The sequence below is a fragment of the Drosophila bipectinata genome, chromosome XL, assembly GCF_030179905.1.
Source record: "Drosophila bipectinata strain 14024-0381.07 chromosome XL, DbipHiC1v2, whole genome shotgun sequence".
In the NCBI taxonomy this organism is placed as follows: Eukaryota; Metazoa; Arthropoda; class Insecta; order Diptera; family Drosophilidae; genus Drosophila; species Drosophila bipectinata.
The window spans coordinates 9,773,726-9,898,755 of NC_091734.1; the positions used below are offsets into that span (position 1 = coordinate 9,773,726).

A 125,030-nucleotide genomic window follows, 5' to 3' on the forward strand; every position below is an offset into this window, starting at 1 on the left:
GATACGGCTATCAGAAGGAGCAAAAGTGCGAAAATTAGGAAAACCCACAATTTTGCAGGGGATCCCCTTGGAAAAAAATCGAAAAATTAGAAAACGACATTTCAGCAATGTTTTGAATGAGGAAAGTCGCTTTCGGGTTCGCTGATTACTAATTGGTGCTTTATTTCCTAATCGGATACAAATTGGCAGAGATATGGCGATCAGAAGGAGCAAAAGTGCGAAAATTAGGAAAACCCACAATTTTGCAGGGGATCTCCTTGGAAAAAAATCGAAAAATTAGAAAACGACATTTCAGCAATGTTTTGAATGAGGAAAGTCGCTTTCGGGTTCGCTGATTACTAAATGGTACTTTATTTCCTGATCGGATACAAATTGGCAGAGATATGGCGATCAGAAGGAGCAAAAGTGCGAAAATTAGGAAAACCCACAATTTTGCAGGGGATCCCCTTGGAAAAAAATCGAAAAATTAGAAAACGACATTTCAGCAATGTTTTGAATGAGGAAAGTCGCTTTCGGGTTCGCTGATTACTAAATGGTGCTTTATTTCTTGATCGGATATAAATTGGCAGAGATATGGCGATCAGAAGGAGCAAAAGTGCGAAAATTGGGAAAACCCATAATTTTGCAGGGGATCCCCTTGGAAAAAAATCGAAAAATTAGAAAACGACATTTCAGCAATGTTTTGAATGAGGAAAGTCGCTTTCGGGTTCGCTGATTACTAAATGGTGCTTTATTTCTTGATCAGATGCAAATTGGCAGAGATATGGCGATCAGAAGGAGCAAAAGTGCGAAAATTAGGAAAACCCACAATTTTGCAGGGGATCCCCTTGGAAAAAAATCGAAAAATTAGAAAACGACATTTCAGCAATGTTTTGAATGAGGAAAGTCGCTTTCGGGTTCGCTGATTACTAAATGGTGCTTTATTTCTTGATCGGATACAAATTGGCAGAGATATGGCGATCAGAAGGAGCAAAAGTGCGAAAATTAGGAAAACCCACAATTTTGCAGGGGATCCCCTTGGAAAAAAATCGAAAAATTAGAAAACGACATTTCAGCAATGTTTTGAATGAGGAAAGTCGCTTTCGGGTTCGCTGATTACTAAATGGTGCTTTATTTCTTGATCGGATATAAATTGGCAGAGATATGGCGATCAGAAGGAGCAAAAGTGCGAAAATTGGGAAAACCCACAATTTTGCAGGGGATCCCCTTGGAAAAAAATCGAAAAATTAGAAAACGACATTTCAGCAATGTTTTGAATGAGGAAAGTCGCTTTCGGGTTCGCTGATTACTAAATGGTGCTTTATTTCTTGATCGGATATAAATTGGCAGAGATATGGCGATCAGAAGGAGCAAAAGTGCGAAAATTAGGAAAACCCACAATTTTGCAGGGGATCCCCTTGGAAAAAAATCGAAAAATTAGAAAACGACATTTCAGCAATGTTTTGAATGAGGAAAGTCGCTTTCGGGTTCGCTGATTACTAATTGGTGCTTTATTTCCTAATCGGATACAAATTGGCAGAGATATGGCGATCAGAAGGAGCAAAAGTGCGAAAATTAGGAAAACCCACAATTTTGCAGGGGATCCCCTTGGAAAAAAATCGAAAAATTAGAAAACGACATTTCAGCAATGTTTTGAATGAGGAAAGTCGCTTTCGGGTTCGCTGATTACTAAATGGTGCTTTATTTCTTGATCGGATATAAATTGGCAGAGATATGGCGATCAGAAGGAGCAAAAGTGCGAAAATTGGGAAAACCTACAATTTTGCAGGGGATCCCCTTGGAAAAAAATCGAAAAATTAGAAAACGACATTTCAGCAATGTTTTGAATGAGGAAAGTCGCTTTCGGGTTCGCTGATTACTAAATGGTGCTTTATTTCTTGATCGGATATAAATTGGCAGAGATATGGCGATCAGAAGGAGCAAAAGTGCGAAAATTAGGAAAACCCACAATTTTGCAGGGGATCCCCTTGGAAAAAAATCGAAAAATTAGAAAACGACATTTCAGCAATGTTTTGAATGAGGAAAGTCGCTTTCGGGTTCGCTGATTACTAAATGGTGCTTTATTTCTTGATCGGATATAAATTGGCAGAGATATGGCGATCAGAAGGAGCAAAAGTGCGAAAATTGGGAAAACCCACAATTTTGCAGGGGATCCCCTTGAAAAAAAATCAAAAAATTAGAAAACGACATTTCAGCAATGTTTTGAATGAGGAAAATCGCTATCGGGTTCGCTGATTACTAAATGGTGCTTTATTTCTTGATCGGATACAAATTGGCAGAGATATGGCGATCAGAAGGAGCAAAAGTGCGAAAATTGGGAAAACCCACAATTTTGCAGGGGATCCCCTTGGAAAAAAATCGAAAAATTAGAAAACGACATTTCAGCAATGTTTTGAATGAGGAAAGTCGCTTTCGGGTTCGCTGATTACTAAATGGTACTTTATTTCCTGATCAGATGCAAATTGGCACAGACATGGCGATCAGAAGGAGCAAAAGTGCGAAAATTGGGAAAACCCACAATTTTGCAGGGGATCCCCTTGGAAAAAAATCGAAAAATTAGAAAACGACATTTCAGCAATGTTTTGAATGAGGAAAGTCGCTTTCGGGTTCGCTGATTACTAAATGGTACTTTATTTCCTGATCAGATGCAAATTGGCACAGACATGGCGATCAGAAGGAGCAAAAGTGCGAAAATTAGGAAAACCCACATTTTTGCAGGGGATCCCCTTGGAAAAAAAATCGAAAAATTAGAAAACGACATTTCAGCAATGTTTTGAATGAGGAAAGTCGCTATCGGGTTCGCTGATTACTAAATGGTGCTTTATTTCTTGATCAGATGCAAATTGGCAGAGATATGGCGATCAGAAGGAGCAAAAGTGCGAAAATTGGGAAAACCCATAATTTTGCAGGGGATCCCTTGGAAAAAAATCGAAAAATTAGAAAACGACATTTCAGCAATGTTTTGAATGAGGAAAGTCGCTTTCGGGTTCGCTGATTACTAAATGGTGCTTTATTTCTTGATCAGATGCAAATTGGCAGAGATATGGCGATCAGAAGGAGCAAAAGTGCGAAAATTGGGAAAACCCACAATTTTGCAGGGGATCCCCTTGGAAAAAAATCGAAAAATTAGAAAACGACATTTCAGCAATGTTTTGAATGAGGAAAGTCGCTTTCGGGCTCGCTGATTACTAAATGGTACTTTATTTCTTGATCGGATACAAATTGGCAGAGATATGGCGATCAGAAGGAGCAAAAGTGCGAAAATTAGGAAAACCCACAATTTTGCAGGGGATCCCCTTGGAAAAAAAATCGAAAAATTAGAAAACGACATTTCAGCAATGTTTTGAATGAGGAAAGTCGCTTTCGGGCTCGCTGATTACTAATTGGTGCTTTATTTCCTAATCGGATACAAATTGGCAGAGATATGGCGATCAGAAGGAGCAAAAGTGCGAAAATTAGGAAAACCCACAATTTTGCAGGGGATCCCCTTGGAAAAAAATCGAAAAATTAGAAAACGACATTTCAGCAATGTTTTGAATGAGGAAAGTCGCTTTCGGGCTCGCTGATTACTAAATGGTACTTTATTTCTTGATCGGATACAAATTGGCAGAGATATGGCGATCAGAAGGAGCAAAAGTGCGAAAATTGGGAAAACCCACAATTTTGCAGGGGATCCCCTTGGAAAAAAATCTAAAAATTAGAAAACGACATTTCAGCAATGTTTTGAATGAGGAAAGTCGCTTTCGGGTTCGCTGATTACTAAATGGTACTTTATTTCCTGATCAGATGCAAATTGGCAGAGATATGGCGATCAGAAGGAGCAAAAGTGCGAAAATTGGGAAAACCCACAATTTTGCAGGGGATCCCCTTGAAAAAAAATCGAAAAATTAGAAAACGACATTTCAGCAATGTTTTGAATGAGGAAAGTCGCTTTCGGGTTCGCTGATTAATAAATGGTGCTTTATTTCTTGATCGGATACAAATTGGCAGAGATATGGCGATCAGAAGGAGCAAAAGTGCGAAAATTAGGAAAACCCACAAATTTGCAGGGGATCCCCTTGGAAAAAAATCTAAAAATTAGAAAACGACATTTCAGCAATGTTTTGAATGAGGAAAGTCGCTTTCGGGTTCGCTGATTACTAAATGGTGCTTTATTTCCTGATCGGATACAAATTGGCAGAGCTATGGCGATCAGAAGGAGCAAAAGTGCGAAAATTGGGAAAACCCACAAATTTGCAGGGGATCCCCTTGGAAAAAAATCTAAAAATTAGAAAACGACATTTCAGCAATGTTTTGAATGAGGAAAGTCGCTTTCGGGTTCGCTGATTACTAAATGGTACTTTATTTCCTGATCAGATGCAAATTGGCAGAGATATGGCGATCAGAAGGAGCAAAAGTGCGAAAATTGGGAAAACCCACAATTTTGCAGGGGATCCCCTTGAAAAAAAATCGAAAAATTAGAAAACGACATTTCAGCAATGTTTTGAATGAGGAAAGTCGCTTTCGGGTTCGCTGATTAATAAATGGTGCTTTATTTCTTGATCGGATACAAATTGGCAGAGATATGGCGATCAGAAGGAGCAAAAGTGCGAAAATTAGGAAAACCCACAAATTTGCAGGGGATCCCCTTGGAAAAAAATCTAAAAATTAGAAAACGACATTTCAGCAATGTTTTGAATGAGGAAAGTCGCTTTCGGGTTCGCTGATTACTAAATGGTGCTTTATTTCCTGATCGGATACAAATTGGCAGAGCTATGGCGATCAGAAGGAGCAAAAGTGCGAAAATTGGGAAAACCCACAAATTTGCAGGGGATCCCCTTGGAAAAAAATCGAAAAATTAGAAAACGACATTTCAGCAATGTTTTGAATGAGGAAAGTCGCTTTCGGGTTCGCTGATTACTAATTGGTGCTTTATTTCCTGATCGGATACAAATTGGCAGAGATATGGCGATCAGAAGGAGCAAAAGTGCGAAAATTGGGAAAACCCACAAATTTGCAGGGGATCCCCTTGGAAAAAAATCGAAAAATTAGAAAACGACATTTCAGCAATGTTTTGAATGAGGAAAGTCGCTTTCGGGTTCGCTGATTACTAAATGGTACTTTATTTCCTGATCGGATACAAATTGGCAGAGATATGGCGATCAGAAGGTGCAAAAGTGCGAAAATTGGGAAAACCCACAATTTTACAGGGGATCCCCTTGGAAAAAAATCGAAAAATTAGAAAACGACATTTCAGCAATGTTTTGAATGAGGAAAGTCGCTTTCGGGTTCGCTGATTACTAATTGGTGCTTTATTTCCTGATCGGATACAAATTGGCAGAGATATGGCGATCAGAAGGAGCAAAAGTGCGAAAATTAGGAAAACCCACAATTTTGCAGGGGATCCCCTTGGAAAAAAATCGAAAAATTAGAAAACGACATTTCAGCAATGTTTTGAATGAGGAAAGTCGCTTTCGGGTTCGCTGATTACTAATTGGTGCTTTATTTCCTGATCGGATACAAATTGGCAGAGATATGGCGATCAGAAGGAGCAAAAGTGCGAAAATTAGGAAAACCCACAATTTTGCAGGGGATCCCCTTGGAAAAAAATCGAAAAATTAGAAAACGACATTTCAGCAATGTTTTGAATGAGGAAAGTCGCTTTTGCAATGTTTTGAATGAGGAAAGTCGCTTTTGGGTTCGCTGATTACTAAATGGTACTTTAATTCCCGATCAGATGCAAATTGGCAGAGATATGGCGATCAGAAGGAGCAAAAGTGCGAAAATTGGGAAAACCCACAATTTTGCAGGGGATCCCCTTGGAAAAAAATCGAAAAATTAGAGCATTTTATATGTACGGACCATGATACAAATATAATATATAATATAAGATATACAATTATAATATATAAATAAGATATACAACTCTATAATTGTTTCATGGTTTTAAGACAGTAATCAGATTTAATAAAATTTTTTGAAAAAAAAAAATAAAAAAATAATAAAAGAAAACCTAACCTCTTATCCTTTATCCTTTTAGCCTTTTTGACGCCAAAGTACCGTCGTCGCAACGCTCTGGGCTCCACATATCGGACATCCACAACCTGGAGGGCTCCGAGCTGAAGAACGCCGCTGCTGCCGCCCATCATGGCAGCGATCTGAGCCACCACCACCACCACCATAATTGTATCATGGTACGGACTATATTGGTATTCATTAATTTTGCGAAATTCATTTTGGCTTTATTTCTAATCAGTATAAAAATAAACATCATTACAAACATAATTAATATATTTATAATTTGTTTTTTATTGAAAAACAAATTGGCAACCCATAGGCCTTTAATTTCGTGTGTCAAAATAGGCCAATATGGGTAAAATAAATAAAGTAAGTAAAATAAAAAAAAGTAAAAGTAAAATAACTTAGAAAACCAAAAAAATCAGTTAATTCGGAAACCATCGTTCTATCTTCCAACAAACCATTGGCCTTTAATTTCGTTTGTCAAAATAAACCATTTTGGGAACAAAAAATAAAGTAAAATAAAAAAAAAGTAAAAGTAAAATAACTAAGAAAACAAAAAAAAATCAGTAAATTAGGAAACCATCGTTCTATCTTCCAACAAACCATTGGAATCATTCTGCTGTCAACAAGTGCCAAGTACAAACTTGGTTAACAAAAATAAAATTATTTATTTCTAATCAGCATAAAATCATAATCAGCATAATCAATCAGCAAACCATTGGCATTCAATTTTGTTTGTCAAAATTATGGCCCATTGTAGGTAAAATAATTAAAACCAAATAAAAAATAAAAACTAAGAAATCCAAATGAGGATAAGTCAGAAGACGAGGACCAAAACCAACTGCATTGCAAAAAAAAAAAAAATAAAAATAAAAAAGCAAAGAACAATAAATATCTCAAAGGCCATCGATATTTATGACTACTTTCCAAGAACCCAGGCCAAATTTGGGAAAAAATAAAAAAAAATAAAATAAAATAAAGACTTGTCATTCGCAAAGCAGAAGCCCGAATGCAGTTGATATGGAAACGGATTCCCTTTATATAGCCCAATTCCAGTGCTGCAAAATGTTGAAAACTGAAATGGATTTCCGGCGGCAACTAAAAATAAGTGTTGATCAACGTAAACCAGCTGTAGTTGTGGAAATGGTATGGTATTTCGACTACCCTCTTCCTGATCGGATACAAATTGGCAGAGCTATGGCCATCAGAAGGAGTAAAAGTGCAAAAATTAAAAAAAACCCACAATTTTGTAGGGAATTCGCCTTGGAAATAAATCGAAATGTGATGTGACACACTGTGTACAGGCCTTGGAAGTGAACTGCGGCCTACAAGGATATGAAAAATCTTCGCAGAATCGTCTTCCGCCGGATCAGATCTTCAAGTGGACCTCGTCGACCGTGCCGGGACTAATCATGCCAAGGATACGTCAGGACAGCAACTCCGCATTCCACCGCAGATGCCCTTCGCAGCCGGATGTTCTTCTGACCAGCCTGTCGGATTCTACGAAGTTTCTAGTATGTATCTTAAGGTCTTTGTATTTATTATTTATTATATCTTTTATTTTAGTTATATGTAGTTATAGGTTGTTAATCTTAAATAGCCTTAACCGAAATAAAAATGATTTACAAAATATATCCTGCGTCTTACTGGAGGGGTGGGTGATTTATTGACAGGTACAACGTGGTCTTAACATGGATCAGGAAATAGGTTTCCGTTCTGTAATCAAAAACCCAATTACCGAGTTTCCACACTCATATCTTGGTCTCAGTACCCTTTTAATATTTTTTGACCAGTATAATCAAAAAGTAATCAGTATAGCCATGATATAGAATTCTACTCATAATTGTATCATTCCTTTCACAAAGTTTTGCTGTCATTGTCATTTAGGTTCGGAAAAATATAGATTATTAAAATAATATTAAGTTCAGCTAAATTATTGATATAAAAACGGTCATGGTTGGAGAAGAAGATGTGCTTTTCCAGCTTGACCTGGAGCTACTCCTGGACGATGAACCAAAGATCAGCAGCCCGCACAAAGCAAGATTTCAGATGCACCGATGGCTCAAGTTTATGCCCCACATACGGTTCCAGAACACCGAATTCCCGAGGAAGGATAGTCTTAAAAACCAGGTTTCGGCAGTTTTAATGAACAACTCAGCTGCTGATGTGTCAGTTATGGTTGGCGGTAGGAGGTACAAGAGCTATCTGATGGCTTTGAAATCGTATTGCCGTCTGTTCCACGGCGAGGAGTACCAGACCGGAGATACTTTGATGCTATGTGACGGGTCGATAAGCCCCGAATCCTTCGAGATCGCCTATTCGTGGATGACCCAGCACCAGGTATACTTCTACGGCGAGCAGATTCTGGATCTCTTGGTGGCCGCAAAGGCTCTTATTTGCCCGGAACTGACTCGCGCCATCTACGATTGCCTGAACAACCATAACAACTTTTCCGAGTTGGAGGCCTTCGATTGCTACGGACGGGCCATGGAAAAAGGAATGACTGAGGTAGCCATGCTGATGCTGGGTCGGGTCGGCAAGTGCTTTCTGGTCCTGGTGGGCACATCCCAATTCAGCCAGCTGAGTGTGAAGCACTGCAGCATCGTGCTTGGCTCAAGCCATCTTGCTGTACAATCGGAAATAGAGGTGAGAATGGGGATTCAGTAACCCATAGGTATCCCATATCCCATAACCATTTGTTTTTTGTCAGACTTTCTATGCAGCTCTGGGATGGATTTACAAAGATTATGAGGGACGCAAGAAGGATATCGGTCTTGTTCTAGACAGCGTTAAGTTTAGTTGGCTGCCGCCCCTATTTCTACTTTGTTTGGCGGATTACCTGCCGGACTTGCAGCCGGAAGTGGCGGATCAACTGTGCGGCTTCATCGATGCCGGGATGGCCATGCAGCAGTGCGAAGCCCTCACTCCGTTCATGCGGCACGGGGAGAGCGAGGGAAGTCGTAACTGGATCGTGGACCCAAAGTGTCCCTACAAACACCATTTGCATCATGGCTTCCCCGATAAAGTGAGCATGGAAGCATTCATCGATTATATGAAATCGATTCAGGCCAATCCAAGTAAGTTCCGTGCCCGCTTGGAGGACGGAGCCAAGCCATCGTGGCGTAGTTCTGAGCCATCGCAGGAAAGCATCGATGTAGGAACGGAAAGCCAGGATATGACATCTGTCCGACATAAGGTTGAAGAAAAGCTATCTGCAATTCTAAAGAAATCTTGGGAGGACCAATCCGAACCGAAACTATCAAACACCAGTCTTTCTCAGTTCATGCCGACAGAGTTCTCGTCATTGGAGGAATTGGAGTACCGCTCCTGGTCGAAAATCGTTAAAAAACGGGAAGAGGATAATCTTTATGGGTATAATCGTCCCGAAAGATTCAAGGCGATGCCTTCCCGAAAACGGCCCAGATTTTAGGAGTACGTCTATGCGTTTTTTTGGACGTACTTCCAAATGCCATCAAAAAAATTGTTAAATTTCATTAAATCTGTTCTATGTTCGAGTAGCTTGTTCTGTCGTTTCTTTATTCGATTTCAGATTTCTAAAGTGGGAAAATTGGAAAAAATCTAGAAAAATGTTGAAATGATATTCAAGCCATATTTTGAACGAGGAGTAGGAGTTATTGAAGCACTGAGAACAGAATGGTACACTTTTTCCTGATCGGATATAAGTTACGCATATAGAATCAGAGATTCGCTATCTATAGATGATGATACTTAAGAACTACCATCCTTAAACTTCCCACTTCAAAAAAGACGGATGGTAGGTTATGGTTAGATGGTTCGGATGTATGTATTGTATGTATATGTACACATATTTACAAAAGTCGCGCTTATAAATAGAATTCGGCAAGATTCGGGCGGTGGTACGGTGGATGTCCTTTTCTTTCTTAAGACTAATGATAATCCTACAGATCTGGGCGTTTCTCCAGCTTCTGGGAGCAGGCCTACACAAGCGTGGAGAGCTCATGCAGGGAGACGGTGATGTTGCTCATGTCCAGCGTAGGCGGCATGCCCGGGCTCACGGATCCGCTCGCCTCGCGTCCTCCGGACGTCAGGCAGCTGGTGTTCGCCAGCCCAACCAATGGCCTGGGCGTTGGCGGTGTGGGCGGTGTGGCGGTGGCCGGACGGACAAGGAACGATGAGTTTACAGCTCCACCTCCAGTCAAGTGATTGTTGCCGCTCAGCAGTGGGTTGAAGCTGCCGTGGGAGTGGTTGGGCGAGACGGGCGTCACGGAGGGAGGCTGCAGCATACAGGCGTGCTGGCTCTGGTACAGTTGCATCGGTTGCTGGGCAGCCGATGGCGATGTGGCGGTGGCGGCGTGGTAGGTGCTATGCGACAGGGGATGAGGCACAGGCACTGGCAGCGCCAGAGGCATGGAGACCGGCAGTTGGCTGGCCGAAAGAAGCGAGATATTGTGCGCATGCGGATGGGGTGGCGGCGGCAACGAAAGTCCCAAACTTATAGGGGCGCCACGGTAGCTGATGGTCTTCTCCCGCTGCCAGACGAACACGTTGTGGACCATGGCGCCGCCGCAGAAGACGATTCCCACGCCGATCAGGATACTGGTCACCGTTGCCGGCGTCGAGTGGAAGTGGCTGAATGTGTAAAGTATGAGGCCGGTGAGGAGCACCGGAATGGAGATGAAGAAGCCACTGACGGCACAGGTGCGACTGGCGCTCGACTTGGCCAGGTACTGGTTGTCGCGACCCTCAAACATCGGCGCCCGCAGCTTCACGGCGAACAGGAACTGAATGGCGCAGACGAGCAGGCAGCACAGGTTCAGGGAGAGCGAGAGGGCGCCCAGGGCCAAGGTGACGTCGTACACAACGATAAAGTCCTCGCTGTTGGCCACCACACCCGAGGTGGAACTCCTTCCCAACGCATCCTCGCGTCCATTGGGCGAGATCCTCAGCAGGAAAATCAGCGAGAGCAGCGCCAGCAAGAGGGAAACTATAAAAAGGACAGGATAAGTACATGTTGCAAAAGTGAGTGAGACAGAAAATGATGCCTCACGAGGACTACATACTGAGACAGAGCAAGCCCAGACTGGTGAGCGCCTCCCGTGGCGACGGACCCGGCTTGTTCAGCTTCTGAACCACGGGATTGGCCGTCAGGTTGTGACAATTAATGTAGCTGTGCCCCACCGGGCTCAGGTGGTGCGCATGCGTCTGCTGATGCGGCTGGTGGAGCAACTGCGTCTGTGCCGGCATCGGCGACTGCATCAGCGAGTGTGACGCTTGCTGGGAGTGATGATGCTGCTGCTGCTGCTGCTGCAGTTGATGGCTGCTGTCGGCCAGGATGTGCTGGTTGGTGTACGTGTGATGATGGATGCTCCCATTTCCCAGGCAGTTTCCGTTCGGGGTCAGCGGTGTGAGGGGAGTGAGTGGCTTGAGCGGGGTACTGGGGGTGGCAATATTCAAGAGGGTGGAGGCGTTTGCCACTCGTCCCCCGCCATTGAGCAGGGTGCTCGTGGCGGAGGCGTTCAGGGCGGAGATGTTGAGCGGTTGCGGTTGTGGCTGCGGCGGTCGCAGGTGGATGTTGCGCGCGGTCGTTGCCAAGGCAGCTGCAGCAGGTGTCGGTGAATTCCCGCCACCGGTGGTGGTTCCAGTTCCTGTTCCTGTTCCATTTATACCTCCGCTTGTAGCATGAACTGGGGGTGTGTTGTGGCCGCTGCCACTGCTCCCGCTGTTATTATTGCTGCTATTGCTGTTGCAATTGCTGTTGCTGTTGCTATTGCCGTTGCCGTTGCAATTAATACTGCTGGCGGTGCGCAGCAGCTGGCCGCCACCAAGTGGCACGGGCGGGGGCACGGGTATTGCGACGGTGGCAGCGCCAGCGGTGGTGGTGGCTGCAGTAGCGGTGGCAGTCACACTGCTCGCATTTGAGGCGTGCTTCAGCATTTCCTGCGGATTCGATCGATCTTTGTTCACATTCTGGACGTTCTAAAAACAAACAGGACTAATCGACCCTGAAAAGGGATTAGGAAAATGATTAGAAAGTATGATCTCTAATTTATTTGCCAGATCTGTTAGTGATGGAACTTTCTTTTCGTTGGCGGGTGGGGGGGACGGGGAAAAAACTTTCCCATAACTTATGCATTGCATGTATTAAGTAATTAGCGAATGGTGGAGAACTTTTCCCGGGGGGAGAAGGGGGGGCCTGGGGAATAAAAGCAAAAGCGGGAAAAACTGAATATTCACACGCTTAGAGAGAGAGAGGAAGCGAGACAGAAGGAGATAAAGTGCACAAGTGCAGCGAAATGCAATTGTAACGGTTCACCTGTGCATGTACACACTCACACACACACACATCAGACATAAGCGTAAAAATTTCCCACAAATATTTCCAATGGACTGGAAGGACCTTGAGTTCCCACGGCCTGTGACGAATTCAGAGGAAAACCCATTAGCTTACTTGGAAAATGTTGATTTTTAGCTGACCAAATGGTTTTCTATTTCACGAGCACAAGACTCAGCAGCTTTGTGACCAAAAAACTGAACACTGAGCCCGCGACGAAAACACCAAATGCAATTGACAAGTTCGAGAAAACGGGTTTACCTCTGTGTTCTTTTTGGGGTATTTTAATTTCCCTTTTTGGCCTGTGACCTTTACATGGCCAGCGCGGAGTTGGTCGCCGGCCACCACGATCACTTGGCGATTTTGAATGAATTAACCAGAGGCCATCAATGGGCATTGGCCAATTAGCGGCATCTACTGCCAGGCGGCGGCTACAAGGAGCATTCCAACGGGAACTGGATACATTCCAAATGAACTATTCCAGTTGATGAACTATCCCAACCCACTAAGGACACCCAAATGAACTACACTTCCTCTAAATATAGTTAATCACTGGTAGTTACTTACAAAAAATAAAAAAAAAATTAATAAATAAACCGTCGTTTTTGGTTGTATTTTCACAAATGAATTTTCAATAAACCGTAATTTGATGAACGTTTTTCGCGATCAACAATCGTTCATTCGTAGTTAGGCGCCCGGTTCGTGAAAGCGAAAGAAAAAAAAAAATAAATAAAAATAACTGCGACTACGATCCGTTTCGATCCGTGGCTCTCTTCGGACTCGGAATCCACTTCAGCCAGTGCTGTTGGCTTTTTGGTTCTAGCCGCCGGCAGCGATGCGATGGCCAGCTATTCGCACAACCAGTTAACAAGTGAACGGGCGGGCTCTGCCTCTCTTCCGCTCTCTATTTTATACACCCGATCCCTCTAACACACACACACACACACACACACTGGCACATGCGGGCAAGGGAATAAGCCAACTCCAAATGCCATTGGTCACAGTGGCTCAGCAGCCTTGGGAAAGGCCCTAATTGCAGCAAGGCGTTGAAGGAGTAACCGTGAAGATATAATATCTAATAGATACAATTTTTAATTATTGAGATTTTAGAAATATTATTTTAGACGGATATGTTATGAAAATAATGAAATAAATTAAAAGGAAAACTTTAGGAATTCATTCTTTTGAAAATTATCTTTCTAGGAATCCTTCTAGAAAAATCAGCTTGTCTACATTTTTTAGAAGCACTTAAACTTTTAAAAAATATAAGCTTTTATAGCTAGATTTTATTAGTTGTAGTAATTATTGTAACTAAGGAGTTACATTTCTATTTATAGGGTAATTCAAAATTTAAAACTGCACAAGATAAAGCGGGATAAGCTAAAAATTGAGTAACTGTGCCATTTCCTAAACGATATAATAAATTGTATTAAGCAGAGAAAGATTTAATTTTATTAAATCCCAGAGCTCTGGGATTATTTATAGCATTTTTTTACACAATTACGAAAATTATATTGAAATGTTATTTTAAAATTTTCTAGATCTTTCGAGGGCTATAGTAGGGTGCTTCCCTTGGCCCTGTTTACCTAAAGCAGTATTTTGTATCCAAATCACTTGGATAATAGCCCAGATATTCTCCTTTACAAAAATCATGTTTTTTATCTATAATATTTTTTTCCTTTTTTTAAGTTTAAAAAATATATGCCTAGCTCTTAAAAATATAAACCACCATTTGAGATAGCGCCCTTCGTTTTTACCCTGCAACCCACTGTATCTCAAACCTGATCGATGCACGCTCACACACAGATACACCAAGCCGATCCTGCCCCACACACATACACGTAAGGCAAACGATGCTACCACCACTACCAACCACAACAACAACAACACAACGTAAGCCACAAGAGCCGCAGTAAAAGCAATATCAGCGGCTTCAACTTCAACTCGCCTAGCCGCATTCCACAAGCTCAGCTCTTGGCTGGGAGGCAGTTGTTGTTTGTTAGTTTTGTTGTTGTTGTTGTGCTTGTTTGTTGTTTTGGCCGACAGACATTTTTGCCTCTTGTTGCATACCACACATTCATGTCGTGCCTATACAGGGCTAGGAGCACGTTTAAATATTCACAAACTAATACCTTTTGAAGTCAGTAATTAGACGCACGGAAATTAGCCTTTGCATGCCGTTTCTGGCATCTGGTTACGAATTTATTGGTAGAAATTCGCGCGCGGCACTTGGCCAATAGGAGTTCTTCAGTTGGATTCAAAAAATACAAAATTCATTGTTGCCACATTTTTAATATTTATTCTCCAGTGTTGGTCAACGAAATTAAATATCGAGTTGATATTCGCAAAATTATTATCGATAAATTTAAAACGTAGGGATGATATCGTGAAAGTATAAAAGTATCGATTTATTTTGTTAAAGAAAATAAACATAAGGCTTTGGGAGTTTATTTTTAATTCCTCACTCTTATTTTCTAATAATATAAACCTAAATGATACAAATTTTTCAAATGAGACCTGAAAAAATAGTTTTTCCCACCCGAAAAAGAACAACACTGGCACGAATCGACCGCTAAACGATAGGCATGTTCCAAGTGTCATCCCTAGGTCTGTACGAGCATATTTTTTTTGCCAAATTACTGCACAGCTGCACTGCCAAAGACCAAAGAGCATGACTGATCCTAGCAAACTTTCCGTGGCCGTGGTGTGTTCCTCGAACATGAACCGTTCCATGGAGGCGCACAATTTCCTGGCTAAGAAGGGCTTTAATGTGCGCTCCTATGGCACTGGCGAACGCGTCAAACTGCCCGGCATCGCGTTTGACAAACCAAATGTTTACGAATTTGGAACAAGCTACGAGGACATCTACCGCGACCTGGAGACCAAGGACAAGGAGTTGTAAGCCAAAACTTTCCAACTAATCAAACATATAGCCGAATTGTCATCTGACCACATGTTCACATCCACCGACAGCTACACACAGAACGGCCTGCTGCACATGCTGGACCGCAACCGGCGGATTAAAAAGTGTCCGGAACGATTCCAGGAAACGAAGGAGCAGTTCGATATAATCGTTACTGTCGAGGAGCGTGTCTACGACTTGGTGGTGCTGCACATGGAATCGATGGACTCTGTCGACAACCGGCCTGTACACGTCCTCAACGTTGATGTGGTTGACAACGCCGAAGATGCGCTAATGGGTGCCTTCCTCATTACAGACATGATAAATTTGGTGCGAATCAAATACCGTTGTTTCTTTTGGGGCAATAACACTTAATGCATACACCTTAATCCTTTGCAGATGGCCAAGTCCATGGATCTTGATAACGATATTGACGAAATGATACAGGAGTTCGAAGAGCGGCGAAATCGAGTGATCCTGCACTCTGTTCTCTTTTACTGACGACCGTCGCGAGGCATACGAACGTGTCCTGTTCCTGTTTTTTTCCCAGCTACCAGCTCCCTTCTCGGAGGTCGTAGACCCAGGGGGCAAGGGAATATCAACAAACGGGATCGGGATCGTGATTGGGGAGGGGGGTTATTGTGGCGTCACTCAAGTGGCAGCCATATAGGTTGTAAATAGGGAGGCCATACCACACACTGACCAGATCTACACCAGCGAGCATGCAGCGGCAATTGTGGCGTTCGTTACAGCTGTGCGATGGGGTTATCGGCTCAAATACTCTCTCAAACAGTAGCATATGTACGTGTGTGCGTTCGTTTTCCTTGTTAGTACAAGAAATCTGTTTTGTTTTTTGTTCCCGGTTGATTTTTAGCTTTTATCATTAATTCCGATATCAATTTTTAAAATTTTCTTCGACTGGCAACACTGGCCGGTTACCCATTCTCTTCTCTCCAATTCCCCAAAAACCCCCCACCATCCACCTACGTACTCCACCTTTAACCGATTCGCGTAAACAGAGAACAGCCAGCAAAGCAATCGCATGCGGTGCTCCACACTTGGCAGTGTGTGCGTGTGTTTGTGTCTGTGTCTGTGTGTATGTGTAAGTGCGTATTCGGATGAGTGCATGGCAGAGAACCGGCTAAGTCAGGGACGGAGTGGGCGGATCAACGGGATAGGAGTACCTTTTTAAAATTTTTCTTTTTTTTTTAAACTAAACGACTTATTGGGACGGGGGATACCGGTCTGCAACCCATAATTAATAAATTAGAATAACACAATACCACTGAGGGCTGTACGTCTCACAGTTACAAACCATAGAAGGAGGCCGCAGTGGGTGCTACCAGGCAGAACAATACTAAATAATTCAATTATTAAGAAAGCTATATGTGTAATAAATGAAACTAATTTATATTGGCTTGTTTTTTCGGTGTTCCAAAGGTTATTTTACTCAAAAACAATTATTTTTCAAGATTAGAATGCTAATTTGTAATGTAGAAAAATAAAAAATTTTAAAATAACACAAAAAAATGGGTGGCATAATAAAAGATAATTGAAAATTATAAAAATAATTGAAATCTTTCAGTTATAGTTTTTTTTAGATCTACCATGTATGTAAGTCTTATGGTTTTTATATTATAAAGTAGCCTCTGCACCTTTAGATATTTTTAATTTAATAAAAAAATTAATCTTTACTTTTTGAAAAGATACTTTCAAGGCCGTGACTCCTAAAGAGTATAAATAATTTAATTCTCTTTTTATACAAAACTAAACGCATGTGAGGTTCAAAAAATAAATTTTGTAAGTAAATATGTTAAATATTAATATGTTTTTAATTATTTGTGTTATGATTTAACTTCTGAAAATTAAAAAAAGAAAATATTGTTAAGACCAATTAAACACTTTATATTTTAAGTGTTAATTTAGTCGCGAAACAATTTAGTCTTTAAAAAAAATACTATTAAAAAGATTAATAATCACATGTACCCTCGCCGCCCGAGTCCGTCCCTGGCCGATCGCCGCCGTCGGTTACAAAGCGTCGTTTCTGTTGTTGCCATTGGCAGTGCCGCCGCCGCTCCATCGCTCCAACGCTCCATCGCCCCAATGCTTCATGCACGCTTTGTGTGCTCGGCCTGGCGCAGTCAGGGAACGATCGCGCTTGGCTCCATTACTCTGTGCTCCGAGGGCCACACCAAGTCCATCGCAATTTCGTGAATCCGCAACTCCGCTGACCACTGAATCCACAACATAACTAGCACAGCCGTAGCCGTAGCCATCACGCACGCGTCCATCGTCTACCATCAGTCCATCATCCATCAGTGGCTTTTAGACATCCGGCAGTCGAGCAAATAAACACCGTCTCCAGCCAGCCAGTTAGGCTTGTGAAATCGTCGAAAACCAACGCAACAGTGGGTTAATTGTCAAAAAGCGGGCCGAAAGCTTTGATTTTGTTTTTTTTTTACGGTTTCTTGTGTGTTTTTTTCTTCAATCGACGTCTAACGGGCAGCTCCAACCAGCTCCACAATGGCAACACCGCAAGAGGGTAAGTAATGGCGGGACGGGGGCCATGGATATTAGGGATGGCTGTGCGCATACTCCTAGCGATCACTGTCCCGTCAGGTGGTGGCGCCCTTCAAACGCGCTCTTCGCCTGGGGTCACCTACAAAATCGGCCGGTCGGGCGGGCTCTGCTCAGCTCTGCTCTGGACTGTCTTATCAGAAGCTGTTCAATCTTCCGCTTCGCTCTCACTCCCCCCAAATTATCTACCGATGACGTCGAGTTGTTGTTTTTACCGTAATATTCTCATTGTTGTTATTGGTATTGTTGTTAAGAGCACCCACTCACCATTTAAGATTAGAAGACCAGGCCAGGCCAGGCCAAGCTAGGCCAGCAATAACCTTCCGGACGAAGTGAGAACATAAGCGGCCGTGGCAATGACATTGGGAGTCGAGTACATTCTACACGTGAATAATAATTAGCCGCCCAGTGGAGCAGGCCTTTCGAAAACTGGCTAATCCGCTCACTTCTCGGCTAATTTATTACGAAATTTCACATATATATGTACATATGTTCAGTATATGGTTAAACCTTTCCTCTCTTCCGACTCTCTTGCGACTCTTTCTCTTGAACCTTGGCTATGATCTCGGCCTGGCTCAGGGTCCGGCTCTCCTTGCCCCAATGCCTTCGTCTGGTCAATGTCAGAAGCGATTTGGCCGCAATTGTTGGCCTGACTCACGATCGAAGGAGCCAGCCAGTCGGTCAGCCACGAAAGCTGACTCACTAATACACTGAGAAAAAAAATTAAACCAACTCTTTGAAGCTAAAAAATAGAGAAAAATTATTATAGATTTCAAAATATTTTATCTTCAAATATTAATATTGAAAAATATAACTTTTATAATGCCTTTGAAAAATTGAATAAAATAATCAATTATTTTGAAGCTTCTGAAGAATTGGTATACTTAAAGATAATATAAATATATAGTACAAATATTTTAACTTTAGAATATATGTTTTTTAGGTTAATACCCTTTATAAATGATATACATAGGTCAGTTGAAGAACATCATATAATATATACATTTATGAAGTATTTTGCAGTTGAAGTTATCTTCGACCTTCAAATATACCTTCTCAGAAGGTGAAGGTTGTTTTAATTGATTTTATATATTTGTGAAATAGGATTTAGTTGGGGAATTTTATCTAGAAGTATTTAAAAAAAATATAAATCCTTTGTTTTTGAAAATAAATACCGTTACCAAGTAGAATCATAAAAGTTTTATAGATCATGCTTTTTTAAAAACTTTACCATTCCAACAATATTAAAAATATTAAAAACCTACCTAACCTTAGAAGACTAAGAATTGATCTAAGAACTATGGATTGGAACTATGGAGAACTGATCTAAGAACCATAGATTGGAAGGACTTGTAAAGAGATTTTAAGCCTATAAAAATTTTGTAACCTACAAAAATATATGTATTATTTTAAAGTCTTTTTATTAATTTCTTGGAAATATATTTCAAGTTTAAGAAAATACTGTTTCGGTCTTGAAAGTATATAAATATATATATTATTTTCTATATAATCACTTGAATATAGCTTCGTGTCTTTCTAATCTCAGATAGAAACTGAAATTTTGTAGACTCGCGTGATGCCCACGCAGATCAACTTGAATTTTGCACTTTGTTGGTTTTCAGGGTTATTGAATTTAAATCTTAAATTACTTTCATTTTACTTTCAATTTTTTTGTAATATTTTATGAGTGTGTAGATATTTGTCCTCTAAGATTATAGGATCAGCTTATAGGAAGTCTATTAGTTTAGCCCCAACTGCTTTAAGAAAGTAAAATGGTTCTTATTATGCACAGCAGGTATTTATATAGATTTTAAAGGTTTTTTTTTATTTTTAAAAGTAACCATGACTTTCAAAAGTTTACAAAACCACTTTAATCCCTAATGGTTTTCTATTTTTCGATAAGAAATACATCATATTTCGAAAATGTAGAACCAACTTATAGAGTATACTTTCTAGATGGTTCTTATTTATTATTTTATGATTAATAAAAAATAAGAATATTAACAATACCTCTGCGATTGGTAATTTTAATCTTAAAAGTATTAATGGTTTTTTGAATTTAAACCGATTTCTTGTATTTCCAATACAAAGCAGCCCAAAAGTATGCTACTTCTGGGGAATAACAAGCTGTTCTCCAACAGATCTTTCTCCTATGACCGCCCACCAGCCCTGGAGACGGAGGCTGGAGCGTCTTCCCTTCTATTCGAGATCGGGAACTCAACTGAGGCTGTGGCATCTGCCGCCTAGCCGAAGCCCAGATTCGGATATATATGGTATTTATATGGCGTGTGCACTTTGTGCCGACGCTGGCGTTGACGTTGACTTCGCTGTTGGCGTTAGCGTCTGCGTCGACAGCGTCGCTTACACCTTTTCAAAGTCAAGCACAGCGCAGCAGTTTATTCGCTTTGTGCAACCGCATCGAAAGATACACTCGCGCACCTGCCGCGAGCTGAGCTTCCGCACCTGGCCCCACCTGGTCTGCTCTGGTCTCTGCTCTGGTCTCTGATTTCCGATCCACCACCCCTCCAGAGTCTCGCAACGGAGATTCGGAGGTGACCTCTGACGGGTGCCCCCCCCCCAAGCGGATAGTTGTCCAGTCATTCTCGTCCAGTTACGATTAGACAACGGATCGAACGGCCTTATCGAGTGCTTATCTTCCGGTTGGGTCTCTGCTCTAAAATTCGGCACCGTGTCCCGCCTTTAAATAAGGTCACCCGAAGACCATAGGTGCTCACTTTCCTCGAGGCACTCGGTGAGTTCCCAGTGGCTCCAAGGGCATGGGTCATGGTCAAGATATTCGCCTCCAGAACCGCTGGTTACGATGAGGTCTGGAACGATCTGGAAACGTCCAAGGTTCTATATTATTTTAAAGGGATTTGAATCTTGAAACCCCTTCTTCAAAACGGGAATGAGAATCTGCAAGAATTCTACATCTCTTAACCCTATGCCCTCATCCTCAGATCACTCCACCCTGGACGTCATTATCAAATCACTCAAGTCCTCCAGCATGGCCTGCGAGGGGACTCACTTCGATGGCAAGATCCCGCACACGTTCGTCATCTTCGGAGCGTCGGGTGACCTGGCCAAGAAGAAGATCTACCCGACGCTGTGGTGGCTCTACCGGGACGATCTCCTGCCCAAGCCCACCAAGTTCTGCGGCTATGCCCGCTCCAAGCTAAGCGTCGACCAGATCGAAGAGAACTGCCGCCAGTACATGAAGGTGAGTTGGTAGTCTAGTCCGTGTCCAACTGAAGCTAATGATTCGCTCTTGAAGGTCCAACCCCACGAGGAGACCAAGTACAAGGAGTTCTGGGCCCTCAACGAGTACGTAGCTGGCAGCTATGATGGACGCACCGGCTTCGAGCTCCTCAACCAGCAGCTGGAGCTCATGGAGAACAAGAACCGGGCGAACCGCATCTTCTACCTGGCCCTGCCCCCCAGTGTCTTCGAGGAGGTGACTGTCAACATCAAGCAGATCTGCATGTCTGTATGGTAAGTGAGGGTCAGTCCAGGAATGGAATCAGTACTCACGTCTGGTTTTTATTGCAGCGGCTGGAACCGCGTCATCATCGAGAAGCCCTTCGGACGGGATGATGCCTCCTCGCTGGCGCTGAGCGATCACCTGGCCAAGCTCTTCCACGAGGAGCAGCTGTACCGCATCGACCACTATCTGGGCAAGGAGATGGTGCAGAATCTGATGACCATCCGCTTCGCCAACAAGATCCTCAGCTCGACCTGGAACCGGGAGAACATCGCCTCGGTGCTGATCACCTTCAAGGAGCCCTTCGGCACCCAGGGACGCGGCGGCTACTTTGACGAGTTCGGCATCATTCGGGACGTGATGCAGAACCATCTGCTGCAGATCCTCTCCCTGGTGGCCATGGAGAAGCCGGTCAGCTGTCACCCGGACGATATTCGTGACGAGAAAGTGAAGGTGCTGAAGAGCATCGAGACCTTGACCTTGGACGACATGGTGCTGGGCCAGTACGTGGGCAATCCCGCGGGCACCACCGACGACGCCCGGAACGGCTATTTGGACGATCCCACCGTGAACAATGACTCCAATACGCCCACCTACGCCCTCGGAGTGCTGAAGATCAACAACGAGCGCTGGCAGGGCGTGCCCTTCATCCTGCGCTGTGGCAAGGCGCTGAACGAGCGCAAGGCCGAGGTACGCATCCAGTACCAGGATGTGCCCGGCGACATCTTCGAGGGCAGCACGAAGCGCAACGAGCTGGTCATCCGCGTCCAACCGGGCGAGGCGCTGTACTTCAAGATGATGACCAAGAGCCCGGGCATCACCTTCGATATCGAGGAGACGGAGCTGGATCTTACCTACGAGCATCGGTACAAGGACTCCTACCTGCCCGACGCCTACGAGCGTCTCATCCTCGACGTCTTCTGCGGCTCCCAGATGCACTTCGTCCGCTCTGACGAGCTGCGCGAGGCGTGGCGCATCTTCACACCCATTCTGCATCAGATCGAGCGGGAGCGCATCCAGCCCATTACCTATCAGTATGGCTCCCGCGGCCCCAAGCAGGCCGACGTCAAGTGCGAACAGAACAACTTCAAGTACTCCGGATCGTACAAGTGGCACGGCGGCAGGCCGAACACCTCCAATCTTTAGGGATGGCCTTCGGTTGGGCTTTCGGCGCACACAGAGCACACGCACAGGATAAAACTTTGGATACTCCTTCTCTCTGTCCTTACACATACATATTTTAATTATGTACTTTTTTGGTTATTTTTAATTTAATACGGGTTGTACAAGAATGTTTTTTTTTAAATATACGATCTAGAATTTAATTAAGGTGCTTATTTTTTACTTCTTATATATATATATATCATTATTATACCAACTCAGAGGGTGTTACGCAGCGAAGGATACATCTCCGACCCTATAAAGTGTATATGTATGTATATTCTGGATCAGGATCACCTCCTGAGAATATATAAGCTATATATAGCTTTTCACGCAGTTTATACAAGTCGGAAGAGCAGGGATCGGCCGACTATATCCTATAGCTTCCATATAACTGATTGATCCGAAATGCTATAACTGTGATGTTTTTGGAGTTGGAGAATTGAGAATTCCTATGGATTCCATTTGGTAAAAATACCAACTTTGGTATTTTTGAAGATAAAAGCTTGGGGACGAGGATTAATTACGAGGATTTAAATTTAAAATATTTTAAAAACTGTTTTTATTGGGTGTATTTTGGGTATATAGTATATAATTAGGTATATAATACTATTTGGGTAGCACTTCAAAAGACAAATTTAAAAGTGAAATCTAAACTTTAAATAGAGAAAAAAGACAAGATTCACCCGAATATTTTATAATATTTATAATATAATTTAATAGCACAATATTTACAATTGTTTTGTTCTTTTTTTAAATGATTTTAGTCTTAAAGTGCACTTTTGGGCATTTTTTGTGCAATTTTCATTTTTCTGAAAATGAAAGATACTTCTCTTTCTTAGAAGAAAGATTGTTTCTTATCCAATTTGATCGAATCTCTAGATCGGATCTTGAATCAAAAATAAGGTTTGGAAATACATATTTATTGTGTGCCTAGAACCAAAAATAGAGAACCAAAAATAAAAAAAAAATTTAAAAATTTTCAATATATTCTTTTATTTTTGTTTTTTTGTGGGCGGTTGACAACAAAAAAAAGCTTTTTCGTTTTAATGATAATGCCAAGAATAGTGTTTGTTGATTCCATAGTGCTGGGTCGGAGGAGGAGAGAGATCTCAGTGCGCTCTCGTTCATCATCCCAAACGGATGACTCTTGTGGCAGGATCCTTAAGCCCAGCTTGACATATTTTAGAATAAGAATAATTTTTTTATATTATAATAATGATATTCCATGTTAATCATCCGATTCATAAAGCTCCGTTTTAAATATTGAGGTGATAAGACTGCTTTGGGGCTCCTAGAGTGGCGCTTTAGGGGAGAAGGGGGGCTGGGGGCAATTCCACAATGCTGATAACGCTCGCGATGATCTGGGCTTTCAGTTTCCTCTAAAGCAGTACGGTTTCGTTATTCATCTCATACGGATCGGTTCAGTGTGTCGAGGGCTCTCTGACCTTCACTGGTACGCGACTCAGGAATAGGGATTAAGCTGATCATAAGCCGATCTTAGCCATGATGCTGATGCAATCCCAGCTGATTAAGAAGCTGAGCAGCTGCCTTCTGCTGGTGCTGCTGATCAAGATTAGGATCATGAACGTAGTCGGTGATGGAGTTTGCAAAATGGAGCTCAGTAATGACATACTGATGGCGGGAAAGGACTACAACGTATCCTGCATTTGCCCCAGGGCAGATCTATCTCTATGGGTTGACGATGAGGAAATGGATCCGGTTAATGATACCTATGGCCAGGTCCTTGGAACCGTTAGAAACGCCACGGTCGGCTGGAACGAATTGAAGTGCTATTCGGGGAGATTAGAAAGTAAGTTGCTGTTGGATTGCAAAGAAGTAGTCGTGCGGATGAAGGTGGATACGGAGAAGATCGAGTGCCGTTTAATCGACACCAACATTAGTTGCGTCTTCGATCAACCGGATCCGGAAGATGCCTGGAGCCAAACCAATTACCGTTTAAGGTACCTCCAAGAGCACAAAAAGTCTGTGCCGTGCCAGCGACAGAACAACACCAGCCGGTTGCGTTGCAGCAGCTTGGAAGTGGGAAAGTTTAAAACAGAGTATCTGCTCTTCCTGGACACCTACAACGACAATAATGAAGTTCTTTACAATCAGAGCTTTTCACGTTATGGCAAGGAGATTGAAGTGCTCCAGTGGGGTACATTGACCAATGTAACCACAAAAGTGAACCACACGTGCATCTTCTGGCGGGCCTCCACCACGAATAGCACCAACAAAATTGAATGGCACGTCCATCTGAATCCATCGAATCCAAACCTACAGCCCGAGTATTATACGCTGGATGACCCGTATCAGCGGGATCGAATCTATCTGGAGTTTTGCTTTCCGACACCCATCTGGGGCAACCAGAACTACGAGGTGACGCTCAAGCGACGTATAAAGCCGAGCGGTCCCTGGTCGGAGCCGCATCCCCCGATCAACTTCACCACCCTGGGCATACCACCGGCCCGTCCGCCCGAGATGGTGCCCAACGGCTTCTCGTACTCTCCCAAAACTCAGAGACTTCAGGTCTTCTGGCTGCGGATTAATGAAACGGAGTACAACGGCGTCAACATGACGTATTTGGTGACGTTGGACGACAAAAGGTGAGTAATCCTTATAATCCGGACTCTTAAACTCTAAAAACTATATCCGATTTATAGAAATGCTACCAAGCTGTTGAGCAACATCTCCGCCAGCTTCGATCACTGGCATCTATCCTGGAGAGCCAGCATCCAAATAGTTAGCCACAATGCCAATGGATCGTCCGAGCAAGCCATGCGGCTGGCAGTGCCCACACTATCCTACGCCGAGGAGCACCAGCCCCGGAAACTTCGCTGGGAAAACACCACCTTGAGGTGGGATGAGCCAGAAGATACCAACCATCTGACCGGCTACATGGTATACTGGTGTTTCCCGTCCTTGAATAAAGATCAGATCTGCAACGATAGTTATCCGATTGAATGGCACTCTGTCGATGGGAACAGCTACGAGTTCCAGTCGAAGGAACTGAAAAAGGTGGCCGTGTCGGCCAATTACGGTAACAATTCCACCGGAGGCATGGTCTGGCTAGGCGATCCAGACGACAGCATCCTTCAATCAGGTCCCACCATCGTGGCCATAGTTGTCCTCATAATCTTTGCTGTCTCCATTGTGCCCGCCACAGCCGCTTACAGGGAGATCCAAAAACAAATGGACATCGAAGTGGTATTGCCAGAATACCTGCAAAACATCTATATTGCAGAAAAAAACAAGGAGAATTCGGCCTCTGACTCCGAAGACAAAAAAAGAATCTTAGATCTTTCAGATCTAGTGCCGGGTAAGTCGCTGAAGGATTTACCATCGAAATCCCTGCCAAAGCCGCAAAACGACATTTCCAAGCTGCAGAGGAGGCTCCGAAATGCAACCTTGATAGTAACCAATGATGCATATGTATCGCAGGACGCAGAATCAATGGATTTCTTGCCAGAGTCGAGCCAAGGTTTCGTTAGCCCACCATCCGTGCTTGTAACCAATTATAATTACGAATCCCAGGACATGCTATTACCCAATAACGGTTACCTTACCCCACCATCCGTGGGATCCATAAGCACAAATGATACTTATGTATCGCGGGATACATTCAATTCTTCGCCAGAATCGAGTATCGGTCGTGACCCACCACCACCATCGAAGTCGTCCATTCTAGATTCAAATATCGGTTACGTCCTCCCACCACCACAGAGGTCCTTGCTAGATTCGAGTATGGGTTACGTTCTCCCACCACCACAGAGATCCTTGTTAGATTCAAATATCGGTTACGTCCTCCCACCACCACCATCGAGCTCCTTGTTAGATTTAAATATCGGTTACGTCCTCCCACCACCACCATCGAGGTCCCTGTTAGATTCAAGTTACGCTCTCCCACCACCACCGGGACTATCACGACCACCACAATTGCCATTATGGAATTCTTCGCCAGATTCGAATATCGGCTACGTTCTCCCACCACCACCGGCACTGTCACAAGCTCCTCGATGGCGACTATTGAACTCCCCACTAGAATCAACCAACGGCTACGTTCTCCCACCACTACCGTCACTTTCACGAGCACCACAATTGCCATTATGGAAATCCACCCTAGATTCGAATAACGGTTATGTCCTCCCACCATCCTCCCACCACCCACCTAATAATAGTTATTTATCGATGGACACGATATTACGAGGCCCACGGACTCTTACGAATTCCTTGCCGGAGCCCAGTTATGTTCTCGCTCCACCGGAACGGGCACCATCACTGCCACCTCCACTGACCAGTCCATACCTTGAAATGAGAACTGTACAGAACCAAGATCCACCTAGGAACGACATTGGATATTGCCCCTATAACCCCTAAAGGACATTCTGCCTAGTATCCTTGTAAATATTATTTGTATAATATGTGAAAGTACTTTCTTAATGAATTATTTTTTTAAATTTAAATTGTATTATTTAGCTCAAAATGTTATGTTATTTTAAGTTATTCGATTTAATTTTAAAAATAAAACAAAACTAAAAAAAAAAGGGTTTATGATGTTTTGATTTTTTTTTTAAATCTTACGGGTTTTTTAAATCTCTCTCCTCTGTTTTTTGAATTTTTTTAAAGCTATAGATACATTTTTTAAAGATATAGATAATTATATCTACAAAAATTACAACAATTAGGATGAAAAGTTTATAATTTGTTTCTAACTTTCGCCTAAAATAGGACCAACATTTTATTTTAGGATATTTTTGGATATTTTTTATCTCTTAATGTTCTGATTCATAAATGGTATTCCGTTTTCAAATCGTTTAAAAAATTGATATGATCTTCACTAAAAATACTTTCAAATGTATCGGTTTTTCAAAATATTTAAAAATCCTCTTAAAGGACTTATCTTGAAGGCCTGACCGATGTGTTTACCTTGGAGGTCCTTCTACAGGGTCATCGTGAGCCATCCTTTCCAAAGGTCCTGAATACCCCGACGATTAGTTGGAAAAGTGTACCCACACTCGCGGAACTGGGTATCAAAACTAGACAGGTGATGTTCAAGACTGTCTTGATTCTAAATGTAGTCTCCTTTATATGTAATTTTAAAATTTAAACAGCATGCTTACGGAGTAAAAAAAATATTCTGAAAGTCTGTATACAAACATATACAGTAGTGCCCTTATCGTCGTGACATTTTGTAATCCAAATCCATGTATGTATGTACATATGTATATATAAGCTTATTAATAGAACATGTATTAAAAAAAACGTTTTTTTCAACAGATTAAAAAATGTATATTATAAAAATGTATGTATGCAAAAAATAAATGTTTCTCACAGCCCAGAAAATAAATATATTCTTTTATAAAAATAAGGGAATCAACTTTCGTAATACCAAACTATGCCCAAATTTAAGTTAAATCGGTGGACTATGTTTTTGTAGCTTTCGTATATTCCATAATTTTCGATTAACTTCCAGGAATTTTTCTAATTTTTATAAGAAACGGAAGACTTATGTTTGTCGACATTTTTTTAGAGTTAAATGGTTTTTTTAGGTGGAATTTTAGGTTTTTTTTGACTAATTTTTAATAAAGACTTTATTATCATATAGAGAATATTAATTTTACTTACTAAATACTTTCCACATCCCCCAAAAAAGTATTAAATACATATACATATGCGTCTCTAAAGTTTTTGAACATCGGCATCTTTTTTTGTAATTTCCGGATGGGGGCAAGGTTTAAGAAAAATATTGATCTTTAGTACTTTACTTCCAAGAATTTCATTATCATTGTTTTCTGGAGGTTTTTTTGGGGATGTTGGTTTCTCGGAAATTGCAAAACACTCGGAAAGTTCAATTCAAATAGATAACGTCTTTTCTTCGGGATTTCCTCTGGAAGATTTGGTTTCCTAATTCTATAAAATACTTATTCTCTAAAATAAAATATAACTTTTCTAACAAGAAAAGGGAAGCTAACTTCAGGTGGGGCTAAAGATCGGATATATATTTGCGACTAAGATCGTGTATATATCGCATATGTCGGATATAGTTGCCCGATCCTTATAGAATACAATACATATTAAAAAAAAAGTCCCAAACTTTTATCTTTAAAAAGAAAGTTAAGCTTAATTCGGGCGGAACCTAAGATTATATACCCTTGGAGGTAAAATCGTATATATACATATATCGCAAATATCATATATAATTGGCCGATCCTTGGAACATAATTGGATCATAATAAAACCAATTTATTTTGAAAAAAAAATCCTAAACTTCTATCTTTGAAAATACCAGAGCTGGTACTTTTAGCAAATACCAAATTCCGATCGTTCAGTTATATGGCAGCTATAGGATATAGAAGGTCAATCCTAAGGAAATTCGTTAGCTTCGATCTCTCTTTAGGGTAATTGGGCTAGTTGGGTCATTTCCGATCTTTTAGATATATTTATGGCAGCTATAAGATATAGTCGGCCGATCTAATAAATGTAGGTATCTCTAACTCTAAAAACACCTCATTTATAACATTTCCGATCAATATGGCAGTCTGAGTTACACCAAAAGCATGATTTTATCTTAAGATTCATATTTTAAGAAAGGAATTTTGGCCACAAAAAGTGGTGGTTGACCCCATAGTGCGCCACAAAGCTTCGAAGCCCAAAATAAAACACAATAAAATATTTAAAATTACACATACAACATTTGTGTATGATTTACATAGGATATATCATTATTATTAAAATTACTTTTATCCATAATATAATAAGCTCGACCTTTTCTTTTTGTTTGCATTCTCGCGGACACGCGGATATAGTTTCAGTTGTTAAGTGTACAAATAAGAATATATATTAAAAAAATACTACAGAGTTACAAATACTTCGTCTGATGTGCCTCGGGTCTCGTGCACGCCTCGCCTCGAAATACAAAATAAATTATGAACGATGGGGTTTTGCAACTAATTACTTATAAAGAAAAACAGAGCTGCCCGGGATTCGGATACGGATACGGATTCAGATACAGATACAGATACGAATGTGGATGCGATTGCGGTTGCGGATGATCCGATGGCGTGGCTTAGAGTAAGTGTTATGCAGATGTTTTGGATGAGAGAGCATGGGATTGCGCTGATTGGATGGATGCGATGGTTGCCAGGGATGGCATCGCACACGTTGCGATGAGGGGATGCTCTGTTAACTTAGAGGACATGCCGGTTGTGTGCCAGGGCGTTGAGGTCCTGGGGCGTCACATAGCCGTTGATCTGCGGCTGGAGGCGAGAGTGTTGTCCGGGCACAGAGCCCGGATTGCCGCCACCCACTGTCGCATCGCCGGCAGTATGCGACGGCGAGCCCATCGCATGGGGCAACGGCGACTTCATCAGCCCCGTCAGCTGCAGCTGCTCCATCGTGGTGTATCCGATGTCGGCGGGCAGTTTGGGCGGCCCAGCAGGCATCACTGGCGGCAACTGACGCAGTGGCGCGACCGGTGGCAGGGATCCTGCAACTGTTGCTGGTCCAGCGTTGGCACCACCACCGCCGGCTGTTGAGGCTGGGGCGAGGGGTTTCAGCTTGTGCAGATCCGAGGCCTGCACGTAGTTGTCCGTAAGCAGGTGGGCCGGTGGAAAGAATGTGGAGGCAGCCGTGGCAGTAGCTGCGGCGGTGGACTGGGCCGGGGCAGGCGCCAGATTCGGAGCAGTGCCAAAGCCTGGAGCTGGAACTGATGCGGGGCCAGGACCGGGGGCGGGGGCAAGGCCGGCGGACGGCATCGAGGCCATAGCTGGGCTGGGCCGGGACTGCTGAATGGGCACAGGTACGTAGCCGCTGATGGGGACACGGGGCGCAACCATGGGCATGGGCATCGGCATCGGGTTGGCTGGGAATTGTCCATTGCCCGCCCAGTTCTTCATCTGTGTGGGCTTGATATATCCATTGCCGGCGCCTCCCTGTTCCCGATGCTTTTCCGGTTCCGTTTCGCTCTGCTGCTGTTGCAGTTCCCGCGCCCGCTCCTGCTCGCGCTCTCTTTCCCGTTCCCGCTCACGCTCCTGTTCCCGTTCCCGTTCCCGCTCCTGCAGGAGGAGGCCGTGCCGCATCGCTACATAGCTCGCCGGGGGGGCTGCGCCACTTATGGGTCCTGATTCCGGGTGGTCGACGTAGATGTCGCGATCGGCGCAACCACCGCCGCCCGACGAGGAACCGGTGCGTCGCAGCAGCTTCGAGCTCTCGCTGCCGCAGCTGCCAAAGTCGTGGGGCAGGTCCTGGGATGTGTACTGCGGCGAGTCACCCACCATGGTGCAGACGATGCCGCCGCTAGAGATGTCGGGAGTCATGCTCTGGCCCAGACCACCCATCTCGTTCTTCTTCAGTGTCTCCATAATACCCGGTGGCAGCACCAGACCTATGTCCGACATCTTACGGTACTTCTTGTAGACCAGATAGAAGATGACGCCCAGCACCAGGATGGCCACGCACACCTCGATGGTCTGGTACATGGCCTTCAGGCTCTGGGTATCGGGCGTACAAATGAATCCGTAGGTGCCCCACTCCGAGCTGTGCAATCGGTAGGCACTGGCATTCGCGCGGTACTCCGAGTACCGCTCTAGCTCCTCCTCGACCAGTGCATCCGTCCGCGGATCACAGCTCTGCAAGCTCTGTCCCTGGCCCATAAACGACAGTCCAGCCATCAAGGTGGTGGCTTCTAGTCCAGCCTCCAGCTCCTGTTGCTGATGAGAAGGCAGCTGCTCCACATTGATGGCACGCACCGCCAGCTGGAAGGGATTGTGGCTGGTGCAACGGGGTGTGGGCATCACATAGGAACGATTCTTGCCTGACAGGATCAGGCTCATCAGGCAGCTCTCGTTGTTGTCGCGCAACGAGATCTCATAGTAGTCGATGCGCCCTGCTGGTATTCTGGGTCGACTCCAGTCCAGACGCGAGGTCTGATCCTTGTTGTTGCTCACAAATAATGATGGAGGTGAGGGGACTGGAAGTGGAAAGCCAAAGAATTAGTCGGAATTTCAATAAAAAAAAAATAATAAATAACTAATCTTATTTAGAAATTGGGATGAACACTGATGACTCTGGATTTATGGGTATAGACCAGATAGGCTTCCAAGAAGTGAGCCATAAATTCTAATCTTGTCAGACCTCGACGTCAGGGTAGAGTTCAAAGATCAACACGTGAAAAGATTTGGAAACCCAAGCTTTGAAAGCTTTACTTTTTGGGAAGGTTATCCTATTTAAAGCCGCCGGCTACTTGAAGCGTCTTGAGTGTCTCTGGGGAGCTCTCGAGAGTAGCCCGAGAAGCGGCTCCCCTGGGGGCTCTCTCTTGGGAGCAATGCTCGCAGGTCTTAACCTATAGAAACCCCCCCTCCCTGGGACACCACTCACCTCCAATGGCTGTGACAAACTCCACCAGATTACTGGGCTCTGAGGGATACAGCGTCTTGGCCCGTAGGGTCACCTCGTACCGCGTAAAGGCCGTCAGGTTGGCCAGCGTAAAGGCAATGAACTTCTCCTTGTCGACCAGCTCGCCGGCTGATGCCGCCACCCGAAAGTCTTCAACCAGACTGTAGTCCGACTCCAGGGAGCGGAAGGTGCCCTCGTAGGTGCGCACCACACCGTTGGCCCGTAGCGGCGGCTTCCACGCCAGTCGCACACTGGAGCTGTCGACGCGCAGAACGTGCAGTTCGCGGGGCTGGCTGGGAGCAGCCTCACCGGTCCGGTTCACCAGCTCGTCACTGTACTTGCTGGCCCGCGACTCCGAGAACATGAGCATCTTGACGCTGTAGTCCGTGTAGGGGACCAGGTCGCGAATAATGTACTGCCTGGCGTCACGATCGTGGATCACTTCGGTGGTGCAGTTGTCCGGCCGGCCAGTAGAGCGCTGGCAGTAGGTGAGGTTGTAGCCCGACAGGATCACCGGACAGACGCGCTGGGTGCTCCACTTGACGGTCAGGCTGGAGTTGCTGGCCGCGTCGATCGACGGCTCCAACTTGACGAGGTCGTCCTTCTTGTCGCTGCTGCAGATCAGCCAGCGCAGGCCCGTGTTGTGGGTGCGGTAGTTGGCCGACACGGCCATGTGAAGCGTCGGCAGCTGGTTCTTGGCCGTGGTGAACAGCTGCTGGTCGTAGGCCACCTCAGCGAACCGTATCGATCCCTCGCACTCCGACAGCAGGCCCGGCTTCGGTACACACCAGAACACGGTGTAGTTGGTGAGTTCGTGGAGGTCCTCTGGCGGCTCCCAGCTGAGGGTGTAGCTGTTGTTGCTCGAGTGGTAGACGCTGCGGATGTTCTTGGGCACACGGAAGCGGAAGTCCTCGGCACTAATGGGTCCTATCGACATCCGGGTGGCGTTCACCGACACGCCCATGCTGTTGCTGCTGCGAATAAGGATTTCGTAGTGGGCGTTCTGTTTCCATCCTTCGATCAGGGCGGAGTTGGAGAAGACCTGGATGAGATTGGGGTCCCTGGAAGGATTATTGGGATATTATTAGTGTCGGAATACCAAGTTTCTTAAGATTCTTCAGGGAACTGAATTCTGAAGAAGTTTCTCCATAGTTCAGTGAGGAATTCCCTGATCTCTAGTTACAAGTCCCATCTGGAGCTCCCCCTTAAGTCATACAACCTATCACAATGAAGTCTGGAAAGCCCCAAAGACCACTAGTCACTTAGGATTCTTTAGGGAACTGAATCTGTAGATGATTCCTAAGGATTCCCGCCATTTAGTTTAGTTCAAAAATAATGATAGACCTCCCCCCTTGAGTCATAACACTTATCTCCACGAACCTGAAGATTGTGAAAAAATCTGGAAAACCCCAAAGGCCTCTAGTAGTCGTTTCTGAATCAGAAATTCATATACTATCATCTATATACTATATGAAATAATAACAAATATCGAATACCTTATGAATACCAAGATTCGTGGTGGCTTGTTAATTTTTAATGTCAAGAAAAACCAGTTGGCAGTTTAAAGAAAAGATATTTAGCAATAAAAAATAAATAAAAATAAAAACAAAGAGATAGCCAACTCAAAAAAAAAAAAGAAAATAAAAATAATAATAAGTTTATTATCTTATTTTGACCAAGCTTTGAGGAGATATGAGTTCCCCAACCTCGTTAAGGCCTATAATCTTATATAAAGACAAGGTCATGATAATAATTATTATGCATTTGTATAATTATTTTAATTTAATTATTTTTTTTTAATTCATTAGAATTTGTTTTGATATTCCCTACTAGGCAATACATTTTTAAAGATTGACAGACCGACCGACCAGACAGTTCCCGGGAAGCTCTTATTTTATTGAGAAATTCCGAACTTTGCGTCATTCCACGAAGGCACTTTTTGATAAGGGGGAGTGGTGGCTCACTAATTAACATCCATCAATGATGATCATCATCATGATGATGATGACGATGATGGAGGTGATAAAAGATTACCACGAACAGCGTGCCATCGAAATCAATAAGAGCTCCTCCTCGCACTCGAGGGTAGAAAGACAGTTTCAGTCTAAATTTCAATTGAATTCGAATTAAAAAAAAATTATTAAAAAGAATTTCCAATTTCCAATTAAAAAAAATTAACAAACAAGACAAAAGCAAGACTATTTCCTATGAAATATTCTCTGGATTCTCTCTGTTTCTCTCGAATATTTGTATACCCCTTTCTGTGGAATCTATAGGCAATATTCAATTGAAATCGTTTCTATTATTTTGCCTGCAGCTGTAGATATATATATATATATTGCATCTGGTTGCCCCCCCTCTCGGTTTCAATTCCGGCAAAGTGGCGGTAAACAGAAGCGGAGATACCGCGAATCCGCCTCTGGAATGGATATATCTATCATACAGGGTATGTGAGCGGGTTTCCTTTCCTTTCCTCCGATTTCTCTTATAGTGCATTCGAGCTAAACAGCCCATACAGCCATATATCCATCTATCCATATATCCAGCAATCCATCCATCCATCCATCTATCCACCCATCTCTTCTCATTAACGAACGTGTTTTGCGCCCCTGCTGCCTGCTGCCTGCTGCCGGCGCGCATGTGTGAGTGTGCGAGGCACTTCGGGCGAATTGTTGTTAAAAATAAACATTTTCATCGGAACCCCAGAACGGGAATGCTGGCTAGCAATGTGGATGGTGATGGTGATGGTGTATGTGCAAATACTACGCCGTAAGACCATACGGATTCGCGAGAAATGAATGAACTTTCGCCCCCAAACTTAAACCCATATCCAAATCCAAACCCACATCCCTACTTACATTAAACTCCCATTGATGCGAAACTCGCTGATGACATATCGAAAGTCCGGTCCGTTCAGCTCCTGGGGCTCCAGCGGCTCCCAGTAGAAGCTCAGATTCGTCTCCGAGGAGTAGACATAGAAGCTGCCGTAGGTGACGCGCGGCGGACGACGCGGACGAGCCGGCGCCGTGGCGAACTGATAGACAAGCGGCTCACTCCACATGGTGTTGTTGAGATTGATGCGCACCTGCAGGTGCAGTGTGTAGTTGTAGCCGGCGAAGGGGAGTTCTGTGAGACAGAGGATGTCCTTGATGGTGGTGGTGTTGTTGCGCCAATAGCTACGCTGGAGGGGACTGAAATTTTGGGGGGCGACGTGCACCAGCCAGGCCAAGCCCCGGAGATAGGTGGTGCGACGCGGCACATCCCACGACAGGCAAATGGAGCTCTCCGTCAGGTTGACCTTGGATATATTTTGGCCGGGACGAGCCGGCACCGAACGCTCGTAGTGATTGACCGTGATCTCCTGGACGTCCTGGCCGAGGGCGTTGAACATGTCCAGTCGGAAGTAGTAGAAGTCGTTGAAGCGCTTGTACAGCTCGTTGGTGATGTTGCAGGTGACCACCGGAGCGGCATCAAAGTTGCACTCCACCGGATAGATGTAGTGGGCGTCCTTCTCGATGGTGAAGGTAACATTGTACCTGGTGATTATCCGGTTATGCGGCTCCGTAAAGTTGCACACCATGTACTCAAAATCGTAGGCCACGCAGCCAAAGTCCTTGATCGGCATGGGCGGTGTTCCCACGTAGACTTTCGATGTGTTGATCACATACTCGCCGCACATGCACGAGTAGTCCTGATCCTGCTCCGATGCGTTCCGGGCGCTGAACAAGATGGTCGTGTCGTTGATCTGGCGGATGTCCGGGATGTTCCGGTACTTCACCGACTTGGACTCGAAAAACAGCTTCTTTACGGAGCACTCCTCACTGGAGATGTTCATCTCGCGCAGGTACGTCTGATTGATGGTGCAGCTAATGTTGAAGTCTGACCCGATGAGCTGCTCCACCTTGACGGGCTCCAGCCAGCCGGGTTCGGCATTGGCCAGGACGTCATGGAGCAGGAGCAGCGGCAAAAGGGCCACAACTAGCTCAACTACCTGCGGTCCCATGGCTACTCCACTGGGTTTGGGTACGGGTTTTGCTTTGGCTGCCCTTTTAGCCCGCTTCCCAGTGGCACTTTATTTTGATGTGGGTACTCTCTCTCTCTCTCTTTCCACTGGCACTCGCACTCTTTCTTACACGACACACAACACGCACACCTTGCTGCTAGCTCGCTGGCTGGCTCGCTGGCTGGCTGGCTGTTGCTTCTGTGTTAGTGGCAGTTCTCGGAAACCGTTTATACACTGGTTCCTGGAAGCAACTCTAACGCATCGCCCTGCCAAGGTGTGTTCTTGTAGTTCGTCTCACTGCTCCCAGTGGGGCCGTAAATGGCCTTTAGGTGTCTCACTTGTGGTTTCTTCCTTGCGGAATCCTAATCCTGACCTGAGTGGCGAAGACGGCGATCACTCAACCCTCCCCGCTCGCGTTGGTGTCTTCGGATTTATGTTTCGTATCGTTTCTGTCTCGAGGCTCAATACCTGTGGCCGATATAAACCAGTGTTGCCACCTTATGAGGTTGAAGGCCCCGCAATGCTGCCACCCAGCCCAAACAGAGTAATTTTAGAGAATTGTTGACCCGGGACGGTTTGAATATAAAACAAAGGACTAATAGCCCACACTTAAGCTATATTTCTGGATATCAATATTCAATTTTACAATAAAGAACAAGTATTTAAAACGATTACTTTTTAAAAATAATATCTGGCTGCCTTGGCCCTCGAATCGGACGACTTGAATTTTTGGCGCGATTTCAAAAAGTTTGAAGGTCCAACATTTCAATTTTAATTAACCCTGAAGGTCGATTTAAGTTATGCATTCATATACGTTAATTATAATGCATCTTAAAAATCTGTACAAGAATATTGCTGAAAACTTAATCATATACAAATAATTTAGGTGATATTTTCATTGAATATTTTCTATCGAATTTGTTGTGTTTATTATTTTTAATGCATTTATGATTTTATTGTTGTATTATTGTTAATATTTTTTTATTTAGTCCTTGAGTTTATGATTTATTACCATATATATAATCATACTATTTTTATTCTATATATTTGGAAATAAATACTAAGTTATGCATTAAGTGTATATTATGTTTTTTTCTTTTTTCTTGATCTTAAGCAGCCACAATTTGTAGTTTACATTTTTACCAAAATTATTCCATTTAAATAAAACATTTTCTTTTTATCCGATTTCGATAAAATTTGCGATTTCTTCTTTTGGCCTTGCCAGACATTGGAATATGCGGGAAAAAATATCGATGGTTCGAAAAACATCGACATCCCTGGCAAAATTCGTCTCAAAAACGCAGTGTGTGTGTGTGTGTGTGCTTGCATGTGTGAGAAAGTGACGAATTACTTTTCATCAAATGGGAAATAATTTAGTTTGAAAACACGTATATATCCAGAGCAGCTGAAATTTACAGTTTGTAAAAATTATTTAGAGACTACGAGCTAAATCGGCAATATAAATTATTCCTGAAACACGACAACTCACCAACGAAATGGCGGAAGGCGGCAGTAAACGCATCAACGTGGTTGTGAAAACGCCAAAGGACAAGAAAACGGTGGAGGTTGACGAAGATTCTGGAATAAAAGATGTGAGTACGGGGCGCGTGACATTTCCGCACTCATTGCCGCATTGCCGCCCCTCTTTTTCGGCCCTTCTTTGCCAATCAATGCCACTGGCACGGGCACGGGCACTGCTACTGCTGATGGTTGCTGGTTGCTGGTGGTGCTGGTGCTAGTGCTAGTGCTGGTGGTACAGTGCACTTCGGCTAAACGATACAGACGGGGTGGCAAAGTGCAAAGCTAGCTAGTCAGTCCAGTGGCTATGCCTCTCTTTCTGTGTGTGTGTGTGTGCGTGTGTTTCGGTTTCCGTAGGTGCTTGGTGGTAGCCCTTGAAAAATCAAGTGGCTTTGAAACGGATCACACAACACAGTAGCCGGTCAGCTTATATTCGTTCTCATTTCTCAAACACTCTCTATTCATCACACAGTTCAAAATTCTGGTTGCACAAAAGTTCGAGGCGGAGCCCGAACAGCTGGTGCTTATTTTTGCCGGCAAAATTATGAAGGACACGGACACATTGAAGATGCACAATATCAAGGACAACCTGACGGTGCATTTGGTGATCAAGTCGCCGACCCGCAACAACGAGGCACCGGCCCGTGCCCCCGCCGATGTGCGCCAGACGCCGTTCGGCCTGAATCAGTTCGGAGGCCTGGCTGGGATGGAGGCACTTGGCGCCGGATCGAACACTTTCATGGACCTGCAGGCCCGCATGCAGAACGAGCTGCTGAACAACGGTGACATGCTGCGCTCCCTAATGGACAATCCGCTGGTGCAGCAGATGATGAACAATCCGGATACGATGCGTCAGCTGATTACGTCGAATCCCCAGATGCAGGATCTCATGCAGCGCAATCCCGAGATCTCGCACATGCTGAACAATCCGGACCTGCTGCGCCAAACGATGGAACTGGCCCGCAACCCGTCGATGTTGCAAGAGCTTATGCGTTCGCATGACCGCGCCATGTCCAACTTGGAGTCGGTGCCGGGCGGTTACAGTGCCCTGCAGCGGATCTATCGCGACATCCAGGAGCCAATGATGAATGCGGCCACCGAGTCTTTTGGCCGCAATCCGTTCGCCGGTCTGGTCGAGGGCGGAGGATCGGGAGCGGGTGTTAACCCCCAGCAGGGTACCGAGAACCGCAATCCGCTGCCGAATCCCTGGGGCGGTGGCGGCACCAACTCCACGACAAACGGCACTGGCGGAGGAGCCGGCGCAGGCACCGGGGGTACGGGCAACCGGACAGGGGACTTGCCCCCAAACAATGTCCTCAACTCCCCAGCCATGCGCAGCCTTATGCAGCAGATGGCGGATAATCCAGCGATGATGCAGAACCTGCTCAACGCCCCGTACACCCGGTCGATGATGGAGACCATGTCGCAGGATCCGGAGATGGCTTCGCGTTTGCTGAGCACCAGCCCTCTGCTCTCAAACAATCCCGCCATGCAAGACCAGGTGCGCCAAATGATGCCCCAATTCATGGCACAGATGAATAATCCGGAAGTGATGAACATGATCACCAATCCAGATGCCATGAACGCCATCCTGCAGATACAGCAGGGCATGGAACAACTACGCAGCGCGGCACCTGGCCTTGTCGGTACCTTGGGCATTCCGCCACCACCACCGGGTGTTAACTCCGCATCGGATCCAGCCAGCGGCGATGGCACCACCACCACTGCTAATAATGTTTCGCCGCCGAGTGGTGGTAATGCCGCATCGACCGCTGGCACCGCCGGCGTCCCCAACTTGGCACCCGGCGGTGGCCCGAATGCCCAGCTCTTCAATGACTTTATGATGCGTATGCTCAACGGTATGTCCAACAATGCGGACAGCACGCAGCCGCCGGAGGTTCGTTATCAGTCGCAGTTGGAACAGCTCGCCGCAATGGGATTTGCCAATCGTGAGGCCAACTTGCAGGGTAAGTCTCTTAGCTTATTGGATGGTGGATTTTTTAAACTAAATGTTGGACCATTTGCAGCTCTTATCGCTACCTTCGGAGACATTAATGCAGCGGTAGAGCGTCTGCTGTCCCTCAACCAGTTGTCCCTGAGTTAACAACGTTAAGCCACTTTCAAAACTGTACACACAACCTGTCTTTATATCTTACAAAACTACAACTATATCTACCACTACAACCTGGAGAATGCTGCGAATACTAGAACGAGAAACGATAACGAGATCACGACGAGAAAAGGAACAAAAAACGAGATCCCCTTATGCCCAAAAAAACACACAACTAACACCCACGAAAACAAGCACACAACACTATCCACAATTGATCAGCGCGCGCTGATTGTTATTCCTATCCACGATGCGGGAACTACCTTGAATCCTAAACGCCCACATACTTATCCTTATCGCAGTCCCTACACCTAACACACAGTCTAAACACACACACACACACACACACACACACAATATACACCTTATTAACGAGAGACGATATAGAAGATCCGCCTAGAGAACGGGCGAGATGAAAGAATCTGTCGGAACGGTGGACAGATCTAGATGATATATATATATATGATTGCATACCAAAGTTTCGACAGTTGCATAGTTGAAGATACTATATATATTTTTTTTTTAATTGTTTAACTTGAAGAGAGAGAGAAAGACGCTCTGTAAGACACCTGAATTACCATTAAAACCTTAAAGCGGAAATGGGTTAAACCACAACATAATCCAATATGGAACATGGCATTGTATTTGCAAGATCATATACATCCAGCCAACCGCAAACATACACACACACATACACATGCAACACACAAACACATCTACAGGCATTCTACACTTGAAGAAAAAAGGAACATTTCACGCATTTAACATTCACTGTTTTATAATAAACTTCAACATTTCTGTGCTCTCGTTTATCATTGTAAATTGTAACCAATATTTTCATGCCGCCACCACCACCCATCCTCCCTCCGCGTGATATCTAGACTTGTGTGCTAAAACAATAAGGTGGGAGATAACGAGTGTGGGTGTTCCTGTGGATCAGTTCGGATGGGATAGGATCTCCTTCTATCATCTGCCAGCCCTCTCCTTTTTCTCGGAAATTCGCAAATCCGTTCTTGTGAATCCAGACAGCCGCAATCAGTGGGACATATACTTTATATATGTGTTTATCTATATGCGAATATATAGATATATTAAATATTCCATGGTGTTAAAAGACGTAAACTATTTAAATTCCTTAGTAAAAAAAAAAAAACAAAACAAAAAAAAGAAGAGAGAACCCCACTTTATCCTTTTATCTTAATCTAGCTATTACTTTGTATTCACACCTGATCGCCGTGTGCTTGGCGAGGGGCATGGGGTAAGGTAGGATGGGGCGACGGGCGGATGTGTCCTCCCCCAGCTTCCTTTCGTCTTGTAGAAGGTGCTGCCCCCCTGGAGAGCTGGAGAGATTGGGAACCGGGTGGGTGGGATGAGTAAGTAAGATGGTAAGCTGGGCCGGGCGATCAGAGATCGGAGCTACTTTTATTCGTTTAGTGGAGGAAGTGAAACTAAGTAACTAATTGTAAATGGTCACATGTTTTAAAACAAATGAATAAAGCTGCTTTGGTTTTAGATAATAGACCCAATCGTTTTTTTACTCGCTCGATCGGCTATGCTCTGTCCTTGTCTATTCCAATCGGCCAGCTATACTGTACAAAGGATACATATTCTTGGACCGGCCAACCGATCCGATTTATTGCAGCATTAGCTTGAGAATACAATTAAAACATATATGTATGTATATTATAATAGTAATTAAGGTCTATGATTAAGGCACTCATACAAACAAAGGCTCAGGCACACACATCAATCGTAAGGCTAGATGGGGTAATCGCGGATGCATAGCTCAAGGACAACGGATCACAGCTCCTCGAAGAAGGCTACACGCGCCTTGGTGCAGCCGGATTTGAGCTTCTTGAGGGTCGAGTACTTGTTCTCGCCAGCCTTGAGCTGCGCCTCGCTGAGTATGTCCAGGTTACTCTGGTTCTCCTCGATCTTGTGCGGAGCTATCTCCGAGCGCAGGGTCTGCAGTTGGTTCTGCACCTGCTTCTTGGACTTGCGCAGGTACTCGAGATGGCTGCGCTCCATTTCATTGGTGATCTGCTCCATCTCGTTGTCGGTTAGTATGAACTCCTTGGGTTCAAAGTCATCAGAAATGCCACTCGAGTTGTCGCCCTGCGCCAGGTAGTGGGTGGTTAGCTCCGCCCCGCCGGCCGTATCTATGTCATTGGTGGAGCTGCTGGTAGCCAACGATGGTGTACTGACTGCGGCCAAACTAGACGCTGCGTTGTTGGACTGCGAGACATGGACGTTGGCAGCAGCCAGCAAACTGTCCGTGGAGGACTTTCGTCCGCTGTTGAGGAAGTTGAGCAGGAGGGCGGTGGCTTCTCGCTCGGCCATCTTGGCGCAGATGAGTTCTTTGCGCAGCTTTTCCGTCTCCGCTTCGCGCTTATCGTTCTCCACCGTCAGCTGATGGACATAGAAGTCGGCGTCCCGGATTTTCTTCTCCAGGTCGTGCTTCTCCCGCTCGATCTTCATTTGGCGCTCGCGCAGCCTGTCCATTTCCGTCTTGAAATGATTGGCTTTGCACTCCGTGAGCTGCATCTGCTCCTCGTTAACGCGGCTCTTTTCGAAATACAGCTCCTTGGTTTCCTCCGAACGGCGCTAAAAGATCAAACAGGTTATATAGTTTCTGAAATGCCAATGGCACTTTAGAGATTACCAGCGCATCGTTGGCCATGCGCATCTCGTTCTGCAAGTGCTCCAGGCTCTTCTCCAGTTCGTAGCGCTCGTGCTCCGCCTTCTCGCGCAACTTTTTCTCCCTGATGAACTTCTTGCGCTCGATGTGGCGCCGTTGCTTCTCCTCCTTGGCCTGGGCTTTCATTTGTTGGATCTCCATGGTGTCGGACTTGCGACGTCTCATATACAGGTCGTGGTTGCCCTCACATAGATCCAAAATCTTCAGAAAAAAGGTGTATAGGTTGAGGGTAAGAAATAGATCATGCTATCGAATCCTTACCATTTTGTTTATGTGCAGATCCTGGGAGTAGAATATAAAGTTTTGGACCTTGGCGTCCACCAGGCGAATAGTGAACTTCTTATCATCGAAGCTGACATGCCGAATCTCATTCCATTGGAACGTTGTCTTTGGCGTTAGCTTGTTCTGCTCGTCGTAGATGTTCAGGCCCACGGCGGTGACTCCAAGCCACAATTTGGTTTTGTTCTTGTTCTGGAATTCCCCAATTTCAATTAAAACTCGATCCATGGTCATGGATCCAGACGTTAGACTTACTGTTATAGGAAAGTAGTTGACTCCGTACATGTCTAGATCCTGAGCTATCTTCAAGTATTCCATCTCCACCTCGTCTCGCGTCATTGGCTCATGGTCCATATACCTGGCGGGGATTACATATACTTATTGGAGTAACCTCAACCTCCCTGAAATGCCACTACACCTACCATGTTTTAATGCGCTCCTCCCACATCTCGGGCGTCATCTGGTACTGGTCTGTAACGCCCTTGGGCAGGAGCTCGCCGCCGGCCAGCATGCCGTCCTTGTAGGTCTCGTAGTCGTAGGGGCCGTACTGTACGTGCACGGCATAGGAGGCGAGCAGCACGGACGCCTCCGGACGGCAGTAGATGTCCATGGAGAGTATGCTCTGTTTGACCTGCAGGAAGAATAGGTGCTGTGTGATCTCCTGGATCAGCTCCTCGCTGACGTTTTCCGGAAAGAACTTGGCGTAGAAGCTGAACACATAAGTGTTATTGTTGGCCTGGAGGTCGACGCGTTGATCCCGCACCCGCTTGTCCATCTTGAGCCAGGAGACGTTGCTGCGCGTGTCCACATACTGCAGGCCAAAGTACCAGGACTCGCGCAGCCCGATGGTGCGGCACACAAGATCGAACAGGTCCTGTCCCGATGCCCGTGGCTCCAGCTTGAACTCCAGCTCCGAGTCAAAGGTGCTCACCCGCACCGCGAGCGATCGGTTCTTTTTGGAGCCGAACGGACTCATTGCACCGTGGTTATGTGATGTGATTGCTTTCCTCTAGCTGTGCGTGTGTCTGCGTATGCGTATAGTATATGCGTGTGTGCGTCTCGGTTCTGTACATATGCGCCCTTCCAAAGTAACTTGTGGCGTGCAGTGACTTGTTGCTGCTGCTACTGCTGCTCCTTCTGCTAGTGATCCTGATCCTGTGCTAGTGACGCGCTTTCTGTCTGCTGCTCCTGCGACCCTCAATAGTTTCAGACGTCCACTCGCACATATTGCAGCCAATTGGTTTCCTCGGTCAATTGTCTGCCGATGCTCAGCTGAACGCTGAAGGCTGTGCCAGAGAAAGAAAGAGCAAGTGACCTCGCTCATACAGGCGTACAAAATCGCGATGATAATCGCCCTTGGTCTCCCCGACTGCCGGATATTTATTTATTTAGGCCGTAACTGGTCCAGTTGGCTAACCAATCACCAAACAATGCGATGGTAAACAGTTTACACCCTTGACTGCAGAAACTGACATATTTGCACGTAATAATTGTTTGGGAATTCAATGACTTTGCGAAGTGCCCCGCATAAACGCGACCAGTGTGACCAGCTTTGAGCATCGAATAAATTCCAGCGCGAAAGACTATGGAAATAACGCTCAAAATAAAATTTAATTTTAGATTGTTGAAAAAATGATGGTTTCCCGATTCATAGGAATGATGAAAACAATAAATCACGGCCATATTTATTTTTAGATCACTGTATTCTCGTTTTTAATTTAAACAGGTATATAAATAACTATAAGAAAATGAAGGCAGAGCTGCCTCCCCAATTAGCGCCATTTTCAAAAATCTCCATCTGAAGTTGGAATTGGTTTTATTCGTTTAGGTTTTAGCTTATAAATATACGAATAATGTACATATTAGGTGACAGGACCCTGCTTAGACTACATGTGCACTTTTTTGGGGGGGTCGAGGGTCAACTGCTTCTATAAGTCTGTATAAATGTATTTTAGAATTGCTAATGCTTATCACATAAACGCTGGTGCGACATTAAAACATACAAGTTCAACAGATGTGAGAACTACAACTAAACTAAACACTAAAATTTGTATATTTTTGGGAGGAGGGTAAAAGTGCGACCTGAGCAACGATTGGCACGGGACACGCTGGCGATTCGAGAGTGGGGTTTCCGGATGCGTAGCTCCAAGATCCCGACCCTGTATATAATATCTACTGACTGCTGCGCTTAACACGCTCAACATGCAAGTCATACAGCATTTTGTTCTTTTCGTAGTAATATGGATTTTGCTCTGCCCCCAGCTCTGGATTGTATTCAAAAACACGCTCGGTGGCTCCACCAGACACGGCTGGGACTGTTCCTGTAAGCAGGTAGTTGTTGTTATCACTGTTGCCCAGGGGCGGAATGCTACAGCTGCTACTGCTGCTGCTGTTTCCATCATCATAGTTTAGATGAAGATTGTTTATGCGTTTCGAGAGAGGTGTAGACTCACATGGCAGGTCATCTTCCCGGCTGCGTTTCCTGCGAGAAGGACATCAAATCAGCAGTTAGAGAAGGTATAATTGCGTCGCGTTTACCAGTAACAAATAAATCCACTAGGAACAACCTGGCAGGGAATGCAGTTGTTTGTGGTATTTTCTTACCTCGTCTTTATATATCCAGCCATTTTGTATAGCTACAAGTTATTAGTTATATTCGCCTATTGTCTTTCGTTGAGGCCTTTGATTTTTTTTGTTTCTCTTTTTACAGCTGTGGCAGTGTGACCAGATGAACAATGATGACTAGACTCGTCGACTACGCCAAGTGGAATCGATGTATTGTTTTGACAAAATTAGCATCGATGTTTTTTTTTTCGTTGTATTTTATCAAACCAAAACGTATTTAGTCAAGTTATTGGGCCTAGCCATACACTATCATTCATAAAAAGCTAATGAATGGCCGTTAGCTCGTGAGCGTGACGGTCAAATTAGCCGATAACCGAACTATCGTACACAAGTATACGATGCTTCCATCGCCAAGAAGAGAACACGAACTAACACACAAAAGAAAATTTTAGTTTTCCGTACATTTCAAGATTTAAGACCGACCCAGCCCAGAAAAGCGGAAAAAGAGACCGGACACGCCAACGACTGCAATTGCAATCAAACGTAAGTAGATCATGAACGGTGAGGGCCGGATAGCACGGGTATACCCGGGTAACAACTCGACAAATTGCAATTCGAATCAAAAGGAGAAAATTCTGAAGTGAAAAGTTAACGATGACAGTGTGTGTGTGTGTGTTTCGAGTGACGGGTGATGGGTGTCGGTGTGTGTGTGTGATTCGGCATGAGTGTGTGTGCGAATGCGAGTGTGTGACAAATGATTGGGGGGTTCCAAATTTCATTCTTTTTCCGAATTCCAATTTGTAAATAGCGCCTTGGCTTTCTATGTATGTACATCCATTAATTGCCATACTGATCTCGTGCTACCGCAAAACAAGTTTACATCACTAGCCTCCTCTCACACAGCTGCCGTATGCAAAAATTTATGAATAACTTGTGCTTTTTTTTCTAGCCGTTGATGTTGCAGTTGCCGCAGTGGCAGTGGCAATATAAAAAAAAAAAGAAAAATGCATTCAAGTATGTGCACAACACACACACACACCATAGCTAGCAGAGTTATGCGCCCCTATATGCGATTGTACGTGTGTGTGTGTGTCACATTAGAATTTTCTGGCTTATCTGTGTGTTGTTGCTTTCCGTTCTTTCTTCTGTTTGCTGTTTTCTGTTTGAGTCATCGCTGCGCGGCGATTGTGATTGTGCGCTGGCTGGTTCATAGCTGGTAACTGGTTGATGGTAGATGGTAGATGGTAGCTGGGTAGCTGTAGGAGAGAACCTAGATAGGTCTGTTCAGATACATTTATCCACCGAGCTGCACCCCGAAGGATACCCGAACCGCGCCCACTTATTGTCCTGCAGGAACGCAATAAGAAGGTCTGATAATAGTTTTTAGTTGGTAGTGTCGAGTTGGGGTTGGTCGAGTCACACGGTTTGTCGGTTATCTGTGTTCTTAACCAATCTTCCTTCCCACTCTTTAGCAGGAGCTTTCCACAACATGCAAACCATCAAGTGTGTGGTCGTCGGTGACGGAGCCGTGGGCAAGACCTGTCTGCTCATCTCCTACACAACCAACAAATTCCCCTCGGAGTACGTGCCCACGGTGTTCGACAACTATGCGGTGACGGTTATGATTGGCGGAGAGCCCTATACACTTGGCCTATTCGATACGGCTGGTCAGGAGGATTACGATCGGCTGCGTCCTCTTTCATACCCCCAGACGGATGTCTTCCTTGTCTGCTTCTCAGTAGTCAGTCCAAGTTCCTTTGAGAACGTTAAGGAGAAGGTGAGCTGCCACTATATGCCAAACTATAAGCAGATCTAACTAACATATTGTTTCCAGTGGGTGCCGGAGATCACACACCATTGTCAGAAGACGCCGTTCCTGCTGGTGGGCACACAGATCGATTTGCGTGACGAGACCAGCACGCTGGAGAAACTGGCCAAGAATAAGCAAAAGCCTATCACCATGGAGCAGGGTGAGAAGCTGGCCAAGGAGCTAAAAGCAGTCAAGTATGTGGAGTGTTCGGCTCTGACGCAGAAGGGCCTCAAAAACGTTTTCGACGAGGCCATTCTGGCCGCTCTGGAGCCACCAGAACCTACCAAGAAGAGGAGGTGCAAATTCTTATAATTTTCCTTATCTTTTTTTTTCCACTCCCCCCTCTGTGTATCCTTTTCATTCTTGCTATCTACCGTCGCAACATCCCGACGCCTTCCCAGTCCTCTTCGTCCAAGCGACATTCAATATATATATTCATTATATATTTTTTAATTGTATTAATCAGGCTCCGATTCGTTCGGAGCTCTGACCCCAGCCCGAGCCCATATATCTTGTGTCCATCTCGTCCCTATCTGTCTGTTGGCTTCCTACGGAGCTAGAAAACTAAATGATTGGGCTCACAGTCGCATAAATCTTGGTAGTTTCTTTTTAGCTCGGAGTCATCCTCCGCCCTACCCCTAACCGAAACAATTTTTAGTCCCTAGAGCCCTATACTTCTATATGCAACTTGAAAGTCTATATGATGAAACCCCCCTCCCCCCCAAAATTATCACCTCCCAAAGTTGGTGAAGTTAAATCCAAGCCCGGTCTACAGCCGAGTCCATTTCTGCTCCTATTCTGGTTTTTTTGGCGCAATTTTCTTATTAAGTAAAGAGAAGAAACACAATAACAATATAGCAAAAAACAAAAAAAAAAACAAAATTATTTATATATTTCTTTATATATGAATAAATATATACAAAAAGTAAGAGAAAACAGCAAAAAAAAAAAAAACAATATATATATATATTAAAAAAAAAATAATGGAAGTAAGAAATATGCAATATTTTGTTTTGCATCAGTCGATCAAAAAAAAAAAAAAAATACTTGCAATCCATTATTGTCGACAGACCCCCAGAAATAACAACAGATGTGCGAAGAACATATATAATATTATTGGTAACTAAAGTCGTAATGTTTAAACAGCGCAGGAAGGATTTCGCATATTATTATGTAAAACTAAGAGTATTGAAATATGATTAAAAAAATAAAATAAAGTGAAAACGAAAACGAAAACAAACTAAGCGTTGCAACCACACAGACACAACTGAAATCTACAATCTATATAAATATATATATATATATACAAATATAATATATATATATATATATGTATATGTATTGAAATATGTATAATCCATAAATTATAACAATAAAAAAAAAACAAAACGGCAACAGCAAGAAACAAATTTGTATTGCAGTTCAGGAACAAAAGATAGCGAAAGAAATACGAACTAATGCATTTTTTAATATTTTTATATGTATACATTATCAATTTTTACATTTTTTTTCTAGACCTTAGTGATTTAACATTATTGATTTCAGATAATACCTTATAATAAAAACGAAATCCAAAACGAAATCCTCTTCTGTATTTAATTTCAACTTTTTGAATAAAATGTGTCGGTTCTTAGGCTGGGAGAGTCTTTCAAATCTCCAAGATTGGCTATAATATACCTACTACTCATAGATGTACTGTAGATGATCCAATAATACTACAATCCTACTACAGGTTAGGATAGAAAAGCCCAATTTTTGGCCAAAATCCTGATGATACCCCTTGGAAAAGTGCGAATTTCGGTTTTTCTCAGTTTTTCGAGAATATTTAAACTATTACTTAACCGATTCTTAAACGAAATACCATTTATGAATCAGGGATCATAATCCCGTCGATCTGCATCCAAGAATCCTTAAATATCTTTAGAAAAAAAATTGGCCCAATTTTTGGCCAAAATCCTGATGATACCCCTTGGAAAAGTGCGAATTTCGGTTTTTCTCAGTTTTTGGTAAATATTTCAACTATTTCGAAACCGATTCAGAAACGGAATACCATTTATGAATCAGGGATCATAATCCCGTCGATCTGCATCCAAGAATCTCTAAATATCTCTAGAAAAAAAATTGGCCCAATTTTTGGCCAAAATCCTGATGATACCCCTTGGAAAAGTGCGAATTTCGGTTTTTCTCAGTTTTTCGAGAATATTTCAACTATTTCTTAACCGATTCAGGAACGGAATACCATTTATGAATCAGGGATCATAATCACGTCGATCTGCATCCAAGAATCTCTAAATATCTCTAGAAAAAAAATTGGCCCAATTTTTGGCCAAAATCCTGATGATACCCCTTGGAAAAGTGCGAATTTCGGTTTTTCTCAGTTTTTGGTGAATATTTCAACTATTTCTTAACCGATTCTTAAACGGAATACCATTTATGAATCAGGGATCATAGTCCCGTCGATCTGCATCCAAGAATCCTTAAATATCTCTAGAAAAAAAATTGGCCCATTTTTTGGCCAAAATCCTGATGATACCCCTTGGAAAAGTGCGAATTTCGGTTTTTCTCAGTTTTTAGTGAATATTTTAACTATTTCGAAACCGATTCAGGAACGAAATACCATTTATGAATCAGGGATCATAATCCCGTCGATCTGCATCCAAGAATCCTTAAATATCTCTAGAAAAAAAATTGGCCCATTTTTTGGCCAAAATCCTGATGATACCCCTTGGAAAAGTGCGAATTTCGGTTTTTCTCAGTTTTTGGTGAATATTTCAACTATTTCTTAACCGATTCAGGAACGGAATACCATTTATGAATCAGGGATCATAGTCCCGTCGATCTGCATCCAAGAATCCTTAAATATCTCTAGAAAAAAAATTGGCCCATTTTTTGGCCAAAATCCTGATGATACCCCTTGGAAAAGTGCGAATTTCGGTTTTTCTCAGTTTTTGGTGAATATTTCAACTATTTCTTAACCGATTCAGGAACGGAATACCATTTATGAATCAGGGATCATAGTCCCGTCGATCTGCATCCAAGAATCCTTAAATATCTCTAGAAAAAAAATTGGCCCATTTTTTGGCCAAAATCCTGATGATACCCCTTGGAAAAGTGCGAATTTCGGTTTTTCTCAGTTTTTGGTGAATATTTCAACTATTTCTTAACCGATTCAGGAACGGAATACCATTTATGAATCAGGGATCATAGTCCCGTCGATCTGCATCCAAGAATCCTTAAATATCTCTAGAAAAAAAATGGGCCCAATTTTTGGCCAAAATCCTGATGATACCCCTTGGAAAAGTGCGAATTTCGGTTTTTCTCAGTTTTTAGTGAATATTTTAACTATTTCGAAACCGATTCAGGAACGGAATACCATTTATGAATCAGGGATCATTATCCCGTCGATCTGCATCCAAGAATCCTTAAATATCGCTAGAAAAAAAATTGGCCCAATTTTTGGCCAAAATCCTGATGATACCCCTTGGAAAAGTGCGAATTTCGGATTTTCTCAGTTTTTGGAGAATATTTCCACTATTTCTTAACCGATTCAGGAACGGAATACCATTTATGAATCTGGGATCATAATCCCGTCGATCTGCATCCAAGAATCCTTAAATATTTCTAGAAAAAAAATTGGCCCAATTTTTGGCCAAAATCCTGATGATACCCCTTGGAAAAGTGCGAATTTCGGTTTTTTCTCAGTTTTTGGTGAATATTTCCACTATTTCTTAACCGATTCAGGAACGGAATACCATTTATGAATCTGGGATCAAAAACCCGTCGATCTGCATCCAAGAATCCTTAAATATCTCTAGAAAAAAAATTGGCCCAATTTTTGGCCAAAATCCTGATGATACCCCTTGGAAAAGTGCGAATTTCGGATTTTCTCAGTTTTTCGAGAATATTTCAACTATTTCGCAACCGATTCAGAAACGGAATACCATTTATGAATCAGGGATCATTATCCCGTCGATCTGCATCCAAGAATCCTTAAATATCTCTAGAAAAAAAATTGGCCCATTTTTTGGCCAAAATCCTGATGATACCCCTTGGAAAAGTGCGAATTTCGGTTTTTCTCAGTTTTTGGTGAATATTTCAACTATTTCTTAACCGATTCAGGAACGGAATACCATTTATGAATCAGGGATCATAGTCCCGTCGATCTGCATCCAAGAATCCTTAAATATCTCTAGAAAAAAAATTGGCCCATTTTTTGGCCAAAATCCTGATGATACCCCTTGGAAAAGTGCGAATTTCGGTTTTTCTCAGTTTTTGGTGAATATTTCAACTATTTCTTAACCGATTCAGGAACGGAATACCATTTATGAATCAGGGATCATAGTCCCGTCGATCTGCATCCAAGAATCCTTAAATATCGCTAGAAAAAAAATTGGCCCAATTTTTGGCCAAAATCCTGATGATACCCCTTGGAAAAGTGCGAATTTCGGATTTTCTCAGTTTTTGGAGAATATTTCCACTATTTCTTAACCGATTCAGGAACGGAATACCATTTATGAATCTGGGATCATAATCCCGTCGATCTGCATCCAAGAATCCTTAAATATTTCTAGAAAAAAAATTGGCCCAATTTTTGGCCAAAATCCTGATGATACCCCTTGGAAAAGTGCGAATTTCGGTTTTTTCTCAGTTTTTGGTGAATATTTCCACTATTTCTTAACCGATTCAGGAACGGAATACCATTTATGAATCTGGGATCAAAAACCCGTCGATCTGCATCCAAGAATCCTTAAATATCTCTAGAAAAAAAATTGGCCCAATTTTTGGCCAAAATCCTGATGATACCCCTTGGAAAAGTGCGAATTTCGGATTTTCTCAGTTTTTCGAGAATATTTCAACTATTTCGCAACCGATTCAGAAACGGAATACCATTTATGAATCAGGGATCATTATCCCGTCGATCTGCATCCAAGAATCCTTAAATATCGCTAGAAAAAAAATTGGCCCAATTTTTGGCCAAAATCCTGATGATACCCCTTGGAAAAGTGCGAAATTCGGTTTTTCTCGGTTTTTGGTGAATATTTCAACTATTTCGATACCGATTCAGAAACGGAATACCATTTATGAATCAGGGATCAAAAACCCGTCGATCTGCATCCTAAAAAGACCTTCCATTAGATATTAAAATTAAAGTTAAAGATTAAATAGATTACCGCCAAATATAAAAAATGATTAACATTACAATTTCCGACAGATTTTGTTTATTTTTGTTGTTAATTTGTTGACAATTTTCCCTAAAAATGACCTAGGAGTGGTCGCCGGACCACAAATAAATGTTAAAATCGGAAATAAAAGCTAGATGGCCATTCGCGCCCAAAGTCCTGTGTCCCATGGAAGTTAACTTAAACTCAACAAAAAAAAAGAAGGATATTGAATCCTGCGAGCACGGTGGACTGTCATGCAGTGTTTCGTTTTGGGGTTTTTGTTTTTTGGGCGGTTGTTGGGTAAATGCGAGTGCCTCATGGAGGCATCAGCTCTCCCTGCTGCTGGGTTGCTGGCTCAAACATAGAGAGGAAATAGTACGATTAAAGTTAGTTTGGCGGGTGACATTGTTCCTTTGACTGTTGATCCTGATTCTGCTCCTCCTCCTCCTCCTCCTCTCCCTCATCATCTTTCATCCTTCTGCTGCACGCTTAAAGCTCGTCGTGGCCAAGGAACTTCTTGAGATAGGACTGGAGCTCCGGAAGCGAGCGGCTGCCCTCGTACTCGTTCTGCCGCTTTCCATTCTTGTAGAGGAACAGAGTGGGATAGCCCTCCACCTGCTGGTCGATGCAGATCTGCTTGTTCTCCGGCGCCGTGCAGTCGACCTTGGCGATCTTCACGTCAGACTGTGCCTGCTGCGCATCTGTGGCCAGCTGCTCCCAAGTGGGCTGGAGCTTCTGGCAGTGGCCGCACCACGGGGCATAGAACTTGATGAAGGCGATACCCTCAGCGATCGCCTTTTCGAACTCCTCCTCGCCGGTCACCTGCTGGACGATCGGCTTCTTCTCGTCTTCGTCACCGGCCTCCTTATCCTCCGTGGCCTTGCCCTGGCTCGGCACACCCACCATCTTATCCACGTAGCTCTTTAGGGTAGCTAGGTCTCGGGCTCCGGAGTACTTTTCGATCTTCTTGCCGTCCTCGATCCACAGAAGGGTGGGATAGCCTTTCACCTCAAAGTCCTGGCAAATGGACCGAAACTGAGTGCAGTCTATCTTCGAGATGGTGACGGCGGGCTCCGTTACAAGCTCCTTGGCCAGTTCCTCCCATGTGGGAGCCAGGCGCTATGAACAAGGAAGAGTTACAAAATGCGAAACGGCCTGGGAAGGATTCCATTTACCTGGCAGTGACTGCACCAGGGAGCGAAGAACTTCACAAAGTGGTTGCCCTGGGAGACGTGCTTGGCAAAGGTGTCCTCGGTAAGGTCCACCACCTTGCCCACGTTGGGGTTCTCGGTTTCCTCGTGCTTGACCACCTCAAGGTCGGCCTCATCGGGTGTGCTCAGCTCCTGGTTAATAAAGTCCGTGATGGCGGGCAGGTCGCGAGTGCCCTTGAACTTGATCGACTCCTTTTCACCCTGCTTAAACAGACGGAGTGTGGGATAGCCGGTGACTTGGTGGGCGCCGCACAGAGCCTGATGCTGGGTACAGTCCACCTTGGCGATGATCACCTTGGGATCGTCCACGTTCATGATCTCGGCCACTTGCTCCCATAGCGGTTGCAAGCGCTTGCAGTGGCTGCACCTAAAAAGGGGAAATGGAAATTAAATTAAATCCATTTTTGGAAAGATTAAAGTTTAAACTTTAAAGAGAAGGCTCGTAAAGTTTAAAGTCTGGGTCTGGGTCTGAGTGCCTGAGTAAAAACCCCAAAAATATGCGTCTTCGTTTAATTAGGAATGTGTGTAGTACTTTCTTAATAATGATAAGGTCAACCGCTTGAGTAGAAATCACGGATCCATTGTGAAATCTAGTGTTTCGTTTCATACACAATGAACCCGAAAACAATGAAACCCCCCACCCGATAAGGCTGGTCTGGTCTGTGCTTTGTCCAGAACAAAGAGTTTATCATCTACGATTGCCCGAAGCGCATTAGGAGCTACTCCCCTTGACCCCAAACGCCGCCAACTCTGTGCCTGCACCAATCTCCCGCCAAAAGCACTTCCTAGCAACATAATTGAAACTAATCAAATTAGTCCATAGAGACACGGCGATGGCGATGGCTATTGATAAGGCCGGCGGAGAGCAGCGTCTGACGACCAGTGGCCGAAAAAAACTTTCTGTAAGTATTTGGTGTGTCAATCAAGGGGCGGCTGGTGGTTCTTCGAGTCTCGAACAAAGCCCCCTTGATCGTCTTATCGACGACGTGCGCTTTTATTGGCGCGGCACCCATGACGAATCTTCAGGTCCTTGATCAGCGTGCAGCTGGTACCGTATACTAACGTAGTATATGTACAGATGTCGCCGTCATACCACGTCCGTCATCGGCAGACGTGCTACGAAAAAATACATAATTCTTTGCAAAAAAATAGACATATATAGAACTAATTCCGGTTGTCATAATCATCAGATTTTTATGCAAAATATGCAATTTTTTAATGCAAGGAAGGGTGAAAATCTCTCCACTTTCTTTGACAATTATTAGAAAAATATTCTCCCAAAATAATTATTTAAGTTTTTAGTTAAGAAAAAAATATTATTGCATTAAAATTAGCAATTTGCGAAATTGAAAACCGGAATGAGCCCTTTAATTATGTGTGCGTGGCTTGTCCATAAAAAAGAAAAAAAAAAAAAAAAAGGGGGGTATGTGGACTTGTGCCATTCGCCGGCCCAGTTGCTTCAAAATTGGACACAACCCAACACATACCCAGGGCGCGAAAAAAAGTGTGTTTACCCAGCTTTACTTACCATGGGGCAAAGAACTTGACGAAGACATTACCGGCGGCAATGGTCGAGTCGAAGGTCGCCGGGTCCAGCTCCACGGCAAACTGTTTCTCTGCCTGCTTGCCGGCAGAGTCCTCCTCCTGGGCAGCATTGGCGCCGTGCAGTAGGGGCGCGATCAACACACCGCATAGCGCAATGGATACTAGGGACCTGGTCAACATGTTGATGGTTTCGGTTTCGCTTCCGCCTTCGAATAAAATGCTAGCCTCTGTAGATCACGTCTGTCGTAGCCCAGTACCAGTAATATCTATTAAATATACTTTTTTTTTGTCGATTTGGTTTCCAAATATACCAAATGTATGTATCAATAAACGGTCACTTTGTCGAACTTCTCGCGATAATAAGTACTATCGCTCATCCTTGCCGATTAGTAGTAGAAATATAACAAGGAAAACGTAGTATTAGTAGTAGAATTGTGGTGGGACAAAGCTCGCTCAATAACATCGATAACCGATAAGTGCTATCGATTTTCCACCGCCTGCAGTTTCCCGACAGTTATTATTATTTTGGTATTTATTATTATTCTCTGGCCACACATGGAAACTCATTACGGATATTTTCCAGACTATTTTTGCGAAATGCGCCAATAAAATAACCCGTTGTTCACAGGACAGCCACTGTGGATTAATAATTGCGTTGCTGAGGCGCGGCACGACCCCAAAAACCAAAACAAAGAAGGTAGGTTTCCGGAGGGACGGCGACAGGCTGGCTGCTGCGCTGATCCGATTTCGGGAAACATACGTGCGGCGTCATTTGCTAACAGTCCACTGTTCTTTCGATTCCCACACCCACACATGCACAACAGTACCAGACACGACAGACACTCGCAGAGCGGAAGGCAAGCGATTTAATCGGGAAATGAGCAGCCAGGGCCACCACAAGATGCACGGCTGCGGCGTCGGGGGACTGACCGGACTGCAGGGCGCCGCGTCTCACAAGTCCGGTAAAGGCGGCAGTTCGGAACAGGAGTTCACCGACGAAATAGATTTGGGCGACAGGTTCTCAGCGGACATGACGCGGCTTTGTATGAACGAACGCTACTCGGACGTGGAGTTCTTGGTGGAGGGCCAGCGCCTGCCCGCCCACCGCGTTGTTCTGGCAGCCCGCAGCGAGTACTTTCGAGCCCTGCTCTATGGCGGCATGTCGGAGACGACACAGCGCCAGATTCCATTAGAGGTGCCCCTGGATCCATTCAAGGTGCTCCTTCGCTACATATACTCGGGTACCCTGCTCCTATCGACGCTCGACGAGGATGCGGTCATCGATGTGCTAGGCATGGCCAATCAGTACGGCTTCCAGGACCTGGAGATGGCCATCTCGAAATACCTGCGGCAGTACTTGGCCCTCAACAACGTGTGCATGATCTTGGACGCTGCTCGGTTGTACAACCTGGAAGAGCTCACCCAAGTGTGCCTCATGTTCATGGACCGAAACGCCGCCGAGCTGCTGCAGCACGACTCCTTCAAAATGCTCTCCAAGGTGGGTATTCCATTTCTGTCAAGGGATTTGTTGATTCATTGACTTCTTCGCCAGGAATCTTTGGAAGAAGTGTTGCGCCGCGACTGTTTTTTTGCCCCAGAGGTGCAGATCTTCTTGGCCGTTTGGAAGTGGAGCCGCTACAACCCGAACGTGGACATCAAATCTGTGGTGAGCTACGTGCGCCTGCCGCTCATGAACCTCGAGCACCTGCTGCAGGTGGTGCGACCGTCGGGAATTCTGGAGCCCGATAAGATACTGGACGCCATTGATGAGCGAAGCACCTCGAAGACGCTGCCGTACAGAGCGGCACTGTGGCCCGAAGAGAACGTGGCCACGGCAAAATTTTTGTCGCGCTGCATCCAAGGAGAATGCCGCACCGCCTTGCTGGATGGTGACGTGACCACCTACGACATGGAGCACGGTTATACGCGGCACTGCATCACGGATACCAACGATGCTGGTATTGTGGTCGAACTGGGAACCCTTTGTATGATCAATCACATCCGCATGCTCCTGTGGGACCGAGACAGTCGCGCTTACTCCTATTTTGTGGAAGTATCCGGCGACCAGCAGAACTGGGAGCGGGTGGTGGACTACAGCGAGTACCACTGTCGCTCCTGGCAATATCTTTATTTTACCGCCCGACCAGTACGCTTTATCCGTCTTGTGGGAACCCAGAACACAGTCAACAGGGTATGTTACTCCGGATTTTTAATCCTCCATCCAATGGACTTATTTTCTGATATTTTTTCAGGTGTTTCATGTTGTGGGATTGGAGGCCATGCACACAGCCAACGTGCCCAAGCTAATAGACCACTTTGTGGCGCCGAAAGCTAACGTGGCCACCATCGAGATGAGTGCGATCGTCACAGACGGTGTCAGTCGTACCAGGAACGCCCTCATTAACGGTGACTTTGTGCGCTATGACTGGGACTCGGGCTACACTTGCCATCAGTTGGGGAGCGGCGAGATAGTCGTTCGACTGGGCCAGCCCTATCACGTGGGCTCCATGCGGCTATTGCTGTGGGACTGCGACGATCGTACTTACAGCTTCTACATCGAGACCTCGACCAACCGCAAGGACTGGCAGATGGTGGTGGACCGGCGCAATGACACTGCCCGCTCCTGGCAAAACTTCCACTTTGCCCCGCGTCCTGTCGTCTTTATCCGCATCGTGGGCACCCGCAACACGGCGAACGAGGTGAGCTATGCCCATTAATTAAAGGATTGGAGTATTTCCTAATCGATATATTTCAGATATTCCACTGTGTCCACCTCGAGTGCCCCACCCAGGACAAGAGCTATCTGAAGAAAATTGCCAACCTGGAAAAAGAGAAGGAGAAGGATAAGCAATGCGAGGCAGGGCGGGAGGGCAAGTCCTCCGACAGAAATGTTAGGTCAAGCCCATCCAGCTCGTCGTCGGCAGTATTGAAGTCCACCCACTGGCCCCCACCGGTGCCAGCGCCTTCCAAAGCGGAACAGCCCAAAGGGAAGTCAGCATGCGAAGCCTCCAAAGCCGCCCCAGTCTTGCCAACAACATCCTCTGCATCCTCGCCCCGAACGGCTTCCGAATCGCAAGAGCTCCCCGCCCCCTCAACTCCAGCAGCAGCGTCAACTCCGCCGCCGCAACAGCAGCCACTGGAACCGCCGAACGAGCCCAGTGAGAGCCCCAGCTCCAGCTCCAGTCCCAGCCAAAGTCAGAGTAGGAGTCGGAGCAGAAGCCAAAGTGCAGAGCCGGATCCAGTGCCGCCGCTGGTGGAACTGGACTCGAAGGATGCGCATTGAGGGATGTGCCGATGATGCTATTTTGTACTTGATCCTTTCAAAATACTCCTCCTGTTAGTCCCCAGAGCAGAAGCCAAGCTGAGATTCCTCTTTGGTACCTCCTTATTTGTAGTTTGTGCTGTGCGACCGTGCTGTACTTGTTATCTAGTCCATCCCAGTGCCCAAGTTAATGGGCTCCTCCGATACATTCGAATCGCCACTGACTTAGTTTTTTTTTGTTCTCTTAATTCGTATGTTGGTTTCCAAAAACAATGTTGTGATGAGTGGCGATTCAAAAAGAAAAAAAAAAACCGAAAGCTAAAAAAAAAAAGAAATTCCTTTGTTGGCACGGCCCCAGTGTTGAGTTTATGTAAGAAATACCACCATCTACTTAATGCACCTATTATGACTTTCGAGCAGATAAACCAAAATTGTATACGAGGTTCGAGGATCACATCCAGTCCGCACATCGAACTCTGTCCATGTCCGTAACCCGAGAATGATCCACTCGATCCGCCACTAATATAGTCTTGGCCCCGCGGGCAGCCCCACAGAAAAGGCTCTATTTATTATACAAGTTTTGTCAGAATTTGTACTGCACTCGAATAAAAGCTAATTAAACCTTTTGCGTACATCGCAATTGTCTTGGTTTTTTATTCGGTTTTATAATTTAAGTTCTAATAATTAAAGTTTTTATTTTATAAAAAAAATAGTTAATCTCCAACAACAGATGGCGCTGACAGCCACCGCAGAGGTGAAAAAGAAAGAGATGGCAGACAGGCTATAGGCATGCCGCAACAGAACTGCATTGCCGGACACCGTGGCGCCTGCGCAGAAAACTAGTTTCTTGGCAGAGAAGTATGTAGGGGACTAGGAGGAAAATGTGGGTAGATTGTCCACAAGGCCATTTGCAAATATGTTAACCAGCGAGAACAAGAACAAGACTAAGGCCAATAACAAAAACAAATTTGTATCTTGGAAACTTTTCACACTCTGCCTTTCAGCCAATATTTTTGCTATCTAGCAACCGATTAAAAAAATAAAGAGTACCACTTTTAAGTATTTGAAGAACTATTTGAATCCCCGTCGATTTGCATCCAAGAATCTTATAAATCCTTAAGATATACTGACCCTTTTAAAAAATTACAAAAAATGGGTCCAAAATTTTATTTATTGATTATACTAGAAGATATATGAACGGGAATTTATAGCATAAATGGATCTTTAAGGTATCAGATGAATTATAGACATTGTCCTACTCAAAAAATTAAAAAAAAAATGAAACCGTTTTTAAAGATTTTTTTACATTTCGAAAATCAAATTTTTCCTGCTTTTATTATATGATACTTAAGTGTTTTGTAACTGATTAAAGAACGGAGTACCATTTTGAAATCATTTTGAAATGAACCCGCCTCTATTATCACAAAAAGATTAAAAAAAAGTTAAATTAAAAATGTTTTCCAAAAATGGCTAAGTAATGTTTTAATTACTTGAAGTATTCGAAGTTTTAAGATTAGGAAGGTATACTATTTTTAATCAGACAAATATTAACTATTTTATACAGATTTTTCCATCAGAAAATATAAGAAAGTGGGTCATTTTTATTTAGTTTCTTTTTTATTTGGCCAAAATTCTAATTTATTCTCCTTTAAGCGAATTTCATAAATATTTTAAACCTGATTTGAAACAGAGTTATTAATCAAAGCTTTTGGCTGCTTTGATTTGCATTCAAAAAGATCGAAAAAGACAAATTACGTTAGTTTGCAATGCAACCTCTTTCGTCACCTACGTGGAAGGCCGTTTTAAGACAAGGTTTTGGTGGAAATGAGCTCCAAACAAGATCAAAACACTTTTACTATTATAAAAGTTGTCTTTCAATTAAGATAAATATTTGGAATGTTAGTTTTTTCATAAATATTAATATTTTCAAAAAACTAATTTAAAATCTTCAAAACTATATCGTAAATTAATTCCCAATAAGAAAAACAAGAGAGAGAGAGAGCTCAAGCTGTACGTTATCCAGCACTCTTATTTGTCACCACTGTGCAACACTCGCCATCTCGCGGTCTGCAATATTTTGATCGGGGGACTCATGAATCCACTCCACTCCCATCAGTTCGTTCAGTTCGGTTCGGTTCGCTCGATGCGTTGGCTCCACCAGTAGTCAGTTCAGTTCAGTTAGTACGAGTTAGTCGACAGACAAAGTCCGCCGTGGTCAGAGCAACGAACGGATTGCCAAGTGCTAACTACCAGATACAAGATACAAGATACACAAACACGGATACTCACGCACGGCCTGTCGGTTGCCTTTTTGCTTAATATATACATACATATATATTTATATTTATACATATATCAGTGTATAAATATTTGTTATTTTTTTTTTTGAAAAAACGACGCGCGAGGGTGTCATATACTACTAGTAGTACCTATAGAGACATTGCCGATCGACGACGGCCAGCGAATATATAGGACAGCGAGCGAGTGGATATTTTTTGACTTATTTTTTGTGAAAACCGCGACAAGTGTTTAAAAATAGTTGCCCAGCTAAACACTAAACTCCCCCTTAGCCACTTAGACACTTTTTTTTAGCCACTTAACAAAAACCACAACAAAAAAAACAACAATATGGTCGAGACCGTGGTCACCGTTGAACGCACAACAACAACAACAACAAATGGTCCACCCGGAGGCGCCAATCCAGCCGGCGATGGAGGATTCTGGGGAGCCATACGTCTAAATATTGACTATTTCCGCACCATTCCGGGCATTATAAAACTTGTACAATTTGTAAGTAATAACAATATATATATTATAATCATATAAAAAAAATCCAGACCCCAATATAGACCCTCATTTATGGTAGGACTTAGGAACCCTTTTTATCGGAATATGTATTGTGTACACAAGGCATACTATCTATAGGCTTCCCAGGCATAGACTTTATCGAAAGAACCCTCATATGTGGCTCCAAAACTATCTTTAGAAATACTTACAAACTACAAGTTATAGAATATATAGATATGTCAGGATTCTCATTAGACTTATGCCGGATAAGATAGGCGGACGGAGACAACCACCGACATGTGAGTTCCCCCTCCCCACCCGGTCAACTTTTTGGTAGAATTCTTGTCAACAAAATTATGCAACAAATGAAACAAACTGCCGTTCGACAAACTTGATTTTGAGTGGAACGGTATAGAGTTTACATTTTTCCCATAATGGGCACACAAAACGGCACCGTGTGGGCAGAACACCACATGCACCAGAGACACCACCACCACCAGTTGGCCATGTCGGGCCGAGATCGCCCTCCTCCATTCATGCCAGAGGTATTTTCTTTGCGCCCACATTGTTAAGATTTTGGCCGTTGGACGCCAACACAAGATCCGAGATACAAAGTACGGAATACCAGATACTACGACCTACAGGTGTGCATTCAATTAAATGTATTTTTTAGTCATTATTTTATTTAATTTTTTTTAATTGGGGGTTTTTTAAAGGGAAAATAAAGAAACAGTTTTTGAAGAGAGATAAACAAAACGAATATTTGTTCTTTAAATAAATACTGAAATATATTAGTTTATATACTTAATATATCACTAGAATATTAAAAATTTATAGAGAATTCTTGCTTCATTTTTATAGAAGTCGTCAACCACATTATGTTTTTGTTATTTTTCTTAAATACTCATTCACTATTGAGCATTTAATATTTAAATTTTCATTTTTATTAGAAAGAGGTATATTATGAGAGCTTATAAAGCTCCCAGAACTCCAAATATCTCTTGAATTAATATCTTTTTATTACTTTTACTTTGAAAAACCTTAAAAAACCTACAACATTTATTGAATTCAAGATTCTAGATCTAGAGAGCTCTATAAGATTTTCCTTCAAATCCCCAGAACTTAATATTTCCCAAATAATAGTCCCCCCAAATTCCCAAAATAGTTCCCCATTACTTCTCTTAATTAATAAATACTTTATAGTAATATAATATTTTCTACATAACTTTACTTAATATTTGTTGGAATTTAAATTATAAGACTTTCATAAAAATTTCCAGAATAAGTACTTCTTAAAATATTATCTCTCTACAACTTGTATTAAATAAATACTTTAAGACACCCAATAACTTAATAAAACTCCCGTCTTAGAAGCCCTTTATAACCCCTTTTCTATCTAAAATTCAAGAACCTCGATTAGAATCTACAATTTAAAAGTTTATTGCTTATAATACCTGGGGCAATGCAATTATTCGAATGTCATGTCCCTATTGACTTGAAATATTGACCTTCTCATCAAAATTTCAGCAAGCTAATCGGTTAGAAGAGGTTTATGCAGGTGTGGGTACAAATATATATCCTACCATAAGAGGGTTCTCAAAACAAAGGTCACTGGAAGGAACCAGGATAGTCTTGGCGACAGTCCGGCCAACTGCCAGACTTCACATGAAAAATGTATTATTAAGTGCTTGTTTTTTTTTGTTTTTCCAGAAAATCAATATAAATAGTTGGCATGGCTTATGGGTGGCTATGAGTGGGTGGGGTGGGTGGTGTTGGGGCTGATGGGCTAAGAGGAGACTGAGGGCCGAAATTACCGATACGATTAACATTGCCATAAACTGTCGGTTATTAAGTGGGTATTTATTGATTTTCTATAACCGACAAGCTCCGATAAGTTAATAATCCAACTATAGGTAGTAATATAGCTCGATCTCATAGATATAAAGCTAAGATCTTTAAGTAACTCATACTGACCCGGCAGAAAAAAAATAAAAGTAACTGAGAAATACGTCGATTTCAAAAATAGCCAATTGATTTTCTTTGTGTCGAATGGGATTTTCGTGGCAACTAATCTTATCGCCGAACTTTGCCGATAGACCCTGATAGTCCCGCCGTTCTAAATAAATATAGTATATAAAAGTGTTCCACTTAAGTTTCTCCACCAAAATACATTCAAATCTAACCATATATGTATGTACACATGGCTGGTTCCCAAAATGGATTTCTCTGTAGAGCTTTGGAGCGATAGGCTTGGAATTTATTATGAATATGTAGATCCTTAAAAGGTTAATATTTGTTTTGAAATTTAAGTATTTTGAAGCTGATAAAATAGTTCTTGTTATAATACTCGACAAAAATATAGAAATATGTACATTTATAAGATCGTTTTATAGTTTTATGTTGAAAATGTATATAAGAAATAGATCCTTAAAGGGTAAATATTAGAATTTCTGGAAGATATGATGAACTGACGTCCTGAAATCCTGAAATATATACCTATATGTATCTTTCTTTATATTCTTAAGAATTATATTGGAAATTTATATTGGAAAGAAATATATGCTTGAAGGCTAGATATTCGAATTTCCGGAGGATATGATGTCCTGATGTTTTTCTATGGACATAAAGAACGATATGTTTGGAATTTATACAGAACTATTTTAGTCGGTGAAGGGTCAAGTCCTTTTACCCATATAACATATCTATCTAGATATTCTATAGCAATATTCTGGTATTTTAGATATAAATATTTATACCCTTAAAACTTTTAAGTTAAAAGGTTAGACTTTAAAAAAGAGAACTTTAATTTCTTTATTTGTAAAATATTAAATAAGATTTCCTGATGATCTAAAGAAATTAAGCTCAATAAAGCTGTATTTTCGGTATTTATTGTAGAAATAAATCCTTGAAGGGAAGGTATCCCTAATATTATCTTTAAAGTAAAAGTATTTTATTTATTTTTTATGAATTTAACACATTTAGACCAAATCAATGACTAGATGGTCAAAATAATTAGACAATTTTTTGATAAATTCTTTACCTAAAAATTAAATTTTTTATATTTATTTTACGATATAATTATTTTACAATTTACAAAATATTATTCTTTATTATTTGCATTATAACTTCTAATGATACTATAATATATTATTAGTATTATATAAATTTCATTATTTTGTTTTTTTGTTAATTACCCATTACTTGCCTTTACAAAGCCTGAGTCATTTGGGCCAAGTTGTTGAATGGCTAGAAGGATGGCTAACGGCTAATCGAGCATTACTCATACGCCCCGTTATCACTGCTGGCCAGAAGGGCGGGCTGTACAAATTTGGTAGCAAAGGCAGAAAGATAAGGCAATCAATGCCTGACACCTGACCGCCGCCAATGGCTAATTTGGCCGAAAAGCTCATTACTCATCCGCCGTGTTGGTGCCGAGCGAAAATCCCCGAAAGTATTACCCTTCTTGGAGTTGGAAACCAATTTGCCAAAGCCTGTTGGCCAAATAGGAGCGATAAGATTGCCTCTGATGGCAATTAGCATTTTGGACCCAAAGAACTATATGCCAGACTGATATATTGTACATGAATATATATATATGTATGTTATATATGGTATATCCATGCCATGGCCAAGTTTGATCCACATACGATATACATATATACTTATAACTTGGCCAGAACATCACATCACACATGTCTATATATATATATATGTATGCAAATCGGAACTGGCACGATTTATTGTAGAACTTTGAGAACTTTTTATAATAGACATTACGTAAGATGTATTTTGGAAGCCAGCAGATCCGATCCCCTACAGCAAACAACATTGTTTTCGGGGCTAATGTCGTGGATTTTAATTTTTAATTAATGTTCTTGCCAAAAGCGGAAATTATGACACACATTCAGTGTCATTTAGGAGGTTTTTTTTGTTTTCAAGCCAAGGCCAGGGAGAGGGCTAAGAGGGTGGGTGTCAAGTCTTTAGACAGATCCAGATCCCAAAAGCCATACAAACCAGTCATTAGTGTTTGTTTTGGTTTCGAGAATGCGATCGGATGTCAGAACATCTAACCATATAGGGGCTTGGAAGCTAAAAGACATAAATGTAAGGCAGGTATAGCTATATTTTACAAAAACATCAATCATTTCTATGATAAACTATCCTATATTCTCTAAATTTTGGCAAAAAATTATTATTTATTTATTTGTAGCTTTTTTTTTAAACATAAATCTTTTGAAACGCACTGTACAAGGTGCACGACACTATGTAAATGTCAGAGTATTTTTCAAGTAATGGCCGCTGACTAAGTGCACCACAAAATGAGCTCATCTTCCAAGCAATTGACTAAGCTATATAGTCTATAGGTATATACATAGGTATATAAGGTATATATAACCTATGGTTTATCATTTCTTTATTTAACATCTGGGCACTGCACTGTGTGTTTATCTATCCAAAGCAATCAATGCTATCTTTATGGTTTATCTCTTGGGCCCTGAAACTTTTGTGGCTTCCATTGAACTTCAGAGAAGAACACTGAGAGAAATGACTCTATAAAATCTCTAATATTAATAATAGATAAATATATTAAGAGTAAATCGAGTTTAGTTACAAGACCATAAGTACTGGGTATAGATAGTTAGGAGAGGTCTTATAGTCTTATAGAGGGTTGTAGATAGTTTCTCTTGGTGTTCTAGTCCTAGAACTTGATCCGTTCCGCCCCAGTGGTTGCCCACCTCCACATATAGAGCAAGTCTATATAATTATGCTATAGGGGGGTTCTGAAACAAGGGTCGAGAGAACTCGATCGAAAAATGGGTCCACACACTACGGTTTTTTCATGCTTGACCAGGCAGATCGGTCCGTTACTAAATATAACTATACTATATGGTAGATGGAGTATATACTATGATGGTGAAGAGGAGTACCCTGCCTAGCCTTGTCTGGTGGAGCGTTTCGAAATCGAAATCATAGCCAGACACTTACGTGTACAGGCACATATGTATGTGAGTCCACAAATAACCCCCTGCTTATAGCCATCTATATGCAAATATGCACAACAACTGTATAGATAAAGAAGAGAAAAGAAAACTGCCCATAAATTATGTTTAAGAAAGACACAAAATTTAAATATTTCCCTCTCGGAATGTGACGCAAATTTCGAAAAAAAAAAAAAAATAGTGATGTGAAAGAAGCATCTGTCGGATCCCTCAAGTGGGAAAAACATCAGAACGATCTAAGAGCTACATCCTATGTCTAACAATACCAATCCTACCAGTTTCTAGTTTCTAGTGGGAATGCAATCGAAGATCAACAACAAATCGCCGCCGACAGTTCAATCAACCTTTGATCTTGTGGCGGTGTCTGTAGTGTCTACCCCACCACCGCCTCTTGTTGATTAATTGTTTGCAAAAAAAAAAAAAAAAAAAAAAAGAAAATACTAAGAGGTATGGGTTCGGGATGGGGCTAGGGAGGGGCCTAAACACCCAACATGTTGCCATCAACAGGTCGCTTTTGGCCCGGCTACAACTTTCAGCTTTCACTTTTTGTATGTCTTTTGTTTTTAGGCAAGAGGCAAGTGTGTGCACCTGCTTGTTTTCTTGTTTTAATACCAGGTATACCCCTTAAAGTTGAAGGGTATGCTACTATACCTAATACTGGTATTATTTATATTTTTTTATATTTTTAAACCAAGAAACCAGAGAACTTCTAGTAACTTAAGGACTAAACAAAGTTTAGGAAGGTGTAGAAGTACCAGGTATCATATAGTCTATAAACAATAGTATACCCTTTCTTATTGGTTTTTTGTTTTGGTTTGTTTTGTCGTATTTGTTGTCTTTGTCGCCAAAAGCTTATTGCCTTTTAATTACCTGGGCAACCACCACGACATCTGGAGGTCAGATCAGACCCACCTTTGTGGGTTTTTAGGGAATACCATTAGGGGTTTTGGGAGGAAACTTTTGGATACTACAGTTCTGGAAACTATTAAACCTATAATACTATAATATTCCTATACCTATAATACTAAACCTTTAATAGAAAGTCTGGAAGATAATGAAGAAAATATCTTGTATAGTATTTTAAGGATTTATAAATAATATAATATACTACTATAATATACCTATACCTTCAATACTATAACTTTAAAATAAAGTCTGTAAGATAATAAAACAAAATATCTACTATAGTATTTTGAGGCTTTAGAAATATAATCATTATAAACAGGCTTTCAAAAAAATAAGAAAATAATATTTAACTCCAAGGTTCAACCTAATATGAAAATCTTTTACAAAAACTATTACAATACTATTAAATACTTATATAATAATTATACTCAATTCCCAAGATATAAAGAAAAAATAAGATATATTCTTGCAATTATAAGTACAATAATGCCAGACATCAGGTCCCCCAAGAGTTTATGATTTTTAAGATCTAGTCTAGTGTTTCTACCTATTATTATACTCTAAAATTCATTCTCATATAGAATATTGTATAATACAAACCATATTTTTAGATAAAACATATATTTTCTATAAAAAGTGCACCCAATTCCCAAAATATAAGCCCAAAAAGTAAGATCTATTGTTGCAATTGTACAATAATGCCATTTTCATTAAAAGACATCAGTTCCCCCAAGTGTTTATGGCTGTTTGTAGTGTCGTTTTCATTTTTCCAACCCATATAACCCATTCCGTGTCACTCCCAGTGAGCATTCAAATTCTGTTTCCAATTAAAGGTGACATCATGGACACATCATACCCACTCCATACCATTCCAAAGGCGACCTTGAAAGGTGCCCCGTAGACAGTGGAAGATCACTGTCTGTAGATGCAGTCTATCTTAGAGATAATAATACTTGATTTTTGAAATTTTTTTAATTTATGAAGTAGCTATAGTTTGGCCCTACTCCCCAATGGGGTTTATAGAACATTGGTATTATAAACTGTATATAGATTTCTTTAATACTCATTTCCTAATAAGATATTTGAGAATCTAGACAATCACAGGTGTTTGTTAAAATAAACATTTTTTAATTATAAACATTTTAAAGAATTTTATGGACTTTGGGACTTGTGCCTATAGTGCCCATGTCGTGGCTATGTATATATATTAAATTACTAGTTTCCAAATAGATTAATTCCTAGTAGTCCCTTCTAGTTTCAAATAGAAGGGTTTATTCCCAAATAGACTTTTCTATCCCTTTGAAAAATATATATAGTCTTAGGATATAGTCTTAGACTTTTAAAATATTTCTTTAAATATATTTTTTTTTAATAAAAAATCCTCATTTATTTTTTTTTTTAGATTCTGGGCATCATCTGCATGGCCTTGGCTGCTCCGCCCCTGAACTCGGCCACCTCGTTCTTTATGTTCGTGATCGTGATCTCGTTCATCATCACCATCCTGCTCATCGCCGCCTACTTCCTGGGCATTCGTGAGGCCCTCAACGTGGCCGTCAATTGGGTATTTTCGGTAAGTCCCCTTCCCTCACATACTATTCTGACTCCTTCTCATACTGATTCTATAATTCTATATTACAGGAACTGATTACCACTGCTGTGCTGACACTGTTGTACTTCATTGGGTTCATTGTCCAGCTGGCCAGGTGGTCGGATGCCAGCACTCCGGGTGCGGGCTCCAATACAGCTGCCGGCGTCTTTGGGCTGTTCAACTTCCTGGCCTATGGAGCGGGCACGTACTTCCTGTTCCTGGCGCACCGATCGGGAGCCACCCACTAGAGGATCGCAACGGATCGGAGGCAGAGATGGGCGGATGGGCAGAACCTAGCGTATAACTACTTCTATTTGTTAACAGATTTTAAGTGCAATTCGCGTACTTGTGTAATTTCGTCCATTTTTTGTTTGTTTTCTTAAATGATTTTTTTTGTGTTAATTTATGAGAGGACAAAGGTCACCGGTCAGCTCAATGGAAAGCCAAGCCATGGACTTTCGCGACTTGATATGTTTTTAATGTTTTTAATTTTAATGCCTAACTTATGTAAATGCCGATGCTAAAGTTTAAGTTTTTAAAAGCCACCAAAAACAAGCAACAATGGGCAAGGATAATAGGATCCTCTGTATCCTTGCCACACACACATGCACCTGCGAGGCAAACAAAAAAAAAAAAATATATATATATATATATATATATATATCTATAAAATAGTAACGGCAAAGAGTCAAGTTCAATAAATTATTTGTATTTTTCTCAATTGTTGAGAGAGCTTTTTTAAAATCTTGGGGGGCTAACACACTCCTTGGAGTTCGTCTTGGAGTTGAATCGGGCTATGGGATCCACATCCACATCCACCCATACACATTCGACACATTTGATTTCACTTCTCTACTACTCGTCCTGATCATGATCATCGGTGGATAAGCTTGGAGAGGGGATGCTTTCAACGGCTGGTGCTGGTTCTGGTGCTGGTGCTGGTCCTGGTGCTGGTTCTGATGCTAAATGCTGATTCTAATGATGGTATTGCTGCTTGACTAGTACTGGTAGTATTCCCATCCGTATCCGTGGCGTGTTCTAATTCGGATTCTGTGTGGGCGGATGATGATGATGGTACTTCTGGACATGGGCTTGGTGGGACACTGGTCTGGTGGTTATTGCGACACGGCTGCGGTTCGGTGTGGATGAGTGGCCAGGGCCAAATCCGTATCCGTACCGTCAGCCGATCGTTAGCCTCGGGGCTAAAAGTACTTCTTCATCTCGTCGTAAAGGGCGAGCACCAAGGCACCGCCAGTACCACGGATAATGTTGGACAGGGCGCCCTTGAAGAAGGCGCCGATACCCTCGGTCCTGGCAATCACCAGCCAGCAGTGAGCCGTGTTCTTGTACAGCATCTCGGACTTCTTCAGACCGGACTGCATCATCATGCGACGACGCACCGTGTCGAATGGATAGGAGGCGATACCAGCCACCGTGGTCACCACCTGGGCAATGGCCCAGCTGACATAGAAGGGTGTGCTCTTCGGATTGGGCAAGTAGTCGCGGCACGTGTCATAGAAGCCGAAGTAGGCAGCTCGGTAGATGACGATACCCTGCACGGAGACGATGAAACCGCGATACAGACCAATCGGTCCATCGCTCTTGGCAACCTTCAGGAGGCAGTCTATCAAACCGTTGAATTCACGATTGCCGCCCTTTCCCACGTCGGCGGCGAGTCTAGATACCAGATACCAGATTAATATATATACTAAGTAAGTTAGTACGAAAGGATACCCACCGGGTTCGAGCAAAGTCCAAAGGATACACAAAACACAAGGATGTGGCGCCTGCCGCACCTCCGGAAGCCATGTTTCCAGCAAAATGGCGCCAAAATTGTTTATGTTTGTCTATGCCACCGAGGAAAACCTACAAGGAAGATCAGTACCAAATGAAACCCCTATTAGATCCTTGCACTCACCGATTTGTAGACATCCTTGAAGGCGAAATTAAGGGCCTGAGTGGGAAAATATCGTATCACATTGGCCAGGTTGCCGCGCCAAAAGGAGCCGAATCCCTGCTCCTTGGGTATACGAATGAAGCAATCGACAATACCCTTATAGCGCTGATCCTGTGATATCTGCTTGGATACCTCCTGCACCTGCAGGAGCAGCTTGACACGCTCGATGGGTGCCACCGCCGTTTTGGCCACAGCAGCCGACACGCCGCCCATCATAAAGTCCATCAAGAAACCCTTCAGATCCTTGCCATGGCTGCCGCCACCACCTCCTTCTTCACCCATCTTCTTGGACTGATTTGGTTAGTTGGGCTTAGAGGATCAGAGTTACGAGTTAAAAGGGTTAAAAACAAAAAGTTACTTTTATTTTTTTAGTTCTTGTTTTTCAAACGCGTTTTGTTATTTTTTTGGTGTACTTTTTTTTGGTTTTTTTTTTTCAACCAATTTATAATTTTGATTCAGGAACGAATTGTGACCCGAAACTGACATAGGCTAACGAGATTGTGAGCTCATTGGGATTCGATTTGAGGGGACAGGGCTAGCATGGCCAACTTTAAGGTCAAAACTTATATATCGAGACGGTATCGAAGCAAGCCAAAAGGGGGTAAATCAATCGGAAATGGGTTAATATATATATGGACGTTAATCGGACAGTTTTGGTATCAAAGGTGTGAGTATAATTTGCTAAAATAATATATAAAAATCATAAATACATTTATCATAATGTATCTTTAATAAGTATCTCTGCAGGATTGAAATCTCTCCAATAGAGATAAAATTCTTGTTCGAGGAATTCTTGATTCCCAAGGATTAGACATTATTTAGTATTTAACATTAAATTTCGCAATAAATCACTCGTAATTCTCAGATATATGTGGTAATCAAATGGTAATCTAGCAGTTTCATTATAAAGGATAATTTCTTAAAATATAAAAATCAAACATGTACCAATATTTCCCCAATAAAGACTCTCCTATAGAGATGAGATTCTAAGATAAATTTTAAAGATCGGACAATATTCAATATCATTCTGCAACAAGAAATCTATCAAAATTATCTAATTTATATATGTAATATTTTATATACGGTATCTTAAAAAGGATTAATCTTTAGGAGATAAAAATTGATTAAAATTCCTCCAAAAAAGATGCAACTTTTGGCCAATTGCCAAGGATCTCAAAATATAGAAAGTAATTTTTAAACGCACAATAAATAAATCAATAAATAGGTTGTTAATGCCACAGTTTTCTTCTGAAGTATTTATCTTAAAACATTTCAATATGTCTTCAACAGAATCTCTCCAATAGAGATGTTGAAACTTTTAACCCATTTTCAAGGATCTCACAATATTGACTTTGGAATATTTCATCTCCAAAAATAAATCATTCAGAGGTATTTAATGGCTAATAAGAGGATATCATCTAATTTCATCTGGAGATCCCTTAAAAACATGTATCAAAGAAGCCTTCGATATAATCTCTTCAATACATAGAGATGAAGTTCTTAGGAATTCAATGTGGAAAATGGAATATTACAATAAATCACTCGGAATTATGTTGTTAATGTTTATAAAAGGATGATAATCTAATGATAGAAGATCTATCTATCTATCATTAAGAAGATAATTAAGAATCACTCTCAAAAACATAAAATGCAGGCATAATACTATGTATATAATAACAAGTCTTGAAAAAAAAGCTCTCCCGTAGTAAAACTACACAGTTTTAAGGATTTTTTCTTCAAAAAGAGATTAAATTCTTGACGAATTTTAAAGATCTCGCAATAAATGGTTTCAAAAAATGTAGAAAATTCATCGTTTATCAAAATATCATAAATAAAAGCTCTTCTATGAGTTTTAAAAACTTTAAGAATAGCTTTAAAAATAAAGATATAATTTTCAGCCAATAATTATAATTTTTTATGATCCTAAAAGATCTAAAAAGTGTACTTTTCAAATATTTGGCGGCAATATGCGAATAAAAACTCGCAGCTTTTAAACTTTAAACTTAAACTTTAAAATTTAAAGTTTAAACAAAGATCTTAAATAAAGTATACTGTTAAAAAGCATTTTCTTTTAACTAAAGACCTTTTAAGTTAAGAAATAAATAAAAAAACCAAAAGGTTTAGTTAAATAATAAATATAATAAAACATAGTATCCCAGTTCGATAAAGATATATAGTACGACCGATATATCTCACAGAAGCTGAAATAAAGCTTTTTGAGGAGGAGAGAACTTTTCCATGAATTTCAACTGGCTGGGCGAATCCATAGACCAGTATCCCTGGTATACAATAACCCTTGGACTGAACGAAGGTCATATCCACAAACACACACATACATATATCCACTGATATATAAATATATATATATAACTTATATAAAAGTATATACTCATAAAAGAAAACGCAAAACATTGTACTATTTTTATCAATTTTTATATATTTTTAAACCAACCGAAGTTGAGTTTGTGGTTTGTTGTGTCGGAGGCTGAGAATCTACAGGTTCTTGGGTTGATTCTTGCACTGCGCCCTCCACTCGATAACATAATCGGTTCTTTTTTTTTTTGGCTGGGGGTTTGGAGGCGTGGCCCGGCGGCGCCCAGCAGCCCAGCAGCAGGATAGGTTACATGATGATGTTACAGGATATCTATCTATAGATGGTAAATAGCCTAACCCAAAACTTAACAATACTACTTCCAAATATCGTCATATAGAGGGTGTCGTCTAGTATGCTGGGCCGCCAGCCTCTCTCCCCTCCGCTGTCTAGCTGGTCTAGCTGGTCTAGTGTTCTTGTTCTATTGATTCTGGTGCTGATTCTGATTCTGATACTGATACTGATACTGGCCAATCAATTTCCCCAGTTATTCTATATAATATATATAATATCATAATTATATCAGGAGAGAAACGGTTTGTAATAGTTGTTGTTATTGCTTGCCGCTGATGGCTTTCTCTGATGGTTATGGTAGCAGATCAAACTTTCTGTTTTAGTTATTTTTTTGTTGTTGTTTTTACTTTAACTTTTACAATTTTTGTATTTTTTTTTTGCTGTTCTCGCGCATTCAGTTATCTAACATAATTAGCTGGTAGTGTTTTGTTGTTGTTGTATGTTTGTTGTTGTTGTATTTTTGCTTGTTTTGAATAATTTAATAATTTAATTTACAAGAACTTCTTGATCTCATCGTACAACACAAGCACGAAAGCACCGCCAGTGCCTCTGAGAATGTTGGAGAAGGCACCCTTGAAGAAGGCGCCGGTACCTTCCTGCTTGGCGATGGTTGCCCAGCAGTGCAGTGTGTTCTTGTAGATGATCTCGGTGGACTTGCGGCCAGACTGCATCATCATGCGACGACGGACAGTATCGAAGGGATAGGACACAATACCAGCAACGGTTGTCACAACCTGGGCGATGGCCCAGCTGATGTAGATGGGTGTGTTCTTGGGATCGGGCAGCATGCCGCGAGCGGTATCGTAGAAGCCAAAGTAGGCGGCACGGTAGATGATGATGCCCTGCACGGACACTCCGAAGCCACGGTACAAACCGACGATGCCGTCGCTCTTGAAGATCTTGGTCAAGCAGTTGCCCAGACCGGTGAATTCACGAGCTCCACCCTTGCCAGTATCAGCAGCCAAGCTTTTTTTTCATTTAAATTGTAAAAAGAATTATATAATTAATTTTTTTGGGATCTCAAGTGGTTGATCTCTATTACTTACCGAGTACGGGCAAAGTCCAAGGGGTAGACAAAGCACAAAGAAGTGGCACCAGCAGCACCACCGGAGGCCAAGTTGCCCAAGAAGTAGCGGGTGAACTGGGTGTTCTTGTCAACACCTCCCAGGAAGACCTAATGCATTATATAATATATTAATTATACAATTCAATGGAAAGAGTTAGTTAGAAGAACATACCTGCTTGTACTTATCCTTGAAGGCAAAGTTAAGAGCCTGGGTCGGGAAGTATCTGATGACATTGGCCAAGTTACCGCGCCAGTACGAGCCGAAACCCTGTTCCTTTGGAATGCGGATAAAGCAATCAACCATGCCCTTGTACTGCTGGTCGGGGCTGATTTGTTTCGAGATGTGCTGAACCTGCAGGAGCAGCTTCACACGCTCGATGGGGGCGACGGCAGTCTTTGAGACGGCTGCGGAGATACCTCCGGCAGCGAAGTCCTTGACGAATCCAGCAGCATCGAAATCCTTGCCCATTTTTGCTGTAATAATACAGCGGGATTTCCCGCAACTCTCATTAGTTTTTCCAACATTCTTAATCGCCGATTTTGAATGAATGATAATTTTTTTTTTTTTCTAAATTTTTTGGTATGTAGAGGCGTCATATGTATATATCCATGTCATGCGGTTGGTGATTTGCTTGCTTGCTTGATTTTTTCTTGCTTTTTTTTTTATTTTTTTTACCTTGCTTGGAAACCCATGCGTTGCATAATGTAATACGGTTACGATATATATGTGGTACAACATGGCGGATGAATGATAATCACTTTTCTTTACACAGGTGCATAGATAGAGACAGGTGCACAGGATGAATAGCCAAAATAGCCCAAAGCCAAATGAAAATGTTCTAAATCATAAGTGGGATATAGTATTTTTTTTTCTTTTTTTCACAAACACACGGAACCGGGTAAATATATTTTAATAAAACGGGATTATACGTGCACTTTTTTTTTTTTTTACACTACAATTAAGTAAAAAATGATATAATTTTGTTTTAAACTTAAAATTAGTAATGGTTATGCTTAACATGCAGTATTAGTTTATGTTTTAACTACAAATGTAAGTAAATGATTATTTGTTAAAAAAACAGAAATGTGTTAGTAAATGGTAAGTGGTTGGCATCAGCATTTTTTTTAGCAAAATAATATAATAATAAAAAATAAAGCCTTGGTTAACGATTTTTGTTGTTAAGTCAGCTTTTTGTTGGTTAAACTGGTTTTTTTCCAATGAATCAGTTTTTTTTACCGGCTTTAGCTGCCACGTGGATTGGAAATTAATGAAAACTTTCAAGTTTAAGCCATTTTTTATACAAATCAGTTAAAAAAAGGTCATTTAATTTCCAAAGAAAAGTGTTTACGTGGCATCTATAATATTTACTAACCAAATTTATATTTTTCATTTAAGAATTGTTTGGATTACATAATGGCCTTTAAAAAAAAAGAACCATAGAAGTTCAATGGAGAATCTTGGCGCATGGGGCCTTCACACTAGTGTGAGAAAGATGGCAACAGCCACCACACTTTTTTTTTGCTTTCTATTTTCTCTCATTCTTTCTTTCTTTTTTTTTGGCAACCTCTGCGCCATTGAAATGTTTTTCGTATTTTTGTTTAAAATTAGAATTTCCACTGAAGGATGAGTTCTGTGAAATGAAATTAGCATTAGTCGTGGTAGTAGAACCAGATGAGTTTATGTAACACTTTTGGCATTGCGAATAGAATAAGAAAGAGAGCCGGTCGCTTTGCTTTCTCTCTTCAAGTTTGGAGGAGGAGGGCGGACCGACCCGACCCGACCATTTATTATCTAATGGTTTTGGGGCTTAAGAGAGCAGCAGGCACACCGGAGCTTTTGCAAAGAGCAAGAGAGACCAAGAGAGAGAGCACGTGATGTAATGGCCGCAGCTGGAAAAATTTTAAGGAGGCGCAGAGTTGCCGAGGCACGTGGAAGAGAGGAGCCAAAGGGCACAATTATTGTATTATATATCCATCCAATTTGTAAGTTGCATTATCCGATTAGGCTAATGGCCGATTTTTATGGATTGCATAAGATACTACTAATACACCAGAAAAAAAAAATAATGTTGTATTCAAGTTCAAGTTCCGTTTGGTTCTCAATTGATTTTCGGTTTATGTAATCATTCGATTTAAAAAAAAAAAAATTAAAAATTAAAAAAAATAAAGTCACACGCGTTGGCTTTAGATTGGCTTGCGATGCTTCAGTGATGGCTTTTAATGTGATTTGCTTTCGATTCGTTTTTTTTTTTTTATTTTTATTGATTGGCTTACGTACAATTTGTTTGTGTTTTATATCACAGCACAAAACCGAAAAAAAATATTTATCCTTATTCCTTGGAATCAAAGGTCTGCACCGGACGGCAACTGAATTGCTTGTGAAAGTACCGCTCGCCCATGTTAGCCACCTAGCCTGCGCTGCCGTCGCAGCTGCGTAGGCGTCGTCGTCGTCGTCGCCGTCAGCGTCGGCAGCGACCGCGACTTCAAGTTCAACAGATGAGCGCCGAGAGAGAGAGAGTGAGAGCGACAGCTGGTTAGCAAAAGCGTCATCTAGCGGTTAGCAACAGCAACACAGCACGTGTGCGAAAGCGAGACGGAAATGGGCGACGAAGAGAACGACGACGAAGCTCCCCGAGATCGGCGCTTATCAGTTTGCCTCTAAGAATTCAATGGCATATACTAGGCGTGTATTGCATAAGAGTTGGGGGGAAAATAGGAAGTGTACTTGTACTAGAGAAATGCTTTTGTCTTTCGCTTTCATTTTTGGTTAGTTTTTCGAGGCCCGAATATTGCATATATGGCCAATTGTTTTTCATTTACCCCTTTCGAGGTTTTCGGGGCGTCGAAATGCCTGCCAAAAAACAAAAAAAAAGCCAAGAACATTTACAATTTGGCAAGAAGCCCAAGCCGTCAGCTGTGTTGCATGTGACTGGGCTTTTTTTTTTTTTTTTATTTGACGTCTGCCTACCGCCCTCTCTCTCTTTCGTTCAGTGTCAGTCTCTGCACGCTCTCCCTCTCTTTCATATTCGCGTTTAGCGGAAGCAAGAGGGGGGGTGGGTGGTCAACCACTAAAAGAAGTGCGTGAAGCGATTAGATAAACACCGCTGCTAATACAGTTATTTATATAAGGCCCGACAACTGTCTGCGCCGCTTTTTCAAGGTCCCGCTATCGCGAAAAATTACATAAAAAAAATAATACAAAGAGAAAGCAAGGCAGAGGAAGAGAGCCTCTAATCAAAAAGCTCTCTTCGAATACACAGAAAAACAATTTCCAAGCTAAGATGTATGAGTTTTTAGATAATTGCTTGGCAATAAATTTCAAGTTTTGTGATTAACGGTCTTGAATAATTCTCTAAAGCTCCCTCCAACACGCCCCAAAGTTTTAATTATTTCTATTGTTATTAGTTGGAAACATAACCTCCTAGATGTCTCAAAGACTAAACAAAACGGAAATCTTTTCTATATTTTTTGCTGAATTGCAAATCTTACTCTGGTTACAGATTCAGAAAGTGCGAAATAAGATGCCATTTGTCGCGGAAATGTAATAATAATAAACACTATCAGTAACGAGCTTTGCAATCAGCGGCAAATAGCGCTAAAAGGCCGCACAAAAGGGCAAAATAAGCATAAGTCATATGAGTACTAGGCGTCATTGACGTCACAAGGTGGCCAGAACTAGTGCAGAGGCGTAAAACCGGTTCGTTTTGCGGACTTTTTTTTTTGGGGGGGGGGGGGGGGGGGGGGGGGGGGGGGGGAAAGAATCTTTCCCATTTCGCTAAAAGAAAGCGGGTCAGAAGAGAAATGCAGGTCCTAAGAGCGATAGTTACAATTTCTCTGACCCTTTCTCTCTCTCTCACCCAACCACATGCCAGCTAGCCTGCACGCGCTTAGCACAGGAGTGAGCGAGAGGGCGCTACTGGCACATGGAATTCGTTCGCACAGAGGTGTGATTTCTGTTAGTGTGTGTGTGTGCAACTGGGCAATAGAACCATCAATTGCCACACTTTTTGCAAATAATTCGCTCTGATATAGAATTGTGCATCTATATATGCATACTTGCAACCCAATTGTACTCAAGAGACTTGCAATTTTAATAAAATTAAGCCGCATCTCAGTGGTAGTGCCAACTCGGTGCGAATTGCATAAGTTGGCAGTTCCAGCGTGGTTGCAAAAAAAATGGGGGATATTCCAGCGTGGCTTGCGCAAAAAAAAAAATTTACTAATTCAGGGACATTATACAATTTTAATGATTATGGATTTCAGATATTGTAAGCGATTCTTCTCATTATTTCGTTATAGGTTTCTATGAAGATCTATGGGCCTTCACACAGCTTTGCGGCACTTGCGGCAATTTTTCGCATGGTTATATAAGCGCACGTCGGCAATTTTCAACTTTGCTGGGGAGTTATTCCCGACTCCGAAACCATCACCGCGCTTAACATATCCAAATTAGTTAAACCAACACCAACACAAAAAGAAAAAAATATTGAGCACATTACATAACTAAAGAATCTAGCGCAAGGTGACGTGAAAAAAAAAAAAAATCAATGGCTAATGCAGAATTTCGGGGACACCAGGCACTGTCCCCGGATTCGATCGATGTCTCTCGGACAGTTTGGTGGCTTTTCAATGGATAATTATTTAAAAAAATGCACAATACCTTCAGTTGATTAACTTCTTACAAAAGTCACAGAATAAAAACTTCTTTTGCAGAATTGACCCTTGGCGAAGCCGCGTGCTCACTTAACGAACGAAATCGTGAAGTGTTAGGGATGTCGAAAACACCTACTTATATCGAAATAGATATCGAAGAATCGAAATCGATATTTCTATCGATACATTTTCGTTTTGGTCATACTAAAGTCCTGCAAATATCGTTTGTCAAGATAATAGAAATCATTTGACTATCGAAAATATACAAAAACAGCTCGTTATTAAATTCTTAAGAATATCAGCTAAACTGCTTAAGATGGCATAATATAATTAATATTTCTATTTCTCTCTCATTTTGCCATATCCGGTGACCATAACCGTTTCAATAAGATATTTTAGTGTTGCCAACTGTCAATTTTAAGCATCGCTAGTTCCGATGTATGACAGAGCTTCAGAGCTAAAGGACTTCCGAATATGCTTTTTTTTGGCGGTAAAATCGAAATTTTAAATAAAATAATTGAACTACCTAAATTTTTTAATTTTCCTTCATAGTTTATTAAAACATACATATTTTATATACGAAAAATCATTTATTGAGTAAATTTCTTTTCGATTTGTTTTTCACATGTTCACAAAATTGTATTTGGGTTTAGTTGTATAGCATGTTTTTAATTTTTTTGTTTAGTTTTATTTTTTTTTAATATATTTTCCTTGGCCTTGGGATACAATGTATGTTTTAAGCTTCGTGTTTGTGTGTCTTTTTCGCTGAATGTGGGTCTTGTATTGAATTTTTGTATTGAGCGCTAGCAATTAACATTTAATTACACCGAAAAGGGAAAACATCTTACGCAGATTAGATTGTAGTATACATGTATATATGTAGTTTATAGTATCTGGATTAGCAACCTCCCAGAATACTAGAATTTTGGGTTTTTTTTTTTGGGGTATTTAAGGATTACCGATTACTGGTTGCTGGTGGGGGTTGCGACAAAAATTAAAGGTGTGTGTGTGTGTGTGTTTGGGAGGTTTAAAGTTTAAAGTTTAAACCATTATTATAGATGTACTCGCTAGTAAATACTGGGTTGGGCTGGGGCCTCTAAACTATGACACAACTGACATCGAGTAGCCTTCTAATTTGGGATCTGCGCTTTAGCCTATTTATGTCCTTTATTGGTTATTTAGATTACGTTGTGTAGATTTTTTTCCATGGCAGATACTAAAACATACACAGAGTGAATATTTGATATATAATGTGGTTATCGTTTTCCCGATATTGATAGCTTTCTTTCTTTCTTTTTTTTTTCATCTTTTGTGGTTAAAAAACAGTTATACAATGTAATGAGATTATAGCTCGATTTTGCTTCTTCATCATTTTTTGGTAGGATCTCTCGTTTAAGGATCAATATTTCGTATTTTTTTGAGGTTTTTTTTTAGTTTTTGTAATATATTTAATTTGTAGTTTTTTTTCTTGGTTTTTTGTTCTTTTTGTGTAGGAAACAACAAAAATGGACGCAAAATTATTGTTATAGTAGTATTTCTATATAGGAAATATGCAAAACGTACACTTATAATATTTTTAAGGTTTTCATTCTCTTGGTTTTTATGTTTGATACTAGATAAATGCAGCTCTAAAACTTTTCTTACTTCTTTGACATTTGTTACACTTTTCATTTCTGGCATTTATGTTTATTTTCATTTTTTTTTTTTGGTTTTTTTTTCAGAATATTTCATCTTACACTTTTCAAATACATTTAAATAACACTCCTATAGAAATATCCAAGCTGAGGTAGTTAATTCATTCAATTATTTTTTTTAGTTTACGTTTACGTTTTGGTTATTTTATATAGTGACTGCACAATTAAGCACATATTTTATTTTCTTTTTTTTTAAGTTTAGTAGGTTTGTTTGTGGTACAGTTTTATTTTTAAACCATTTATTTTTTAAACCATTTTTACCCTTCTACCATTAAATTCAGAGTTCAAGACGATTGTTGGATTGGAGGAGTGGTTCGGTGTGGAAAGGATCGATCATCGAAGAATCCTTAAGAATCCTTGGGAATAGCGAAGCCAGTAACATAAAAAAAAAGAAATAACTGAAAAATTAAAGAACTCTGAACTACAACGAAAATAATAAAATAAAAAAGCAAATCAAGTTTTGTGTTTTTTTTGTGGTTTTTTTAATAATATTTTACTCTTTTTTTGTAATATTTATAATATTTATAGATATTTTAGCTCTGTAATGTAGATACAATGTACAATGTAGATACATCCTGTGTCGTCGTCACATCATCCTCTCATGTGTAGATTATGTGTAGATTAAATGACCTTACGTGTAAAATGTAGACGACGCAAAAAAAAGCTATAAACTAATTTTAGATAATAATAAAAGTAAATTTAAAAATAATTATTGTAAAAATAGTTGTATTTTTTTTTTGTTTTGTTTTTTTTGTAAATTTTTTATAATCAATTTTATGTTTTTTTTTTTGTTTTGTTTTCCTTGTTTGTAAAGATTTATTTTTTATTTTATTTTTAAAAGTGGTTTCTATATAGTTTGCTCGCCATTCAAAAATTTTTTTTGTTTTAAAAAAATGATTACAATTTGATGAATGATGAATGATGTTTGATGATGTTTGGTTGATGAAAGGTTTGGGGATGTCCAGCGACATGGTTTTAATTATAAACTACTATCACACAGGCAAACCAAGTGCTGGATGGATAAGAAATAGGGGGTGGTGGGTGGTAGGTGAATGTATGTAGAGGTTAAAGGTTATAGGTTTTATAGGTTGTCGGTGGTAGATATCAAGAGGCGGAATAGGGGTGGGGGTGGATGAATGGATGGGTGGTTGGCGAAGGCGGCTAAATGAAATACACAACAAAAAAAATTAAACAAATAATCAAAGTAAATAGTATTAAGGGGAGTTCCCCATTCTCTCGTATGGATACAAAATCAATTGGGAATTATTTTAAGGATATTATTTTTTTTGTTAAGGATGCCAAACAATTCCAAGCATGTCCATTTCTATTTTTTTTTAGAATATTTTCTTAATTGTTTTTTTAAGAATTTCTTTAGTTAAAAAATTGGTTAGTATAATTGATGTTGTGGGTGGTATGAGTTCTTTTGTATGTGTGTGTTTTATATATGTATGTATGTTAGGGGGGGGTCTTTGCAATAAATATAACGGTAACTAAATATATGTTGTAGCTCAGTCTCCAGTTGATTACCGTGTATAATTTATTACAAGTTCGAAACAATAAAAAAATATTTTGTATATTATATATGAATAAGATTAAATAAAGACTATCAAATATATAATATATATATATATATATATATATATTCAAAATGCTTCAAATGTACAAAAACAAACAAAGCTAAGTGGGCCGTGGGGGTGTGGGGTGGTTGGGGGTGGAAATAAAATAGGAATTTGTTTTTTCTTTTTTTTGAACTAGTTTCGCTTTCTTCCGCTTTCTTCTAGATCTTCTAAGGTTCTTGGTTCTTCTAGGTTCCTCTTTCCTTTCCCATACTCTCCTTCCTATGCGTTGCCTACGTTTTAGTTTTATAATTTTTCTCCTTTTTTTTATGAATTTAGATTTAGATACGATGTTATTGGGTTGCTATTGTTATTTTTTTTGTGTTATATGTACATTTTACATTACGAATAGTGTTTTTTTTTTGTTTTTCATATCGAATTTTACATAGAGAGTTTTAGGTTATGTAGGTGTAGGGTTTCATTATTTTTATGTTGTGGTTGTTTATCTCTTTTATGTTTTTTTTTCTTTAAATATGTATATAGGTTTTTTTTTGTTAAAAAAATTTGCATTTTCTTCCTTATAGTGTGTGTGTATTGTTTGTGTGTGTAAACTTTTTCCTTTTTTTCTTACGGCTGACACAATCATCCATTTTCGGATCTTAATTGCTAAAAATATATAGTAAATGAATGAAAGTATTTATTTCATGTTTTCTTTTCTTTCTTTCTTTTTTGTTTCTCAAAAAGTTCTGGTTTAGTTTCGGGTTTCTAGCTTTCTTTCGTAGCTTTTTTTAGTTTTCCTGGTTCTCGGGTTCGACTTTTCAAATAGTTGCATAATATTTGATTTTTTTCTTTTTTTCAATAATTCCTTGCGATCCTTAAGTGGGTTCGTCTGGGTTGTGGCTTGTCTTTCGTTCAGAGTGAGTTGGATCCTTTCTTCACTTGTGTCTGTGTCCTGTTTCTGTTTTCTTTTCTCTATTCCTGCTTCTGCTGCTCTGGATTCTGACGGATTTTGCGTCCAAATTTTATTTTTAAGAAACTAAAAAAATAATTAACCCCCAATTTGTATTATTTCTCATTTTAACTGTTTTGCTTTTATATTTTATCCTTTTTTTTAAGATTTACTTTTTATTTTTTTTACTTTCGCTTTTCGTTCTTACTGTGTGAGTGGCGGCTTGGCTTTTCTTTTCTTTTTTTTCTCATTTTTTGGGCTATTTGATGCTTTGCTCTGCTTCTTCTTCAGCGTTGCTAACGGTTCTTCAGTTGTTCTTCCTTTTTTTCTGCTCTGCTTTTGTTACGCTTTTTCTGTTACGGTTTTCTGCTTTCTTCTGCTTTCTCTGGCTGGTTGTCAAGCTAACGGTTAAACTCGCTTTATATATCGTTATTATTATCCCTAGAAAAGAATGTCTCTCTTTCTCTTGCTTTCTTCGCTCTTCTGACTCTCATGCGCCTAACAATTGAAAAATTAACCTTTATCTTTTTTTTCTTTTTAGTTTTTCTTTTCTTTTAAGTATATGCCTTAAGAAAAAACTCTTCAATAGGTAAAAATTCATTTTCTTTTTCATAATAGACACGAAAAAAAAAAATACATATATGTTTTTAAAAATTATAATAATAAACTCTTGATTTGTACTCATGTTTGTACCGCTAAAAAACGTTATCCCTTTCCATTCGCGTAGTTTTTTTCATTTGTAAATATTTTATATATATTTATATATATAGGTTTAATATATATATATATGTACATATATAAAAAAATATGCCTTTTTTTCAAAAAAGTATTCTTTCTTTAGTTTTTGTTTTTTTTTTTCTTCGGTTTGCATTGTAAAGAATCTTTCTATCTTCCTATCTCTTTCTTTCTTTTCGTTTCTTCTCATTTTTCAAACGTGTACAAACTTGTTTTTTTTTTCTTTCAAAATTATACAAATCTATATATTCATAAATCAATGTTAAATTATATTTTATTTTCTGAGTTGAATTCTGATAGCAAAGCAAGTCCTGATAGTGAATCCTGATTCCTGATGATAGTTGTTGTTGTTGTTGTTCATGTCCTTCAAAGTACTTTAGTGGGCTGGTGTTTGGATGTTTTTTTTATGTTTTTTTTTTGTGTTTTTTGTGCGTTTGTGTATTTAAAATGTACATCAAAAGCATTTTTCTCATCTCAACGTTAAATAATATGTGTTGTTTTTTTTTATAAATTTTTAATTTTTTTTTTTCGTTTTCTTTTAGTAAGTAGTTTTTAAAGTTTAAATAGTTGTTAAATTTAAAAACGAGTTTATCACACCTTAAACGTTATCAGTACTTGGCACAACTTACAACACAAAAAAAGTACTTTTCATTTCTTTTTCTCTTTTCCCATTTTCTTTTTTTTTTTTTAGTCTGCCTAGAGGTGTTCTTGGACCTAAGATCTATTTTTGTAATTCTTTCGGGAAGAAAAGCTTTAAAAAGTTGAAGAATTTGTTGGAAAATTGATGTTTTTTAAAAGATTCTATTGAATTAATTGGAAAGCTTTTCTTTTCTTTTCTTTTCTTTCGTATCCCCATAGCCTTAAAGTCCAAGTCATCCTCGCAAAACACTACTCCTTTTCGTCCTTTCTTCCTAACCGTTGCCTCACTTTCCTACCTGCTTTAATAACGATATAAAATAGCCTCTAAATACTAAAAAATAATTTCGTTTCTGCTTCCACTTTGCTTTGCCTTCTTCTTCGTTCTTCCGTCTTCCGTCTTCTGACTTCTTCGTTCTTCAACTGAGTTTCCATTCTACATCATTATCATTATGATTTTTATCCTTATCTTTGTCTTCGTTTTCAACGCGCACGCTAACTCACAAGTTTTACGTTTTTTTCATTTTTTTGTTTTTAGTTATTTAAAATTTAAATTATTATTCTTAATAGTTTTAATAATCCCCCCATCGAAATAAACCAGAGCTATAGCTAAATTATCCTTCTCGATCTCCTCTCTAACCATTTTTCTTTGATTCAGCATTTGGAATAATAATTTTCAATTCTTTGTTCTTTCTTCTCTTATTCTCATTCTCCTTCTTTTTTTTTTGCGAATCTTTTATAAAAATTCCGTTCGTTTTTTCTTTTATAAATATCGTTTTTTTTTTAGTTTTTTAAGCATACATTTATATATATCTATATATATATGTATATGCTTAGGACTTTGTATTGACAACTTTGGACATTTTCATTTTGTGGAGAAAAAAAAAAAGATAATTAGTTATATTAATTAATTCGAATTATTCGTTTTAACGACGAGACAAAAACTTATCCAAGACTTGTATACATATGTATATATATAGAAAGAGGATATATACATACAAATATATATATATATATATATATATATATCTCAAATATAACAAAAAAAAAAAAACAAAATGTTCTTTTTTTTTCAGCATATACATATGTATATCCCATATATATACATATATAGCGGGGGTAGGGGGAGGGGTCTCGATTCTCGTATATACCATATACAATATATAGAGTTCAATATTTTTAATGTCTAGCAACATGTCTTATATACACTTCCCATTATTCCCTGACTTCTGCTACTCCTGCTGCTGCTCTAGCTCCTACACTTTGTTGTCCTTGCTATGTCCTTTTTTTGAATCTGCTGGGTGTACATATATATATATGGTAGTAATCCTGGGTGGGGTGAGTGAGTGAGATTGGTTGCTTTCTTTTTCCTCTCTAGTTTGGTTATCGGTTATCGATTATCGAATGGTTTAAGGACATTCCATGACTTTCAGGATATGCCTTTTTCCAATGCAGATTTTTTAGTTATTCTTCCGGTTCTAATTGGTTTTTGTATTATCTTCATAATTGTTGTATGTTTTTTTGGGCTTATATACTAATTTTACATTTTTAAGGTTTGTGTTTCTTAAATCTTGTAGGGTTTTTATTCATTTTCATTTTTGTGTTATATGCGTGTTTAAGTTTAAGTTTTTATTATTTGTTTTTTTTTTGTAGAAGATAATGCACTTACATTGAGGTATTTTAATTACTTTTTCAATCTTCTTCAAAGTTTTTCTTTTTCTTCTTTAAATCTTTTTTGCTTCTGGTTTTGTTTCAGTTTTATGTTTAAAAATTAAAATGTAAAAAATTTAAAAAATTAAAAAAGCAAGTATGGTTAGGTGGCCCTAAAGCTTGTACAGTTGCTTGCTGGCTTTCTTTTCTTCTCTTCTCGATCTTTCTTTTTTTCTTTCAAATGTTTTTCCGTTTTCTTGAATTTTGTTCAAAAATTTTGGTAATTTTTCGTTAGTTTTCTTAGTTTTTCATCGAAAAATAATGTGCCGCTCAAAAGTTTGTTGTTGTTGATGTTGTTTTCAATTTTGGTTTGCTTTGTTTTTTTGTTTGCCGAAATGTTGATTTTTCTTCGTTCTTCTCTCTGGTGTTCTTTTCTACTAAAATGCCTGAATATAACAGCTCTCCGATGCAAGTGTTATACAAACAAAAGGGTGTGGTTGTTGGTGAAACTATTTTGTAGTAACATTACTAAACACTATGGAATCAATTAAGTTAAAGTTTAAAAAAAACAAAAAATTAATAAGATATATAGATCAGATCGGGCTATTGCGATTGTTGCATATTTTGGCTCGTATATAGTATTCTATATATAGGTTGTATATAGCTGTAGTTTGATTGTTTGTTGCTCCGTTATCAGTTACTTGGGTTGCGATCATCAAGCTATTGGTCATTCAAATTGTTATACTGTTATATATACTGTTCTAGGCTACCGTTCTCTCTAAATGCATCCTGGGGGGGTTTCTTTGATTGATTTTTGTTTTGTTTTGTGGTCTTGAAATGCAAAATGATTCTAGATTTAAAATTGGCTGGCTTGGTATTAGTATTAGTAGTAAGTAAGTAGTAGTAGTGTAGTTGCCCCATCCATGTATAACAGCTTGTCTCTCATACACGCTCAAAACGTTATAACGTAACACTTAACGTAACGTAACGTAACGATCAACTCTCCTTGCTCCTTACTCCTTGCCGTTCCTTACTCTTTCTCGTTTACGTTCTCGATTAAAAAAAATTAACATTTCAGCACCGTTATTTCATTTCATTTTTTTTTTTAGTTTAGTTTCATTTCAAGGCAAACACATTACAATAGTTTCTCTTTAACACTATCTCTCTCGTTACTCTTTCTCTTTCTCTTTCTAGTTCTGGCTCTTTCGTTTCTCCATTATAATGTCTCTCTCCTGCTGGCACTAAGTATAATCAACAATTCTTGTATGTAATTCTCTAGCCATCGACGACAAAAAAAAAAATTACAAACAACTTTTCAGGCATCTTTTTTCTTTCTTCTAAGATGGTTCTTCTTCGGAGAGATATACTGGATCCATATCTGGCACAATTATAATATATATAATAGAGCTCAAATCTCAGCTCATAACTATATTTTTGTATATATATATGCATGTGTTTAAAGATATAGTATTAGTTGCTTTCTTTTTTTGGTGGTTCGGGTTGAGGTCTGTTATACTATGTATAACACTTTCGGCCAACAGTTGCATCAACTGTTGCGCACATTGTGCACATTATAACGGTCATACATCGGCCCTAACCTAACATTCGTGTTCGGTCCTGTTTCTGGTTGTGTCTTGTGGGTAGGTATGTATGTAGGTATCCTTGCTGGGATGGTTTACAATTTTTGTAGTCCTTCGTCCTTTTACTTTCATCTTACTTAAAGATAAGCTTACTAAAACCTTGGTTTAAAAAAAAAAAAAATAATTAAAAATTAACTTTAAACTCTTTATAGTTAAGTATATTTAAAAAAAATATAACGCATACTCTACTAAACTTTTTTCCTTTCATAATCATGTTTTTGTTTTCCACTTTTTCGTTCTCTTTTGGGGGTTTTCTTTGTGCTGTTCTGTTTTGTAACAACAACAACAAAGTGGATGTGGGTTAGGGTGTGTTATTATGAGTGTTATTTTTAGTTTTCTTTTTTTTCTGTTAATATTATTATTTTTTTAAGACGATTCTGCAATCTATTTAACGATTTTCGCTTTATTTCTTAGCTGGCAAATGAAGAATGTTTCTTTTCTTAATGTTTCTTTTTTTTTTAGGGGGGGCTGCTGTTTTTAACTGTTTTCTTTACACTGATACTGTTATATAACCTAAAATATAGAGCTTCTTGGTAATGGGGCCCAAACTGTTGAGATGACATTGGAGAGAGAGAGACAGTTGCCTCTGTATAACTCGTTCATGTCTGTTCGTGTCGTTGTTTTGATTCTAGTTCCATCTCTATTGCATGTCGTTTACAATCTTGTTTGCTTACGTTTTGTCGCCTGTGCCAGCACAAGAGGTGGGCGCGCCTATGGTCTCTCTTTTTTTTCTTTTCTACACGATTGTAAACGATGATTTGGAAGGGGGGGGTAGTGGTGGTGGTTAGGGCCTGGTCTATAACCCTGCCTTGGCTATTATGGCGACTGCTCTCCATCAACATGATCATCTAACGGTGGTTGCTGATTGGGTGGTGGTAGGGTGGAGGTGGATGAGGTGGTAGATGTCTCTTCTTCTTCTTGGGATTACTGCTGTGAGCTCGCCAGCTGCTGCTGCTGCTGTTGGGCTGCTGCTGCAGTTGCATTGCCAGAAGGTGGCGGCGACGGTTGCTGTTGTTGTTGTTGTTGTTGCTGCTGCTGCGGCTGCTGCTGCGTCGATGCCTGCTGCTGGTGATGTGCTGGGGGCGTCGATGATGACGACGCCGACGACACAGGCTGATGATGCAATTGCGGCAACGCCTGCTGCTGCTGCGATGGTGACTGTTGTTGTTGCGGCTGCTGTTGGGACCCACTTGTTGCGGCACCTGCTAGGCTCTGTTGTTGTTGTTGTTGTTGTTGCAATTGTTCTTTGGCAGCTTTCTGTTTTTTGGTAACTGGCGGCGGATTTGTTGACAACATCATGGCCCGAATGCGTCTCTGTGCAGACTATCGAAGACATATAAAATATTTAAAAGATTAGAAGATTAAAAGAATTCCACTAAGCTTACCTGTACACTGTAGAAGGGACCAATAATGTGTACGGGCGTCTCCTCATCACCGCCAGAGGGCGGTGCCAGAGCATGCTCCGGCAGCTTAATGACACTGCCCGTCACACGCTGCAATTCACGAACATTCTGACCACCCTTGCCGATGATGCGACCCACCTGGAGGATTAGAAGATTATAATCTGATCATCATGCTAGGGGATTAGTTAGAGAGAATTTCAAACCTGAGAGCTGGCCACCAGCAATTCAACTGTTAGACGAACATCATCAGTGCCGCACATGAAACCCTCTTCGCGCATCTTCTCAAAGATCATATACTGCGCCTTCCACTGACCCTCCGGTGTACCAACAATCGTCACCTTGCGCTCCGTTTGTTGGTCCAGCGGCTTGTCGGCATCGAGGGGTGCTATCTTTAATGATGCATTCGAGAATCGCATTATGCTCCGTATATGTGAGCCCTTTGTACCGATAATGGCGCCGACAGCATTATTCGGTATATAAAGGAACGTGGTCTCCTGAAGGTCATTGGGGAATACAGGCGGCACAACACTGGCCGGTGTCTTGGACATGGCAAAACTTTGACACGAGGGGAACGGCATGCTCGTATTAAAGACCATGCCGTTGCCCGGTGTCGACATCATTGCCATTGGATGGAGGCCGGGGAACATTAAACTTTGCGGTGCCATCGCCTGCAGATCATTCTCATAGCTTTGTCGGAGTTTGGTACTAATTTGATTCTCGGCCCGCGACATATTCTCGATCAGACCCTTAACCGTAATGATGCGTTCCAGATTGAAGCTATTGATGTCATTGATCGAGCTGACAGTGATCTTGGTATCGGTATCCTGCATGATTCTTTTAATGGTATTACCCGACTTGCCAATAATCCTTCCAATTAAATTATTATGGGCGAGTATTTTAAGGCAAATTTCACTAAAACGAAAAATATTAAAAATTTAAAATATTAGTTAATATCTTAATAAATTAAACCAGAATACTCACCCCTTATTCGTGGATAGTGCCTCCTGTTGCATCACCTCCAGTATACGCTTGCAGGCATTGGTGCAATTCTCTGGATTACCATAAATCGTAATGGACTTCTCCACCGAACCGACATTCTCCTTGCGATGAACATCAACCCGAGCACGGCTCTGTTGTGTTATTGTCCGGATGGTGCTGCCCTGCCGTCCAATGATGGCGCCCACCATCTCGCTCTGGACGAGAATGCGTAGCGGAAAGTCCGCCTGCCTACCGGGACCTGGCATACCCGGATACGGATTGCGTTGATTGCGCTGGCTCCGCCGCTGGTTCTTGTCCAGCTGCTCGGCATGCAGTTTACTGCCCTCGAACTCGACACCGTTTAGACCACCAGCAGCTCTATATATATATTTTTTTTATTTTTTTTATTTTTAAAATAAAAAAAAGAAACAATATTAGTTGATGGATATATGTGTATAGGGGTATAGTATTTTTTTTTGGGGGTCATGAGAGATGTCAAAAGTATTTAGAAGAATAGTAGCCCTTGCACTTCCCATAGTTGAGATTTTTGAGATGGTGATGGTCAAGGGGGTAGTCGCATAGCAAAAATTTTGTTGGAAAATATAAAACTATTGTGGCTCTGAGTATAGTTTTTGAAAAATATTTGAAAAAAAAAGGGTTAAGGTGGGGGTGGGAGGGTTAATTTAGAAACAAATTTAGGAACAAAACACAAAAAGACACGTAAGAGAGCCATCCATAAAACCCAAAAAGAATTTCCAGATCAAAACCCGCCACTTTTCAAAAAATTTTGATATCTTAAGAGATCTCTCTGCCTTCAAGCTGAACTCTTTTTGGGAGGTTAGGGGGGCCTAACAGCCGATGATCCGAATAACAGAGATGATCTTAACAGAGATTTCAAGAGCAATAGATAGAGAGAGAGAGAGTAAGAGAGAAAGGAGAGTGGTGTGTTTTAGATGAGAGAATAGTTGTTGTTGTTGTTGATTTTTTTGGTTTTTTTTTTTTTTCATTGGTTTTATATACCTTTGCGCCTGCTCAGGATTTTCGAATGTTATATGTACTGTTTGAGTATTTTGATCCTTACTAGAAATAGCCTCACACTGTTTGACGATGCCATAGGGCTTCAGTAGCGGTTCGATGTCTTCGAAACGTGTTTGCATCGGTATGCCGCTTATTAAGATTTTTGATGTCGTAACACTGCGAAGAAAATAGCGTAAAAACACACAAGAACAAGAACAAGAAAAAAAACAGAGACAAAAACACAAACAAACACAAAAAGGAAAAAAACAAAACATAAGAATAGTATAGTAGGTGTATAGAGAAGTTATAGAGGATAATGATATATATAATAGTAATATAATGGATAAAAAAAAAATAAAAATTATAAAAATTAAAATTAAGATGAATATATGAATAAAAAATAATAAACAAATAAAAAAAAATTAAAAAGAAAGTTCTGACAAGGTGCTTGTTGTGGTAGTAGGCGGCAAGAGAGAGCGAGAAAAAGAGGTGTGTTGGAGAAAGCGAAAGAGCAGGAAGAGAAAAGAGATCAAGCAGCGCAACTAACATCTAAAGAGCGAGCGTAACAGAGCGTGATTACGAATGACAGAGAGAGAGCGAGCGAGAGCGAGAGAGAGGCTGTTTGTAAGGTGTATCTTGCGGGATCTTAAGCCTAGAGATGCTTAACATTTTCAATAAAAAAAAAAACAACAAATCATTGAAAGGAGCGAGAGAGAGAGAGTGTTAAGGACCTGCCGAACCACCCACTTTTCTAATTATTATCTAAAATAAGAGAGTTATGAGTCTCATACTTAAGACAATAATTTTTAAAACTAATATATAAGAATAGCTACAATTTCAGAGAAATCTATAAGATAACATCCAAGTTATTCTTGAGGTTTTTTCTTGCCAGTAGCAGAAAAAAAAACCTTCTGAAAAGATCTACAAAGTGGCATCCAAATCCGAAGCTCTGAACTTCAAAGTCAAAGCCAGACGGACGGGAGAATACACGGATATGAGACTAAGAATGAGAATGAAAAAGAGTGAGGCAAAAAAAAAAAAAAATACGACGCCTGGAATGTTGCACATTTAATATCGTGTTTATTTTTCTTGGAAGTAATTTCACTCCAACAGTCTCAGTCGTCGACGTCGCCGTCCAACAACAACAAAAACAACTTAGTAGCAGGAACAACAACAACCACACACTAATGATGACGACGACAACGACGGCGGAGGAGTCCAAAAAAGGAAAATTTTCAAGAAAGACGACTACTCATCTCACATTGTAGACTTTTAATGGGGTTTGGTGGCAACTCTTCATAATAAACAATATCTGGATCGGCAATCATCGAAGAGAAGAACAGTTAAGACAATGTTGTATTTGGGTTGTTGGTTGGAAGACAAAGTCATCGATAAGTTATCGATGTTCAAATGCAAAGAGCGAGCGATACTTGGGTATTTTAAGAGAACCCATTAACCCAGAATTCATTAACCCATGAGAAAAATTAACCCATAAGCTAGAAGGTTAAGAGAAAACGAAGAAAAATAGCGATATTGGCAAACCAAAAACATATTTATCGATAAGTTATCGTTGTTAAAACGGTTAGAGAGGATGGCAGGAATACCAATACAATGTTGTGTCTGTGTTTTAATAAAAACAAAGTTATCGATAAGTTATAGATTTTAGAATATGAAGAGCTAACGATAAAAATATTCATTTTTGAAATAAATGTCGATACGTGTTAAGCTTCCGATGTTGAAAGAGCAACATATCGATAAGTTATCGATGTTAGAACTGTTAATAGAATTTCTTCGATAGTTGAGTTGTTGAAATCACACTAATCGATAAGTTATCGAAACCCCAATGCTTTGTTTATTATTGAGAACTTTTCGATAGGTTATCGATATTAGAATCTTTGAATTCTGTTAAGATTCTGTTAAAAATACAGTAATGACTAAATTTTTTTCAAAACAGTTACTTTTTTCCTCTTGTTTTTCAAAGAAAGAGAAAGAAATTCAAAGAAAGAGATCCAAAGGCACATTCCTGCACTCCTTCACTCCATTCGCCATTTGCCACTCGCCCCCCCAAAGTCCCCCTCCTCGACCATTCTACACCCAGTTTCTCGCCGCGGTGTGTTTATGGCTCTTCTTCGCTTCATTTCTCAGGCGTCTCCGGGCGGCTTTCCAGGAATTGTAGAACAAATTTTGCTACCGTTGCTATTTTTTTGTATTTCGTTTCCAGTTGCTAAAGTCGGGAACTCCAGGGACTGAGAATTACTGGAATCGAATGCTCCCCAGAACTCTCCAGCCGAAACCCAGAGAGATCATATTATTGTTTGGAATTTTTTCAATAAATAAACAGAACGATGGTACCCCCTTTTAATTGTATAATTGAAGACGAAACCCATAAGGGTTAAGGATTTTTCCTCTATGCTTTTTTCCATTGGAAAGTAACCGTTAGTCTGGAAAAATCCCCCCAAAGTAGGCAATAAAGTTTAACGACAATTCTTGATTTTTTAAGAATTAATTCTTAAAATTTTAATGAATGAATGAGCTTTTTTTTTTTTGTTGCATACGAGAGGCGGTTAACGGTAATTTGCTGAGCATGCGTCACATCTGTTGCTGCTGTATTTTCTTCATTGATGTACATATACATACAAACATACAGTAATACATGTGTAAGTATGTATATATGTATGTATGTTGGTATGTATTTGTATGCAAATGTCAAGTTGCAGTTCGTTGACGTTTCGTTTTCGCTGCTGCTGCTGCTGCTGCGTCTAGCCGACTGCATCCAATGAGAAGAGAGCACCCCATCACCCCCTTTTTTGGTTCTCTATCACTCTCTCACTAGCCCTCTCTTAGTCTCTGTCTACTAAAGTCATTAACCAGTCTGTGCAACAATTTCACCTTTCTTGTGCTTCTTCTTCTTGTTGTGCTTTTTCTACTGAATGTGATTTTGTTTTTTTTTTTTTTTTGTTTCTTTTCGTGTTTGTTTCTGACATGTGACCGATTCTAAGCAAATGACCTCGCGGCCTGCCGCAACACACACACATACACATAAGTACTTTTTGTATGTATATGTATTGGCGTACGCACCTGAAAAAAGCTTCTTTTGTGCTGTTATTTGTTATCAATGCGACCTTTACATGCCGGGGAATAATAGAGGGCAAAAGAATATGTACAAAAAATTTTAATACAAAGAGATTTTTAATACATTTTGTTTTGGTTTTTTATTTTTAGTTTAGATTTAAAAAAAAGGACTTTACATGAAAATAAAGGAATAAATAATAATATTCCTTTATTCCATAAATTTAAAGGAAAAAAAAAACCATTTACATAAAAATGAATATATATTTAATATCAATTAAACACAAAATTAAAGTCAAATATATTTTTTTGATGTTTTTATTTTAAAAACTCCTAAAATTTTTCCCACTGCTGTTTAAGATACGCACTTATGTACATATTTATGAATGTAAATATGAAGACGTACCGATATGTATGTAATAACGTTATGTAGAGAGTTATGTAGAGAAACTCTCCAATCAATACAACATGCACCGCCACCGACACCGGCAGTGGATGTGGCAGTGGCAGCCCCCCAGCGACAGCGCTGTCTGCATCAGCGTCGGCGCCGTCGTTTATTTGTTTTGGAATCTTTATTTTTTTTTTTCTTTTTTTTCTTTTAATTTGTATCCCTCTTATAAAAAGGCGGCGCTGACTGCATTCGCCAACACACTCACACACACACACACACTCTGCGTTGGGGCTTTATCAGGAATGAATAAAAAAACAACAACAACAACAGAGAGAGATGTATTTCTGAGTTTGCTTTCTTCCTTCCTCTTTTTCGTTGTTCTTCTTATTTTATTTTTTGTTTTTTTTTTCGTATAATTTTTATGAATGAAAAAGTCGGAAATCTGTTGCAATGTGCTTTATATTTATAATTTTTTGTATTTTTTTCTTGAAAAACGAACATGTGGGGGCCTAAATATACATGTATGTATGTAATATGTAGATATATATTTACATAAATGCAATATTATTGGCAAATTACGCATTTTTCTGATATTCTTATTCAGGAATGGCTTGTTTCTTTTTTCTGGTTTCTTAGTCTTTTTTTTCTTGTTCTTGTTCTATTTTCATGGCATTCCACAAGTTGCTCACATACACACATACACATACACTCTTGTACCCCCACACTCTCTCTTAGCTATTCTGTTAGTTGTTGTTGTTGTTGTTATGGCTGTCTTGCTCTCCTTGCATTTTATTAGTCAAGCTTATCTACTCCATCACACACTCCCCTCTACCTACCTCTCTACTATCTCTAACTCTCTTTCTCTCATTAGAAAGCAATGATTGAAAAGAATCTGCCAATTTCTAGGCAGGTTAACCCCACTCCTCCCCCTCCTTCCACCCATCAGCACAAGAATTTATTTTGTCAACACGGCCAGAGAGAGAGCGAGAATAAACTTGTTTTTCTGCTTGCAACTCTTGCAGTTGCCAGCGGGCGGAGGAGAGGCAGCAAAAAAAAAAAACAACGGTTTGACCTAAATAGGTGGTGTGGTGGCGCCCCTCACACTTGTTGGACTTGTATGTAGAGGGCGTTGGGTGGGTGGTAGGTATGGCAGTATGACATCTCCCGTCAAAATATTTACACTCTTCTAACGGACAATCATAACAATTGCAAGCTATGACACATTTCTCTTTCTACCACCCACTATATCCAGTTAATGGGTCTCGTGGGTGTAAAAAGAGGGGGTCTATAGTTCTAAAACTGCTCCCATAGATGTATTTGGAGGTACTCACCACCAAACAATAGAAATTATTAATTATTTTTAAGTAACAACAATAATATTATCAAAAAATAACATCATATTATACCTCTCTAATGACTATAGGTATTATTATAATCATTTTCGGATTAGTGTTGATTTTCGATTAGGCGGTTCGTCAGATAACTAATGGGTTCAAGTGCATTATGTGGGAAAGGGACAGTGCATATAGGAATTAATCCCCAAAATGTAAGAAAAGAAAGAGGGGTCTATAGGTCTCTCTAGCTTCTAGTCTGGGCCCCAATCTTATGACTTTGATGGATTCTCGCACCTCTTGACGTTTCAAATGGACATAAATTAGTGATATTCTAACCCAAAAATATATTTCCAAACACTGGACAACATACCGATCCATATAGCGAATGAATTTATGTTGATAATAATTGTTGCTGTTGATGTTGATTCTGCTGTTGTTATTGTTGTTGTTGTTGTTGGTGTGCATTTTGAAGCTTTTAAATTTTTGTATTTCCTTTTGTTATTTTTGTGTTGATTAGTGTATTATATTAACCGTTGTTCTAGTTCTCTTATCTTTTGCAGTGCGAAACTTTTTCTCTTATCTCTATGGCTCTCTTTTCGCGCCTCGTTTGCGCACACACACACTCTCTCTTCTCTCTCTCTCACTATCTAACAACCGATCACGCACACTCGCACATTGGTTTGTTCTGGTTGTTTCTTTGCCTTTTGGCTGTATTTTATTTTTCAAATTTTGTCTATTTCACCATTCGCAAAAAAAAACGAAACTTAAAAAAAAAAATTGGAAAGAAGAAATATAAGCAAAGAGAATGAATAAGTTGGAGCAGATAAGAGGTGGAGCAGGCGGGTGATCGTGGGAGTGAAAGAGAGGTGTACGTTACAAACAGTGTGACGTCTCCTGCCGCCGCTTCCTCGCTCCATCTCGCTCGCTCTCACTCTCACTCTCGCCAGCTAGCTACACCACCGCCTGATCCCCAACGTCTTTCTATATCTTCCGTCTCACTTTGCGATCCACGCGCTCATTTGTTAATCATCCAAAAAAAAAAATATAAAAAATACAAAAAAATAGGGGACAAAATCTGCTGCTGTGCCGATATGACTTTTTTTTTCGGTTTATTTATTTTGTTTCGGTTCTCTTTGTTGCCTTGTGGTCATGCGTTTGGGATTTAATTCGCTATTTGGTCTCTGATTTCTGCTCCCCCTGCCCCCCACTGCCTTCCTGCCACTATGATAACCAATGACTCATCACTAACACTGGAAATGGATCACACACACACAGGCTACCATATATCGATAGTTAGTATCGGAAGTAAAGCTTTCACTAAGCGGATGTCTTCTAATCTTTAAATTTATCGAAAAGATCGATATATTTCCAAGAAATAAACAGTTTCACACACACACACACACACACGCACGCACTGGGGGACTAGGCGACGTTTTGGTAGAAACGTGTTTTGCTAATTAGCGGCATACGGCCGACCGGCTGCGACTAGGGTTGCCAACTGTTGCTATTGTAAGTAGGTCAGTTTATCTCCACCTAGTCAGCAGCAGCAGCTGAAGGCTAAATTGATTTTTATTGTTGACTTTCGCGACTCTCGAGAGCATATTTTCCTTCCTTCTTCCAATAATGGGGGGGTGGGGGATGGATATAGCAAAGAAGAAGAAAGCAAAAGCCGGCCCGTCATAACGGCACACGATGCAGGCAAGTGTTTTTTTTTTTTCTTTTCCTTGCTTTTTGTTTTCAGCTTTCTGAGCAAATGCAAGTGTGTGCATGCATGCATGTATGCATGTGTGTGTATGTTGGAGCTGGAAGATAAAGACGACGGGGGACTCGTGCAAAAAACTACGCAAAAACTACGAATCAGCGGGGGAGCAGCAATTTGAAAAAATAGTGACACCGTCTATTTGTCGTTTCCTCCTTTACACTCTCTTCTGTGTCACTCACTGTTGCCTGCATGGAAATATCAGGCTTTAAACAAAATGCCAAAAAATGCGTATGGAAAAACGCAACAAAACACGTCGCGCTGGTTTTTTTCTGTTTTTTGCTTTTTTTCTATTTCTTCAATTTTTTTTTTTTATCAGGTTTGTTGTTTTTATTTTTGTTGTTTTTTTTGGTTCCTCCAAATGCGCCCACGACGTCGGCAACGGAAGAGGAGACGTGGATGTGGCGATTTTCGCGAAGGGGAAAAGGGGGGTGAAGGAAGACGTGGAGGTGAAGTAGGAGGCGGCGGCGGCACACACACTCACGCTGCGGCCCTATATATTATAATTTTTTTTTTTTTTTCGAATTTGCGGAATCTGCTGGATTGTGGAGGAGCTTTTGTTGTTGTTTTTATGGTTGTTGTTCTCGTTGTTGTGCAACTACGCCGCGCGTATTTCCGACAAACAAAAAAAAAAATATAAGAACACCTCAGCACTGTGATCAAAAATTAGCTTATAGTTTAGCTTTTGGGCTCACGCAATCCGCGTTTGCTCTTCGGTCGCCGCGTTGTAGAATTGAAAACCGATAGTTATCGATTAATCGATCGACAGATACTACGTTCGGTCGGCGGTCAAAATTTTCAGACTCAACAACGTTCCGCTCGTGGCAAAAAAACCAAGAATTTACTTTTAATTACCGTTTCGGACTTTGACGTTTTTCCGATCGATTTCGAAATAGTTTCAGTTTTCAGTTTTATTTTTTTTTGGTTATTAACAACTCTTGTTATTTGGACCACGGACCGATACTCGGTTTTCTTCGTTCAATGGAACATTTGCGATTTTCGCTAGGAATATTTATTCAAAAAATCCAATATGCGGCCAAGCGCTTCTGTGTGCGGTGCGAACGAAAAAAAAACTGTTAATGTTAACAGCTGTTCGCGGTGCTTCATTGCTTCACCGGCTATCCGCGGCAGAGCTACGCCAGCACTGTTAAATAGAGAGAGAGTCAAAGTCTGGTGCGAAATGCCAACGTCGCCTAATTCGAATAACAGGTTAACAGACAGAGAGAGAGAGAGAGAGCTGGCGTAGGAGGGGACGACTGTTAATAAGAAAATCGCAAAGAGAGCAGAGAAACGATTTTGCAATGTCCCAAATGCGAATGGCAATGTCAGAGCGGCTGTTAAGCATGATAACATTTTGAAGGCTGGGTTGCCAGATGGCTGGGAATAGCAAAGGATGTATGATATTTAAAATTGAATTTTTTAATGGATCGTTAGCTTAAAAGCTTAAATATATTAGCCATTGAAGATATCCTTTTAGTTAAGTTTTTCTGACAAGTGTAATTCTACAAAAATAAAGAGAAGCTTAGCTGGCAGCCGGCTACTTTTCTCTCAATTCTTCCACCCGGCTTTTTCTCTCTCTCTCTCTCGCCAAAACTGTTGCGCTTTTTTAACATACGAATACAGTGATCCTTTTCGCGCCAATTCTCTGAACGTGAATATCCTCAAGCTTAATGCAGGATTTAACATGTCCTTTTTTTTAAATCTATAAAAGCTCTTTAAATAAAATTTTTTTTTCGACTTCAAAAGCGTATTTAAACTTCGACTTGGCCTCAAGCTCGCTCTCCTCCCCTTTGCTTTTGTTTTGTTGATTCGCTGCAGGTAAAGTGCAACAACTGATTACGTCACTCATTGCGTGCGCCGGCTTCTGAGAAGTGTATGCAAGTGTTAGTGTGTGTGTGTGTGTCTTGGGCAAAAACCAAAAACAACAACAACAAGCGAACAGCGCGCGTCAACTATTTGTTATTTCCGGTCATTTATTGCCGGTGAATTTTTGCTGTTTTGCTGTCTATTCTCATTTCGCTTTTTATTTTTTAGTATTTTAATTTCTTTCTCTACCAAAACCCAAAACACACACGTGACAATATTTTGCGAACTAGCCAAATGCCGCGGCTGCTGTCGACGTCGGCAGCGGGGGGAGGGGCGGTGGGGGGGGGGACTGCGAAATATGTTTGACAACATGTGTTGACCGCAAAAGCGGTGAATCAAGCTAAAGACAACGGTAAAAACAGTTGTAAACAGGCGGCAACAACCCGCTTAAAATTAATACGAGAAAAAGAAATAAGTAAGGCTACGTCGACGTCGCAGTTGCGTCGCTGCTCATTTCGGCGGTTCAATGGCCGCGGCAGCAGCGCCCCCTAGCAGCCGGCGCGAATTGCTGATAGTGCGTGGAAAGAGAGAGAGCGACCGACAGAGAGAGGGAGAGAGATGCGACAGGTCAGCGACAGTGGCTTTTTCATTGCAAGAAACAAAAAAAAAACAAACGAAAGCAGTCACCCACACAATGGAGGTCAATAGAATAGGTGGGGGTTTAGAAACATTTTTTAAAATTAGGATAAATTTAAAAAAAAATATATATTTAAATATTTTTAAGACTTTACATTTTTTCTTTAAATTCCTAGAAGAGTCCTAGAAAAATGCCACTAATTATGAAACATTTTAATCAAAATTCCTAATCTTCTGGCCAACATTGTCTTAAGATCGCGAAAGCTGCCTTGGGCAGCTGTTTAAGCTTTCGCCGAGCTTCGTTCTTAGCAAAGAAAGCTCGTTGCTGCCGGCAGGCAGCTGCTGGCGGACTCGAACTGCTGCCGGCCGGCGTATCGAATCGATCCGATTCGCGACGAATCGAATCCAGAAGAATCGCGCAATGGGGATCGAGATCGGGATCGGTATCGATGGTATTGAGATCGCAACCCCTAGTCCTTTTCATTCTTTTTTTTTTGTTTTTTGGTGAAATGCTTTCTTTCTTCCTCAGCGGGCCGCCGCCGAACAAATAATAAAAACCAAACAATGGGAATGGAAAAAGGATAAGGGATAGGGGGCAGAGGACACAGGACACAGCACAGAGTGCAGCAAGGACAAGGAGTCGGAGTCGAAGTCGGACCGTACCAGACGTACCATCATACCCATCAGGTAATTTCGGGGCCCTACCTGCGTGTCGAACACGCAAGGATCTTGCCGGGATCACCGCTCAGGGATCATAGGGGACATGGACACTCGGCGAGGCCCGACGACATGAAAAGGGTTGGTTGCCCGGTTAGTTGGTTTATCGCAACTGGCAGCTGGTGTGCCAAAAAATATATAAAAACAGACAAAAGACAAGGAAAAGAAAGTGCCCATAACGGGGGAAGAAAGTCCTGTAAAGGTGTCCTTCCTCGTTGCCACGTGTTCCGCCGGAACAACAGTTGCGTCTCAACAGTGATAGCCCAGAATGGATACAACAAGGGTCGGTCTCTAGCAATATAACAGTAAAATAACTAGGACTATAAACATGTTTAAACATGTTGTGAACAAAGCAAGATGGCATGATCTTGGGCCATCCTTATTACTCCTTTCGCCAAATCCCACGATTGTGGGTTTTTTTCTTTCCAGCTTCCTTTTTTTTTTTTTTTTTTTTTTGAAAAACTAAGCCAGCAGTAACACGAATCTTCAGATCAGATCTCTTGGCTGACTCTCCTCTCTTCTCGTTTTATGCTGCTGCTTCTTCTTCTTTTTCTTCTTTGAGAACAACAACAACTACTACTACTAGTGTGTGCCTTGTCGTTGGAATTCTTGGAAATTTCTAATGAACGCAAACACAAAAAGGAGCACACAAAAATGTGGCACAACAACAACAACAACAACAGCAACCAGTAAGAATGCGTTCACAGAAGAGTCCATAAAATATATACACAAATACATACATAAATACATATATAGGTATGTAGGTACAAAAGATCGTTCCATAATTAGATGCAACACTATCGATGATCGATAAACGATTTCATCGATTTAATTAACTGATAAAGAGGTCCATCAATAACAGTTATCACAAAGAAAGATGGAAGATGGTTCGCTTAGAGATGACAAATGATTGAAAGCATGTTTCAAACATGTCTAAACACGACATGATCCTTTAACCTAAAATTAGGTTACCCGCAATTTGCAAATATTACAACACTATTATTTCAAAATTAGGGCAGGCCAAGACTTTTCTCTTTTCTTGTTGTTGTTGTCTTTCGAGCCACAACAATATGGTACGAACGGCTACCTGTCTACCTGGTCGAAAGCATGCTGCTGCTCCTTCTCACATCCTGTTTGCTTTGCAATGATTTTGCTAAAGTCGGTGTCCTTCTGCTCTTCCGCTGGGCAACACAAATTCTCGACTGGCACGCCCCTCCGCTACCGGCCTCCGCCACCGCCCCCAACCTTAATATATGGGCCAGGACATACTTTTTTGTTTTGGCAAATGTAGGTAAAGTGTCCCGGGCCCTCTTCCGCGCCAGGCCTCTGCCAAATCTCACTTTTATCCTGGAACTGCCCAAAGGGAATTCATTCAGCATTTGCTTCTATAATTCCCAAGTACGTACACGTTGGAAAATTAGGTGATCCAAAGACCTGAGACAGTGCTTTGGTTTAAAAATCGAATTTATGAGCTGAGTTATCAACAAATATTCATAAATCTAGATGAAAAGCAGAAATTTTTGCTTTTTTAACAAGAAAAGCATGCTTTTGACCAAAAATTATATAAAAAGCATGCTTTTTACTACCAAAAGCATCCTTTTTACCATTAAAAGCATGCTTTTTACCAAAAATTTCATAAAAAGCGTGCTTTTTACCAAAAATTTAATAAAAAGCATGCTTTTTACCAAAAAATGCCATAAAAGCATGCTTTTTACCAAACATTTCATCAAAAGCATGCTTTTTAATAGCTTTTACTATCAAAAGTATCCTTTTTACCATTAAAAGCATGCTTTTTACCAAAAATTACATAAAAAGCATGCTTTTTAATAGTTTTTGATAGCAAACGCATGCTTTTTACCATTTATATTTGATTTGGAAATTTTAGAACCGCAAAATAGTTTTTCTACTAACTTGGGATTAGTTTTAATGAAATATCATCATTAAATTTTGGATATTGTAGAATTGTCCTATTTGAGCAATAAAAGCATGCTTTTTCTTGATCTCTTAAAACATAAAAGCCACAAAAATAGTATTTCTACCAGATTGGCAATAATTTAGTAATTTAGTAATAATATATATTTTATATAAATAGTACCTTTGCACAAAAAAAGCATGCTTTTTGGGATTTCTTCAAAAATAAATGTAAGTTAAGAGTTTTTAAGCCACAAAAGTAGTATTTCTACTAGCTTGGGATAAGTTTTAAAGGAAAAACGTCTTAAAAACATGAATATCTTTGAAGAACAGTACTTCTTGCAGAATAAAAGCATGCTTTTTTCTTCTCCCGCTTACAAAGAACGATTTTTGGAGAATTCTAAGCATTTATTTGGTTACACCCCCACTTATTTTTGCAAGTGCATTAGCATCTCCAGAAAAAAAACCCAAAAAATTGTTGGGGCAGAATCTAAAACGAGTTTCGGTCTTTTCGGTCAATTCTTCTGTCATTGTGAAGCTAAGACAAAGGCGGGGGCGAACGAGGTACAGAGAGAGAAAGAAAGAGTTAGAGAGAGAGAGGGAGATAAACCAAGGTCAGGCTCAAGCAGCTGCTGGCAAAAGGACTAGATCGGATTGGATATTGGATAGCATTGGATCGGATCTAATCTCCCCCATCACCCTCCACACCCCCCTCTCTCAAAAAAAAAAGCAGGACAAACAGGAGCCTTTTTCCAAAGGAGCCCTACTAATTTGACTGTCAATCAAAAAAGGCGAGCATACCCCTTTTTTTTCACATCCTTGCGCTAGATGGATAATCGATGGGAATCAAATTTGTTGCCGGCTTTCAGAACACCCCAAAAAAAAAACAAAAAAAACGTAAAAGCAACCTCACAGATACATAGATACAAAGATGGCGGGAAAGGTTGTGCGGCGATTAGAAGAAGCTGTGGAAAGGACAAATTGGCAGAAAAGCAGCAAGGAGCAAGCACCAAGGACCTCTAAGATCCTTTTTCCTCAAGTGAACAAACATTAGAAGCCAAAAAAAGGGGGTAGCGGCGTATAATTAAAAATGTTTGAAGGAAAAAAAAAAAGGAAGAGAAGCCCTTTGGAAATATGAGAAACGTGTTTTGCGACTAGAAAAAAAAAAATAAAAACTAAAAAAAAAAAAAACTAAAAAAAGAAGAAACAACAAAAACAGATAGAAGAGAAGAAAAAAAAAACAACAAAGAAGCTGGCAGGAAAGCCCCTAAAAAAAAAAAATAAAATTCTACCAAAAAATCATATTTCCAACCGCCAACTCTACTCTAGTGAGAAACCTGATCACAAGAAGAAGAAGAACACACACATATACACACATACACAGTTCTACAATATAGAGAGCACTACCGAATCCGAATCCAGAGTTCTGGGTCAGGTCAACCCTTCTCTCTAAGCAAAATCCCCAGCCTCAGAGTCTCAGTCTGAAGCAAAGCTTGGCAAACGATGCCTCCTCCTGTGGCAAGCGGCATGTTTCCTTTAGAGGATTAAACCAAATGCTACAGAAAAAGATTTTTTTTTTCTTCTTAACTTTTTTTTTGGCTGTGAGATCTTTGCTGCTTTGCTTTGTTTACTTTGCATTCCAGCAGGAAATTAGTTGGAGATTCTTTTTTACTTTTTTTTTGTATTTTTTCTATTTTAGGAAGCAAAAATGCTCCAGGTTTTAGGCTTTTTTTTTCTTTTGGCTGCCTGCGTTTGCCCACCGGCTTAGCTGTTGTTGCAACAAGCGGCTTAGCAGTTGCCCCAGCGGGTTGCAAGATTGCGAGGACTTGGAATCTTTAAAAAAAAAGAGTGTGCTTAGAGAAAGGGGGCTTGGAAGAGAGGCTTCTACAGGGGGTTTTATTTTTAATATGAAAGTCTATCTAGAGAGCTTTTTAAAAGCCTTTTTATAAGAAGTGCATCCTTTGTAAAGTTTTGGATCTAGGTCTTGGAACCATATCATATATGATTCTAGAAACCTTTTAAGAAGAATATGACTCTAACCTTAGCTAACCCTTAAACAGTGGGGGCCCTATTCCAGGGGCATAGGCCATTTCTCTACCACACACACACTCTATAAATGTGTGAAACGTCATGTTCACAGCTTACCTTACGCTATTCCTTACTAATACTAATGCATTAAAATCATATCAATGTATTGAGTGCCGACCACTGTACTATAACAGTGCAGTATAGGAAGTTGCACTTCAAAACCTATTGAAGTAAAGACTTTTCAAAGCTAAAACTTAGAGAATGGTATCTATGGTCTCTATGGTATATAGACTCATACATCCCTTATTTTATATATATTCTAAGTGGTCCTTAGTCCTCTATAGACTCTGTAGTATAACTAATATCATTGTCTATAAGCTTTAACTTGGATTTTAATTGGAACCCTGAAGAGGTTTAGCCCTCTGAAGTGAATCCTTTTGAAAGGTAAAAACTAGAAGACTATAGGATGATAACCCCTGAATATCCTGACTTTTAGAAATCCTACTTTAGAGAAACGTCACTTATAAGGTATACGATCTAAGACCATACCATACGATATCGTTAGAATCATACCATAAGTTTACTCTTCGTTAGAAGTTTAACTTAAAAGTGAACTAATGAAGTGAAGACTATTTAAGGAGTAAAGACTTTTATAGGTAAGGCCTAGAAGTCTTTAATATGGTGTATCATATAGGTAGAATAATAGTAGGTATTTTAATGGGTATAATATGGTGGTCTGGTGGTTAAGATTGTCTATCTAACTTTTAAAAAAATTTCTTCAAAGCCCTTGATAAACTATGTATCTATATCCTTATAGATAAACCTTCTTTAAAAACCCTCCTAAGCTTAGTGCTAACTTCAAGAACCCAAGACCCATAACCATAACCATAACCATATATAGATGCATTTATAATCCGTTTAGGCTCTGCATCTCCACTCCTCCTCCGACAATGAAGGCTTTTCTGATCGAATCACAAGCCAAAATAAATATCGAAAATAATCTGTTTAGGTGGAAACGAAAACATTATCCTTGGCTGGCTGAGAAGGGTTCGATCTGCGGGTATCTTGGGTCTCTCAATGATAGTTTCTGCCTCCTGCCTAACTCCTTCGACCTCCTACCTCCTTGGACCTCCTTGAGCAGCGTGCGACCAGTATATCAATTCCTTGAGATCGGGGGTTGCAACATAGACAGGTAGGCGGCGGCACTGGTTTGCTACTCTTGGCCAAGGATCCTTTTTTTTCATCCTCATCCTCAATCCTTCATCCTTATAGGAAGGAACTGTATTTTTTTTTTATGTGACAATGATGATGGTTTCGCCTACCGAGCTTGTTCTAGCCCCGCTCAGTGTTTGCTTACACCACTTGAGAGCTTCGAGCTTGAGATCGAGATCGAGGGGGAAACTTGACGAGGGTCATGATGATGAGGATCTCCACCACCACCACCACCACCCCAGTACCCTGTCTCCCAGTGATATGCCCAATTTATCACAGGAAATTAGCTGCTATTTAGCAGCGTTGTATGTCCACCAAAAGGGGGGAGGACAAAGATGAGGAGGAGGCCAGCAGGGGCAAACTCCATGTTATTTGGCGTGATAATTTGTGCAATTGTGGATTGCCTAGAATATCCTTTTCTGCCTTCCCAAGGATCTTCCCAAAAGAGTGTCCTTTTTTTTTTCCGTTTGAGGGGCGCATCGAATTCCAGAAACCCTAATATTTCGAGCGCCATTTTGAAGTGCCAAGAGTCCTATCAGATTTCCAAGTGGGTTGGATGGGTGGAGGGGGGGGTTTGGTGGCGCACTAAAAAAAAGCTACAAAGCATCACACAAACAAACTACGAATTAAAATCTACAGTTATTTTTACATCAAAAAACAGATCAATGAATAGGAGGATGAAGGGGAGGCCCTGCCAGATCGATATTTTTGTCTTTCTTTCTAAAGGGGGCGGGGGTGGTAGAATACGATAGATAGGATATACATACTAGTTATATAAGTTAAAAATAAATATATAGTATATATAGAGAGAGAGAGTACATACCTTGAGGTGCCAGCACCTTCCAACTGCTGTCGATCCAGTGGCGGGTCGAAAATCTGTTCACGATCCTCCTTCGATAGTTCCAAATCGGCGAATTGATCCAGTTCGGATGCCATTTTTGATTACTCTTTTTTTTTGTTTTTGTTTTTTGAATTTAATATCTCTCTCTCTTTGTTTTATATATTTTCTCTTAATTCTCTCGGATTTGCGGATTAGGAACACTTTTGAATTTCAACTTTTTAAGAATTTTCAACTTTAAGGTTCGAAACTGATCTTAATCGCTTTGTCTACTTTTTTTTTTTTATTTTTAATTTTTTATTTTCCAGCTCTTTAACTCTTTTGGGATTTTAATTATTTATTTTATTTTATTATTTGGAATGATGCCTTTTTTTTAGTTGTTTGTTTGAAGTTTAGAATTTTGTCGATTGGAACATGTCCTTGAGGGATTTTCACGTTTTTATATATATATATATATATATATATATAATATTTTGATGAATTATATCGGTGAATATCTATAATGCTTGCTCCAAAACTTTTTCATGAACTCTGCTGAACCGGAAAACTTTGCTTAGTCAGTGGCTTTATGTGTTCGCGTTTTGCAATTCTTATTTTTTATTAAATTTTTTTTGTTTATTTTTTAGGAAAAATTTTTACTGTTTCGGTTTTTTTTTTGTCTCTGTACGCGTTTCTCGAAAAAAAAATTACAATTCTCTGCGGGGTTCGGTGTTTCGGTTTAAGTTTTATATTATTTTTTAAGGTTTTTATTTATTTATTTATTTTTTTGTTTTTAGTTTTGGTGTCAATTGGGCCAAAAAAGAGTTATCTGCAAAAAAAAAAAAAAGATTGTTTTTTAAGGAAAATATAATCTATCGCGCAGCCGTGATGCGGCATCTCCCCACACCCACGCAAGGGTTAACATTAACAGCTGTTGCCCGGAGAACACGGGGCGGCGTTAGAAGAGATTTATGTATGCGGATGGGGCGAGGGGCGAGGCGATGCGTGAGCGGCCGAAACGCGAGCGAACAAGAGACAGGGGGAGCGAGCTTTTGTTGACTTTGATCTTGGGCCCATAACTGTCTCTGTGTGTGTGTAAGTGAGTGTGTGCTGCTGTTGTTGGCATTTTTTTGTGGGCGAGAGACAAAAAAAAAAACATCATTTCGCATATGGCCCAAAAAAAAAAAATAGAAAAAAAAATGTGTCCAAAATTGGGGAAATTTCAGTTTCTGCTGCTGGCTGGCGGGGCCGTTTGTTTTGTTTTCTTTTCGTCTTTGGCTTACTTTTTGCTTCTACTTGTTGTTGTTTTTTTTTGTTCTTTTTTGATGTTTAGAATTTAGTCTAGTTTTAAATTTCAAAAAAATTTCTGTATGTTTTTTTTGCAGTGCAGACTGAAGCTTTGCAGATGATGTCAGAAGTGCCTTAAAAATTTGCCTGTTTCTTCATGTCGTTGTTGGTTTTGGTGTTGTTTTTGTGTTTTGATTTGAATTTTTTTTTTAGATTTAGATTTACTTAATTTTTTTGTCAACACTTTTAATTTATTAATTTTAAATTTAAAAAAAATTTGGGTAAAAAAAAACAACATCAAATTGCGCTTTTGTTTGTTGTTGTTGGGTGCTGTTTCTGGTGGGAGGAGGGGGGGAACAACATTAAGTCTCAAACACTCTATCACACACACACACAGATACACTCTCTCTTCGGCACATTCACTCCCATAGGTAAAGAGCCAAAGCCAAGGCATATACGAGAATTAAAGTCAAAGTCAAAAAATATGCCACGAAAAAAAAAAAGTAACACCAACAGTAACAACAACAACAACAACAACGACAAGAATACGCAAAATTATTAGCAGCAGGCTCCACCACCCCCTCTTCATACACACACAGACACACACTCCCTCCCTTCTTCGCGCTCTCTATCTTTTCTTCTTCTTCTTAGTATTTTTTTGGGGGCTCTTTAAGTTTTTGTTGTTGTAGTTTTTTGCCGCGGATGATAGTTATCCGTATCCGTATCCGTTATCCGTGGCGCGAAACTAACGGATTCTGATTTACAGATTTCGGAGAGAGAGCCACCAACAACAAAAAAACAAAAAAAAAAAGTTATATATATTATATATATATGTATATATGTATATAAAAAAAAAACACTAAAAAAATTGATTCAAGGCTGCTGCCACCGTCGCCGCCACCGCCGCCGCTACCGCCACCGCTGCTGCTTCTTGTATTTTTTTTTCGCTGTTTTTGCGTTTGGATATTTTTTTTTTGTGTTTTTTTTTTCTTTGGATTGATGATGGTATTTTTTCTGTGTTTTTTTTTTATATGATTTGGTTTTTTGGTACAAAATTTTGTTGGAGCAGCCCGCGAATCGCGACGCTACTTTTTTGGCTACGTTGCTTACAGTTGGGAGCGTTTTCAGACACTGAACTGCCGCCGGAGCAGCAGCGGCGGAACCAGCGTCGGCGGTGCGGTGCGCCGGCCGCAGCAGCGACGCCGGCAGCGCGACAGTTTCACATTTTTTTCCTCGGCTGCCGAAATTCCTATGCGCGTAGAAGATACACAGATACAACACACACAGATACATACGCACCGCAGCAAGGCAGGCGACAACGGAACGGGCAGCAAGAGAGAGGAAAGCAAAGGCAGAAAGCAGAAGCTGAGCCAAAGACAAAGACAGAGCGCGCGCCCGACTAAGAAGCAGAGCGACACACACACACAAAGTACCATGTGTGTATCTGTGTGTGTGTATATGAGTGTATCTGTGTGTGTGTTTGTGGAATTGCCGAAAATTTTTTGGTGAGCGAGAACGTGTACGAGCAAGTGAGTGAACGAGCAGCTTTGTCGAGTCGAGTGACTTTTTTTTTTCGGTTGCTTTTTCGTCTTCTTTGTTGTTGTTGTTGTTGCTTTCTTTTTTTTTTGGTGATAAAAATTAAAGCTAGCAATGAGACAGATGGAATCAAAAATGGTGGTTTAGTAATTCTAGTTCAGCAGGGTTATCGACAAAAAGCTCCCCAACAATCTCGGCCCCCCAAGAAAGCAAGTTTTGGGTGAAACTTGCCTCCCTCCTCCTCCTCCCCCCCGCCGGCTTTTCTTCTTCCACAATCTCGAAAATATTTTACATTTTTCTTGGATTTGGGGGTAATATAAAAGAATTTAATTTTTTATTTGCGTTTTGGGCTATTTATTGAGATTTATTATTGTAAGTTTTTTTTAAGAATAGAATTAAGGTAGTTAAGTATGCTTTTTAATTCGAATTTTCTTTGTTTTATTTTTAATTGGAAATTCAAGAATTATTCAAGCTTAAAGAAAGGTATTTTATTTTAGATAAATAAGTTTAAAAGTTTATTTCTTTCAATGCTATTTATCCTGAATTTCATTAGAATTTTCCATATTATGGATTATATATTATCCTTTCTTATGAAAGATATTATCATTTCTTATGAAAGATATTATCCTTTCTTATGAAAGATATTATACTTTCTTATAAATATACTTTCTTTTCTCTATAGACTTTCTTATAAAAGATCTTATAAAAGATATTTTAGACTTTATAAGAATTTTTCCTATTTTGGATACTATGTACATATATTACCATTTCTTATAAAGTTATTAAGAAAAACGATTTCCTTTTCTTAATAACTTTCCTTTCTTATAGAAATATTTAAGACTTTATAGGAATTTTGCCTATTTTGGACACTATATCCTTTTCCTTTCTTATTAAAATATTTAAAACTTTATAAGAATTTTGCCTTTTTTTAAATACTATATTATACTTTCTATAAAGTTATTAAGAAAAACGAATTAAGACTTTATTCAAATAACAAATCTTTAGAATAAAATATGAAACCAATTACTAGTACTAGTATAAATGACTAAAAACCCTCACAAAATATCCCCAAATATTATTTAAAAACCAAGCCCCAACATCCCCCAGCAACCCCCCCTACATTTGAAATAAAACAAAAAACTCCAATTTTTTGTCGGAATCCCCGGAATTTGTCTATTTTTAAATGCGAGCCTCAAGGACACCTACTTGTGGGACCAAATCTAATTTTCGAGTCAAAGTTTGGAGCAGAGCGCCGCACTCTCGTTTTCTCTGAAGAATCTCACTCAAAAAAAGTGGCTCAGAAACAAGAGGCCCCCCTCCCTCACCTGGCACTGTCCCCCCCCAATCGGCCAGAGGGAGATGGAGAATGGATAGCCAGGACCTTGTGAGTACGCGGCAGGCTCTCTCTCTCGCTCTCTCTCTTTTCTTTCGCCACATCTCGCTGCCGGCGTCGCAGCTAACGTTGCCAAAAAACGAGCCAACACACACACATAGAAAACAGGGATACGGCAGAGGTATCCAAACAGTAAAGTTTGTCTGTGTGTGTGTGTGTGTGTGTGGATGGATGTGTGTGTGTTTGTGTTGGTGTAGCGATGGTGACGACGGCGGCGCTTAAGCTCTGAAAACTGAAAATGAAAAGGAAGAAGGAAGCGGCAAAGGAAGTGAACTGCGAACTCACAAAAGCTGCTCTCTATACCGGCGTTGTGTTCTTTTTCTTTTCTTTTCTTTTCTTTCTAAGAATAAAAAACAAAAAAAAAAAAAAAAAAAAAAGAACCAAAAAGCTGCCAAAAAAGAAGGAAACCGAAATGCGAGCAAGGCGGCGAAGGTGGAAGGAGGAGGGATACTGTAACCTTCAAGATCCTTTTTTTTCTTCTTTTTTTTTTGGGCTAATTTTTGTTGAAGGAATTCTTAAATTTAAGCTTTTAAAATATTAATAATCAAAATCGTTACTTATGGTTTTTTACTTTTAGTTACCGTTAGCTCTTATACCGTTAGTTGGGACGTATTTTTAAAGTATCTGAAGGATGCAAGAGGGAATCTTTTAATTTTTGAAAATTTCTATCTGAAGGATAGAAAATGTTAAGTTTTGGGTTAGTTTTTTGGAGGTTTTGTAGAAGAAGTCCTTTGAATAGTCCTTTAAGGGTCCTTTATATAGTAAGGACCCTTAAGCTTAATTATGATTCGATTTTGAAACTTATTTTGAGAAATATTTCAGTTTTTATTTAAAAATTTTAGATTTTTCAGACAAATTCTTAAGAGGGTTTTAGAGGAGCCCAGAAGGAGTCCTGAAGAAGAGTCCTTTTAGTAATAAGAACCATTATAAGGTTAATAATGTATGGTAATGTATGGTAAATATTTGTATGGTTTTTGTTAGAAACTTTTAATATTTTAGAAACATTTTTTAAAGATTTTTAAGAAGGGTCCTTTTAAGACTCCTTTAAAGTCATTTGAAAGAGTCCTTTTAAGAGCCATTTTAAGAGTCCTTTAATGTTCATTGTCATTTTGTAACTTAATTTGTGAAATATTTTTATGGGTTTGGTTAAAAAATGTGAATATATTAAAAAGATTTTTTAAACATTTTTAAGAAGGGTCGTTAAAAATATCCATTTAAGAGTCCTTTAAAGTATTAAAATTCATATTCATTTTTTAAGCTTAAGCTTAGTGAAATATTTGTAGTTTTTGATTAAATTTTTAATATTTTAGACTAACTCTGTAGAAGTTTTGAAAAGGAGTCTTTAGAAAGGTCCTTTAATGAATAATAACATGAAAATGTATGAATCTTTAAAGAATTCCTTGAAGAAAAGTCCTTAAAAAACTATGAATCCTTGAGAAAAATTTTGGATTTTATTTTGTAATTTAGTTTTCTAAAATATTAAAGTTTTTAATTAAAAAACCCTCAATTTTAAAGCCAACTTATGTTAGATACCTGACTAGTCCTGTGAGTCCTTTGAGAATAAACTTCAAAGAAAATCTATGAAATACTTTGGAACTTAAATACTTGAAGCCCCGTGGCATGCAACGTGTTGAAAGTCCTTCACAATAAAGCATCCTTTTCATAAAAAATCCTGACTGCATAATAGCCACAAACAACAACAACAACAATAATAATAATAACAAGGAACTGCACTTATGTCGCCTCACTTGTTGAATGCAACGTGCTGCACTTTTGACCTTTAACCCACGACCGCATGCCCCCTGCCCCCATGCACCCTGCACCCTGGCCCCTGCACGTGTCGCAATCATAATAAAATTAAAAGAAAAAAAAAATAAAAAAGGGGTTCCGGGCGAGAAAAAGGAATAAGGACTAAGGACTAAGGATGCGGCAAGGCGGGGATGCATCGGCAGGATTGCAGTTGTTGAAGGTGACATTAATTGACGTTTAATAGGCCTCATCTCTCGTCGCCTGGACAAAAAAAAGGGGTTCTCTAAATTAGTTTTGCCCCGCACATCCTTGACGAGGTGGTGGTGGTGGCGAGGCTTGAAAAGATTTCCCTTTTTTGCAACAAAAGTGCATCGCCACGTCCCGGGGGTTGGACCGAGAAGGGGTGCGAGTAGGATCTGAGGACTCACCACCACCATCCTTTCGGATTGGCATCTTCGGGGGTTGCCTGCGGTTGCAACATCATCCCAGCAAAGGTTAACCTTCTTGCCACAGAAACCCGGCATGCCACAAACCGCCCACTGCCCACTGCCCACTGCCCACCGCCCTTAACCGCCCCCCTTACAACGAATGGCAATAGCCTGTTGCAGTTGCCACTCTCTTCTGCCACAAAATGACGCGCGCGCAACAGTAAAGTGCAACACCGGCCGCAACCACCCCACCTTGGCCTTGCAACCCACCCACTCGCAGTGTTAGAGCAGGAGGGCAAGAGTGGGAGAAGGGTCTGCGAATGAAATCGCCGGTATATATATATATATGTTTGTAGTATATATGCCCCATGGTCCTGGCTGTCTGGCTGTCGGCCTGTCTGGGTGGATGGTGGGTGGTTGCTGCAACTTCTTTTAGTTGCAATGGCGCAAGAGTGCAACCATTCCATTGGCAGGCTTTGTGGCAGGGTGGTTGTTGCAACGTGCGTGCCCCACTTGTTGGGCTACATTCAAGTAGCAACATAATGAAATTAACGGTATTTGTTTAAGCTCTACTGGTGGGGTTTTGGAGGGGTTATACTAACTAGGATTTGAGGCCTAAAATGGTGGAAAAATATTATAGGAAATCTTGGTTGATATAGATCTTTTAATCTATAGTCTTTAGTCTATAGCTCTACTGTTGGGGTTTTGAAGGGGTGGTACTAGGATTTGAGGCCTAAAATGGTGGAAAAATATTATAGGAAATCTTGGTTGAGATAGATCTTTTAATCTATAGTCTTTAAACTATCTATAGTCTTGTAGTCTATAGTTTTTAATGACCATTTTTAAATCATTTTTGATCTAAACTTATTATCTATTTAATTCTTTTAATTTTACTTAAGCTTTTTATAGAAAATTAAGATAAAGAAAAAATATTTTTTTAAATCCCTGTAGTGGGTTTTGAATTTGGACTTTAGTTAGTTCATTGTTTTTCTATAATTTTCTCTTCTAAAATTGGAGTTTTTTAATAAAATATATATTATTTTCTATATTTATACCAATAAAGGATAAAATAAAAGGAATGAAAAATAAATAAGTATAGTAATACGATCTAAGATCAAGATCTTCAAGAAACCTAAAATATTGGAAAAATTCCAAGACAGAAAATCTTAGATGAGATATAATATCTACATATATATGGATGTATATAATCCATATAGTCTATGTATATTATCTATATTATAGATATTTAGACTATATTAGTAATAGACTTTAGATTAGACTTTAGACAGACTTTAGACTTTATATAATAGATTTAGACTATAATATTATCAAACTTTCATCAATATTCAAAGTATGAAATGATGATCATCAAATTTTTATAATTTTACATTTTTATCTACAATTTAATCTTTCAGATTTTATAAAACTCATTTTATCCTTATTTCATCTTGATCCTTAATCCTTATTTTTGATACTTTAAGTATGTCTTCTTTAAATCCACTAATATCTGATATCTGATATGAAACCCAAATCAGAGCAACTAGCAACCAGAACCCTGCCACCCGGAACCCAGCATATTAGTTAGTGACTTTCCAAATCCATTTAGCATAGCTACTAAAACAAAAGAAGAAGAAGAATTGCGACTAGGAGGCTATCAGGTAACAGGCATACAAATTGGATTTTTTTTCAGTTAACAAGAAATAGGCCATAAATCAAATCAAATATATATATATAAGCCATTGGGTATGAATCCCAGAATGAATCTCGTTTCTACGTACTCTGGCTACTGGCTATATCCTTGCTATCCTGAACACAGGACATTGAACAATTGAACACAAAAATGCCAACCAGACCCGACCAGACCAGACGGGGGTTCGGGGATGAAGCTCTCGTTTGGCTACAGGACACCTCACCTCAAAAGGACTAGATACTGAGTGGCGGGAAAGGGAGGGAGGATGAGCAGAAGCAGCAGCAGCAGCAAGGACCAACAAGGACCAGCAAGGACCAGCAAGGAGCAAGGCAAGAAGCAACAAGGAGCTGCCAGGCAACCAGCTGCGAAATGCGAATTACGAAAGCTGCCACAGCCGTCTGCCTGCCTACCTAAGCTTTTCTTAGAGAGGACTCCTTCTCTCTAAGGCTCAAGGACACGGCAGCGCGTCAAAGGAGCTAACGCTTCTTCGTCAACGGAAGGTACAGTCGTCTCAGGCAGATTGCCAATTGCCATACAAATAGATCATACTGATTATTGAGGGATTATTAATTAGATAAATATTTGAAATAAGAAATTAATATTTTGTTTAAGAACTGCTAAAAGAGGTGGTAACCCTAAGACTTAAGAGGTTCTTTTTCTTAAAAAAATGCTTTAGACAAGTATCTTTTCCATTTGAAAATAAACTAATATCATTATTTAATTAATAAAAATATGAAAAACACAAAAATAGAAATAGAAAAAATTAAAATTAAAAGAAGATTTGACATTTTTTCAATTAAGAGTTCAAACCCTAGCACGTCCCTAGTTCCTAGTTCTATTTTTCAAGAATTTCTTGAGAAAAATATCTATTTCTTTGATAAATAAACAAATATTATTTATTAAATTAGTATAAAATATAAAAATCAACATTTAAGAATCAAGTTTTTAACTTTTTCACTTAAGAGTTCGAACCCTTAGACTTAAAATGTCTTATTTTTTGAGAAATTCTGTGATTAAATGATTTATATCTCTATATCATTGATTTATATCTAAACTAATATCATTATTAAATTAATTTAAATATTTTAATATATATAAATTAGCATTCTTAAATAGTTTGAAACCTAAAATCTCAAATCCTGGACCTTTAAAGGTCTTATTTTGTAAGAAATTCTTTAAAAAAAATTAGAATCTATTTCATTAAAAACATTAATAAAAAAATCTATGAAAAAACTATTGGAAATAAAGGAACTAAGATAAAAAATAAGATATTTTAAAAATTTTGTAACTAAAAGTTCAACATTAACTTTAAAAGTCTAAGAAATTCTTAATAAAAACATATATTTTATTGGCAACTATATCTATATTATTATATCCTTAATAAAACAGTTTAACTGCTAAAATTTACCAAAATTAAAATTGAAAAATTATGTATTTAAACTTAAACACTGACCTTTAAAACACTTACTAATTTAAAACCAAATTTAAGAAAAATAAACCCCTATAAAAGTCCCTCAAAAATAATGATAATAAAGAGGTCACCCCCTAAGATAGTTCTGAAGAAGAAGAAGGGTCTGAGCCTCGTTCTTCTCCTTTTCCTTCCGTTATCTCGTCCTACCCCTTCTAATATTTTTTTTTTCTCCCAAAAATTTCACTCTCTCTTTCTCAGTCACTCCATCTCCCTCCCCCCCCTCCTGTGTGGATGCGGATGTTGAACTTTAAAAATTGATCCAATTTTTTTCGCATCCTCCATGCTTTCGTCTCACTTGGGAATGCATTAATTTTAGAAACAGACGCGCCAGATTAAAACGAGGAAGAACTTCTGCGAAGAAAGGCCAGAAGACGGAAGAGCACGAGTGGGGAGGGGAAGGTGGAAAGTGGAAAGTGCCCAGGGCAAGAGGCGGGGGTGTGGTAAGCGGTACTAGGCTTTTCATTCATGCAGCCTGAGAGGCAGGAGTTCCATTATCATCCATCGGATATCGGATATTTATTTATAAATTAATTAACTTTTCTCTCTTAGTCAGGGCTTACTGTACCAAGGAGGAGACTCTTCCAAGTTGTTGCATTATTGGCAGAAAATTGCACACTTTTAGAAATGCATTCCCCACTTAAGAGCTGGTAATGGGAGGTATCCCCAACAGGAACTTGAAAATATCTAAATAATATCAAGTTTTTCAAGTGATTTTATAGAAGAATTCGGTGAAGAATCTCTAATTTAAGGAGGGGTTATTATCAAAAAAAGATCAAATAAGTAACTGGATTGGTGGAATATTGCTAAGAATTCTATATAATTTGTAATTTAAAAGTTCTTATGAAAGAAAAAACTATAAGATATATCTTAAAAATGCTTACTTAGTTTCTGAAGGATTTTTTAAAATTGGCTATGAAAAAAAAACAAGTAAGTGTCTTTAATAAAATTAAATATTTTTTAGAATTAGAATTAGAATTGTTAAATTGTTAAATATTATTATGGAATTAGATTGTTAAAGAATATATATTTTAATCTTTAATCCATAATCCACATAATCTATAGATTATGTCTATTATCTATAGATAATTCTATATTATAATCTTTTTATAAAATTTATAAATTATATTCATATCATCCTAAATATAGTTTTCTTTAGACTCCCTCTAACTTTGACCCCCAAAACCCCCTCCTTTATAAGGATAGTACTGCCCTATTCTTCCTAAAATCCTGTATCTTTTTCATTCAAAAGTTCTATTGAAACAAAATTAAAGGCATTTATAATATTATAATTCTTAAATAGACCTGGTTTAGTAGAAATATTCTTCAAATCTATATATTAATTCCATAGAACTATAGACCATAGAATTATTATCTTTATACATCATATTCATATCATAGTATAGATTATAGTATACTATACATCTTAGTATAGTTTTCTTTTAGGCCATTTCTGACATTGGCCATCTCTAAACATTCTTTATAAGAATAGTACTTTTCCTATTCTTGCCAATATCTTGTATCTTTTTCATCCAATACCTCCATAAGAACCCTCTTTGTTCTCCCCTTTCTAGAGTTTCAAAAAGAAAACCCTTGAAGACTCTAAAAATAGGTAGAACCAGTCTCGGGACAAACAATGCTTTGATTGATGTATCAATACCATTACGCAGGACATTCACAGGACACACAGGACACTCAAAAGTGAGGGGCAAGCCACAAGTGGCACAAGTGTAGAGTGACAAGCTCCCATCGATAATATACTTACAGATTTAATTGGATCCGACTATCGGGGTATACGAGTTGGGGGGGGCTATTGTTGCTCCAGGATCCTGAACTTGATCTTGATTTCCGTGATGAACTGTTATCGTTAATCGGCTTGTCAGTTATCGGTCTATCGGTCATCCGTAGAGGTCTCTAATATTGAAGAATAGCGAATTAGACGTTGAGGGCTTTGGGGTTTAGGGATTTTGGGGTCTAGGGGTCTAGGGGTCTAGGGTCAATGGGTCAAGAATTAAGAGAGAGTAAGAGAGAGAGGAGATAACGTTTAGGAGATCCTCCTGCTGTCCCTCTTGCACGCACGAGATTAGTCTCCAAAGGAGGATATAGGTTCAAGGATCTGAGAGGTTAGGAAGTGGTAGGGCCTTGATAGGCCTTGAAGGATACTATATCTTATACTATATACTATACTATATCTTTTTACTAAATCGGTTTTTTTGGATTTTGACTTGTTCTTGTCCCCTTTGGCCTCTTCTTTCGTTTTTCCTCCTTTTCTCTTCTTGATTATCGTCTTTTCCTTTTTGTTGGGATTTGGTTTGTTGTTGTTGTCTTTGTTAGTTTCTTGTTTGTTGTTGGTCTCTTGTTGTTGTTGTTGTTGTTGCTGTTGTTGGTCGGTGTGAGCGTATTATTTCTGATTTTGGGTAAATTTTTTGTTTTTTTTTTTTTTTGTTGAGCGAGAAAAAAAAATTGAAACTGAATTGTGAGAAAGTGAAAATTTGTAGGGCAGCCGGTTGACAGGATCGGAAATGTTATCTAAGATATGGGGTTTTTCCCCCAAGAATATCCCAAGTATATGGTCCTCAATAAGTCAAAGGATATTGGTCAAGGACATGATGGTCCAAGATATCCTCAACTTTTAAACCAAATTTTTCAGTAAAGGTCATAGGTCATAGTCGCAAGAGGAAAATCTTCTTCCTGCCAGCTGGTACCGTTACAACAAGATACAGCCTGCAAAGGATTGATCCTTGATCCTTTCATTTTTCAAGGACTAACTGCACATTGAAAAAAAAAAAGAATTGATTTTATTCCAAAAATTATTGAATAGCCATTTTTTTTTGTGGCTTTTATTGATTTTTTTTTGTGACAACGACGTGGGTGGCTCAGGGGGTTGTTGTGGGCTAGAGAGTGGGTGGTTATGTTGCGTGGGTGCATTGGTGCGAGCAAGATGGCTGCAGATGCGTGAGTGCGTACAACGGGAAAAACGTTTCTCTTCCCGTCTCTCTCTATCACTTCTTGAGTATTTTTGCCTTACACTTTATGGAAATTCTTTTGTTTTTCTTCTTCTTGTTGTTTGGATTATTAACCAAAATTTAATAAATTTTGTTAAATAACTTTTTGTAATATTCTTTTATTTTTTTCACTTTTTTTGCTTTTCTTGTTTAGCATTTAAGAAAAAAACAACAAAAACGCAAATGGCGGCGACAACGGCGACGGCAGCGGCGATGGCGGCGACAACGGCGACGGAATCGAGGGGGGGGACAAAAAAAAAGTACAACTAGCTGAGAGCCGTAAGCTGAGAGCTGGTGTGTGTGTGAGCTGGGAGCTGTATGAGCTGTGGGAGCTATGGGAGCTGTGTGAGCTGCGAGAGATTAACTGTAAACTGCGAAATGTGAGCTGAGAGTCGAGCGAACTGACGCAACGGCGACTAGTGAACGTGAACTGCCGGATACGGATCCCAAGGTGTCTGCGTCCCGATGAAAATGCGAGGAAAACTCTGTTGCAGCGCAGTTGGCAGCGACGTTAGCTGCGGCAGAAGCATTTTCCACCCAACAAACATTGAATCAAAATGGCTGACCCTGCTCCTTACTCTCTCTCTCTCTCTGTATGTGTGTGTGTGTGTGTGTTAGTGGCGTCTATCCGCCTGTTTATCCGATTCAAAGAGCAGCCAGCAGCCGGCTTAGAAAACACTCACTTAAAATAGTCAACACACAAAAGAAAAAAAAGGAATATTTTTGTATAATTTTAGATTTTAAGGATTTTAATTTATTCAAGTTTTAAAATTTTGAAGATAAACTTTTATAGAATCTATGGGCCTTAAAAAAAAACGTCATGTAGATTTAAGGACTTTAAAAGGCTTTTAAACAATAAATAATATTATTTTTAAAGACAAAATACTCATAATACCTTTTAATAAAAATATATTACCCTAATATAGCAAAATTTGACCAATCTCTTATATTAAAATCTAAAAAAAACATGTATCTTAGAACCCAAATCATGTTTAAACTTGTTCATGCAATGCCAAAACTTTTCACGATCAGTATCCCAGCTGTTGGACCTGTAATTGCACAGTGTTCTTCTTGCTGCTTGAAGCCTCGACAGTTTTTCCGACCAAAGAGGAAAAACAACCAAAAAAAACTCTGAGGATAAACGGAATATTTTCCATTTGATTGGTTTGGGCTTCGCTGTTTTCCGCTGGCGCTTTCCACAATGGCGTTGGCAGCGCAGTTAGCGTTGGCGTTAACGTGGGCATCGACTGCTCGGTCGACGTCAACGCAGCTGCCACGCAGGGTGAGTGTGAAAAAGCGAAAATTCATTGTCACAAACGAGTCACAAGCAGAGACGACGGAAAACTCGAGGAGGAAAACTCTAAAAACAAGGGTGACCCGACCCGAGCGTCAACGTTGGCGTTTTTCCATTTTCCATTTTCCCTTTTTCTCTCCTCTCCTTTCCCTCTCATTTATTCCCTTGTTCCTACCCAGTTTTGTTTTTGGTTTTTCCATTCTTGCTTCTATTTTGTCTAGTGGCTAGTGAAAATGTCAGGAAAATTTAGACCGCCACAGCTGCTTCCCAAAGGCAAGACACAAATGTTGATATATGTATGTATGGGGGGGAAAACAAAGCGAGGGGGCAGGATGGTGTATGTGGATTCTGTTCCACCTACGATGGCCACTTGAAGTCCGTTTCCCGAACAAAAAAGAACACAGGCTGTCTAAGCTCTTAAATATCATTCATTGACATGGTACTGGTACTAAAAATTGCAATAAAAGAAAGTAGATTACAGTTAAAGCTTCAAAAAATTAATAATTTCCTCTTTTTTAAGTAATTTTTAATTAGTTCTAAGGATTACCTATCTATTGCATATTATAACCTCCATCTATAGATATTGTCATCTCTAAACAAATAGAGACTTTAAAAGTGCGATCACTAATCGCCATTTATGATTTTAAGCTTTTGTCGTCACTAATCTAAGCCGGCCAAAGTGCGATCACTAGTTTTAATAGTTTAGGTTGAAAAATACTTTAAAAAACTAGGAAACTGGTGAAAATAAACCCATAAACTGGCAATAAACAATCTAAAAATCTAATAAAATCCATATTTGTTTAAAAGAAAACAATTCCAACTGGGAAAAAGGCATCTTGGAATTTCAAGAATGCTGATCTAGCCAGGATCTTGGTTCTAGAAATAACCTTCCATACCCACTTCCTATTCTCCCAAAATTTTCATTGTCCTCTTTGATGCTGCTTCCTTGCTTCCTCTGCTTCCTTGTTTTCCTTTTTTATCCTTGCTTAGCTAAATCCGATGCGCACCCCGCAGCAACAACAAAAGTATTTCCGACTGTTACCAACCCAAATCAGCCCACACAAATACACGCGCAACAACACACACACACACACAGGCACACACATAGAACTGGCAACGTCGTCCCGTTTTTGGATTTGGGATTTCAAGCGAAACTTGCGTAGTTTTTCAACCCCAAAATACGGGACAAGGACAAGGTCGAGGATGTGGCTCTACGCCCCTGGACAGGGGTACAGGGATTTAATATTTTCAAGGGGGTGAAGTACTAAAACTAGTATCTCTATTAAATAAAAAGGATATTATTTTTGATCAAGGATAACTTTTTTTTTACACTGAAACCCCCTTTTCGTAATCCTTTTTTATTCGCCACCCCTGGACGGTAATGCGTCCTGCGTATCGCCAGGAATGTTTACAGCCGGCTGGGCTGAGCCTTCAGCTTTCTAACTCGGATTCTGCTTCTGGCAGAATCTAGCCCTAGCCTAGACGCTGGCTTTTGCCGGGATGCCGGCACCGCACAAAGGACGCGAGGGTGAGGCAAACGGCCGTGAGGTCCTTGTTTAAAGCCACCACCCACCCCCGGGCAGGCAAGCTGCGACGCATTTTTATGCGTTGCGTTTTGCGTTTGGCAGGCTGCGATTTCGATACGGGATGCCAGAAATCCAGGAATGGGATGGGTCAGGTCGGAATGGTACCAAGAATGGGGAGAGAAATGGTAAGAGAAATGGGCGTTTCATTCCGACATGTTCCTAGGGATGAGATCTACTTGGCTCAGGGTTAGAACACGTGCGTGTTCTTGCATGTCAAAACATGTCTTGTTACAAAAAAATACGAAGCATTAATTCTTTATTCTTATGGTTTTAAAATTTAGAAAAATATATTTTCGTTGCTTTATTTTTTTCTAAGTGTACCTGTATTTTACAGTTGCTTTTAATCGAGGATCGAAAAGCAACTGCGAATGATAAACGGTCCGTTCTTTTCCGTTTTGTTCCCTCCCCTTGTTCCGGCCATGGCTTCGTCCTTATTATGCTAGTATGTGTACATATATATCTACATACATATATATATATATTTTTTTTTTATTATTATTATTTCATTAGATTGCAACCCTCGAGTGTGCCAGGACATATCGCCCGCCCCCAGATCCTTTCGCAGTAGATGTTTTTTGTCCCGTGGCGGAATACGCACTAAAAGGGAGGGGGTTTCTAATTCGGATAAGGGTTTTTTAGCGAATGCGTATTTGGAAATCAAAATGGAATTTATATCCTTACGGAGAGAGAATTATAAAGGACATCATTCTTCAATATATGTATAAAAAAAGACTATTGTAAGTAGCATGTCCTTTTTAAGGAGACCCATAAAGGAATGACTTTCTACTTTGTTCTTTTGCTTCTCCACCCTTTCTCTCTTTTCTCCTCTCCTCTTTTTTTTTTGTGCCTCGAAGGATCCTTTTTTTTTTGGTTCGGCTGGTGGTGCGATGACCTCAATGCGTTTTTAATAAGTTCTGCCTGACACTGACACTCGAATTTCGGGACCAGGACTCCGGGACCCGGGTCCCGAGCTGATTGGATGATGGCAATCTCACGGCAGGACCTCGTGCCGCCCGCGATCTCTTTGTGGCCCGTGGCAAGCGAAGAAAGCGCGTGCGGCATGCAACTTGCATCCTGCACAGAACGTGGAATGGAAGGGGGGTGTGGTGGAGAGCGAGTCCAGCGAAAGTGCCTGTGTTGTCCGGTGTCCAGGGTCCAGTGTCCAGGGTCCTGTGCGCACTCTCCCTTGGGGGGACTTTTGGCAGGATCGGGCGACAGGTCCCTATCATCGGCAATCGGCGATCCTTGATCTCCTTCCAGTCGCCAGCTGCACCTGCAGGACATCGCGGCTGGTGTTTGTTGGTTTTTCGGTCGCCTCGCACTGTCCCCTCCACCCCCTCCACTGCCAAAAAGCTTCTCCTCCTTTCTTTTTTATTATTTTTATTCGCTGCTCATTTCTCACTCGCTTGTTGGTTAACGGTTAACTGTTAACGGTAATGCAGTTATGCGATAAGGCAGCACGATGAGGGGGAAAGAGAGGCAGTGCCCCGAATAGATGCTGCTCCCCTCTTGCAATTTGATCCTTTGCCTCCCTCCCCCCACACAAACAATCCCCAATCGCATTATTATCGTATCGTACAGCCGAGCGAATGACAGGGAAAGCAGGACAAAGGATTGCATTTCGCAGTGCAGGGCAAGGTGACTGGAAGGGGGGGTGGGGGTAAGGGGAGATATGAGGACAGGAGGTGCAGACGCGTGGCAACCCTCGATCTCGATTCTGATCCGGATCCTGAAATGCATCGCTGCATCCAGCCTCCAGTTTCAAGTCAGCGCGTGCATGCGGTGCACTGAAAAAAAACCATAAACTCAATAAAAGTATAAAAATTTGCATAAAAAATCATGAATTCTTTAAGTTTTCCATCTTATGAACGCCATAACCTTTAAAATGATCTATCTCTCTCTCTCTTAACGTGCTAGCTATCGTTCTAGATATGTTATAGATATCGATAGGCAAGAGTTGTCTAATAAGTCGACAAATATGTATGTATTCCATCTTAAGGACGACATAACCTTTAAAATGATCTATCTCTCTCTCTCTTATCGTGCTAGTTATCGTTCTAGATATGTTATAGAATTCGATAGGCAAATGTTGTCTAATAAATCGATAAATATGTATGTTTCCATCCATAAGACATGACATTGCGATCTTGTTCGATCTTGATTTATGATATTATTGTCAGTGTATCCCTCTGGCTATTTATGCAGGATATCTTGTGCAATCTGATCTGTGTCACTGTCCCCTCCTTTGTTGCTCCTTTTGCGCTTTTGTGCTTTTGCTTTTGCTTTTGCTGTTGCCTTTGCTTTTGCATACGAGTGGCTCCCAAGTGTCTTAATCAGCGCTTAATGTGTTGTGATTGCATAATCGAATCGGATGGTGATGGGTAAGGGAGATGGGGGGATCTGCAAGGAGGTGGGGCAGCATCGGGAGCGAGAGCAGCAGCTGGTTCGACTTACCAGTTGCTGTTGCAAGAGGCACGCGTTTGCTCACCTGCCTGCCTGCTTGCCTGCCTGCCACCTGAGACTGCAAGCTGTAGGCTGAAGACTGTAGAGAGGCTGGAGATTGTAGGCTGGAGACTGTAGACGGAAGACTGTAGGTTGGAGACTGTAAACTGAAGACAACCCAGAACCAAGACAAGCCCACAATAAAGCAATTATGCATGCGTTTGGTTTTTTTTTTTTGTCTTTTTTTTGGGTGACTGCATCTCGAGGATTGGAAGGACTGGCCGGGGGGCGTGGACCGATAATGTTGTCAGCTCAATTACAAGGTATCGATGCCCCGTCCTCGGTTCCTCACAAAAAAAAAAAAAGAAAGAAAGACCATCCAAAGAAATTAAAACATAAAATTTTTGAATATGCATCAGGGCAGTGCCCAAAATTGCCACAAAAGTGGATTCAGGATAAACACGAAGGCGATACCCAAGGCAGGGACTATCCCCTTTGGGGGATAATGCTCGCAGGACATTCGCAGACAGGGACAGACAGGGCGCAAGCTGAAGCTAAGCAAACAGGACATAGGCCGTGAAGGCATTATTCAAAAAGCG

At 40.4% G+C, this 125,030-nt stretch overlaps 16 protein-coding genes and 2 long non-coding RNA genes across 27 annotated transcripts; 10 read left to right on the forward strand and 8 right to left on the reverse strand.

Moving 5' to 3' along the window:
* The first annotated feature begins 7,817 nt into the window (after positions 1–7,817).
* LOC108119449 (uncharacterized) lies at positions 7,818–9,511 on the forward strand. The gene is made up of 2 exons (XM_017232642.3): positions 7,818–8,646; positions 8,711–9,511. The coding sequence occupies exons 1-2, from the start codon at positions 7,954–7,956 to the stop codon at positions 9,428–9,430; spliced, it is 1,413 nt and encodes a 470-aa protein (XP_017088131.3). The 5' UTR covers positions 7,818–7,953; the 3' UTR covers positions 9,431–9,511.
* Positions 9,512–9,777: 266 nt separating this feature from the next.
* Positions 9,778–14,600, reverse strand: LOC108119459 (uncharacterized). 2 transcript variants are annotated; one of them, XM_070280364.1, is made up of 3 exons: positions 14,446–14,600; positions 11,043–11,984; positions 9,778–10,966 (listed from the first exon to the last, which is right to left on the reverse strand). In XM_070280364.1, the coding sequence occupies exons 2-3, from the start codon at positions 11,914–11,916 to the stop codon at positions 9,960–9,962; spliced, it is 1,881 nt and encodes a 626-aa protein (XP_070136465.1). In that variant the 5' UTR covers positions 11,917–11,984; positions 14,446–14,600; the 3' UTR covers positions 9,778–9,959. The 2 variants fall into 2 exon arrangements, with proteins under 2 accessions (XP_070136465.1, XP_017088145.2); XM_017232656.3 differs by lacking the exon at positions 14,446–14,600 and adding an exon at positions 12,881–13,169.
* Positions 14,601–14,900: 300 nt separating this feature from the next.
* On the forward strand, positions 14,901–16,628 carry Ssu72 (Ssu72 CTD phosphatase). Its single transcript, XM_017232641.3, has 3 exons — positions 14,901–15,211; positions 15,287–15,545; positions 15,615–16,628. Exons 1-3 carry the CDS (start codon positions 14,985–14,987, stop codon positions 15,714–15,716), a joined length of 588 nt encoding a protein of 195 aa, XP_017088130.1. The 5' UTR covers positions 14,901–14,984; the 3' UTR covers positions 15,717–16,628.
* Positions 16,629–17,618: 990 nt separating this feature from the next.
* Positions 17,619–22,598, forward strand: Zw (glucose-6-phosphate 1-dehydrogenase Zw). Of its 2 annotated transcripts, none has more exons than XM_043210000.2 (4): positions 17,619–17,757; positions 20,753–21,012; positions 21,067–21,284; positions 21,342–22,598. In XM_043210000.2, the coding sequence occupies exons 1-4, from the start codon at positions 17,739–17,741 to the stop codon at positions 22,417–22,419; spliced, it is 1,575 nt and encodes a 524-aa protein (XP_043065935.1). In that variant the 5' UTR covers positions 17,619–17,738; the 3' UTR covers positions 22,420–22,598. The 2 variants fall into 2 exon arrangements, with proteins under 2 accessions (XP_043065935.1, XP_017088133.2); XM_017232644.3 differs by lacking the exon at positions 17,619–17,757 and adding an exon at positions 20,198–20,544.
* Positions 22,599–23,775: 1,177 nt separating this feature from the next.
* On the forward strand, positions 23,776–26,944 carry et (eye transformer). The gene is made up of 2 exons (XM_070281601.1): positions 23,776–25,043; positions 25,101–26,944. Exons 1-2 carry the CDS (start codon positions 23,941–23,943, stop codon positions 26,812–26,814), a joined length of 2,817 nt encoding a protein of 938 aa, XP_070137702.1. The 5' UTR covers positions 23,776–23,940; the 3' UTR covers positions 26,815–26,944.
* Positions 26,945–29,109: 2,165 nt separating this feature from the next.
* On the reverse strand, positions 29,110–36,335 carry dome (cytokine receptor domeless). The gene is made up of 3 exons (XM_017232653.3): positions 34,689–36,335; positions 31,813–32,891; positions 29,110–31,405 (listed from the first exon to the last, which is right to left on the reverse strand). The coding sequence occupies exons 1-3, from the start codon at positions 35,831–35,833 to the stop codon at positions 29,625–29,627; spliced, it is 4,005 nt and encodes a 1,334-aa protein (XP_017088142.2). The 5' UTR covers positions 35,834–36,335; the 3' UTR covers positions 29,110–29,624.
* Positions 36,336–37,131: 796 nt separating this feature from the next.
* Positions 37,132–40,982, forward strand: Ubqn (ubiquilin). Its single transcript, XM_017232646.3, has 3 exons — positions 37,132–37,425; positions 37,824–39,318; positions 39,379–40,982. The coding sequence occupies exons 1-3, from the start codon at positions 37,330–37,332 to the stop codon at positions 39,453–39,455; spliced, it is 1,668 nt and encodes a 555-aa protein (XP_017088135.2). The 5' UTR covers positions 37,132–37,329; the 3' UTR covers positions 39,456–40,982.
* A 163-nt stretch (positions 40,983–41,145) lies between these two features.
* Mer (ezrin/radixin/moesin family protein merlin) lies at positions 41,146–43,985 on the reverse strand. The gene is made up of 5 exons (XM_017232645.3): positions 42,861–43,985; positions 42,694–42,796; positions 42,421–42,630; positions 42,124–42,360; positions 41,146–42,065 (listed from the first exon to the last, which is right to left on the reverse strand). The coding sequence occupies exons 1-5, from the start codon at positions 43,412–43,414 to the stop codon at positions 41,262–41,264; spliced, it is 1,908 nt and encodes a 635-aa protein (XP_017088134.1). The 5' UTR covers positions 43,415–43,985; the 3' UTR covers positions 41,146–41,261.
* A 252-nt stretch (positions 43,986–44,237) lies between these two features.
* On the reverse strand, positions 44,238–45,293 carry LOC108119454 (uncharacterized). The gene is made up of 2 exons (XM_017232650.3): positions 45,043–45,293; positions 44,238–44,920 (listed from the first exon to the last, which is right to left on the reverse strand). Exons 1-2 carry the CDS (start codon positions 45,063–45,065, stop codon positions 44,611–44,613), a joined length of 333 nt encoding a protein of 110 aa, XP_017088139.1. The 5' UTR covers positions 45,066–45,293; the 3' UTR covers positions 44,238–44,610.
* A 98-nt stretch (positions 45,294–45,391) lies between these two features.
* Cdc42 (Cell division cycle 42) lies at positions 45,392–48,395 on the forward strand. 2 transcript variants are annotated; one of them, XM_017232647.3, is made up of 3 exons: positions 45,392–45,546; positions 46,476–46,780; positions 46,838–48,395. In XM_017232647.3, the coding sequence occupies exons 2-3, from the start codon at positions 46,493–46,495 to the stop codon at positions 47,123–47,125; spliced, it is 576 nt and encodes a 191-aa protein (XP_017088136.1). In that variant the 5' UTR covers positions 45,392–45,546; positions 46,476–46,492; the 3' UTR covers positions 47,126–48,395. The 2 variants fall into 2 exon arrangements, with proteins under 2 accessions (XP_017088136.1, XP_017088137.1); XM_017232648.3 differs by having other exon boundaries at positions 45,416–45,546; positions 46,479–46,780.
* A 3,614-nt stretch (positions 48,396–52,009) lies between these two features.
* prtp (thioredoxin domain-containing protein pretaporter) lies at positions 52,010–55,000 on the reverse strand. Its single transcript, XM_017232652.3, has 3 exons — positions 54,715–55,000; positions 53,151–53,553; positions 52,010–53,094 (listed from the first exon to the last, which is right to left on the reverse strand). The coding sequence occupies exons 1-3, from the start codon at positions 54,909–54,911 to the stop codon at positions 52,465–52,467; spliced, it is 1,230 nt and encodes a 409-aa protein (XP_017088141.2). The 5' UTR covers positions 54,912–55,000; the 3' UTR covers positions 52,010–52,464.
* Positions 55,001–55,265: 265 nt separating this feature from the next.
* BTBD9 (BTB (POZ) domain containing 9) lies at positions 55,266–58,633 on the forward strand. Its single transcript, XM_017232651.3, has 5 exons — positions 55,266–55,428; positions 55,556–56,229; positions 56,284–56,922; positions 56,984–57,430; positions 57,487–58,633. Exons 2-5 carry the CDS (start codon positions 55,609–55,611, stop codon positions 58,012–58,014), a joined length of 2,235 nt encoding a protein of 744 aa, XP_017088140.2. The 5' UTR covers positions 55,266–55,428; positions 55,556–55,608; the 3' UTR covers positions 58,015–58,633.
* Positions 58,634–60,090: 1,457 nt separating this feature from the next.
* LOC108118684 (plasmolipin) lies at positions 60,091–68,995 on the forward strand. The gene is made up of 3 exons (XM_043209958.2): positions 60,091–60,783; positions 68,089–68,256; positions 68,325–68,995. The coding sequence occupies exons 1-3, from the start codon at positions 60,622–60,624 to the stop codon at positions 68,520–68,522; spliced, it is 528 nt and encodes a 175-aa protein (XP_043065893.1). The 5' UTR covers positions 60,091–60,621; the 3' UTR covers positions 68,523–68,995.
* Positions 68,963–70,734, reverse strand: Ant2 (Adenine nucleotide translocase 2). The gene is made up of 3 exons (XM_017231475.3): positions 70,193–70,734; positions 70,013–70,140; positions 68,963–69,951 (listed from the first exon to the last, which is right to left on the reverse strand). The coding sequence occupies exons 1-3, from the start codon at positions 70,511–70,513 to the stop codon at positions 69,477–69,479; spliced, it is 924 nt and encodes a 307-aa protein (XP_017086964.2). The 5' UTR covers positions 70,514–70,734; the 3' UTR covers positions 68,963–69,476.
* Positions 70,735–72,642: 1,908 nt separating this feature from the next.
* sesB (stress-sensitive B) lies at positions 72,643–78,749 on the reverse strand. Of its 2 annotated transcripts, none has more exons than XM_043210153.2 (4): positions 78,623–78,749; positions 74,135–74,436; positions 73,943–74,070; positions 72,643–73,862 (listed from the first exon to the last, which is right to left on the reverse strand). In XM_043210153.2, the coding sequence occupies exons 2-4, from the start codon at positions 74,429–74,431 to the stop codon at positions 73,388–73,390; spliced, it is 900 nt and encodes a 299-aa protein (XP_043066088.1). In that variant the 5' UTR covers positions 74,432–74,436; positions 78,623–78,749; the 3' UTR covers positions 72,643–73,387. The 2 variants fall into 2 exon arrangements, with proteins under 2 accessions (XP_043066088.1, XP_017104557.1); XM_017249068.3 differs by lacking the exon at positions 78,623–78,749 and adding an exon at positions 76,241–76,358.
* On the forward strand, positions 77,315–78,681 carry LOC138925605 (uncharacterized). Of its 2 annotated transcripts, none has more exons than XR_011441844.1 (2): positions 77,315–77,503; positions 78,262–78,681. It is a non-coding gene; the product is annotated as an uncharacterized lncRNA (long non-coding RNA). The 2 variants fall into 2 exon arrangements; XR_011441843.1 differs by lacking the exon at positions 77,315–77,503 and adding an exon at positions 77,573–77,659.
* A 3,673-nt stretch (positions 78,750–82,422) lies between the features above and the next one.
* On the reverse strand, positions 82,423–118,596 carry Imp (IGF-II mRNA-binding protein). 5 transcript variants are annotated; one of them, XM_070277495.1, is made up of 7 exons: positions 118,305–118,596; positions 117,870–118,018; positions 90,877–91,050; positions 89,860–90,234; positions 89,082–89,790; positions 88,861–89,016; positions 82,423–88,798 (listed from the first exon to the last, which is right to left on the reverse strand). In XM_070277495.1, exons 2-7 carry the CDS (start codon positions 118,004–118,006, stop codon positions 88,400–88,402), a joined length of 1,950 nt encoding a protein of 649 aa, XP_070133596.1. In that variant the 5' UTR covers positions 118,007–118,018; positions 118,305–118,596; the 3' UTR covers positions 82,423–88,399. The 5 variants fall into 5 exon arrangements, with proteins under 5 accessions (XP_070133596.1, XP_043066104.1, XP_043066105.1 ...); XM_043210169.2 differs by lacking the exon at positions 118,305–118,596 and adding an exon at positions 106,560–107,382 and having other exon boundaries at positions 117,870–118,009; XM_043210170.2 differs by lacking the exons at positions 117,870–118,018; positions 118,305–118,596 and adding exons at positions 96,038–96,430; positions 98,282–98,502.
* On the forward strand, positions 100,270–108,747 carry LOC138925934 (uncharacterized). Its single transcript, XR_011442174.1, has 2 exons — positions 100,270–100,555; positions 107,939–108,747. It is a non-coding gene; the product is annotated as an uncharacterized lncRNA (long non-coding RNA).
* Positions 118,597–125,030: the final 6,434 nt, after the last annotated feature.

Bases quoted from the DNA above. Each gene is read 5' to 3' on its own strand.
- Ant2 (XM_017231475.3), bottom strand. From the start codon at position 70,513: ATGGGTGAAGAAGGAGGTGGTGGCGGCAGCCATGGCAAGGATCTGAAG. The intron at 70,141-70,192 runs GTGAGTGCAAGG...TCTTCCTTGTAG, and splicing joins TCAAGGATGTCTACAAATCG to GTTTTCCTCGGTGGCATAGA. The intron at 69,952-70,012 runs GTGGGTATCCTT...TCTGGTATCTAG, and splicing joins TTGGACTTTGCTCGAACCCG to ACTCGCCGCCGACGTGGGAA.
- sesB (XM_043210153.2), bottom strand. From the start codon at position 74,431: ATGGGCAAGGATTTCGATGCTGCTGGATTCGTCAAGGACTTCGCTGCC. The intron at 74,071-74,134 runs GTATGTTCTTCT...ATAATGCATTAG, and splicing joins TCAAGGATAAGTACAAGCAG to GTCTTCCTGGGAGGTGTTGA. The intron at 73,863-73,942 runs GTAAGTAATAGA...ATGAAAAAAAAG, and splicing joins TTGGACTTTGCCCGTACTCG to CTTGGCTGCTGATACTGGCA.
- LOC108119459 (XM_070280364.1), bottom strand. From the start codon at position 11,916: ATGCTGAAGCACGCCTCAAATGCGAGCAGTGTGACTGCCACCGCTACT. The intron at 10,967-11,042 runs GTATGTAGTCCT...TCCTTTTTATAG, and splicing joins TCTGGGCTTGCTCTGTCTCA to TTTCCCTCTTGCTGGCGCTG.
- BTBD9 (XM_017232651.3), top strand. From the start codon at position 55,609: ATGAGCAGCCAGGGCCACCACAAGATGCACGGCTGCGGCGTCGGGGGA. The intron at 56,230-56,283 runs GTGGGTATTCCA...CTTCTTCGCCAG, and splicing joins CCTTCAAAATGCTCTCCAAG to GAATCTTTGGAAGAAGTGTT. The intron at 57,431-57,486 runs GTGAGCTATGCC...GATATATTTCAG, and splicing joins CCCGCAACACGGCGAACGAG to ATATTCCACTGTGTCCACCT.
- LOC108118684 (XM_043209958.2), top strand. From the start codon at position 60,622: ATGGTCGAGACCGTGGTCACCGTTGAACGCACAACAACAACAACAACA. The intron at 60,784-68,088 runs GTAAGTAATAAC...TTTTTTTTTTAG, and splicing joins TTATAAAACTTGTACAATTT to ATTCTGGGCATCATCTGCAT. The intron at 68,257-68,324 runs GTAAGTCCCCTT...TCTATATTACAG, and splicing joins CCGTCAATTGGGTATTTTCG to GAACTGATTACCACTGCTGT.
- Zw (XM_043210000.2), top strand. The intron at 21,013-21,066 runs GTGAGTTGGTAG...TCGCTCTTGAAG, and splicing joins ACTGCCGCCAGTACATGAAG to GTCCAACCCCACGAGGAGAC. The intron at 21,285-21,341 runs GTAAGTGAGGGT...TTTTTATTGCAG, and splicing joins CAGATCTGCATGTCTGTATG to CGGCTGGAACCGCGTCATCA.
- Ssu72 (XM_017232641.3), top strand. From the start codon at position 14,985: ATGACTGATCCTAGCAAACTTTCCGTGGCCGTGGTGTGTTCCTCGAAC. The intron at 15,212-15,286 runs GTAAGCCAAAAC...ATCCACCGACAG, and splicing joins GAGACCAAGGACAAGGAGTT to CTACACACAGAACGGCCTGC. The intron at 15,546-15,614 runs GTGCGAATCAAA...AATCCTTTGCAG, and splicing joins TTACAGACATGATAAATTTG to ATGGCCAAGTCCATGGATCT.
- Imp (XM_070277495.1), bottom strand. From the start codon at position 118,006: ATGACCGATAGACCGATAACTGACAAGCCGATTAACGATAACAGTTCA. The intron at 89,791-89,859 runs GTGAGTATTCTG...TTTTCGTTTTAG, and splicing joins GCACTATCCACGAATAAGGG to TGAAATTTGCCTTAAAATAC. The intron at 89,017-89,081 runs GTTTGAAATTCT...CTAATCCTCCAG, and splicing joins TGCTGGTGGCCAGCTCTCAG to GTGGGTCGCATCATCGGCAA.
- Mer (XM_017232645.3), bottom strand. From the start codon at position 43,414: ATGAGTCCGTTCGGCTCCAAAAAGAACCGATCGCTCGCGGTGCGGGTG. The intron at 42,797-42,860 runs GTAGGTGTAGTG...AATCCCCGCCAG, and splicing joins GAGGAGCGCATTAAAACATG to GTATATGGACCATGAGCCAA. The intron at 42,631-42,693 runs GTAAGTCTAACG...GGGGAATTCCAG, and splicing joins TCAACTACTTTCCTATAACA to AACAAGAACAAAACCAAATT.
- prtp (XM_017232652.3), bottom strand. From the start codon at position 54,911: ATGTTGACCAGGTCCCTAGTATCCATTGCGCTATGCGGTGTGTTGATC. The intron at 53,554-54,714 runs GTAAGTAAAGCT...TCCCCTTTTTAG, and splicing joins GTCAAGTTCTTTGCCCCATG to GTGCAGCCACTGCAAGCGCT. The intron at 53,095-53,150 runs GTAAATGGAATC...CCTTGTTCATAG, and splicing joins CCTGGTGCAGTCACTGCCAG to CGCCTGGCTCCCACATGGGA.
- Cdc42 (XM_017232647.3), top strand. From the start codon at position 46,493: ATGCAAACCATCAAGTGTGTGGTCGTCGGTGACGGAGCCGTGGGCAAG. The intron at 46,781-46,837 runs GTGAGCTGCCAC...TATTGTTTCCAG, and splicing joins TTGAGAACGTTAAGGAGAAG to TGGGTGCCGGAGATCACACA.
- LOC108119454 (XM_017232650.3), bottom strand. From the start codon at position 45,065: ATGGCTGGATATATAAAGACGAG. The intron at 44,921-45,042 runs GTAAGAAAATAC...TCCTTCTCGCAG, and splicing joins GCTGGATATATAAAGACGAG to GAAACGCAGCCGGGAAGATG.
- LOC108119449 (XM_017232642.3), top strand. From the start codon at position 7,954: ATGGTTGGAGAAGAAGATGTGCTTTTCCAGCTTGACCTGGAGCTACTC. The intron at 8,647-8,710 runs GTGAGAATGGGG...GTTTTTTGTCAG, and splicing joins CTGTACAATCGGAAATAGAG to ACTTTCTATGCAGCTCTGGG.
- et (XM_070281601.1), top strand. From the start codon at position 23,941: ATGATGCTGATGCAATCCCAGCTGATTAAGAAGCTGAGCAGCTGCCTT. The intron at 25,044-25,100 runs GTGAGTAATCCT...TCCGATTTATAG, and splicing joins GTGACGTTGGACGACAAAAG to AAATGCTACCAAGCTGTTGA.
- Ubqn (XM_017232646.3), top strand. From the start codon at position 37,330: ATGGCGGAAGGCGGCAGTAAACGCATCAACGTGGTTGTGAAAACGCCA. The intron at 37,426-37,823 runs GTGAGTACGGGG...TTCATCACACAG, and splicing joins AAGATTCTGGAATAAAAGAT to TTCAAAATTCTGGTTGCACA. The intron at 39,319-39,378 runs GTAAGTCTCTTA...GACCATTTGCAG, and splicing joins TCGTGAGGCCAACTTGCAGG to CTCTTATCGCTACCTTCGGA.
- dome (XM_017232653.3), bottom strand. From the start codon at position 35,833: ATGGGACCGCAGGTAGTTGAGCTAGTTGTGGCCCTTTTGCCGCTGCTC. The intron at 32,892-34,688 runs GTAAGTAGGGAT...TAATCCTTCCAG, and splicing joins CGCATCAATGGGAGTTTAAT to GGACCCCAATCTCATCCAGG. The intron at 31,406-31,812 runs GTGAGTGGTGTC...TTCCACTTCCAG, and splicing joins GTTTGTCACAGCCATTGGAG to TCCCCTCACCTCCATCATTA.